Source organism: Poromitra crassiceps, assembly GCF_964638095.1.
Source record: "Poromitra crassiceps genome assembly, chromosome: 1".
NCBI classification, from domain to species: Eukaryota; Metazoa; Chordata; class Actinopteri; order Beryciformes; family Melamphaidae; genus Poromitra; species Poromitra crassiceps.
Window position 1 is genome coordinate 109,923,277 of NC_139623.1, and position 144,179 is coordinate 110,067,455.

The 144,179-nt window shown below is 43.5% G+C and overlaps 4 protein-coding genes across 4 annotated transcripts; 3 read left to right on the top strand and 1 right to left on the bottom strand.

Moving 5' to 3' along the window:
* Positions 1-586: 586 nt before the first annotated feature.
* seraf (Schwann cell-specific EGF-like repeat autocrine factor) lies at positions 587-7,192 on the top strand. The gene is made up of 5 exons (XM_083634218.1): positions 587-906; positions 1,788-1,883; positions 2,375-2,479; positions 3,029-3,124; positions 6,830-7,192. Exons 1-5 carry the CDS (start codon positions 693-695, stop codon positions 6,940-6,942), a joined length of 624 nt encoding a protein of 207 aa, XP_083490344.1. The 5' UTR covers positions 587-692; the 3' UTR covers positions 6,943-7,192.
* A 1,663-nt stretch (positions 7,193-8,855) lies between these two features.
* vwde (von Willebrand factor D and EGF domains) lies at positions 8,856-93,333 on the bottom strand (the record flags this gene model as incomplete). The annotated part of the gene is made up of 34 exons (XM_083632504.1): positions 8,856-8,993; positions 10,909-11,006; positions 11,910-12,005; positions 12,955-13,050; positions 13,163-13,258; positions 15,762-15,857; positions 16,982-17,077; positions 17,433-17,528; positions 17,633-17,728; positions 18,124-18,219; positions 24,335-24,772; positions 26,123-26,327; positions 27,093-27,247; positions 30,559-30,778; positions 31,711-31,967; positions 33,128-33,242; positions 35,006-35,110; positions 36,085-36,249; positions 42,872-43,008; positions 43,220-44,079; positions 47,039-47,235; positions 48,048-48,321; positions 49,093-49,166; positions 50,417-50,631; positions 50,933-51,080; positions 52,241-52,330; positions 53,914-54,146; positions 55,036-55,110; positions 57,626-57,857; positions 75,811-76,033; positions 84,778-84,961; positions 86,189-86,351; positions 90,668-90,704; positions 93,158-93,333. The coding sequence occupies 34 exons, from the start codon at positions 93,331-93,333 to the stop codon at positions 8,979-8,981; spliced, it is 5,859 nt and encodes a 1,952-aa protein (XP_083488630.1). The 3' UTR covers positions 8,856-8,978.
* A 6,961-nt stretch (positions 93,334-100,294) lies between these two features.
* cUnh7orf78 (chromosome Un C7orf78 homolog) lies at positions 100,295-103,881 on the top strand (the record flags this gene model as incomplete). The annotated part of the gene is made up of 5 exons (XM_083632518.1): positions 100,295-100,486; positions 100,598-100,741; positions 102,353-102,437; positions 102,724-102,866; positions 103,798-103,881. 5 exons carry the CDS (start codon positions 100,295-100,297, stop codon positions 103,879-103,881), a joined length of 648 nt encoding a protein of 215 aa, XP_083488644.1.
* A 4,527-nt stretch (positions 103,882-108,408) lies between these two features.
* On the top strand, positions 108,409-110,623 carry arl4aa (ADP-ribosylation factor-like 4aa). The gene is made up of 2 exons (XM_083649871.1): positions 108,409-108,543; positions 109,098-110,623. Exon 2 carries the CDS (start codon positions 109,205-109,207, stop codon positions 109,805-109,807), a length of 603 nt encoding a protein of 200 aa, XP_083505997.1. The 5' UTR covers positions 108,409-108,543; positions 109,098-109,204; the 3' UTR covers positions 109,808-110,623.
* Positions 110,624-144,179: the final 33,556 nt, after the last annotated feature.

The window sequence follows — 144,179 nt, forward strand, 5'->3', positions numbered from 1 at the left end:
AATTCGAACTTAGCCCCTTCCAGGACTGTGTTGTCACTAGCTAGCCTACAGTAGGCTACAAGCTAATGACAACACAGTCCTGGAAGGGGCTAACCTAGCCTAGCTCACCTTCCAAGTCCAAGGTAGTTTAACAGCTAATCTATTTTATAGCTAGGTAAGCTAACGAGTTAGCTAGCCTGCTCACCTTCCAATATCATGAATACCATGGCCACAAATTAATGTAAAAATAAGTCATTGTCATTTATATTTCCTATAGTTAATTATTGTCCTTTAGCCTTCAAATTGGCTTTGTTTTGCTACCTTTGCACTTGGCTCAGGCTCCGCCTCCGGCCACGCAAGTTTGAGCATCTTTGACATTTTACCTATTTTCCTCCAAGAAATGTTTGTAACTTATTAAATATTACGGCATCTGGAAATTAGCGTTAACTACTTTTGAAATCCCCCCAGTGCCCACTCCATCCCCACTTACCTTCTTCTCCAGGCCAGCCAGCCCCCAACCCAAACCAGGCCACCCCGCTCCGCCCCATCTCACAGTCTGCACTAACCTGCTGCTGGGTTGTAATTTCTCTGTCCAGCAGCATTGGGGGCGACGTGGAGAGAGGTCTGGGGACTTTCCTCCATCTCCTTCCTTCCACCGTGCGGTTCCTTCCTTCTGCTCTCTCCAGTCTCCAGCAGTTGATAGAGGAGTCATCATGGGTGTCGGTTCGGCGGCTCTGCTCCTGGCCTCCATTCTGGCCGTGGTTGGCCTTTGCGCCGCCCGCTCGGACGCGCCCCGGGGCGTCGCGCTGCCGTTCGTGTTTGACCCCCAGGCGAGGTGTGAGCCTCCGTGCAGACACGCCGGGATCTGCATCCGAAACAACACATGCTTCTGCTCCCGGGGCTATGAAGGAGAGACCTGCCAGTATGGTGATGTTACAACCTTTTGTCTGCTTCATTCTAGACAATACAATACCCATTACACACATGTATTAATGGATGAATAAACTAGTGTTAAACTGTAGGCACTAGTAGGCAGTGATGTGTGTAGTGGTGAAACAACCAACCACCATAAAACAAAAATAATTGTCAGAAAACTAACTAAGCATTAATTTATGGTATATAACTTCCAATAAGTATAACCTGCCAGTATTATGATAGTACAACCTTTATGTTTATGTTCTAGAGAAGACAGCTTATGGACATAATGATAGCCTAATAGGTTAGTTACATTTATGTTTATGTTCTAGAGAAGACAGCTTATGGACATATTTATGATAGCCTATAGGTTAGTTACATACATACTGTAGACAGTGATGTAGTGGTAAGTAAAAAGCGGGGTTAACTATGATCACAAGGTATTTAGAAGGCAAAACAGAAAATCAGAAAAATTAATAGCCTATACAAACCCTGCTCAAAAAAGCTGACTATGCCCAGAGGTAACACAGCTTAAACTAATTTTATGTGTGTTTACCCTATAACATCCCTGAATATAATCCTACCTGAATGTGTGTAAAAGGATATCTATTTCATACTGTTAATTCATTTCCAAAACGTTAAATAGACAATGCGGGGGTACCTGAAGCTTTGAAATATACAGGATCCAGTCAAAGTGCTAGAATTTGTCAACCAAGGAGTGAAGTTACAGTCCTATATTAATAACTTAAATTGTCATAATTTGTCATAATGGTGTGTGCTACTGACCATTCTGTAAGAGTGTCACTTTTCAAATGTCTAATTCTTTGATGAAAAACTTCAGCTAAACATGATCAAAGTTGTCAGAGTCCTGTGTGTCCTTGTGTTCATTGCAGCCAGCTGTTACCCCAAATGTAAGAATGGGGGAGCGTGTCTTCGCCCTGGGAAATGCAGATGTCCTCCTGGATACGGAGGAAGGTACTGCCACAAAGGTATAGTCATTTTGCTTTTTGGAATCTTGTTTGGAATGACTTAGGAATAACTGTAAAAACAGTTGTGAATTTATTGTGAGTCTAATTGTGTCATTTAGACACATAGAGCAAACATAGCCTGCAATCTAAACTTTTCATTTTAGGCTTTAATCTTTTGCTCTGTTTTTAGATACTTGTAGCCAGTGTGGAAGTCCCCTTTTCATGCATTTATGCTGCATTAATACTGCTGAAAATTATTCATTGCAAGAGCAAAACCTTTTTCTCATAATTCGATGGAGCAATAGTGCAGCGGTAGTTCAGCAAGCATGCCGACGAAGTGCAACTTCTACAGTGGTTATATGTGAATGCTGTACAGGTGGTGACATAAATCAGCCCACTGTCAGTCAATATATCAATCCGTATACTGTATCAGTCAAAACAGTGGACGACAGCACAACCAGTCTCTTATGAGTAGCACTGTTGATATGTGTGTATTGTATGTGTTTTGGCAGTGACGTGTGAAGACGGATGTTGGAATGGAGGGGATTGCATTGCTGTCAACGGAGTGGCCAAGTGCATCTGCCCCTCAAGCTGGTCTGGCTCCAAATGCCAAGAGGGTCTGTTTATAGCCCTATCTAATTACCCTATTAGCACCAAAGGTCAAAGTCACCAAATGGGAGCAGTCTCTCTCTCAGCTGGAGCTGTTCATCAGCAGTAGCCAACTCAAACATCTCAGTCACATGTAAAGCTAATGCTTTTCCACTTCCAAGTTACTGTCATCATCCATCCAACATCCATTCAGGAATCATGAATTACATTGTATGTCTTGTGGATGGTGATTATGAACATCAGATCGGAGATTTAATTATACAAACATTTCTCAGAAGTGGAGTTGCTCTGGAGTCACAAATAACCTGATTGGTGAGTTAGACCTCAATGGGCGGAGGTAAGAGAGGAGGAAGCTAATATTATGAACCCTAGTGGTCTTGTTATTAACTGAAAAATTCAGTCTAGCTATAACAAGTTATCTAGAGCGCAGTTGCATTTGCGCTCTGAAAAACGGTGGTTCTTCTGAGGTTTAACTCAGCCAGCAGCTCTACAGGAATCTATAACTAAAAGTCCAATCCTGGCATGTTGACAATGTGTTACTGTGGTTTGTTCCCCAGCGATTTGTCCCCAAGGCTGCAGGAACGGGGGAAGCTGCGTGGCTCCAGGAATCTGCAGCTGTCCAGAGGGCTGGCTGGGAGGGGCATGCCATACTGGTGAGTTCAAACTGGGCCTGGTTCACCTGCTCTCTACTAGTCTCATAGTGCCAGCCGTAGATGGAGCACAACTCTCAAAAGTGGTTAATGCCTGGCCCCCCCCCCAAGACAAAAAAACATGCGTGACGGACGCATGAATTGACCAACCACGGACCTCGTGGGCGGTGCATTCAGAATGTGTGCAACAGCTAAATAGACCCCGGGTGAAAACATCGACTTCACCACCACGCCGACTAAAACTGCAAACTTTGGCTGCCTTTGCTCCAAATCATTCAGTTCGGACAATAGAGATAAACTACGATCCTGCAAGACAGCCTATCTACTGTTTGGTCGCTCCTTTTAACGCTTCTCTCTTCACGGTGCTTCATGGTGTTCCACTGAACGGACTGTAATATGGGAAGCACGCTGTATGACGCGCTGTATAACGCGCTGTATAACGTCACTCCACTTCCGCCGGGGGAATCTGCCTGGGCGCCGCCTTCCGTCTGAGACATTCGATTCAGACCCTCCGCCACTGGAAGTTTGATGACGTCGACGGTGGGTCTGACTACGTGTAGTCTCGCTGGCCAGCCTCCCCTCCCTACCGGGAGAGGAGTCTGGCGCCGCGGAAACAGGCAACTGGGATAAGCCCTCCCCTGCTCTACAACTAGTCTCCCATTGGAGCAACTGTTTCAGTTGCTGCCGGATGTCCGCTCCCGGCTTATTACAAGCTCTCTCATTGGCTCAGACCATGTCAATCAGAGCAGCTTCTGCTCCCTCCTCCCTGTGTGTCGCTGTAAATAGTGCCCTGCCGCCTCAGTGAAAACAACAACGCTAACTAGCTAGCAAGCTAACGGCAGAAACCTAAGCACCGCCCATCGCAATCCCAAAATGGAGACCTGCGGCGCCAGACTCCTCTCACGGTAGGGAGGGGAGGCTGGCCAGCAAGACTAGACTACGTGAGACTAGCTCTCTACTGACTCCTTCACTACATGCATGCTATCATTTCATGTTGACGTTTCACAATTTATCACAATTGTATAATTTCACCTTAGTGTAGAACATTCACTACATTCACCTCTGTCTCTCCCCCTTTGCCCCCTTTAAACATAGAGTCCCACATACAAAGACAAAGAAATGAACACACTTGCATTCTCAAATGCACCAATGTACATACTCTCTCTCTCACACACACACACACACACACACACACACACACACACACACACACACACACACACAGACACACAGACACACACACAGACACACACACACACACACACACACACACACACACACACACACACACACACAGACACACAGACACACAGACACACTATCCCATCTCCTCCAATCTCAATTCAGTTTTACTTATATACTGTCAATTGTTTTACCCCAGTATTACCTGGATCCAAATAAACTGGCTCTCTCCACATCTTAAGGCTAACTTGACATGAATCAGTGTGTCAGCAGATAGTGATACAGATAGCCCTTTACATGAATCAGTGTGTCAGCAGATGCAGATAGCCCTTTACATGAATCAGTGTGTCAGCAGATACAGATAGCCCTTTCCATTAATCAATGTGTCAGCAGATGCAGATAGCCCTTTACATGAATCAGTGTGTCAGCAGATGCAGATAGCCCTTTACATGAATCAGTGTGTCAGCAGATAGTGATACAGATAGCCCTTTACATGAATCAGTGTGTCAGCAGATGCAGATAGCCCTTTACATTAATCAATGTGTCAGCAGATGCAGATAGCCCTTTACATGAATCAGTGTGTCAGCAGATACAGATAGCCCTTTACATGAATCAGTGTGTCAGCAGATGCAGATAGCCCTTTACATTAATCAGTGTGTCAGCAGATGCAGATAGCCCTTTACATTAATCAGTGTGTCAGCAGATACAGATAGCCCTTTACATGAATCAGTGTGTCAGCAGATACAGATAGCCCTTTACATGAATCAGTGTGTCAGCAGATGCAGACAGCCCTTTACATTAATCAGTGTGTCAGCAGATGCAGATAGCCCTTTACATTAATCAGTGTGTCAGCAGATGCAGATAGCCCTTTACATGAATCAGTGTGTCAGCAGATACAGATAGCCCTTTACATGAATCAGTGTGTCAGCAGATACAGATAGCCCTTTACATGAATCAGTGTGTCAGCAGATGCATATAGCCCTTTACATGAATCAGTGTGTCAGCAGATACAGATAGCCCTTTACATGAATCAGTGTGTCAGCAGATGCAGACAGCCCTTTACATTAATCAGTGTGTCAGCAGATGCAGATAGCCCTTTACATTAATCAGTGTGTCAGCAGATGCAGATAGCCCTTTACATGAATCAGTGTGTCAGCAGATACAGATAGCCCTTTACATGAATCAGTGTGTCAGCAGATGCATATAGCCCTTTACATGAATCAGTGTGTCAGCAGATACAGATAGCCCTTTACATTAATCAGTGTGTCAGCAGATACAGATAGCCCTTTACATGAATCAGTGTGTCAGCAGATGCATATAGCCCTTTACATGAATCAGTGTGTCAGCAGATACAGATAGCCCTTTACATGAATCAGTGTGTCAGCAGATGCAGACAGCCCTTTACATTAATCAGTGTGTCAGCAGATGCAGATAGCCCTTTACATTAATCAGTGTGTCAGCAGATGCAGATAGCCCTTTACATGAATCAGTGTGTCAGCAGATACAGATAGCCCTTTACATTAATCAGTGTGTCAGCAGATACAGATAGCCCTTTACATGAATCAGTGTGTCAGCAGATGCATATAGACCTTTACATGAATCAGTGTGTCAGCAGATGCAGATAGCCCTTTTTACACAGAACACTGCTCTAAAGAAGGCCCACCATTAGGCCGCCTTTGCCTTTATACACAGAACCAAACAACCCTAAGCCGGTCACATGAATTCACATTTCATTTTGGTCTAGCAGACCGTCTGGCCTCAAGCCCTGGGAGGGTATTTGCAGAAATTGCAAAGCGATCTAGCCAATCAGTGACCCACCTCGTAGTTGACATTGTAACTGGCCAATCAGGAACACCGCTAGCAAAACAATAAGGGCTGCCTCCATGCCTGTCCGCCTCGAGGACTAACGTCAACGTTCATCGAGTTTAAACAGCCATAAAGTGCAGTTATTGCAAAAATAGACTCAATAACAACAATTAAACAAGTACAGGAGTATGCAACAGCGGAGTTTCTCGGCAGAAAATATGTTTTTTGCCGTTCTCCCGTGTCGATTTGGATTTGACTGGATCCAACGCTGATTGGCTGAAGTTGTCTGTCAAGGCAACCTCCGCCCACTGCAAACACTGGGTGAAAGCTTGAGGCCAGACAGTCTGGTAGAACTAAATGAAATGTGAGTTCACGTGACCGGCCGGTAACAACCCTGGCATGTTGCAGCCTCAGTGTGTGCTTTTCACATACAGTAGCATCCCGGCCTTCCGCCTGGAATAATAGGCTGTGTAAAAAGGGCTGATGTCAAATGTATGGAGTTGTCTACTAGGGGAGGAGTATGCCACCTGGCATGTACTGTATAGTAAGTTTCTCCCTTGCAAAGTTTTCAACCTCAGTATTTTTCCAGACCCAGAGAAATGTATGGGGTCTTCTCACCTCTTCTGGGCAGTTGCTGGATATGTAGCGTGAGGTTTCACTAGCTCTTACATGCCTTTTTTTCTGTTCCCCCCCTGCTCCACTCATCTCTTTGGTCTCTAGCTGTCTGCAGCCGGCCCTGTCTGAATGGAGGGAAGTGTATTTCTCCAGAGAAATGCCGCTGTCGCCCCCCTTATGGCGGCCCGCGCTGTGAGGAGAGGAGAAAGTCCCAATAGTGCGACTCTGACAGGGTCAAACAAAGGTCAATGATGCCCAATCAGTGGCTTCAAGTTTATGTGGACTATTACTACATTGTTTAGTTGGTGTAGTTTTTACTTTTTTTTCTTTTTTTACCTATGTAATGTTTTTTTTTTTAAACCATTAAACCTGTGTTAACATTTGATTGGATAAACATGCTATGTACTATACTGTGTGTGGTGATTAATGAATAAAACTTCTGTGATCTGGTTGATCACGAATATTCAATCTGTAGTCAAACTGCATTCAACAGAAGCACAGACATAATTTGTATACATTTTTTATTTTCTCACGTCATTTATAACACAATGTAATCTGGTCTTGGAAAACAAACTTTCCGCATTGACAAAACAGAAACCTACATACAACTCCAACAGGTGATCTTTTTATGTATATCTATTTGGTAACAGTTTAAGGAGGTAAACTGAGGAAGGCCCAATCAAACAATACATTAGTGAAAACAAAAAGAAAAATAGACAAATGAACGTTTTCATTATATCTCAACATGTTCAGTCCAAAAAAGAAGTTACTGATGTGTACCATCTAAGTTAGTTGTAATGAATAAAGCAGACGGAAAATGTGTTTTTCTCATCATAAACAAACAGTGCACATTAGCTTTGGTAAAAGTTAGATCAAGCTATACTTTGGGTAAATCTGTAACATGATAAACTACACAATACAAAAGGTGGTAATTAAAAGCTTTGTGGTATGCAGAAACAGTCTACTGTTTATCAATGAATCATATACCAATCTGATTCATTTGTCATGCGTCTTTTACATAACACCGTGCAGTAATGTCTTACATTGTCTAAACCAGGGTTGCGCCAACCAGTCGATCGTAGACCGCGGACTGACCCCAGGTCGATCACGAAGGGGTGTCAAAAATCGATTATTAAAATAATAATAATAATAATCAAATAAAATATAATGGAAGTAGGCCTACATGCAGTTGTTTCTTTTAATTATGGATCATAATACAATGCCATTCCAAAAATTTTTATTTTAAAAGTAGCCACACAGTGAGAAAAAAGAAAGTGAGAAAAAATAAATCATGTATTGAGGAAAAAAAGTGATGCATCGATTTATTTTTTATTTTTTTACCTTTATTTAACCAGGTAAAGGTCATTACACATCAAGAGCTTGCGAATATACGGCACGAAATTGCGATGCGAGTTTTGACCCACCTGTCAATCACAGCCACAGATGTGTACACGTCGGAAGCGAATTTCTGAAAAATCGACCGTGGTTCGAAAAAATAAACGCCGCAATAACGCTCAGTGAAACTTCGCCATTGATATGCACGGTTGCATTGACTGATATAGGTTCGGAAAATATTATTGACGTGCGAATTAATCGCACGAAAAAAACGCTCCCGATGTGTAAGGACCTTTAGTCATTAAGAACAAATTTAAGATGCATCGAGATGCATCGATAATCGTAATCTAATCAAATCGTAGCCCTCTGAATCGTAATCGAATCGTGAGGCCAGTGAAGATTCACAGCCCTAATGTCAAGTGGTTGTGGGACAACGAGAAAGTGTTGTGAGGTTAGTTACTGCAGGCTGGAAACGATGTGTGTGCGTTTGCGATGTTGAACCTGGACTGGTAGATCTCGGCAGGCTGGCTACTTGAAAAGTAGATCTTGGGTCAAAAAAGGTTGGGCACCCCTGGTCTAAACTCTGCAGAAGCACTGCTGTGTAGTTTTATGCATATAACAGATGTGTGTTACCTTGAGCCATGAGGTAGTGATATACAGGGACAAAAAGACAAGTGCAATATATCAAGTCCCTCTGTTAGTGTTCAACTGTGCACACACTCTCACTCTCTCTCTCACACACACACACACACACACACACACACACACACACACACACACACACACACACACACACAGCACCCTCTCTCACACACACACACACACACACACACACACACACTTACACCTTATGGTGTAAGTGTGCTTCTTGCTTTGTGCATTTTGTAGCCTCTTTCATTCAATTTCTGTTCCATTTCCGTCATGCTTGTGGTGCCTGTAAAGACACAAAGGGTTAGCTTAAAGCTTATAAAAAAAAGAAAAGACAGGCTATTGTACTACATTTTTCAATACATAATCGTCTGCCATTGGTGGAACCTTTTATCCTAGTTACAGTATCATGGGTGCATTTTTAGCATGCGTGGCCCCAGAGGGAAAGGAAGCCCGGACCCTGATGTTATTAGTGTTTTTCCCACTGAGCTATAGGGCCATATACCGTTATAGTCACCGGCCACTTTATTAGGTACACCTAATACCACTGGTGTAGGTACCGGATGTGATCAGCCTGCCCGATATGTTTGGAGTCCCGTGACTACAGATGACCTCACAACTTCACGCATTGTGATTGGCTGTAATCGGCTAGCAATTCAACTGTTAGCAAGCAAGATAGCATTACCTATAGCAACTAAAACAGTCAAATGGTGGCCAAGCTAATGTTATCAAATATGATCAATGTTATAAATGTATCGAACATGATCAATGTTAGATCATCAGGTTGCTTACTATGTACTGTACGCATCTCGCCCATTCTAATGTTTGGTTGAACAAAAGACATAAACCCCTTCACCATGTCTGCATGCGTTATATTGCCAGCACTCCAAATGTCCTTTCACAGGCTTTAATACAGGGATGTCAGAGATACTGCCCGCGGGCAGGTTTCATCCGGCCCGCGAGATGTTTTGGAATATTAAAAAAAAATATATATATATATATATATTAAATTCGCACCCCATTATCATGAACTACGTGTGGCTAATAAGCAAGCTAAGAGTTCATTCATAAGTTAATTAACCTGCACTACAAGGAAGTATGTCAGTAGGTCATCAGGTGTAAACAAAGCCGCCATGATGCCACGCTGGAATTGAATCGCGCATTCAGCTACCTACCAAAAAACAAAAGAATCAACAAGATCAGGTGCGGACTGCATAATCGGGCACGTCGGGCAAATGCCCGGTGGCCTGGCCTGGCCTGGCCTGGCCTGGCCTGCGCAAAAAAAAAAAAGAGTGCCCGCAGTCAGGCCACTCACTGAACAGCAGGCCAGGCGCCGCCTACTAGTTTACTAGTGGTTTTATTACTTTATTCAGGGTTAAAGTGGGTGCATCTCATTGTAAAATTGGACTTGGCCCAAATCGGGCTTCAAACGGCCCAAATCTGGCTTTAAACTACCCAAATTGGGCTTCAAACGGCCCAAATCTGGCTTCAAACGGCCCAAATTGAGCTTCAAACGGCCCAAATCTTTCGGACGCCAGCACGCGCGTCGGCCCGTATCGGCCTGGCCTGCTTGGTATCTAATGCCCGGCCTGAATTATGATCCCAGTCCGCCCCTGAACAAGATGCTGTCGAAAAAGAGAAAGGTTGACACGGAATGCAGGCAGTTTCAAGAGAAATGGAAAGAGCAGTATTTCTTTTGTGAAGTAAATGGGTAAATGAGTCGAATTGATTTTAGTAAAAAAAAAACATCCGGCCCCCATGAGGTCTCAGTTGAACAAATCCGGCCCTCTACCTAATATGAGTCTGACACCCCTGCTTTAATAGTTCCTCAATCAGGCCAGCAGCAACAAACGTTTAATCCAAAGGCCTTCCTCAGCGCTGAGTACATAGTAAGCAACCTGATGATCTAACATTGATCATGTTAGATACATTTATAACATTGATCATATTTGATAACATTAGCTTGGCCACCTTTTGACTGTTTTAGTTGCTATACAGTAGTAAGGTAACGTTATCTTGCTTGCTAACAGTTGAATTGCTAGCCAATCACAATTGTGAGGTCATCTGTAGTCACGGGACTCCAACCATATCTGGCAGGCTGACCACATCCGGTACCTTCCTGCAGGCTATTTGCGCTAATGAGCAGAGGTGCCTAAAAAAGTGGCCGGTGAGTGAATATGAAGTGTGACCCCACTGCTGACCTTTATTGCGCAGGTGAGGCCCTTGTAGCCTTTGCGGCAGTGGCAGTAGTCAGGCAGGACACACCTCCCTCCATTCAGACACCGCTGCTTACAGATGGCTGAGGAGAGAAGGCAGTTCTCAACGGGCCGAGTATCAATCTAGCCTACACTAAATACATACACATACATTATTATTATTATGATTATTATATATATATATTTTTTTGTGCAGCCCGAACCCAACCCGACCATTAGCATAAATTGTCAGCCTGAGAACTCAAGAGAAGCCATATTGGGAGAAATGTTGTCAGATGTTGTGAGAAAATAAGGAAAGGAAAGTCTTAGAGGTCCGCTATTCCTTATAGAGACAAGCAGAGAAGTGGGGGAAAAACACCAATAGCAGGATATACACAATATCCCCATCCTGTCCACATGTTTAAATGATCAGTAAATCAAAACATCAGTTATTATTTTGTTTGCCTGACGTGTAGACTTTTACATATTAAATATGTAAAAGTCTACAAACACAAATTTTGTCTCCACTGTCATTCAATGATAAACCGTGATAACATTCCTGGTGGTTAGTATTACTGTTTACAACTTTAATTATCATTAAAATCATATAGGTTTGATTACCATGATTATCGCTGGTTTGGTTTACCAGTGTTTGCTTGTTTATTCAAAGTTGATTAAAAGTGAACGTGTCACATGTCCAAATTGCACCAAATCTTATTGGCTATTTTATATAATGTTTATCCAAACAAAAAGTGCAATGTGCTGTTAATTATTTTATTTGTGGTTTTCAATATTAAACTTGGTGAAATGATTTCAGTGAGTGTATCAGTACTTTTTGAAGATTTTCAACACATACCGCAATAATACTGAAAACCGCGATCATTTTGGTCACTATAATCATGATAGGAAATGTTCGTTTCATCTCTACTGTACAGTCATAAACAGAGACATGGAAGGTAACAATGCACACAAGTTAGCTACAGTATTAGCGTATGGTCAATACTCACGTGTTTGACACTGGAGTCCCTCCCACCCGGTGGGACAGTGGCAGGTGTTGGGTCCCACACACTCACCACCATTCTTACACTTCTGCAGACATACCGCTACACACAGGACAGAGAGAGAGGGAGGCATGAAGATAGCCTACAGCAGGGTGGATAACCGTTGTGTTTCTGGCACAAGATCTACTCTATCTCTGACTGAGCTGCAGTGATGTATCAGCAGTGGTCATGTCTATTCAGTGAGAACCACAACCTTCATAACCAGAATTATGCAAGGATGAAATACGTAAACGATTTTATATTGATTATACAAGTATAAATAGGGAGAGAAGCATTACCCAAATTGGTATTACTATTTAAAATAACAGAAGAATTAAGTAATGGAAACTTCATAACACAAAATCTTTCTATCTAGCTCCGTTAACCGAGAGCATTAAAGTGGCACTAGGCAACTTTGTACTTTGGTGGCTCCAAGCGGCAGCAGGAGATAACTGTTTGCATTTTCTTTTAAATCAGAAGGACTTAATTACCCAGAAAGCATGTAATATGAAATCAGAGGACTGTGCAGTGCAGTTCTCGGACCTAAATTTCTTCTTCATACTGCCCAGTGTGAGTGAAGAAGGCAATAAAAAAATCTTTTCGCAGCAGCTTCAACCATCGTTGTGTGAGTCTAGCTTTTTCGTGTCAGAAAGCTCACTTTTTAGGAGGTTTTATATCTTTGTTGTGTCAGAATGCTCACTCACTGCTGTTTTAGGAAGTTTTCTATTTCCATCTTATGTTTGGATTTGTGTGACCCTATTTGGGCAAATAGGATACATCTACGACATGTCAGTTAGAGAGGATGGAACACTTTGTTGCCCCAATTTGTTATTAGACATATGTGACCGGTGTATTTTGACTTAGAATTGTTGCCTGGTCTGGCTTTATGATTTAAGTGAAATGATAGATATTCAACATTTTGGGAGTGCAGATCCCCTTGTTTGGCCCGGGGCTTTCATATTCATATTTCAGATGCATTTGGTCTACATAGATAATGCATGGAGCCACTCACGTATGTTACACCTCTTCCCCCTCCAGCCCGAGGCACAGGAGCATGTGTTGGGACCCACACACTTTCCCTTGTTCATACACATTGGTTCACACACACCTGGAACACATTTCATATACATTAGATGGCAGTATTCTTGCACGGTGGGCTGCTAGTGGCAACACATTCAAAGAAGGCTGAGGTCAACCATGCAGGCGATAGTGTTGCTTACTCTTTTGACACCTTTTTCCTGTGTAGCCCTCGGGGCAGGAACACACATTGTTTCTCATACACTGACCTCCATTCTTACAAGGAGGGCTGCACACAGCTGAAACACAACATCAAGACTGGGTCAGCTACAGGAACATTGAGCTATTGTTCAGTTGGTGATACAGTAATATTCATTCAAGTGTAGGATATCAGGAGGGATGTCGCATACAGCTAGAAACGAACCTTAACTATATCTACTACCGTAAATTCCGGACTATAAGGCGCACCGGTGTATAAGCCGCACCTGCAAAGTTGACTATTTTTTACATATATAAGCCGCACCGGACTATAAGCCGCGGGTGTTTTAATGTTTTTTTTTTTTTTTTTTTTTATTGTGTTTTAATGTTTAATTATTGTAAGGGTTCATGCACAGAGGGGATTGTCGGGAAAGAGATGGCTGTTTGAGGAAGCTCCCATTTATTAACATTTCAACAAAACAACATAACACAACACCACCTGTGTTGTTTTTTACAGTGCACACAGTGTCCGCGGTGTGGTGAAAAGAGGGCAAGAGAGGAAATTAAAACAGAAGTGGATTTATAGTTAGAAAGAGTGCTAAAAAAGAGAGTTTTTTTTTTTTTTTTTTTTTTGAAAAAATCCATAGATAAGCCGCACCGTTATATAAGCCGCAGGGGCCAAAAAAGGCCAAAAAACGGGAAAAAAGGTGCGTCTTATAGTCCGGAATTTACGGTATATATAGATTGGACTGAGATAAACCTAACCACATTTTAAACATTTCAATTGAGTCAGCTGCTGCTACAACATCAGTAGAATCTACAACTGACCGATCTGACACCGTTTTCCTTACTGATCTGACAGTGTTCCTTACCGATCTGACACTAGTTGGGTTTCCATCCAAAGGTATCGCAAATTTTAATCGAATTTTCAGAAAGTCGGCCACAGAAAATGCGAAATAATGCGCGTTTCCATCCGCTGCTACTATGCGAATTATAGAGCTGTCAATCACCTCGTGTTTGAGGCTGTCTGATCTGCTGATCTACTGTGACCGAGCTCTATTAAACACAACTAAGGCTATTCACTTAGTTTCTTGATGATCTACAAGTAGACAAAGGTACCATAAAATGCAATTTCTCGGCAGGCATAACGTTATAATCCACAGAGCAGATAGAATAGTAAGTGAATACAATTTCACTCAATTCTAGAAGTGAGTCGCCTTAAAGTTATGTCCCAGTCTTCTTCTGTTTACCACGGCGGGTATTGTGCTGCGTATTTACCAATATTTACCTATTGTGGAGGCTACATGGCATGTCATGTTTTGCAGTGATCAAGGCAAACTGCGTGGTTTTTGGCTGGAGAGACAACAGAATATCACTTGATCTGTTTCCACTGCACTTTTGCATTTTCCTTTTATCGATACACCCGACTTTTCCACCTCCCTCAAGCGTGAAAACTTTTTTGCGATATTTGGAGGTTTTTGCAAATTTTGCAGCATTTCCACTCAGTTTTTTTATGTGCAAATTTGAAATTTTGCATAAAAAACAGGTGGATGGAAACCCAACTACTGTGTTCCTTACCGATCTGACACTGGGAGCCATAGAAGGACTTTGGTAACACTTTATAATAACGTTCAGTCGTAAGTCATTTATAAGCCTTTAGTTAATGATGAACTAACCATTTACAAAACATATACAAATGTGTTGTAAGTCATCTATAAACTTTCAGTAAATGAAGTGTTCCTCACCTGTTATAAATGTTGTGTAAATCATTTACAATTCATTTACAAGGCTTTCTGCATCCCCTGATCTAAAGTGTAAACCATTAATCACACATAAATGTGTTACATACAAGGGGGTAACTCTGTTGTCAAAATTGAAGCCAATGCGGAAGTGTCCTCTTTGCCTGCAGGGGGCGACCCATTGGTTTGTGGACTTTGTTTTGAAGCCTCAAGTATGGCCTCAGTGAACACTTTCCTAATGCGTTTATGGTCTCAATCACTAGTTTCAGACTATGTTGTAGTTGCAGACTATGTTTTTGGGCGTGATTGACAGGTCGCTTGTCCACTGATCACACATTTCGCCGATCACGGACCAATAGCAGGCCGTGCTCTGTGGGAAACCCCTGGAGTTGTGTCGAGATCCAAGATGGCAATGGCCGAAATGCCATACGTGAGGCGTCAAAAAACAGAAGTCCACAGACCAATGGGTCGCCCCCTGCAGGCCATTCAAAAGAATGCAGGTTTAAGTGCACTTCCGCATTGGCTTCAATTTTGACAGAGCTACCCCCTTGTATGCAACACATTTATGTGTGATGAATGGTTTACACTTTAGATTAGGGGATGCAGAAAGCCTTGTAAATTAATTGTAAATGATTTACACATCATTTATAACAGGTGAGGAACACTTCATTTAGTAAAAGTTTATAGATGACTTACAACACATTTGTATATGTTTAACATAACATTCATTAATCATCTACAAATGTATATTCATGTTTTGTAAGTGATTAGTTCATCATTAACTAAAGGCTTATAAATGACTTATGACTGAACGTTATTATAAAGTGTTACCAGGACTTTTAGCACGGCGACATGTGTTCCTTACCGATCTGACACTGGGAGCCATAGAAGCCACTGGGGCAGGCACAGATGTTGGGCTTGATGCATGTTCCTCCATTCAGACAGACTGGGTTACAGACAGCTGTGGAAGGTACAGACAGACTGGGTTACAGACAGCTGTGGAAGGTACAGACAGACTGGGTTACAGACAGCTGTGGAAGGTACAGCCAACCACATTCAGACTCTTAGCACAGACTTCATATTAATCAATATAATGACAAATGTAATGTGAAAAGTGTTCTGTCCAGGGAAGAGCATGAACGCTCTTTTTCAACAAGAGCCTGCTTCACGCCCAAGGCTACCTGCTTCACGCCCAAGGCTACCTGCTTCACGCTCAAGGCTACCTGCTTCACGCTCAAGGCTACCTGCTTCACGCCCAAGGCTACCTGCTTCACGCTCAAGGCTACCTGCTTCACGCTCAAGGCTACCTGCTTCACGCTCAAGGCTACCTGCTTCACGCTCAAGGCTACCTGCTTCACGCTCAAGGCTACCTGCTTCACGCCCAAGGCTACCTGCTTCACGCCCAAGGCTACCTGCTTCACGCTCAAGGCTACATTCACACTGCAGGCCTTCATGTTCAATTTCAAATTGCTCTATATCTGATCTCATTTGAATGACTGTTGAATGTTCATATCAATCCCAGGATGCAACTCATATATACCATACCAATATGAGTGCAGTTCAAGGTCGACAATGTCGAGGAATAATAACAAAATATGTCACATCTGAATATTTACCTTTTCTTCTCCTGCTGGTTTTGAACACATTTCAGTTACAGTATGAGCCTTTGAGTTTTGACTGAATGGAGGCATCTCCCTAAATACCAGTCTATATCTCTTTCCTTCCAGTGTTGAGTCTCCTTGGTTGTCCTCCAAGCTATCATGATGCCAAAATTATGGCAATTGTGTCAGGAGAATGATGAAAGATTTACTTATTGTCAAGGTACCGCTGATAAATTCCAATTTGAGTGTTCAAATATAAGTCACGTGCCTCAGGATCCGATTTTGCACTTAGTATCCATGTGATCCAGATTGGATTTCAATAAATAAATAGATAAGGCGAAAGAAAAAAAGTCTGTTGAAATAAAATGCTGTTCACACTGATTAGAAAACATCAGATCTGAATCACACATGAGGGAACAATCTGAATTGAGATCAAATGTAGCTTTCATCACATGTGTTCACACATGATGTTGATGTGAATTACCTGAGTAACATGTTGGTCCATACCAGCCAGACTTGCATTTGCAGACATCAGGAGATATACATTCGCCTCCATTTTCACAGTGTCTGTTACACACCACTGTGCGGGGAGACATGATTATTGTATGCACACTTCTTCCAAAACTCAGCAATAACTTGACAATACTGAATAGTTTTTTTTGCCTATGCAAATGTCAGATGAGTAGAGTTTACCACATGGGACAATGGAAGTGTCAAAAAGTTTAGACAATCACAGAAAACTTATTTGAAAGTCAATTTAGTAAGTTGTCTGTGCCTGAGACAACTTTTCTGAGACTATAAATTGATAAACCCCCATACATCCCCATCTGATTCTATATTATAGATTAAAGTCATAATCTGCAACAGTTTAATACAAATTGTAAACACATTCCAAAAAGTTTCATCAGGTCAGAATTGTGAAAATAATCTCTCACTGATTTCACATCGGGGTCCCACGTAGCCATAGGGGCAGGTGCAGAGGTTTCTGGCCAGGCACGTTCCCCCGTGTTGACAGGGCGGCTCACAGCTTGCTACACACCAATGCGGGGTCATAAACAACACGAGTATCCCATGAGCGAGGTAATAGGGGCATGTCAGCGCGTTGGAGATAAGTGTGAATATGAGTTGGCCTTACCTTCCTCACAGGTAGGCCCGCGGTAGCCCACGCGACATTCACACACGTTAGGTTTCACACACTTGCCCTGGTTCCTGCAGTCGGGCCGACACACCGCTGAGAGGGGAGGAAGAAAAAAGTGTGACTGACAAATAACACCAGTCACACAGAGGTAAAGCAGCCAAATCTTCTAGGGAGGTTTATTAGAAATTAGTCATAACAGGAATGAGCCACAGTCTGCAGAATATTCCAAGGTATAACAGGAATGAGCCACAGTAAGGCATAATGCCTTACTTTAGAGAACAAAATACAATTTGAGTACCGTATATTTACTGTACCACACAGAAAGGTTCAAAAATGTGAAGAGAGACGCATCAAGCTGTTCAAAATGCTTAATGATCGATAAAGGTTAGTGTAGTTTGGACCCGGGACTGAATTAGATCTGGCTCTCCACACCCAGCCCTAGTTCTAGCTGAAAAAAGAAGCCATGTTAAATCAAGCCTCTCTCTCACCTATATGGCAGTTGTATCCCGTGTAGCCTTCCTTGCAGGTGCATGTGTTGGGTAGAGTGCATTCCATATTCCTCCCACACTGATACCTGCACACCGCTGAAACAAACCACACGAAGACTTCTGAAGGCATCCATTCATGATGGCATTGCAGTTCTCCAGGATCTGTTATCCACGCACTTCTAATGTGCTGTGAGGACATTTTGTTGTCCTCTATAGTTGCTTGAGCTAAAAATTGCACATTTGATGTCTTATTCACTAAATGTATACAAATCTAGTTGTGGTGCAAACAACCCCTTGAAAAGAAAACAGATCCGTTGATGGTTGATGGTTAGCTTATTAGATTGCTCAGGTCTGTTGTATCTCTCTCTGAGCTGGAAATGCTCATTCATGCTTTTTTTTTTGTCGAGGCTTGATTATTGTAATTCTCTTTTTACGGGCCTCGCTAAATCTTCTCTGGACCGCCTCCAACTGATCCAAAATGCCGCGGCCAGGTTACTGACCAAGTCGAGTAGATACTGTCACATTACTCCAGTCTTGGCCTCCTTACACTGGCTGCCAGTTACTCTCAGGATCCAGTTTAAAGTTCTTCTGCTCACATATAGAGCCCTGCATGGTCAAGCACCTGCATATCTGCGTGATCTGCTCCACTCTCACGTTCCTAGCAGGTCACTGAGGTCTGCTGACCAGAGCCTATTAGTTGTTCCCAGCACCAGGCTCAAAACCAAAGGTGACTGAGCCTTTGAGTCTGTAGCTCCTAGGTTGTGGAATGCTCTTCCTCACGACCTGAGAGCTGCATCCTCTGTGGGCATTTTTAAACGGCAGCTAAAAACACTTCTGTTTAGACAGGCTTTTGTCTAGCCTCTTTCATTGCCTGTTTCCGGTAGTCCTGTGTTGTTGCATTTTTTTTTATTTTACTGTTACCTGTATTTATTGATTGATTGGTTGTTTTGTATTCTAATCCTGTGAAGCACTTTGTGAGTTTTCTCTGTGAGAAGTGCTATACAAATACAATTTACCGTACTTACTTACTTAGCCAGTTCCTAGACCCTTGCATCATAATGGCTCTTTAATTGGTGTGTTTTGTGATCTGAACTGAGATTCAAGGACAGAAAACTCTGCTCTTTTGCAACAATGCCTGCTTCTTACAGCAGCCATTCTGATACAATCATTTCAGATGTTGAAGCTGATGTGAAGTGTTAATGAATTGTGCTTGCATTTCAATTCACTTGATTTGTACGGCCTTGGCTAAAACAAAAATGGGGGGGGGGGAGTGAGAGAGAGAGAGAGAGAGAGAGAGAGAGAAACAAAAATGGGGGGGGGAGAGAGAGAGAGAGAGAGAGAGAGAGAGAGAGAGAGAGAGAGAGAGAAACAAAAATGGGGGGGGAGAGTGAGAGAGAGAGAGAGAGAGAGAGAGAGAGAAACAAAAATGGGGGGGGGGGGGAGAGAGAGAGAGAGAGAGAGAGAGAGAGAGAGAGAGAGAGAGAGAGAGAGAGAGAGAAACAAAAATGGGGGGGGAGAGTGAGAGAGAGAGAGAGAGAGAGAGAGAGAGAAACAAAAATGGGGGGGGGGGGAGTGAGAGAGAGAGAGAGAGAGAGAGAGAAACAAAAATGGGGGGGGGAGAGTGAGAGAGAGAGAGAGAGAGAGAGAGAGAGAGAGAAACAAAAATGGGGGGGGGGAGAGAGAGAGAGAGAGAGAGAGAGAGAGAGAGAGAGAGAGAAACAAAAATGGGGGGGGGAGAGTGAGAGAGAGAGAGAGAGAGAGAGAGAGAAACAAAAATGGGGGGGGAGAGAGAGAGAGAGAGAGAGAGAGAGAGAGAGAGAGAGAGAAACAAAAATGGGGGGGGAGAGTGAGAGAGAGAGAGAGAGAGAGAGAGAGAGAAACAAAAATGGGGGGGGGAGAGTGAGAGAGAGAGAGAGAGAGAGAGAGAGAGAGAAACAAAAATGGGGGGGGAGAGTGAGAGAGAGAGAGAGAGAGAGAGAGAGAGAAACAAAAATGGGGGGGGGGAGAGTGAGAGAGAGAGAGAGAGAGAGAGAGAAACAAAAATGGGGGGGGGAGAGAGAGAGAGAGAGAGAGAGAGAGAGAGAGAGAAACAAAAATGGGGGGGGAGAGTGAGAGAGAGAGAGAGAGAGAGAGAGAGAGAAACAAAAATGGGGGGGGGGAGAGAGAGAGAGAGAGAGAGAGAGAGAGAGAGAAACAAAAATGGGGGGGGGAGAGTGAGAGAGAGAGAGAGAGAGAGAGAGAGAAACAAAAATGGGGGGGGGAGAGAGAGAGAGAGAGAGAGAGAGAGAGAGAGAAACAAAAATGGGGGGGGGAGAGTGAGAGAGAGAGAGAGAGAGAGAGAGAGAGAAACAAAAATGGGGGGGGGAGAGAGAGAGAGAGAGAGAGAGAGAGAGAGAGAGAGAGAAACAAAAATGGGGGGGGGAGAGTGAGAGAGAGAGAGAGAGAGAGAGAGAGAGAAACAAAAATGGGGGGGGGAGAGAGAGAGAGAGAGAGAGAGAGAGAGAGATTTATATGTAATTCATGCATGACAGCCACAAAATATTTTTGGCCAGCGCTCTCAGGCAACTTTCCCCTCATTTGTGAATAGCATGTAATTCTGATTTGTACATTTTAGTGCCATACCCTACGCTCTTCCCTGCTCAAACCTTTGCTGAATCTGGGCCTGAATGTACATATTGGTAGGCTAAGCAAAGCATAGTTCACTGCCAATAGTACTGTATGCCTTGCACTTGTCTATTTATATATAATAATATTATTATTAATTATAAGGCTTCCATTGGTACCAAGCATGACATGCTAGCTTGTCGGGAAGGGTGCTAAATAACGCTCCAAACGTAGTGAAACCTTTGGCAAGGGAAAAACTATTTCAAAGGGGTCCACTCCCTTGACCTCTCAGCTCAATTTATCTGAAGGAAAATGTTCAATGGGTACCCACAAGTCTCTCCTACAGATAAAGTAGTATTTTTCACAGCCTAAATAGCATTAATAGCTTGTGGATTGATTTTTTTTCTGTTGTTGCTCACAGTTTGTCCCAACAAATGTGTTATGCATGCAAATAGCCTTCTTCTGAAGAGTAAAGGGGGAAAAAAATGTTTGCAATCTGGCTTTTGGGTATTTTCTATTTTGCCTACATTTTTGTATGTGGATGGATTATTGATTTGCCGTATGCCCAGCTAAGTTCACATGCTCTGTTAAAGTGTAACTTACCCGCAAAACACTTTTTTCAGCTTTTAACCAATACTGTATATATGACTTTGGGGGTGGTGTGTGAAGAATTCTGGTCAGAATTTCCACATTTGAGACCAAACTGTTACCATTGTACCATTTGGACGATTTCAGCCACATAAGTACCCTCTATGGGTTCAACCCTGCTTTTTTTTGCCCTCAAAACTGCACAAGATGTGGTACAACCTGACGTCACGTTGTACCAAAGACTATGGGATTTCAAGATAGTAACTCCCCTACTCCCCCTCTACCATTTCCTGGCTTCTCATAACTCCAAGCCTATTCCCATGATGTCACAAGCATTTTTCTACCAATATGGCGCTACAATACACACAGCTCATTGGCTGTTTGTGTCACTTGACCTGTTAATCACCTGTTAATTGATTACAATTGCCTGTTATTTTCCTACCAAGATGGCCATGTGGTGATGTAACTTAATACGATCAATAAAAGCGACTATAATCATAAATAGAAATAAAAGGAAGGAAATGGCATTATGTTGCTGTAAATCATTCCCAACCTTGTTCATACTAAGGCGCCCTAATTTAGTTCACATTGGGGCCATGGATCCCCAATATGATGAGATTTGGTTTCTGAGATGCAAATCAGATTTTTTTTTTATTTTTTTATGTAGCCTAGATATGATTTTGTCCAGAATTCCATATATATTAGGTTGAGAGACAACAGAGAATTTTGGAATCCTCTCAATGACCACTGGTGGTCCCCTGGCCCCACATTGAGAACCACTCAACCAGGAGGAGGGAGGGGGAGAATGTTGTGTTTGTTGTTATAACTCAGAGTGCCTCGGATGTTTTCCCTTTTTGCTGCCTTCAACACCTGAGGAACTTCCTGCAACCATATTGGACAGCTACCTCTCTTGTATCTATTCTATATATGCCCCATCCTTGAAGAGCACCTGATTTTTACTCTGCTAACTTATATTGATGTCTTGACCCAATGCAGCACTCCCATCTTTATCTCTACTAGTGCAGTGTCCGTTCCCCCATGCACCACCCCGTGGGCGCTCCCCCCGCACACACACTGCACTCTGTCAGGTCCCCCTAAGTGTAAGTTTGAAGTCGGTCCAACAAACGGTTCTTGAGATATGCGAAGAAAATACATACAGACAGTCCTGGAATAAGTCCAAATTGCATGAAATGCGGCACCGCACACCATCGGGTCCGAGCAGCGCACTCCCTAAGTTTGAAGTCGATCGGACGAATGGTTCTCAAGATAAACCACTTTTTGTGTGGCCAGTAGGTGGCGCAGAAATCTCCCATTGTGATTACATTAGAGCGTGTTCAGAGCGTGTTTGTCCTGGTTTTGTGTTCTGCCGCGGCCGCCGGCCGATAACCTCGGGTTAACGTTAGTTCCATGGCCGTCAATGGCAGTTTAGTAGTTTGCACTGAATGACCAAATTTATATAACTTTCAACCATTTTGAGCAACGCTGTTTCCATACAGGCCACCAGCGTTGGCTAGTTGTTGATATTTATAAAGATTTTGTAGCTATCGTATAACTTTGTTTCGTGATGTGGTGGGTAAAGTGTCATGGCGTCGATTTCCGGTAAAACATTTCCAAGCTTCCTGTCTGAGCCGTCTGAGCACAGCCAAAGAGCATACGTGAGACAGGTTTTTTCAACTCAAGCAGCATGCCGTTTTGTCACATATCTGGGGGGGTAAGTCCCCCTTTAATGAAATACAAAATATAACATTATAGGGAAATACATCATCTTAGTCATGTGTGTTGATCAGAGATGTGATTAAAGCGTTGGGTGGGGCTCGGAAGATTTTCAGATTTCAAAGTGGGCCGCGGCATTCTTAACACGTTCACTGCCAACGACGTATTACTCCGTCAAAAAAAATCCAACGGTTGACTGCCACTGACGTATTACTCCGTCAAAAAATTTTTTTTTTTTTTTTTGACCGTGGGATGTGCATCTAACCCTTTTACATCTCTTATATAATTATTGGAGCCACCGAACGTTTACAACCCATTCCACCGACCCACTAAGTGGCGACAGTGCTCTCCTGACTAGAGGAAGGCAAGCAAAAAGCAGCCATTCTCATGAAAATGGATTGGCGAAAACGCTTTCGTTTTCGCGCTGATTGCTGGCGATGCGGGATTGCAAATTTGCATAATAGATTACAGGTGGAACACACTTTGAAACACGCAGCATAAATATGACCAGAATCGCAAAAGCTTCATCAAAGCTCTCAACCAAAACTCCAAGAAGCGAGCGAGTCCATCCAGACTTCCTCAAACAGCGGCCGCGCAGACAGGCAGCAGCAGCAGCAAAGCAGTGAGACTGGTGACAAGCTTGTGACACGGCCGCTGCAGCCAAGAAGAACGCCCACGGAGGGAGGAGTTGGAAGCAGAGGGGGGTTTCCTGCTGTTATGGAGGAAATTACTGTTCAAAACTATTGTTTAGATGTCTGACGTCTTACTGATGCCAAAAATGAATGGTTAAAGTGACTGTTCTATCGAATTTCACAAAAAGCCGTTTATCTCTGAATAATTTTTCTGACGCTGAAACCATGCTGTATTCAACTGCTAATGCTTACATAACTACTAACTCTACAAACTAACTCTTTTAGACAGAGAAAGCACACATTCTATTAGTTCTTTTGAGATATTGTGTGTTCACAAAATCTTAGCAGAAAAGAATCCTCGGGTCTTGAAAGATGAGCCAGAATCCTCAAAAAAACCCTCTGGCAGAACCTACCTACAGTAAAAAAAAAAACGTCTGGCAGTGAATGTGTTAAGGGAACCCCTGATCTGCTTAAACTTTTGAAATGTGTTTTTTAGACAAATATAAATAGTGAAGTTGATCCTCTGTATCAATTTCTTTCCAAAGCCTTTAACCTTTCTAGGGCGACTACTTTAAACAATCAAAAATATAAGATATTTTTTTTCGCTGCATAATTACATTTTCAATTTTGATGTCTTTACTTTTATTCTAAAATGTGGAAAACATTAAAAATACCTTTACATGTGACTCCATCCCCGGTGTAGCCATAAGGGCAGCGGCCACACCTGAAGGACCCGGTGACGGTGGGCTCACAAGGCACGCCGGAGAAGCACGGAGCATTAGCACAGGTCACCGGGCGAGACGGTGACCCCCATCTGACCCCGGTGGAGAGGTCAGGGGTCAGATGCTCCCCCCCGCTGGGCTGCCCTCTGTGGACGACGGGGGTTAAAACCCGGGTGAGCGTCTGGTTCCGGGGGCTCGCCATAGTTTTCCTGTCGACGGGAGACACTCTCCTTGTACTAGAGATGGTCGTCTCGGGTTTTGTCCTGGCGTCAGGGTGTCTTCTGGGTAATGTGGGAGAGGAGGAAGAGGAGGTGTTGGAGATTTCCTTGCTGGAGTTTGGTTCGGTGATGTGAACTCGCCCGTCTGCTCGACCGGTGGCTGTTCCCTGCCCTGTAAAACACTGGAAGTTAGAGGATACGGCTTGAAAATGAACACAAATACAGCCTTGAGACACATTAAAGCATACAACCCCTAAGTCTCCTCAGCAGAATAAACATTGAACGTTGACATGAGGAAATAATTTATTTCGCCATGTCACAAAATTGCCAATGTTTCGGCCTCTCGGCCTTCTTCAGGGCATGGAGGAAATGGAACAAGATGGAGGTCATGCCATATATAGTAGAGTGAACAATTAGGAAGGTCACATGGTACACTTAAAGGGATCAGGTCACATAAACATGTTTCATTTACTTAACCACATAACAATGACTGAAAAACATGGTGAAATGGCACATTTACATACAATTAAAATAGTTGTACATATGCACTTTGGGGTATACTTGTCTTTTCAGAGGGTTTAGAGGAAACATTTGAGAGAAAAGTCATCATTCAGTCCAGCAGGTGTCATTGTATTGAGTGTGGAGATCCAGTACATTTCTCTCTGTGAGAGAAGTTTTGGTAGGTTGCCCCCTCTGGTTGGAGGAGTGACATGTTCAAGTCCCACAAATTTCAATGTGGCTGGAGAGCCATGGTTAGCTTCTTGGTAATGCTTAGCTATGGCATAGTCCATGTTACCTGTGCGGATGGCTGTTTTATGTTCTGATATTCTTTGTTCGAGTGCTCTTAGTTTGACCAATGTAAGAGAGTCCACAGGGACATGTGAGCATGTAGATGTTGTGTTACAATTGATGAATTGTTTGATGGGATATTTCTTGCCAGTATGTGGATGATTGAAGGACTTGACATTAGTGGTGTTGTTACACTGACTGCAGTTTCCACATTTGAAGTTTCCTTTTAGATGGAGCCAAGTATGGTTGGGTTTAGTGGGCTGGAAAGTGTGTACCATGGTGTCTCTGATTGTTGGTGCCCGTCTGAATGAATGCATCCCTAACCTTGCGAGGTAGCTAGATTAGCAGGAGAACAAGATCACGATCCCGCTACAAATCCTGCTCTCCACACTCCAATCTATTGGTTTTGAATCCCAACCACCAGCGGTTCGCACCAATCAGTGTCAGAGGAAGGAGGAGGCGGTCCTAAGTGGTTGAAGTTAGCTCGTGATAGACAGTGATAGACAGATGGTTCATCCAATCACCGGCCTAGCATTTTTTGAAAGTACCTGCCCTTTTTAATCGGTTTCCAAGATTGAGTTCCCAGATGGCTCTTTGAAACAAACCATCTGGCAGCATCAGGTTAGTACATCCCTATCTACTGTAATTTTTTGAATGTCAAAATATTCCCATAAAAAGCAAACTTACAAAGCATAAAACATGTTCAGTGCTGACAGAATAGAGCCACTCTCACCTGTAGTGCTGCTCCTGCTGCAGGTTTGTCCGTTTCCATGGAGCCCAGGAGGACAGGGTCCACAGATGAAGCCTGCGGAGACATGGGCGTTCTCAAAGCACTGCACCCCGGGGTGACACGGCCTTCTGCTGCAAGGGGACAGCACTGAGGGCTTGGTTCTAGCTGAAACCTGTGGTACCCGCGCTGGTATGGTTCTAGCTGAAACCTGTGGTACCCGCGCTGGTATGGTTCTAGCTGAAACCTGTGGTACCCGCGCTGGCATGGTCACTGCTTTGCCAGGAGACTCCGTGTTACCTTGGGAACAAAGTGATGACAATTGACCTCAACTGGATCATGTGGAAAAAATAACCGGAAGAAATTTGGACAACAGGAATTGTAACTTTGTTACTTTTCAAACTAGTAATAATGTTACTAATCTTAATCTTGCTGGTAATTCCTGTACATATAACAACAAATGTATATGTATTGTATAATATTGAAGTGTGCCTTTATTACTTTTCAAACTAGTAATAATGTTACTAATCTTAATCTGTAAAGCGACTTTGAGTATTTAGAAAAGCGCTATATAAAATAAATGTATATATATATATATATATATATATATATATATATATATATATATATATATATATATATATATATATATATGTATATGTGTGTGTGTGTGTGTGTGTGTGTGTGTGTGTGTGTGTATGACGTCTCTGTCTGTCTGTCTGTCTGTCTGTCTGTCTGTGTCTGTCTGTGTGTGTGAATGCCAGAGAGCAAACGGGACGTCTGCTCTACTGGTAAAAGGCCTCTGCACTATAAGACAGTGGAAGTTGCAGGATATACTGTAGCTTAAAATGGACAAATGGACTTTTAAATGCTCTCTCCACCTCCTAAAGTGAGTTTGATAAGCAATAATTCCTTGACGCCAAGATGGTTGAATAAATAAATGAAACACTGCATCTATAAAAATGAAATGCAGCACAGAGAGTGTGGACTTACGGGTGCAGCTTCTTCCATCTCCGCTGTAGCCGTTTGGACAGGGACCACAGAGGAAGGAGCCCAGGGTGTTGTTACAGCCCGCTCCTGGGAAGCAAGGCTGGGACACGCACTCATCCATATCCTCTCTACACGTATGGCCTGAAAACACATACACCACCACATGGCTCATCGATATCCTCTCTACATGTATGGCCTGAAAACACATACACCACCACATGGCTCATCGATATCCTCTCTACACGTATGGCCTGAAAACACATACACCACCACATGGCTCATCGATATCCTCTCTACATGTATGGCCTGAAAACACATACACCACCACATGGCTCATCGATATCCTCTCTACACGTATGGCCTGAAAACACATACACCACCACATGGCTCATCGATATCCTCTCTACATGTATGGCCTGAAAACACATACACCACCACATGGCTCATCGATATCCTCTCTACATGTATGGCCTGAAAACACATACACCACCACATGGCTCATCCATATCCTCTCTACACGTATGGCCTGAAAACACATACACCACCACATGGCTCATCGATATCCTCTCTACATGTATGGCCTGAAAACACATACACCACCACATGGCTCATCGATATCCTCTCTACACGTATGGCCTGAAAACACATACACCACCACATGGCTCATCGATATCCTCTCTACATGTATGGCCTGAAAACACATACACCACCACATGGCATCATGTGTGAACAGGGCACACATTTAATAGGGGGGAATGGGCGAGATGGCTTTACATGTACCGTAAATTCCGGACTATAAGCCGCACCGGTGTATAAGCCGCACCTGCAAAGTTGACTATTTTTTTTGTTATATAAGCCGCACCGGACTATAAGCCGCGGGTGTTTTAATGTTTTTTTTTTTTTTATTGTGTTTTAATGTTTAATTACCATATGTAAGGTGTTGGCTGTTTGAGGAAGCTCCCATTTATTAACATTTCAACAAAACAACATAACACAACACCACCTGTGTTGTTATTTACAGTGCACACAGTGTCATACAGTGTCATACAGTGTCATACAGTGTCATACAGTGTGGTGAAAAGAGGGCAAGAGAGGAAATTAAAACAGAAGTGGATTTATAGTTAGAAAGAGTGCTAAAAAAGAGAGATTTTTTTTTTTTTTTTTTTTTTTTAAATCCATAGATAAGCCGCACCGTTATATAAGCCGCAGGGGCCAAAAAAGGCCAAAAAACGGGGAAAAGGTGCGGCTTATAGTCCGGAATTTACGGTAATGCAAATTAAAGGAGCAATAAGTAAGATTTGTATTGTCCCACAGCACAATGACCATTACCTACTGTATCTGCTGGGAGATTGAAAGGATTGTTCAATACAAAATGACGCAACAATTACTTAGATATTGAAATCCCAGCCCTTTTCCTAGCAGAAAACTATTTATTTTAGTTGCCAACAGTGGCCGCTAAAGTCAGAAATTGCAACAACAGTGATAGAACTTATCTCTTCCTACACAAGTTTTATGATACCAACACCCAGTAAAAATCTTACTGCCCCTTTAATTTACCTACTATCTCTTAACCCTGTAAGACCCGCTGTTGCAGAATCACAAAATTTTTATTTTATCTAAAAAAAGGTATAAATGTTTTTGTGCCCCCCCCCCTCATAAACATAGTCATTTGGTCCTATTGTTCAGTCTAACAATGCTATTGGATAGGACATTTGTATATAAGCCCCGCCCACAAGGTCATGATGTATCACAACTTCCAGAACTTGGCTGAGAATTAACCACCCTTTGTTTCATTGGACTGGGTTTATCAATTCTAAGTAAGTAAAATGCCTTTAATTTTTTTTGTGATCAGTAAAATGACTAGAACATGTACATATGTTGTTATTGTGAAATACATTCCCCAAATATTATATTATATTATATATAAGATAAATATTATATTATTATTATTATTTCCATAAAACCTTACAAAAACATGTTTTTTTTTGCAAACACTTCATTATCATCTCCAAAGACCTCCTACAACACCATCTGAAAGGTTTAAAAAAATGTTTTTATGTTTTACTATGTCTGGGTTCTACAGGGTTAAAGGGACAGCTCACCCTAAAATCCAAAATACATATTTTTCCTCTCACCTGTAGTGCTATTTATCCATCTATATCGTTTTGGGATAGTTGCCTGAGTTTTAGAGATGTCTGCCTTCTCTTGAATACAATGGAACTGGATGGCACTTGGCTTGTGGTGCTCGAAAAACTCAACAGCATTGTCTCTTTCCAGAAATCATGACCCGGTTACTCAAGATAATGCACAGACTGTGTTGTGAGCCATTTCATGTAGGAACTATTTGCTTTTGCAGTCTCATGTAGGAACTAGCTAGCAGCTAGCAGGTGTAGTTTGGTCATAGTTCCTCCATGAAACTGCTCATAACAAGGCCTGTGGATAATCTTGAGTAACGGGGTCATGATTTCTGGAAAGAGACATTGCTGTTGAGTTTATCAAATGTATTTCTTTGGCACTTTGAGCACCACAAGCCGAGTGCCATCCAGTTCCACTGTATTGGAGAGAAGGCAGAAACTCTGTGGCTGATAACTCCAAAACTCAGGCAACTAACACAAAGCAAAATATAGATGGATAAATAGCACTACAGGTGAGAGGGAATATATGTATTTTGGATTTTAGGGTGAGCTGTTCCTTTTAACCTTAGATTAGACCTGGGCGATAATTCAATATTATCGTTTATCATCGTTCAATAGAATCATATCGTGATGATATGAAGATATTTTAATATCGGGACACATTTCTGCTGCCTGAATTGATGACGACAAGCACATAACTTAAAAACTCATAAAATAAGATATGGTAGGAATATTACTTGAAAATTTCAGTTGTGTTTGACATCAACTAACATCACCATTCAGTTAATTAATTTGATTATTTAACGTACCAACAATATACATTTGATATCAAGAAATATCCTTATGATTATCGCGATATTGATTTCAACCATATCGCCCAGCCCTACCTTAGTTTGTTTTAGTTTTGTGCTCTTAATGCCCTGTTAATGTGCAGCGGGTAAAAAAAATCCACCATAAAACCAAAGCATTCCTAAACCCTTTGTTTTCTGTAAGCAAAAGGCTTAGAAGGCTCAGTGGTCCTCTACCAGGGGTCCAGGGACCACCAGGGCTCCTTGAGGAGGTTCCAGGGGGTCTCCAGCAAACGTCACCATTATTTCATTTACAAGTTAACACCGTTGGAGAATGTAGAAGAATTACTATTTTGATCACCATTTTTCTCACCTACAGTACAATACAGATAGTCATGGGATTCGGACAAAATCATACCAAACAATAAAAAAATATTCTCAGATTTGGGTCCGAGAGCTCTAATGTGGACTAAAATCATGGGTCCATGATATGAAAAAGGTTGAGAATCAGCTGCCATACTGTAACTACCTGTCATTCCGGTGGGGCAGATACAGGAGAAGGAGTTGGCTCCATCGATACAGCGGCCCAGTCTGCAGGGGTTGGGCTTACAGTCGTCAATGTCCACCTCACACCTGTCCCCTCTGAAGCCGTCCAGACACACACACCGGTACTCCGCGCTGCCCCCAGGGAGCTGCAGGTTGGAGACACAGGACGCACCGTGCTGACACTCACAGGAGCGGACAGACACCTGGGGAAAAACACGGAGGCAGACAGTTTGTACAGCTTTAGTCTCATTTATCATCTGGAGTACAGTCACCAAGGTTCATAATAGAAAAACAATGTTTTGGCAGATAGGGTGTATGCCATTTCTGACCCTGGTAAGGTTCATGAAATGGCAAGGTAGGAAATAAAGAGTCGTTTTGGGGAATAAATTACCTGATGGTTATGATTTAATATTGCTTAATTAGTGCAGATTCAGTATGTTAAAGAACGATTATTTTGTCACTAATGACCTGTCCAAGGTGTTTCCCTGCCTGAATAGGAAGAAGTGAGTAAAGAAAATGAATCAAATTAGTAAATTCATGAATGAATGAATGCATGATTGTTCTAGTCACAAACTTATCTAACCTCACTCTTGTTAACACCCTCAGCTACACACCTACAATGTTAATGTATTTTATTGTAATTTATGAATCTGAATCTTCTATTTGTGTTGTGGGTTCGTAGTCTATTTTTAGACTGAACATAATGAGCTCCCTCTAGTGGGTGACAAGACAACCCATTTCTTCTCAGGGACAAGGAGAATAATAGTGTGTATCAGACTAAATGGTGACCTACTATGGTTCCATGATTCATATATAAAAAAAATCCCAGAATACAAGAGGCTGTTTGTTTTTTAATTGGATGAAGTGTGTTCCCATCTCTAACAATACGTATCCTGGTGTTTCTGCAAAATCCCTGACCTACAACTGCATTTTAAAACATTTTGTTTTTATCCTCTCACAATATTCAACATAAAACCTGATTTTAATGTTGTTGTTGTTTTTTGTTAAAATCATGCATCTATAATATCTACCTTAAATTGTATGTAGGATATATTTTTTCATTAAAATGTGTTATAATACCTACTGGTAACCTAATATTCAACAAGAAAAAAAGACCTGCAATGATTTTCCGTACCTGGACAGAGGCTCTGGTCTGAGCGTTGCAGTCGTCTGTCACAGCGAACTGGAAGGTGTGTGTGTCGGTGGTTTGAGCGCTTGCTTTCCAGATCAGCAGGCCGGCCGGGGACAGGGATGCGCCTGCGGGACCCGCCTCCAGGGTGAAGAGCACCGGCGAGCCCTCGGGATCACGAGCCTGGAGCTGGTAGATAAAATTGTCCCCCTGGAAGGACTGAAGACGGGACGGCACCGCCTGGAGCGCCGGAGGCTCATTCTCTGAGGGGGCAGAATGAAGGAGTGAATAAGTGAGCGGTTGAATACGTTTATACGTAAGTGAGCGAGCGGTGAGGGAAATGAATGAGTGAGGGCTTGATTGGACGAATAGGTGGGGTGAGCTCAAATTTGACATAATATGATAATCTCATTTAACAAATGAATGACTGGGCAAATGAAGGCATGAACAAATGAGTGAGTGAGTGAGTGAGTGAGTGAGTGAGTGACTTAATCAATGAATCAATCGATCAATAATTTATGAGTACATGAGTGTGTGTATATATATATAATGAACTCTCTATGAAATGAACTCTTCATATATATATATATAACTACACATAACTCATAACTACACTTGCTCTCAACGGAGGCGGTCGCATTTCTCCTTCTCTCCCTCTCCCTCTGCTTGCTACCTGTCCTAATCCGGAGCCAATCTTGCACTTGTCTCTTCGAAACTACAAATATGGATTATATGGATTATTAAGATGGTCTCTCAACGCAATCGACAAAAATTCTTCCACGAGAAATGCGGGGTCCCCCCCCCCCACTCCACCCCCCTCCAAACCCCCCCCCCCCCCCCCCCCCCCCCGCTTTCGCCCCCCCCCCCCCCCTTTCTTTTTCCCTCCCATGACCAAATCGGCCCTGTTCCGGTTGAGTGAACGCTGGCGCGTTTAGCTGCCGCTGCTCTCTGGTTGCTATGGCACCCTTTTTGCGTTGTGGTGTGTTGTTTGTCTTGCTGGTAATTCCTGTACATATAACAACAAATGTATATGTATTGTATAATATTGAAGTGTGCCTTTATTACTTTTCAAACTAGTAATAATGTTACTAATCTTAATCTTGCTGGTAATTCCTGTACATATAACAACAAATGTATATGTATTGTATAATATTGAAGTGTGCCTTTATTACTTTTCAAACTAGTAATAATGTTACTAATCTTAATCTGTAAAGCGACTTTGAGTATTTAGAAAAGCGCTATATAAAATAAATGTATTATTATTATTATATATATATATATATATATATATATATATATATATATATATATATATATATATATATATATATATGTGTGTGTGTGTGTGTGTGTGTGTGTGTGTGTGTGTGTGTGTGTGTGTGTGGGAAGAGGGAAAACAGCATTGAAAGTTTGATGTACATACTATCTGCCATGGACCATGTGTACTTGGAGGAGTCCGGGCGGCATATCAGGCAAGGGCTGCTGGGATTGCGCTCCCCCTCGCCGTAACACAGGCCGTCAATGTTACATGTTTTCTCCTGGGACACAAAGGTAACAAATAACACTAATTGAATTTCAGTATTTATTTCCCTTTGAAACAAACTGCCCATCATAACATAACGCATGCTGCATCTTATGGTACCTTGACTGTTTACATTTTTAGCACGGCCGCCTCCAGCAGGAATACAACCGCTGCCCACAAAACATGCACAAACCATCAGACAGACCACGGCACCATGGAGACAGACCATGGCACTGGGAGAACAGGGCTGCTTTTGTTTCAACGTCCAAACACCCCTGTGACAAAATCAACCTGTACATTTGGTTTGAAGAAAACAAAGCTAATTGTTTCCTGTGTTTAAGGACATCAGAGAGAGGAAACTACACCAACCTCTCATTCTGCACATTTAACACAGGTTGTAGGAAATATGGTGCTTAACTCCTACCTACACTAAATTGCTAACAGATCAATGGTTGGCTCCTATTTCAACTGCATGATATACGTTCTTTCCCAGCTCCTGCAGAACACAATGGTTTGGTGTAATAGCAGAGCTTCATTATTGTAAATATATGTAAAAATATGTATAAATATCATATAAATTCAACGCATTAGAAATATTGAAAAAAGCGTCAACACATTTTTACAGCTACATCGAATTTTAGAATGAAACTCAATACCAGATCACATAGTAGTCATAGTGGTGATGAAAAGGGCAGTTTCCACACAAATTCACGATCTCTGCTAAATGTCCTGTCACATAATTCACTATTCAGCTGTATATCAGTGCTTTGTTGTTTTTGTCTGAGAAAATCAGCCATGAAATTCAGTCAAACTTTACTGGCACAGACACAAACACAGTGTAGTGTTTTCTGAATAGTCACAAAGCCAAATGCTTTCACTTGTGTTTCTCTGGGGAAGGCTGACAGGGCATGCATGCTCTTTTTCAGCAACACCCTGCTTTACAGGCACATTCACGCATGGCTGCTACCAGTAAAACCACAGTGTGTTACTGCGAGCACTGAGCAGTGCCAGTCAGGGGTTCAGAGCCTCGCTTAAGGCCACTTCAGCAGTGGTTCTTATTCACTTTACACATGCAGATTTTTTTGAGCTGGTCTGGGACTCAAACCAGCAACCTTCCAGGCATATGGACCTTTAAGAACCAGATATGGCTCTTTGGGATATTAAAAGGTTCCGAAATGGTATCACTCCAAATAACTATTTTGGGTTCCAGTTCGCACCTTAATTTTTCTATGTGTGGTATTGGTATAAAAAGTGAAGTCGAAGGCGTCCCGGTTAGAAACTGGAAGGTAAATTTATCTTTGGAGATATTCTTACATCCAGCAACAACTCAATAGTACAGCAATCTTGTCCACTAATTCATGTCTATAATATCATTGCACAATTCAAATCTGTTTTAATAATAATAAATAATAATAATAATGCCTTTTATTTGTAGTGCACTTTTTTCTTTCTTTCTTTCTTTTTTATTTATTTATTTTCTCCCCAATTGTACTTGGCCAATTTCGCCCTGCTGCCTCGGTCACTGCTCCACCCTATGCGGATCGGGGGAGAGCCGTAGACTAGCACCATGCTTCCTCTGACACATGCACAGTTGCCAGCCGCTTCTTTTCGCCTGACAGCGGGGAGCTTCACCGGCAGGACGTGCCACGTGGGAGGATCACGCTATTCCCACCAGTTCCCTTCCGCCCCGAACAGGCGCCCCGACAAACCAGAGGAGGCGCTAGTGCAGCGACCAGGACACAAAGAATGTCAGAGTGCTAAGAACAAAGGCATACTTACCCTCAGAGTACAGAGGACTTCAGCATTGAGGCTGCAGATCTGGCAGGCTCCATCGTACAGAGTCAGTATCTTTGCATTACTGTAGCTGTAGCCATCATTAGATACCTGCCAACAGCAGAGCGCTGATTACTGTGGATCACTGGGAACGAATGAGGCATTACCCATAAATAAATTAAACAAGGTGAACTGCAGTCACTCAAATGGGGTTATTATTGATTACTCAAATGCTTGATTACAGTGATTATACCTACTGCAGTGCATTACCATCGCAGCAATAATCACAGTAAAAAAAAAGAATGATATGAGTTTTGTACAGCGGCAATTTGCATTACATGAGAGACATACTGTAAGAGTAAAGAAAATGAAACATGTAACTACCTCCCTGGTTACCACAAAAGTTGTCATGGCAACCAATGAAGCATAGTTAGTCTAAACTGAACCTATCCATTGTGTAATCTGTTACACACATTGTATCATTTCACATGTAATTCACAGAGACCACTCTGGACTGTTAGTGCTGTGGAGCTGGAAAGATTTCCCCAGTGATACATTTTCTCATTGTTTGCAAAGTCTGACTACTGTGAGAAAGTATCTCCAGACTTCTCTTTGTCTCAGGCACTTGGCAGTTGGGTGAAGCAACTCTTTCACACTGCTGAGTACATGTGCCTCCTGAGCCAAGTCTACACTGGAGCAAACCGCTGTCGTCCAGCTGCACCCAGCACACTCTTTCCACAACTGCACATTGAAACTGATACATCTTCACATCGCTCTGCTTTGTCTTGTTTCAGTGCAGATTTGCTGCTATCAGTAGTCTCACATATCTCAATATCTTGAAAAATAGGAACAGAGGTTTTGTGTTAATAAGACTCAAGGATAGGGAAAGAGAAGGGAGGAATGAGTGAGTGAGGGAGGGAGGGAGGGAGGGAGACAGACAGGAATGGCAAAGGAAAGATGGAAAGAACATTTGGGTGAGTAACTATTTTGAAAAAGGAAGGAGGATGTGTCAGCTGGCTTTGGGACATCAAGGACTAAATTATTTTGCTGTGACTCCACCAGTGTGCGCTGTGGAGGTGACTGACTTTGATCTGCCAGCGGGCGAGTGGCCGGTTGGTGGCCATTTCCAGGTCCAGGCCTGCAGGTGCCTGGCCATCCTCCAGGGGGAGCTGACACTCCAGAGCCGTCACATCCAGGAAGGTGGCCAGGGCGAACTGGGGCTCGTCCAGAACCCAGTCTCCATCCAGAAACTGTACAAGAGAGAGGGAGAGAGGGGGACATGATTGGAAGGGGGTGCAACATAGAGAGAGACATTAGAGATGAGCACGGAAGGAGAGAGAGAGGAGTTGGACAGACGGAGACAGAGAGAGAGAGAGAGAGAGAGAAGAAGAAAGGAAAGGAAAGAAAGTGGAAAAAACTAGAGAACAAGGGAGAGGGAGAGCAGTTTGAGAGGGGAGATGAGATGGCAATAGAGATGTCAACTGGGCATGAATGCAAAAAAATTACTAAACTCAAGCCATGTTGTATGGGCCATGTTGGGTGTTATATTATTGTATGATGATGTCTCTGATTACTATTCCCAGGTCTCCAAGTTTCAACAGTGGTGTGAGTCCAGCGCATTGCTAATTAATGTTGGAAAGACAAGGGACCTAATTTTATCCAGACCCACTCCCTCCACTGATGCTGCTGTGCAATCACATCGAAACTGTGAACTGTTTTAATATCTGGGAACACATATACCGTATATGACAAACTGAGTTTCACGGACATTAATGTTGATTTCATCTGTAAAAAGGCTAGTCAGAGACTGTTTTTGATTAGGAAACTGAAGGGGTGTATGTCAGCCTGGTAGAGAGCATCCTTGTTTTTAATATATCTGTCTGGCACGGGCACCTGACTTTAGCAAATAGAAACAAGCTAAAGAGGATTGTCAACACAGCAGGGAAGATGAAAAGGGGCTGGTTTCCATCAGAGACATGTACAGTACATTGATGGTCAATTTGCATTGTGGAGGGCTTTAAAGGTGAGACGGAGTCATTTGAAGTTGATGCGTTCAGGAGTGTACTAGGGGGAGGAGGTGCTGAATGAGACTGTAGAGGTTTTCAGGGGGGCCAGTGAATCGAGGGAGTCGAAGAGTACAGGGTTGAGCAAGATGGCATAGTCGTCAGGAGAGGAGGGGGCGGAGTCAGGGGGAACGGCAGAGGATATAGACAAGATTCAAGATTCAAGATTCAAGTTTATTATTTGTCCCCGAAGGGCAATTTGTGTGCAGCAGACATAAAAAGCATAGCGAATACATGAAAAAACAGAACATGAACAAATTAAAACAAACATGGAGCATGGCAGCAGTTTTCCAGCAGAAAAAGGATCAAGTAAACACAGGATAAAATAAAATAAAAACAAAATAAAAACACACCTCAAAGGATCTGTACGATGTACTTAAAAGTAGTAAAGACACGTACAATGTACTTAAAAGTAGTAAGAGACACGTGCATGAACTTAAAAGTAATAAGAGTCCAGGACTATTTGAGCTCACATAAATAGGTAGGTAAAAAATAAATAAAGATATATCTCGAATATAAAATATATAAAGAATATTTATAGCAGCAATACCTACCTAAGAAGAGAGACAAGGAGAGAGAGTGCATCATCTCCTCCGCCCAGCAGCGTTTAAGCTGCACGAGAGACAGAGAAAAGAGAGCGAGACAGAGAGAGAGAGAGAGAGAGAGTGCACTATCTCCTCCTCTCAGCAGCATTTAAAGCTGTTATGGAAACAGGAACGAAGGACAGTTTATATCTGTTTCTCGTAGCCCTCGGAACCTTTAGCCGAAGGCCCGAAGGGAGCAGCACATACTCTGAACAGAGAGGATGAGTATCGTCCATGCGAATGGACATGGCCTTTTTAAGCACCTGTTTGTTAAAAATGTGGTCCAGGCTACTAAAATTTACTCCGGCTATTTTTGATGCCGCTCTCACGATCCTCCCGAGAGAGTTCCTCCCTTGAATACCAAGGTTTCCATACCAACAGATAATAGAGAAAGAGATTACAGACTCGATATAGGCACAGTAAAATAGTTTCATCAGAGTCCTGTCAACCTGGAATCTAGCAAGCTTCCTTAGGCAAAAGAGACGTTGTTGACCTTTTTTGCACAGCATTTCACAGTTTAGATCGAACTTCAACTTGCTGTCAAAAATAGTGCCAAGATATTTATAATTGGTCACCAAGTCTACTGGTTGCCCATGGACAACACTGTTCTGGGGAACTGGGGAGGATCGTCTAAAATCAACACAGATCTCTTTAGTCTTTGAGACGTTAAGTTGGAGGAAGGCTTCTTCACACCAGGACAGAAAATCATTTAAAACCTGGCCATGACCGACCTCATCCCCATCAAGCAGGCTGACAATAATAGAGTCATCAGCGTACTTGATGATGAATCTGTCGGCATGACGGCTAAAACAGTCATTTGTATACAGAATATACAAGAAGGCAGACAAAACACACCCTTGTGGTGAGCCGGTCGAGGATGTTAAGAAGCTGGACAGAGTTCCGTTTACTTTTACTTGTTGTGATCTATTTGTAAGGAAGTCCAAGATCCATCCAACAAGACCTGCGTCTAAACAAAAAAGGCGTACAAGTTTCTCAACTAAAATGTGAGGCTGGATCGTGTTGAACGCTGAAGAAAAATCCACAAAAAGCAGCCTGGCGTGGTTCCCACTGCCTTCTAAGTGCTTACAGACAAGGTTGAGTAGGGTAGCTGTGGCGTCTTGTACACCTCTCTGTGCTCTATACGCAAACTGAAAGGGGTCGAGCATGTGCTCAGTTTTTGCTAGGAGCTCTGCTTTAACTAGCTTTTCAAATTGCTTCATAACCAGAGAGGTTAAAGCAACAGGCCGGAAGTCGTTCAAGCTTTTGGGACTGTTTATTTTAGCCACGGGCACCACTATGGATTGTTTCCATAGGGATGGCACCTTCTGCTGAGAGAGAGACAAATTAAAAATGAAACTAAAAATAGGACCAAGCTGGTCAGCACATGTTTTTAGTAGGCGACCGCTAAGTCCATCGGGGCCAGGACTTTTCCTGGGCTTGCACTTTTTAAAGCCACAGATTACATCGTGTTCATCAAAAAAAGGATTCAACGGTGGAGCCAGCTGGAGATTGTTTCTGATCTCGGAGTGCTTGTTGTTAAAATCATGAACATCAAAACGAACATAAAAATCATTAAGGCATTGAGCCAGCTCAGCGTCTGAATTGTATTCCTTGAGCTGAACTTTTTTTCTACCTGATTCTTTGGTCCCCGTGATCGTTTTCAAGCTGTCCCAGGCAGAGCCTAGATTATTCATTCTGAGCTGAGACTCAATTTTATCTTTGTATTTCAGCTTACAGGACCTAATTTCACGTTTAATTTCTTTCTGTAGATTATATAGATCTAGCCTATTCCCTTCTCTAAAGATTTTTTTCTTCATATACAGAAGCTTTTTAAGAGACTTTGAGACCCACGGCTTACCATTGGGATAGGCTTTCACTAATTTGTCAGGAATAATACAATTTTCACAATAAGAAACCCAACTGCTCACAACATCAGTCAGCTCGTTTATGTCATCGGAGGAATCTTTAAACATGTCCCAGTCGGTCGCATCCAGACAGCCCTGCAGAGTGAGACAGGCGTCTTCATTCCAGTCTCTCACACGAAAGCTCTGTACTGCACCTCGCTTTAGTACAGTGCGATAGACCGGTATGAGCTGAATGCAGCTATGGTCGGACGAGCCCAGGGGTGGAAGGGGGATAGATTTGTATGCATTTTTCACATTGCTATAACATAGATCTAGAATTTTGTCCTTTCTAGTCGGGCATGTAACATATTGATGGAAATCTCTCAGTGTATTTTTCAGGGTGCAGTGATTCATGTCACCAAGGATAATATTGGGGGCATCCGGGGATATAGATTGTAGCCTCTGTATGACTTGATGTATGGTTTCACATGCATTTTTTTCATTAGCCCTTGGATGAATGTAAACAACAGTTACGAATATCTGTGGAAATTCCCGAGGCAGATATGGAGGACGTAAAGAAACAGAGAGCAATTCTACATCAGCGGTACATAGCTTTTCGCGGACAATAACATTTTTGCACCAACGTTCATTAATGTAGAGACACACCCCCCCCCCCAGATGACTTGCCTGTTGCAACGGCGTCCCTATCCAGCCGGATAGGCGCCCCAAAACCCACCGTCTCTAGGTCCTTGTCTGTATCCCTGTCAGACAACCAAGTCTCGGTAAAGGCTAGGATGCAGGCATCTCTAAAATCATGACTGTAACGAGCTTGAGCTTGGAGTTCATCAGCCTTGTTGCGCAGAGACTGGACGTTGGAGAGGATAATTGAAGGTAACGCGATGCGGGAGAGAGGTTGAGTTTTCAGCCTCAGTCGAACGCCGCCTCTTCTTCCTCGTTTTCTAGTCCTAGTCCTTCGATCTCGTCCCCCGGAGAGGTCACGGGAGCCGGACATCTGGAATCCATCGAAGTTAACCGGATTGAGATCAGCAGGAGGATCATGTATGTTCCAGCGAAGAAGCAGCTCTCTGCTGTACTGGAGCCGTGGTGGACGATCAGAAGACAGCCGTGATGGGCGATCAGGAGACAGAAGAGCGTGTCCAAGATTGCAGGCTAGATGAAACAGTAGCCACGCTAGTATCATGGCGTAGAAATCCATGCTTACACTGTGTCCACAAGCACAACGGAGAGTTCCCGGTTCTGCAGGCTCTTAAGAAGAGAGTTCCTGGATCCTCAAACACAAAGGAGAGTTCCCGGTTCTGCAGGCTCTTAAGAAGAGAGTTCCTGGATAGCCGGGCTCTTGTAGACGGTGATCAATGGCTCTCGGTTGCGGGAGAGCTTTTGCGACCATAGGAGGATGGCTAGCAGTTAGCTAGGCAGTGCTAGCGTTATCTAGCGTCGGCTTGTTTGTAGCCAGTATGCTAAGCGTAGCCCGTTGCTAGTAGGTTACTAGGCACGGCTAATTTAACAGGCTTTATAAAATGAAGAAGGTAGCTGAGATGAGCTCTATGATAGATTCCTCGAGTCTCCCAGGGAGAGGACAGTCATTAAATCCGAGGCGTAGATTTGGATGGTAGCCCTCCTTGTAGCACTGGTGGTAGCACTCCGAGCTAGCCTAGCCAGGCTTTCGCAGGAAGCAAGACAAAGAAGCCGCTCCGACTGACGGCGTAACGTTACGTTTGTTGGTCGCTCAACAGAGCCAAAGGTGTAAAACAATATATTCAGTGAATACTTGACACAAGAATACTTAAAACTGCTCCTAAAACACTTAAAACAACGAAAAACTTGACAACACCGCCGTCATTCACATCTGCTGCTGGTCGCTGCGTGCGCATGCGCCCTAACCTGACTGGGAGAGAGTGAGTGGGTTGACATATTTGATATTACGGAAAGAGGTGGAGCGTTTGTTGGGGTGATGGGGTGAGGGCAGGGGGGCAGAGAAGAGGATACAGTGTTGGTAGGAGAGTGTAAATGAGAGAGGGTGGAGGTTGGATATGGGTAGAGAGGCAGTGCAGACTAGATCAAGAGTGTGGCCTTTTACATGGGTGGGGAAGTTAATGTGGTGGGTAAAACTGGTTTTATCCTTACGCAAAATCACCAGCCGAGGGGTCGCCGCAGCTGGCTGTCCTATTGGCGCAGCTCGGCGGAGTGGGGGCGTGCAGCTCCTCGAAAATGTGACTCCGCGGCGTCAAACGCGGACGTGACGTGACCAGCACGAGAGCTGTGATTGGCCGTTGCCTGGACCGCGCACATATCCGCTGACGTACATGTTGTGAGCAATGAGGAAATGCCATTTCCTCATTTAACAGTGCTTGTCTCTCATCTAGCAAAGCCTTCTGCAGAATGAGTTTTGAAATGGAGGGACAATAAAATGTCCCACCACCGACATGATTGCAAGTTCTTGGTAACCGACACGATAACATCATGTAATGTACCACAAGCCACCTAGTGTTTTGGACATGTACCGCAGCCAACGCACAGCCGATGAGTTACGTTCGAGTATGCACAGTCTCGCTGTCGCCGCTAGTCGGCGGCAAGGCTCCAAGTCGAGGCTGCGCAGAACCCTGTCAGAGTTTTAAGATGGAAGCAGTCGAGGAGAGAGAGAGGAAATCAATTGTTGTTATTGTTGTTGCTGTTGCTGGCCCGAGGCCAAGCCCGTGCGGCAGGCCAGCCTGACCGTGCCATGCCAATAAACCAAGTCCAGCAGCAGTGAGAGAGAGGGGGGAAACTTTCACTCACCTGCGGAAATGGTGACCCCTGAAAAGGCGAGGGAGTGGCGACTACCTCCCAGGACGGGGGTCAGGTAGCACCGCACAGCTAGGCTGACGTTGGGAAGCGGCACGCAGCGGGTTGGTCGTAGAGGGGCACAGCAAGTTACAGAGCCGAGAGCGGGTAACGTTGTCATACAGAGCCAAAAAAAGTTTTTTCTATTCTATTCTATTCTATTCTGTGTTTCAGGTATACATTACATGATAAGTACTATTACAGGTTCTGCAAAGTGTATTTTATTTTGAAAATAAAAGCCTCATGATGCTGCCACTAAAATAACAGCAGTTCAAAGTTTTATTGTTCACATGCCAAGGTCCAATGTACAGTAAGCAAAGCAGTGAAATGAGGGTCAAACTCGGCAGCAGGGCTGCAAAACTGTAAAAAAAAATAGGAAAAAAGATATTTGATAATTGTGAAAAATATTGCAGGGTGGCAAATGAGCCACGCCTAGCATTTTGTGAGGTAGGGTTGACAAAGAGTCTGCATGCACAGGAAAACCCTTGTGTGGAAAAAATACATGTTAAAGAGAAAAGAAGCAGAAAAAAACCAAAGTACCTTTTCTTTAACAAACTCACACTTGAGCTCGTAGGAGTCCTTGAAGCCTTGGCCGTAGATCTGAACAGTGGAGCAGTCTCCCTGCCGGACGTCACACAGACCCTGCTTCTCCAGCTCTGTGATCTCTGGGATCTGGTCTTCACAAGATCAACAACAAAAGATAAGACAAGACCAACATGGACTATTAGACAATATATTACTGCTGTAGGAGATGTACAATCTTTTTCCCAAGAGGACTTCTAATACCTGCCACCAGAGGCTGTGTCCCATGTTCTGAAAGCCCTGTATAGGGCTCCAGGCTCCTTACTGGTTTGCCTGTCTCTGTGTATTTATAGCATGTTATCTTACCAGACAGCACGCTGCAGTCGTAGGAGCCAAACCCTGGGAAGCAGACGCAGCCCCACTCAGAGCACTGGCCATTCCCACTGCACAGACTGGGACACTTGAGAATGGCGAGCACATCCTGGTGCTCTCCCTCTCTCCTCCTCTCCTCCACCAGCCTCCTCTCACACTCATTCTCCAACAGAGGTAATGTTGCGTTCAGCCATGACAGCTCATCCTTCAGCTGCAGGTCGGCGACGCACATAGCCACTGCCTGGCTCACTATAGCCTGTCCCAGCAGGCGCCCGCAGGCTAGCGCTATGCTGGAGTTAGCCACAACACCCTGGCACTGGGTCCTGGCCTCCCGCTGGGTGAGCCCGGAAGGTGTGGGCCACGTCGGGGGAGAGGAGGAGTCCGGATGCGGCGCTGGTTCATGGTCCTCTGGGAAGAAGTAGGTGAAGCCTTCCAGGTCCGACTGGCTGAGGCTTTGGTACGGGGGGTTGGAGATGTACTGGTAGGACTGCCGCCTGCCCCGGCCGCGCTGGTGGATGGCTGAGGTTGAAGCTCCGTCCCTGGATGCTCTCAACAGGTGACCCTGGGTGTGTCGGTTGGAGCGCCCCGGCGGCAGCGAGTGTCTATGGTTGTCTTCACCTTTGAGCAGTTCCACTGAGCTGATGTACTCGGCCGTGACGTCCAGGGTGGGGATGAGACTGGGGAGATTGACGTTGCCGTGGGGAGAGCAGGTGAAGTGGGAGGAGGACGCAGGTTGGGATCGGGTTCTGGGAGATGGGGGGCGGGGCTCTGCATGACAGTCACAGTACTTGCGGGGGCTCAGTGTGGTCTGATAGGATGGGACTGCGTCAAACAGGCTGCTGCCTGCAGGGAGCCTGTCAGGAAAAGAAGAAGAGGCACCGCTTGAGTCAGTGGTGTTGACAGAGATGCTCCATGCAGACCGAGGACGCTTTGGAGGAGATGCTTGATTTGTGAACAAGGGACAAATTCCCGTTCTGAAAAAACAAAGCCAATGCGGAAGTAACCTCGCGTCACCAGTAGGGATGGGCATCGAATTTCGAATTTTCGAATAATCGTTGTTATTATCAAGGTCGACTTTTATTATTGAAATTCGAAATTCGAAAAAAAAAAAAATTTTTTTTTTTTTTTTTTTTGAGTGAAATGTTGCATTGTCTCCCCTGATTCTAAGTATAGTCAAATCGCTTGGTTTGAGCAAGTAAAACAATTTTTATAAGCATTTTAAGCAAGGTTTATGGAAAAATTAATGGCAGATGAAATCCCATGAAGAGGGAGAGGGGGTGACTTTGGCACCCCTTTGGCACTCAGACCTGAGCCTACTAAATATTTAATGAACCACTCATGATTGTCAAAACTGTTTTTTATTTTCGAAAATGTCAATGTCATGTAACATGTTCTTTACTTCAGTGGTGCAATGCTAACCTGACGCTGCCAGATGGACGGTATAGCTCCACATAGGTTTCACTAAACCAGTCGATCTGGGTTTGAAGTCACCAGACCCGCTGACGGAGGCGGGCACTTTGTCCAAGCTACTTGGCAGGTGATTGGATGACCCATCTGTCTATCACCGCTGGTGGGTGTTAACTTCAACCAATCAGATCGCGGAAGGTGCCTGTGGATGATCTCCGTGGTATTCATTGATTGAGTCCTCGCGGTCGTAAAGTCACCTTCGAAGCATTTAGTTAGATTATAACGAACTAGTTGTGTGGCTTAGCCTTCCCAAATGTTGAGGGTCGTTTTTTAGAATTTAATACATAGAATTGGGAACGTTACATTCAATTTCATTCACTTCCTGTCACTTCCGCGGCGGCAGCCATGCTGATGAGTGAAAAGAACCACAAAGACCATGTACCCACTACTTGCCCAGACGAGCCAGAGCCCGCCTACGGCCGCCGCTGATTCGTCGAGCCGGCATGGCTCGACCAATCATCTTAACTGCCTGTGCAGGTCCAGACCGTCACGGAGAACCAAATGCAATGTGAGTTCACGTAACGGGCGGTTTACCAGGCTAGTGCAATGCTTGTTTGAGCTAAAAATCCACAGCAGAAGCTTTTTATATTAATTAATAAAGCCGTAGACTTAGAATCAGGGGAGACAATGCAACATTTCACTCACACAAAAAAAAAAAAAAAAAATTTTTTTTTTTTTTTTTTTTTTTTACATTTTTTTTTTTATTTTCGAAATTCGAATTAAATTCGAATTTGGCCAGCGAATTTCGAATAGTGTTTTTGCTAGAAATGCCCATCCCTAGTCACCAGGCTCTTCTCGGCGAGAAAGAACCTGGCCTCCGTTTACAAGGGATTTTGTCACTCGGCCTAGAACCGGCCCTAGACAGGAAACAAGCAACGGAAACAATAAGAAAATAAAATGGCAAACAACAAAACAAAAGATGGACGTAGCTACCGAACAAAGTTTTTTAAGAAGTTCTTGTGGATTCACAATATCACATATTTTAAGCCAATACAGAAGCTTTGCATCAGACAATTAATCGAGGAAAGAAACGTTCTCGCGGGCCTACTGGCTTTGGGAAAAGCTTAGTATGACCTGGCCGACGGTGTGCCAACTGCTTGGCACACCGTCGGCCACCGTTGATGGAATAGTTATAGTTGTCTGTCCGCTGTTATCGATAATGGAGGATCAAGTAGGCTACAACAGTTGAAATCCAAAGGCATCTCTGCTGCCTGTGCTGGGAAGACATGGACATTGATCCTAAGATTTCACATGGCGAGTACTCCATTGTTCCTCGGCAGTGACTACTGGAGAAATGTGCTAACGCTACTATACAACTTGTGTTGTTGTTCTTTTTATCAGGCTCTAGCTAACGTAACCTCGCCGCATCAAGCTAACGGCAACAAAGACGTTTTTTGGCGCACTTGTTTTCCGGTATTGCTTCCTGTTTCCTTGGTTTACGCCACCATAGCTAAAAGCGGTGTAAAGCGTGCCCAGACTTTTTTTTATTGTTTTATTGTTTTTAGTCCTTCTCTTCTCTCCTTTTAATTGCCTTCAGTACTTGTATTGTGTTGCACTTGTATTGTATTGTATTGTATTTTTTGCACTTACCTGTTTACATTTGTGCTCCTTATTTGCCCCTCGCCTGTGAAGCACTTTGGTTTCAGCTGCTGCTGTATGTAAACGTGCTATATAAATAAAGTTGACTTGACTTGACTTGACAGACTAATGTGGAAGTACCTTAAACATGCATTCTTTCTAATGGCCAGCAGGGGGCGACTGCAAAAATAATTTTAATTGTATAGAAGTTGATTGGAAAATGACCCTACTTCTCACTTGATTGATTACCTCAGTAAACAGTTTCCAAACTGTTCCTAAGTTATGGTCTCAATCGCTATGGTTTTGGGGTGTGATTGACAGGTCGCCTGTCCAGTGATCGTGCAGCTCGCCGATCGTGGACCAATAGCAGGCGGCACTGTGGCTCTGTGGAAAACCTCTGGTTTCCTAAGATCGTCTGTAGTCAATGATTCTAGTATGGCACGAATGCTACAATTCCCACTGAGGCCAATCATGCTAAGAATGTATGCAGAAAATACTCTATACTATATAACATTAGAATACAACAGTAATATACAGGAGAAATCGAATGTAAAACATCTAGGAGTAATCTAACCCAGCACTCTCTCCTTTACCTTCCAGCTAAGATACACTTTTCAAAATGTCATTCAAAACCCAAGCATCTTCTCCAATGTCCCTTGTTCCTCTCAACAGCAAAATATAATAGGACACAATAGCAGAAATCCATAACAGACACAAATAAAGACATCATTTTGTTGCCTTCCACTTGGACATTTTAGCAACACTTACCTCCATTCAGCAATGAAAGCCTGTAGATCCTCTAGCCTGGCGCCCCCTGCTGAGTGGAAGTCGTTGTCTGACTGTCCGTCGTACGTCCCGCACAAGCCTTCAGTGTGGTTCCGGTCCGAGCTGGGCGCTCTGAGGGTCAGACTCATGCCCCAGTCGGACACATCAGCACGAACAAACGCTCCCGACGAGAAGGTCATCTGCAAACAGCCCAAAGAGATTCAGAATCACAAACGTAGAAACGAGAGTACAGGTTATCTTCCACAACAGGCAGCCAGCTGAATCTGTGATAAGCATTTTGACTATTTTCCATCTTGTTTTCGTCTGTTAATTAGTTTGTCACACTTTAGTAAAAAAAAAAAAAGAAGGCCAGTGCTTTTTTCTGTACAAAAGTTACAAGATGATAATTTTTTATGGCGACCATAGCAACATAAAGCCTTTTTTAACTGGCACACAAGAGTGCCTTAGCTTCCTTTTCCCCCCCAAGACTCCAATGAGAACCTTTTTTGGCAAACAGACTAATGGTTTGGAGAAGCATAAAGCAAGGAGGCGCTCCGGTGTCCCTTCTCAAAGACGATCTTCTGTTGTCACATCTCACTGGCTGCAGCACTTACAAGTTTTTCAAACAGGTTTCGTAATCTTTCTGGAAATGCTCAGTAGTTTCCAGAGCTGGGTTGGTGTGTGTAGGGAAACAAGACAGATGGTGAGCACCAGGTGGAGAACACACAATAGTTTGCCAATTCATCTCAGCATTGTCACAATTTTTTTTTTGTTGCTGAAAATGCAAAGTCATTTGAATTTTAGGGTGTGTAGTTTTGGTCAAGTTTGCTGACAGCCAGATGGATTGTCAATGTCTTTGTGCAAGTACGGTAATCAATTCTACATGTCATGAAGCAATGGCTCACGACCTACTAAACTAATTCATTGTTTTCAAATTCACTTCAACACAGAAATAGTATGTTGTATTCATAAACTTTACACAGTTATGGCTAACTCTTCCCCATGCACTCACGGTGACTTTGCGTCCCTGGTAGGTCTCGGTGATGCGGATGGCGCTTTTGCTCAGGTCTCTGTTCTTGACTGACAGGTGAGGCTTGGTGTCGCCCATTTCCCCGTTGCACATGTCGAAGGCGATGACGTCGCCGCCGTCCCTCACCACGAAGCCGCACGCACACGAGGCGCTGTGCACCACGCTGCCACACTCCCACTGCCGTATGTGGACCTCGAATGGCCACAGGTTGCTCTTGTACAGAACAAAAGTGCCTATTTGGTAGTTATCGTAGTGCCTGTATGTAAACAAACACAACGATTCATTCATCCATTTTATTTGCCTGCTTATTTCCTATTCATTCATACCTACATATGGGCAGTTCAGAATACACCTAGCATATTTTTGGAACGTGAAACCAGAGTGCCGATGAAAACCCAGGTGAACACGAGGAAAACATGCAAACGCCACACAGAAAGAAGCAGGAATGGAACCCTTCTTGCTGTGAGTTGACAGTGCTAACCACTGAGCCATGTTGCCCACAACGTAAAGATGTTTTTGTCTATCTTAGACTTTACTTGTCCAAGAAAGGTTGAGTGCAAATGCATGCTTAAATTCAGTATTTCTCTGTTTCGTATTCACATATTTGTATACATTCAGACATGAAGATTACATACTGACTGTACTGTATATTATTTGTATTTATGTATCTTTTCTTTACCTTCATGTATTCAAGGAAAGGTGTTTGAGCATGCATTGTCTTTGTCAGTACTTACCTGCTTCACCCTCTGTATGTACAGTACTTTGTATTGTGGGCAACTAAACGGGGCAAGGTTAACTAAAGCAGGGTTCACTGGGTTAGGGTTAGTTCACCTGGTCTGGGAACTAAACAGGCAAATAGATCACAAACCAGCACTTGTTACCCCTAAATCTCCACCAACTCCCCAGCTAGTTGTCAATCGATTTGAGGAATTTTGCCAAATTGCAATAAAATACAAATATAGTAGATGTCCAAAGAAAGTATGTTTTCTTCTCAAATGTGTGCTGGGTGGCCAGGAGGCTGAAGTACCGGCCATCAAATGTGATGATGTGAGGGTCAGTGAAGGAGTAGCAGTAGGCAGAGGGGACGTCCTTCACCGTTATCTGGAGATGGGGAGGAATTAGACACTCATAATGACACTGTAGAGTCCATGGGCCCTATCTTCGCAGTGGCCTTAGGCGCAAAAACTGGCGTTAAACGCAAAAAAACACGCCTTGCGCCTGCCTCTGGAAGATAGCAACATGGTTTTAGGCCCCGAAATGCGCTTTACACCGAAGAGGCGTGGCGCAGTGCCAGAATAGGCCAGAATGGGCGTTTCGGCCTTAAATACCGGCCTAACGATATCTTCCCCCCTGGCGTTAATTTAGCGCTTAGCGCTTTTCAAAACCAGGCCTTATTCTGTGCGCCAGTTATATTGTAATTGCGCGGAGCTCTCCTCTGCCATCTCACACTCTCTCCCCCCCTCTCTCTCTCTCACTCCCTCTCTCTCGCGCGTCAGACAGGCACAAAGACCAATGGAAAAAAGTGGTTATATCGTAGTTTTGAGCCCCTGTCATTCAGAGGCTGTTCTCTCCCCCTCTCTCTCTCTCTCACTCCCTCTCTCGCGCAGCACAAAGACCGATGGAAAAAAAGCTGTTCTCTCCCCCTCTCTCTCTCTCTCACTCCCTCAAATCTCCCAGCATGCATTGAGGCTAATACATTTGGAGAAGAAATATCAACCAAATCAGCCTAAATTGCCTAAAGTGGTAGATAGAAATGTTTCTGTTCACACAACATGCAATTCTCGAACATTTCAATATTGGCCAAAATAAAACATAGACATCCAAACACAACCCTATGTGAAACATATATGTAACCTAGGTGGTATATATATCCCACGCAGATATAACGTGATTTAGATGAGAGACACGTACAGGACTATAGAGTCCATTTACACTCATAATAACACGTACAAGACTGTGGAGTCAATTTTTTGTTGCATATTCAAAAAAAGCAAAAGTAATAAAAACTATGGCAGTTGCAGCTTTGTACAGGTAAAGCCAGAGCTTTGGTCAGAGCTATGTTATGTAAACATGAAATTCAAACAAACAAACAAACAAACAAACAAACAAGCAAAAGTAATATGAATAATAAAATGTTAAAACAATAATAGAAAAATAGTAAATACATAGATACACAAATGAATAGGTGAATAATGAATAGATAGATCAGCACCTCAGTCATTTACAGTAACCCTTTTACAGTACAACAAATCACAGCTCCTCAAAATGTCCTCCAGGACCACACTTTTATTATTACCATTTATTTATTAATTATTTTATTATTCATTTATTATTTTATTAGTTGTGTTTACCTGAACAGGCTCTGGTGAGTATTGGTTCCAGAGGAAGTTGTGAGTGACGATGGGTTTGATGGAGATCTGGGTTGCCCGGTCGCCGTCCTTGACAAAGTCGGTGACGGGGCTGAAGTGGATCAGAGCCCGGCCACACACCCCATCCCTACAGGAGCCCTGGGGCAGAGCCACCACACAAGAGGACAGGGACAGGTCGGACCCCAACACACCCTCACCTGCAAAAAGAAGCATTTAGACTTATTTGCACAGTGATATAACAGTAGAAAATTATAGGAAAACCGAAACAAAAGCAGCAAATTATTCATTTGTACAGGTAGCCTTATAGCCCCATGAATCGCAGTCTTTAACACTCAAATTTGCATTCCTTATTCATAATAATTGCTGGTTAATGAAACAATGTATTACATTTTCAGGAAAAAAATATCACAACGTCAGGTTTTATTACATTTTGTTTTACTCATTTACAGGGACATTCTCTTTTTCAAATGAACATTATCAGTTGCTATAAGAGTTTACCTTGATTGTGTGTGCTGAGTTGCAGGGAAAGAGTGCACTGCTCTGTAGAGGAGGAGGGCTCCTCCAGACACGGGACAGGGACTGTGCTCTCCACCACCAGCTCATAGCCCTTCCCATCCTCAGACACACTGCTCACCTCTGGCCTCAGCTGAGGACGTAGTAAATGGAGCAGTCAGCCTTGTTGGACAGGATTTATTTTAGCTTCCAGTCTTCCAGCTTGAGTATAATGAGCCCTTTAGAGGGCAAGTTAGTTAACTGACAAACTTGAATGGCAACAAAGGAAAATCAATATATACGGTATATACTTTTATTTATTTTTTTCATTCATGGGGCAAGGCATAATCTTGGAGGGTCAGCAGTTAGCAAACCAGGTTACCTAGGTAGCTATTCACCTTATTCACCACGCCCACTTTTTCTCTCTTCTGCATTAGACGCAATTGTATTTGTTCTTCCGATTCAGCGCTAGTCGGCGGCCAATTTAAAAACAAAACGTCACTATGAATGAAGTTTGGCAACATTCAGAAGCTACACTGCGGCCACCTTCAGACATGCTCATAGCGTTACTGCATGCGAGGAGCCGATGGCTGTACCCCGTCGGCATTTAACGTTAGTTACAAAAGCACGTTGACAGTGTTTTCTCACTGCCAGTAGCCTACAGTAGGGTTTGACAGATAGCTATAGTCCGACCCGGTCAGCACAGCCAGCGCTCCCAGTACTCGCTGCTCGTTAAATATTTCCAAATAGGTGTTATTCTGATAAACTGGTCACATATATGTTACGTTCTCACCCGAAAAAATATTAAAACTTTAAAACAGCTTTTTGGCAAGTCTAACAATTATTACGGTAGGACTACTTCCGTGTCTAAAACGGAAAGACGATTACAAAATGACGTCATGCAGAAGCGTCCTTATATGGACAAAGAATAAGGTGAATAGGCTAGTATAGATACTTTGAACTTGGAAAGTGTGCTAGGCTAATTAGAATAACTTTTCAGTAAATTTTCAGTAAAGCACTAGGCTTCACAGTATTAGCTTCCTCCTCTCTTACCCCTCCGCTTTTGCATTGGAATCAGCCTAACATTACTTAGCCAGAAGAATAACTGTGATTCTTTGGCTCTGCCCATTTAAGTTGATCTCAACCAATTAGATTATTTCTCTGAGAAAAGTTTCTATAACCAAAATCATGACATTTTCATGCACATGCCATAGTCACAGAGTCACACGCATTCCAGTACATACTGTAGAGTAGACATAAACACTAACACACACACACACACACACACAGCTGTAATATTTTAGTGTGATATACCCTGATCCCAGCAAAGAACTCCTGACTTTCCACTGAGGCTCCCTGGACATCAGGCGAGTCCAAGAAGAAACTGGAGCTGGAGCAGTATATCTGAGAGAGAGAGAGAGGGAGAGAGAGAGAGAGAGAGAGAGAGAGGGAGAGACAGACAGACAGAGAGGGAGAGACAGAGAGAGAGAAAAACAGACAGACAGAGAGAGAGACAGACAGAGAGAGAGACAGACATACAGACACAGAGAGACAGAGAGAGAGACAGACAGACAGAGACAGACGGAGAGAGAGAGACAGACAGACAGACAGAGAGACAGAGAGAGAGAGAGAGAGAGCCAGAGAGAGACAGACAGACACAGAGAGAGGACGAAGGGTGAGAGGAGGAGATTGGTGTTTTCTCTTGTGTTTATTTAAAATCTTTTTATGAATTTCAAATGTCCTTAGATGCTTTGGCAACACAGTTAATCCAACATGCATGCCAGTAAAGCATACTGAATTGAAAAACACAGAGAGAGAGAGAGAGAGAGAGAGAGAGAGAGAGAGAGAGAGAGAGAGAGAGAGAGAGACAGACAGGGAAAGAGAGAGAGGAACGCAAGCAATGGAGAGAGTTGAGAGTGGGTGGAGGGGGAAGAGAGAGACAGAGAGAGAGAGGAGGGGGGAAGTGAGGGAGCAGGAAAGAGAGGTGGAAACAGGTAGGCAGAGAGAGATAGACAATGAGAGAGAGAGAGAATGAGAGAGAGAGAGAGCAGAAGGAACAGCACGGCAGTTAAAAGGGGGAAAAACAGGATGTGTAAAAGGCTTTATAGTTGAGGCCAGGTCAGTCACACGGCGGCCCACGCTAAAACAAAACGACATGTTGACAGCTCTTAATCATAGAAAGGCATCAGTGGCTGCAGGCTGACTAGCTGCTCACTGGATGCCCAGGAGTAGTCTCACTTTGATTTATTGCTCTTATTTCCTGAAGCATGGGAAGTCCATCCTCGTACTGTACGCTCTATCGACGGAAAGTTCCAAAGTACTCATCCAAAAAGTAGACGTGAACTTACTCCTGATCCATTCGCTTTACAGCCATTCACTCTGCTCTCAAACACTAGTTCTTGTGGGCGTAGCTAGTTCATTGAAATATCCAGGTTTTTACACAGGTGCTTTCCCTGAATAGTACTTCTGTAGTTACTTCTGCCAAGGAGGTTCTGTTTTTGGTGCTGTTTGTCAGTTTGTTAGTAGGATTACAGAAGAATTACTGGCCCAATTTTCATGAAACTTGGTGGAAGGGTGCAGCATGAGCCAACTACAGCTGGTGATCTCACCAATTACTTTCTCCTCTCTGACTGAAGGTCAATCAGCAAAATCACCTGGTTTGGTCCGATTTATCAAAATCCTATGCATACATTAGTTGGTTTCTAAAGGTTTAGCACATAGTTCCAGGAGAAAGATTGACATCTGTTGGTCCTTAAGAAACTAATTTGTAATTATTTTTGCATTTGGGAAGAAATGTACAGTCTTTATTGTCTATTTTGGTCTTGGTCTTGAATAGGACTCAGGTTGCTCTGGCCTTGTGCTTGAGCAACCTGAAGTCCCCTTAGGACGTCTTTGTTACTTTGTCTCCCGAGGTAGCCTGGTACAGTAGACCTGATCTTGCCATTGACCCAGCTAAGGTGTTCTGAAACTACAGCCCTGCACCAGACCTTGTCCCCCAGACGAAGGTTGAAGCCATCCAGCTCGATGAAGGCGGAGGTCTGGATGGTCGTCTCCTGTTTGAGCTCCTCCTTCCTGCCCTGAGGGGACAGGCGGGACCAGGCCACCACGTAGCCCAGGGAGCTGTTGGAGCTGTGGCCCTCGAAGCTGCACTTCAGGTAGATGGTGCTGCCAGACAGCTCCGAGACGATCACCGGTACGGGCGGGGAGGGAGGCTGCTTGGCTGAATGGGATAGTAGAGAGGGGGTTGGGGTCTCAGATAATTGTGGTTAGATTATTCTCTGTATGTCTGTGATGTTTTTCTATGTTATGCATTATTCTTATACAGTATACGTGGTTTTGTACGACATTATCCAAAGCATGGCATGTGAATGTCCCATACACTACTAGACTATTTCAACAGTCAGTTAAGAATTGAATAAGACCTTCAAGATGGTTGGTTACTGGACTAAATGTAAAACCGTAAACACTATTGTTTACCAGCTGGCTGGTGGCTGCTGCTAATTTCCATCCCTGGTGGATTTTAATTATATAAAATAATTATATTATAAAATATATTATATATATATTATTATATAAAGTACTGCTGCTACTGCTACTTTAAACACAGTTGTATCTGGCAAATACAGTGTATGGCTATTATGCAAACTTATGGAAAGTCGCTCAAGTTTTAGAGCGTGAATATTTATATATTTATAACAAAATAATCTAGCCAGAAAACATTCTCTATTCCCTAAATGGAAGGAAAAAATAGAAAACTGAGCTTCATAGTCACAGCAACCTGGTTTCCATTATTTAAAACAAGTTAATGAATGCATTCGGCGATCTTTCATCTATCCCTAATTAAACGTCCATGCTTCCACCTCTGCCAGCTTCCTAAAAACCTGCCGTGGCATAATTCACGATCTGGCCGAGGGCTGTCGCCATGGAGACGGGGCCCAGCGGACGCCGGCCGGGACACATGCTCAGCTCATTAAGAGGAGCGGTGAGGGGGCCACTCTGCTGCATTCCTCACCGCATGGCAACTCCCTGACCCCCCGATTGTTTTGGTGTTTGCCCTAACACGAGGAGACAGGGCCGGGCCATAAACACGTCAGCAGCAGCATCCTCACTTTGACACGTTCCAGCCATGTTCACTTCATCAGGACCGCAGGTCAGTGACGCCGTGGGCCCCGAGTGCGACATCTCTGTTAGATAGATGGGAGAGTAATAAGCAGAGGCGGTCAATTATAAATCAATGGAAAGCCCATAGTTGAGTTTTAATGAACTTAATAGATTATACACGTGACAGGGAGGAGAGGAGCGGAGAGTCTGGTTTTAGTGCTAACTTGTGCAAGCAGTTAAGTGGCTCCAAGTGTCAAGTATTCAACAGGTGCTGCTACTACCACCTGTGGTAGACTGAGGTCAGTCATGCAAAGGGCTTTGGCTTGTTGAGGCCTGGCATGGCTCAATGGGCCTTAGTCAAGGAAACAAACACGAGCAAAATATTCGCTTTTTTTTTTTCATTCAAAAAAGAAGGTTGCATAATTGCATTTCTTTTTTACTATGACCATAGACATAGATAGTCAGATATATCTCTGTTTAAATTGATACATATCTAAACAAACGTATACACAGACATTATACACTCTAATACAGACTATATCGACAGGACAATTATGCAGCCCATATAAAAGTATGGACTCAAAGGGCTCTATCGTCGCAAAGGCGGTCATTTTGCGTCAGCGACCGTTTTGCAGCCGAATAGCGCGTGTTGGCCCGCTGCGCTTGGCGTCACCTCGGTGAAAACCTCCATATACAGTAGGCGCGTTTATGCCCAAAAGTATTAAGTACTAACATTTTGCGCAGAAACGCCTGGTTTGGCATGGGCTATGCCCAAACCTGTGTTTACGCTCAGAACATGGAGATGGTGCCCCCTATTCTCCCACAGGCCTTCGGCGCTAAAACGGGCCTTAACCGCAAAAAACGTGCCTTGCGCCTGTTTTGGGACGATATCAATATGGCTTTACGCTGCCAAATGCGCTTTAGGCCGAATGGGCGTGGCGCAGTCCCAGAATGGGCCAAAGTGGGCGTGTCGGCCTTAAATCTCGGCGTACTGATATCTTCGCACCTGGCGTAAATTTAGCGCTTTGCGCCTTTGAAAACCAGGCCTATTCAGTGCGCCAGTGCTCTTCTGCCTCTCCCCTGTCACCCTTCTCTGTCTCTCTCTGAAACCAGGCCTATTCAGTGCGCCAGTGCTCTTCTGCCTCTTCTCTGTCACCCTTCTCTCTCTCTCTCTGACTCCCTCGCTTAGACAGGCACAACACACTTCCCATATAGGAAAAATAAGTTGTAAGTTGTCTGGCCTGTCCCAGCATGCATTGTGCTTCTCCATTTGGCTACTAAATAGCAACCAAATGAGGCGAAATAGATATAAAAGGTCGATCTAAAATAATGTGTAATGGTAACACAGCCTGCAATTGTAGAACATTTCAATATTGGACCAAATAAAACATCAAAAATTAAAACACCACCCTAAGTGAAACATATATGTCCTCCTGGGGCTACATATATCCCTTGTCGATTTAACGTGATTTACTGTAGATAAGTGACAGCGGAACGCGCTTCCTACTGTCATCTGCTATACTGTGATGTCCGCTCCAATAACTTGGCCCTACTTCACATTTAGTTTTACAATAAAAACACATTTATGCAATGACTTTACATAATGTAGGGTATATTTATGTGCATCATTCTACCTGCAGCAGGGGAGAGAAAACAATATCTTTCTGGACAAACTTTCACCAATATAAAATTAATCTCATCATATAGGGATAGGCTATATTTTTCTAGCTGATGCCTCTAGAACATTCTTTTCACTTTGATCTTGCTATAGTGTAGCATATTTACATGCTTGCAGTATTTAAACTGCAGTTAGATTGGTTTGAGAAGCATAATAATATGGAATAATAGCCTATAATGGAGACAGACAGACTGGATGAAGGGAGGGGGGGGGGCAGAGCGCTTGGCTTTCGTCAGGTTTTGCGGGACCACTGGAATTGGAGCTAAAAAGGCAAGCGTGCGATTCGTTTATTGCACTTATCCAATGAGCATGACGGTGCATCATTTTACGCTTAAAAGGCGTGGTTGTAATGCTTTAGGCTGCGTGTAGCGCCAGCACGACGATATCAAGTGCGCTGGTCCACGCCCACTGATTTGCGCTGCGCCAGGCGCTCGGCCTAGAAACAGCGCCGATGCAACGATAGGGGCCATTATCTTCGCCAGAGTGCAAAATGACACTTGCAGGAGGCAAACGATAGCCTAATAGGTGCGCAAAGGCCAGTATTTTGCACGGTCATGCCTGGGACACGCCAACACCTGTGTTTCCGCTTAGATTCCAGCGAACAACTGGATGGTGGAGGTAGACGATAGCATAAGAGGCAGGGAAGATGGCATAGGAGGTGCGCAAACTGCTGCGCAAACAATAGCGCCTGTACGATGATAGGGCCCTAAGAGTCTTGCATCTCTGACACCCACAGGTTCTACAATTGTTCATATTAGGATTGTCATTATTGGTGATTTAATAGTATATTATTATTTGCCAAGACACTCAGCTGCCAAGCCTGTAATCACTAAGCTAGTTTTCTGGCTAGTTTTCAGGCTGGGATGCTACTAAAATGGTGGGCAAAGTAGGACTGGGCCATGTATTTTGCACTGCCATACCCTGTGCGCAGTAGGCCATGCAGCCCTGGGTGGGCTGCAGCAGGTAAACATAGAAGTCTCCACAGTTGCGGACAGAGACAGGGATGCGGAACAGACAGCAGTCCTTGCTGCCACTTGGGAAGAACTGCCAGGCGGCACAGGCCGTCAGCTGCCTGACCTCCAGGGGCCCAGGCAGGGACTCATCCTCACCCAGGGAGAGCCACACCGGGGCCTGGGTGCCACAGTGGTTCACCTGGATGGGGGCAGAGCATCATAAAATATACAATTTGATGGAATCTTTTAGCCAAAATGTTTCATTTCCATGAGTGCACACAGTGGGAATTAAACCCAATGTGGTTGCTCATAGTTCAGCCAAAAATGAAAATTCTGCCATCATCAAAACAACTGAAGTCAGTGGGGACCTAGCCCCGTTTGGCACTCTTATCCGGGTAGTACGTGATCGTCTCCCCTACAAGAGTCCCGTATCCGTACATAGACTTAGCTGCGACTCTCGCTCTCAAGCTGTCTAAATCAGCCATACGCACATATTTACAAGTGTCATAGAGACATTTCAAAGCCTACTAGAGCAGAAGGGTTCATTGCTTCTCGACGGAGGGGTTAGAAAGCTTGACGCTGCTCATAAATGCCTCTTTTTATCCGAAGTCTGTGCTGGTGATATTATTTTTTCCGGGTTAGAGCTCCCAGCCATCACAGCGCCCCCCCCCCCCCCCCGGTCGAAAGCTTGGTAAAAATAATGTCACCAGCACAGAATTCAGATAAAAAGAGGCATTTATGAGCAGCATTGAGCTTTCAAACCCCTCCGTCGAGAAGCAATGAACTAGTAGGTGGCTTTCAAATGTTTCTGTGACACTTGTAAATACGTGCGTATTGCTGATTTCTTCAAAATATTTTTATTGCAAGGTATCAGTGATTTCGCTCCACTTGTTGATACGTAAACGAGCAATAATTTTTTTAAACAAAAAAATAAAAATAAAATACAACATTATGTGGCTTACAACGTACAGTTATCTTTTGACGTCTTTTGCATCAATGGCCAAAACAATTTATGCTGGGGGGAAGGAAAGAGAAAAAGAAAAGATTGAACCAACATGTCCAGATCAGTGAGAAAGAAAGAAAAGGGAGAAAAAAGAGGTAGTTCACATAGCATATAGGGTCAACCCACACCTCCGCCCACCTTCAGACCCTTTAAGTGGCTCAACACTGGTCCCCATGCCTTATCCAACACTTTGCTTCTTCCTGCCATCTTGAATCTAAGCCTTTCCAGATGAAGGATCTCTCACCCAACTCTCTCAACCACATCTCAAATGAAGGTACAGCATCAGATTTCCAAAATCGTAAAATCAGTTAGCGTACCGCTGATTTAGACAGCTTGAGAGTGAGAGTCGCAGGCAAGTCTATGTACGGATACAGGACTCTTGTAGGGGAGACGATCACGTACTACCCGGCTAGTGGGGACCTTTTCTTCCGAGTTCCAAAAACGACCTACAGTTACACCATCATTTAGTGCAAATCTTAATTACAGCTGATTGATTTGCAACGAGTAATGCTCTATAGGACGAATCAGCGTGACATAACTGTACAAGTTACCAACAACAAAGTGCTTCCGGTACGGCAACCATTTTAGGGCATCGTCCTCCGTCAGAGTAAGCGTTGTCAGTTGTCATGTCTCCTAGTAAAACCATGTCGAGTGTGCTCTGAAACACCATCCGGTCCTCACACGAAAACACTGTCATTCTTCCTGCATTACTGTTTCACTCCTCACGCGTCAGTCATCGCACAATACGACGTCACTCGTCAATCATCAGTCCTCACTCGTCAGTCATCACTCCTCACGTCTCACACGAAAACGTTGTCATTCCTCCTGCCTCACTTATCACTCAAACTAGCTGTCAGGCATCACTCCTTTCGTGTGAGACGTGAGGAGTGATGACTGACAGCTAGTTTGAGTGATAAGTGAGGCAGGAGGAATGACAACGTTTTCGTGTGAGACGTGAGGAGTGACGAGTGAGGACTGCTGATTGACGAGTGAGGACTGATGACTGACGAGTGAGGACTGACGAGTGAGGACTGATGATTGACGAGTGACGCCGTATTGTGCGATGACTGACGCGTGAGGAGTGAAACAGTAATGCAGGAAGAATTACAGCGTTTTCGTGTGAGGACTGAAGGTGTTTCAGAGCACACTCGACATGGTTTTACTAGGAGACATGACAACTGACAACGCTTAGACTGAGGAATGACAGCCTATACTCTGATGGAGGAGGATGCCCTAAAATGGTTGCCGTATTCCGGGTACCACTGCAGCAGAAACTAGTATGAAATATCGTGAACAGTTGTGCCCAAACAAACGTTAATATCTCAAAAAAACTATAGATCACATCGCTTATATTTTGACCTTGTGAGTGACAGCAGAAGTAGCTCAAGGGTCTGATGTATATGTATGTAGTGTTAAAGTTGTGTGAACTGTTGTAGCTTTAGTTTAAAACATATGAATTTAGTAAAACGTACAGCCTGCTAGAGTGAGAAACACTCGAGGCGGGCTCATAGGGTCCCATTATAAAGGCTGAAAAAAGCAGAAAACGTAAACTGCGATTTCTCAAACACTACGAAAGATAAATTAAAGCTGAATGAAAGTGACAGAGTCCTAAAAGTGGGCACTTGTTTAAAGTTTAAATGGAGTGTCTAGCTTAAAGTATGAAGGAGTAGTTACAGTTCAAAGAGGGCATGGTTTCACATTGAACTGCTGTTTAAAACCAACGGCAGTTGCCCCCAGTAGTCTGTTGAAGCCGTTTCTTTACCAACATCCTGATCCCTTGTATCGGGCTTTCTATTCACAGTGTGATTTTTTGGGATTGTTTCTGTTTTGTACATCTATGGTCCCTGTCTGAGCCAAAAACGGAGGAAAATTTATAATTTACTGTTAGGTTAATGTTACTGTGAATTACCCCACCTGCTGGCAGGAGGAAAAACATAAAGGCCTCAGGTAAGCCTGGCAGGTGAGGGGAGTGGCCGGCAGGGCAAACAGTATTTTGACCATGCTGAAGATCATGGTTTTCCTTTTGTTCATGCCAATTAAGGTTTATCATCTTTCGTAGTTTGTTTAAAGTTTATTTAAAGTATCCAAGTTTTGTGTTGATGACAGAAGAATGGAGCCGTAAAAGGAAAAATAAATACCCATTCATTTTGACAAGAAAACAATCTTTTGGACATTGATCTTTTGTGTGCGTTTGGATTATTGCCAGTCACTGCCCACTGTGGCTAAGGAACTTTTGAATCAAGGACAATAAGCCACTACAGTCCCTATTGACTTGAGTTGTTTTGGAGAAGGCTGCTACAACGTTGTGCTGGGAACCTCCCTGTGTGCTATATGGATTAACACATTTCAGCTGTGTTTCATTCGACAAAATTAACATTTCTTTGGTGAACTATTCCTTTAAGCCTGGCAATGTTGGCACAGGACCAGGATGAGGCAAGAGAGAGAAAATGTCATTGTCTTGTTTTTATACTGTGCAAAATAACCAAACTCAAATGAGGAGAGAAAGAGAAAGAAAGAGGTAGAGAAGCACTGAGTTTTGCCACACTAAGGTGAAGTGATACCATAATATTTCCTCACCAAATGACACCTGGTGCCTGGTAGCCCTTTCCTGCATCTTCGCACATGAATTAATGCGTTTCATACATTTCTGGTTTGTTTGGAAGAAAAAGAACTGGTTACTTAGCATGGGCGGCGATAGTGAAATGATTAATAAGTGACCTCTGACCTACAATAGCCACCATAGCAGCACAGGAACAGAAAGGAAAAAGACGTCATAGTACTGGACACACTGTTTGATTGACAGGTAGATCTTTGGGAAGTACAGTGCAGAGACACTACAGAGGTGAGCGCTGACTGAGCACCAAACACGTCACCAAGCAAAAGAGGATCTTACTTTAAACTAACAGTGCGGCGTGAATATGCCAAGAATCAAGATGTGTGTCCGACAAATCTACTTTGTGATAGGATATTGCCGCAGTTAAAAGCAAACAAACAAAACATCCTTGGCCTGACAAATCAAGCCATTTATTCGCCGTCATCATACAGATGCTGTCTTATTATGTAACACATGTTCACAGCAACCCCTTCTTCCTTCCTCCGCCCACTCCTGTGGACATTCATCACCCAGGGAGAGTGCTGATGCCCTGGGAAGGCAGAGGGAGGCTGACACTTCAGATGGATCCTGCAGGCTGAACGCAGCAGGCCGCCCGGAGGAAATGAGACACATTCCAACTCTCCTTGCACTCTCCTTCATAAATGCATACACACAAACACACGCACACACACACGCGCGCGCGCGCGCACGGACAACTGCACGTGTGCATATGCACGCATGGTTGCACGCACACGCACGCACACACACACACACACACACACACACACACACACACACACACACACACACACACATCTTACTTTTTACATCTGACTAAACTCACAAAGACACACAAGTGAGAAAACAGAGGCTACCGGACGTAGGGCTCGACCGATACAAGTTTTTGACTACAGTACCTTGTCGAATGCTGATACTTTTGGATTGAAGTTGCCAATAGTCGACATCTTTAATTTGACAACTTTCAAGGGTGACAAAGCCTCTGAAACATCACGTACAACATGAGTTTTACAGGCTGTTCCAGATCAAATCATATCCTCATCTCCATCTTATCAGCAGTGGGCAATGCTGATTGGTCGATATCTGATTTTGATTAAAAGGCCAATATGCATTGTCAAACTCATGTATTAACGTGAAGAGCTGTCTTTGTCTGTCTTGTCTCTCATACTGAACAGCTCGTTCAGATGCAGCCAGGGATGCTCCTTTTGGTGATTCTCTCCTTTGCCAGACGAGGTCGAGCTGCAAGCAGCAGCAATATCACAATCACATACAAACATTTAGCTATGGCTATCAGCAGTGTCAAATGAAACTGACATTTCTGAGCCAATCTGACGATGGGATCGTTACAATTTGATCATCTACACCTGTCTAATTCAATTGGCCAGTCATGCGGCGCCCTAAATGCGGACCTGTTAGCGAGCAGTCCCAATGCTACTCTGCAGTTTTTATAGTGCAGTGTGCAAAACAAAAATCTGAATTCGCTCATTTACTCGGTGTACATTTAAAAGTACTCAAGTAAACATCTATTATTAAAATTACTCGAGTAAGAGTAAAAGTATAGCAATATAAAATACTTCAAAAGCACAAATCCTTTACTGGGATGGTATTCATTCTGTTCTGAGTGAGGTAGTGGGTTATCAGATTCCTCGAACATGCCCTGTCTTATACCTGGGACAAATGGAGGGTACTGTGGTGAAGGAGGACCAGTGCCTGGTCAAGATTCTTCTCGCGGCCGGAAAGAAAGCTATCACCAAGAACTGGCTCAGGACTGATGCACCGAATCTGAAGCAATGGATGACCATCATAGACGATACAAGTAATAGAGAACCTCACATAGAAGTTGAAAGTAAAAGATGAATGTGTTCATAAAAGGCTGGGGAAAAGTGTTAATATATAAAGCAGAGAAAAAAAAGACATAACTGTAAAACTAAAGGGAAAATGGAAAAGAATGCTGACTTAACACACAACAGGAATGTTATGTTTATTTTATGTTTGTCATGTATTATGTTTTGTTTTGGTTCTCTAAAATGATAATAAATACTAATTGCAAAAAAAAAAAGTACAAATCCTACTCAAGTACTTGAGTACTTTCCCCCTCTGGTTGTAGGGCTGTGTGTCCACATAGCATTTTTTCTCTCTCTCTCTCTCTCTCTCAACGCCAGCACCCTTTCCTCATTCAAAGCAACGCGAGGTGGCCACAAGGTGCATAAAATGCCGTTCTTCAGAGCGGAGCGCTTTCAGAACCTGAGAAACTTGTCAGAAAAGTGCTGGGTGACGCGAACCGCTTTTTTGAGCTGGACACAAAAAGACGATGAACACTACTGTATATGGACACAGCGGGCTCTATCGTTGCATGGGCCTACAAACTGCGCTTAGCGCCAGGCGCAGCCCAGATTAGTGGGTGTGGACCAGCGCACTCGATATCTTGGTGTCGGCGCTATACACGGCCTTAAGCATTATAACCACGCCTTTTAAGCGTAAAATTATGCACTATCTGCTCATTGGGGAAGTGCAGTAAACGAATCACATGCTTCACTTTTCAGCTCCAATTCCACGGAGCGATCCAGTCCAGCTTCAGAAAAGCCGAGGGCTCTGATCTCCCCCCCCTCCCTTTTATCCCCTCTGTCTGTCTCCATATATAGGCTATTATTCCATATTATTCTCAAACCAATCTAACTGCAGTTTAAATACTGCAAGCATGTAAATACGCTACACTATAGCAAGATCAAAGTGAAAAGAATGTTTTAAACGCATCGGCTAGAAAAAAATAGTGTATCTCTATGATGAGATCAGATTGGTGCAAGTTTGTCCAGAATTATATCGTTTTCTCTCCCCTGCTGCAGGTAGGATGATGCACATAATATAGCCTACATTATGTAAAGTCATTGCAGAAATGTGTTTTTATTGTAAAACTAAATGTGAAGTAGGGCCAATTTATTGGAGCAGACATCACAGTATAGCACATGACAGTAGAACCGCATTACGCTGTCACTTATCTAAATCACGTTAAATCTACGAGGGATATACTGTATATAGGCCCAGGATGACATATTTCAATTTCATTTATTTGTTCGATAGGGGACAGGTGTACATTAATGAACATTTAAAAAAAATGTAAATGCACGACAATTGCAGTCACAAGACTGATTTCCATTGTTAGTCCCCCTGCCAGATGATACAGGCTTAGAGTCCTGATAGGGGTAAAAAGTAACATAGTGCAACAAAAATATATTTAAAATGTAAACATAATACAAAGTGCAAGTATGCAGAGAAGTACCGTAGTCCTGATAGGGGGAAAAGTAACTTAGTGCAACAAAACATATTTAAAATGTAAACACAATGCAAAGTGCAAAGTGCGAACCTGAGATTCTCTACATAGCTAAGTACAAAGTGCAAAGTACAAAATATACAGGAATATACAGTCTGATACTAAAACCTGAGTTTGGGATCAACATCCAGCTAAAAAGTAAGATCTACAAAGAAGACTTACTCAAACAGATATAAGAGAATAAAATAAAAAATACAGAGATACAACCAGTCGGCAAGGCCACCAGTCTCTTTTTGAGGCCAATGCGGAAGTTGCCATACTCTCAAATGGCCAGTGGGGGGCGCAGCTTGTGTAACATCATCCCTGAACGTCCATTCAACTCTATGTGAAATGAGCCAACTTCTCTCTCGGTCTCTGTCTTAAATAAACACTTTACAAATGAGTTTATGGTCTGAAAAAACAATTTCAAGTATTTTTCATGCTCTCAAGGCTCCAGTTTTTTTAATTATAGCCCCATTTCGAGGAAAATAGGCGATATACTTCGGATATTGGGAAACAGTAATACCTCCGCCCGTTAGAGGCAGCAATGTGCCGCAAAGGCATCTAGTCTGCGGAAAGTACACGAATAAGAAAACCTAGCAAAACAAGGCTAGTATGGCTAGCAGATAGCAAGTCATACTTTAGCAAATTATCAGAAAATAGCGCTACTTTATGATATTTTAATAATGTTAGTAGACACACGTAACTGTATAGATGGCATACATGTAACGTGACGCTCATAACATGGCGGACCATTTAACGTTATCTAACGGTATGTAAAGTAGCCTAACGTTAAATGGTCTGTCCATGTTATGAGCGTCACGTTACATGTATGCCATCTATACAGTTACATAAGGTTAAATGTTAACGTGACATAACATCACAAGTTTTTGCAGACTTGAATGCTGTTGGTCGTTTGTTCAATTTGCTTTTCTGTATGGTATTGGACATTTAAAAATGATACATACTTGTCTTGAGGCATCCGCCAAGCTCAGCAATTTGTTATCCTTATTTTAAAACATACTTTATCAGATCGATATAACTCAACATAGCCTAAGGTCTTGCACGAATATGTCTACTGGTAAATTAGGCATATATAGATAATCTACCAAGCAACACTTGATACAAATATAGGTAACCATTTCACAGTACAGCCTACCATGGTGGAAAATTAACCATTCTTTAAGTTTGAATGATATCAAAATATATGTTGCATGGTGTAGCCTTTGTTTATGTCGAATTGTTACAGATAACCATATTTCAATAAATATAAATCATTCGTTGATTTGAAGCAGTCGGTTGGTTCTCCATCTTCATTCTTCTTCCTGGTCATTTGGTTGAAGCTGGTTCACTCGACATCAAATATCTTTATATCACATCTTATTAACAACCTGCCTGCTCTGACCAGACAACTATAATGGGCTCGTTCTATGAGATTTGGGGTACATTCGGGTACATGATTTACTTGCACATAGCCTACACAACAAGGTTCTTTGTTGGCAATGTTTATTGACAAAAACACACTGGCAGATACATACCAAATGGCTCAAAGTAAATCTATCAAAAGTCTCAAATCTGTCAGCATTTAGCTTATGTTATTGCAATATCTTAGGTTGAACAACTGATGATCAGCAATATTCTCACAGTAATATGCACATGGGAATCAAAACGTAGCATTCATTTTCACAAATAATTTGACCAAGGGACAATGTGCCTCTGTTCTGTTGTGCTGTTCCTGCTCCACCATGGTACTCCGACAGCCATCCCTTGAAGAAACAAACGACACCGTGTTATATTAATTACTATAACATAACGCCACCAAATTTCAGTTAAAGTAGGCTATAACCACGGTGCTCACACGTTAGCACACGATGCTAATCGAGCTAGCGTTAGCTTACAAACATGAGCATCACTCAAACAGTCCAACGAGTCCAACATAGCAGAGCACCAAGTGCGCGACCAAATCCACCTCAGTTATCAATTTTAGAGTTTGCCCAGAGATAAGTATAATAGCAGTTTACCTTGTGGAGGCTTAGCAGCAGCTAGCAGGCTGGAGACTCACACCAGCTACTCAGGCACAATGCACCAGGATCACACCACACCATGGTCTCTTGGCCAGGCCCCGGACAAGACGGTGGTCGGCTGGCTGGACTCCTACTCGCCCATACCTTCGGACTAAAAGTTATTATATTTGTTGTCCTGGACCATTTCACCACTGCAACCAGCCAGCCAGCGAGCAAGCTAGCAAACAGAAGCGAACAACAAGATGGCAGTCGTTCAAGCCTGTGAGACAAATTCGGAAACTCCCCCGGCAGCCGCTAGGGGCAGCCGCCCCCTCTTCCTTCTTCTTCTTCTACTAGTTTTTAACAGCCCTCTCTCCCCGTACTTCCGTGTAAAGTTAATCCATTCAACCAATCAACGATGAGCAGGAAGCGGGAGATTCAAGCCTCATTTTGTTCCATCAAAACCCAATGGGTGACGTCACGCTGGCTTTATCCAGTTCTATTATACAATCCATGGATACAACACACATATCCATACAGTATAAACATACTGTTCTATTCCCTAGTGATGAGTACATAGTTGAGTGGACTTCAGCCATCTCTTCACTTGACCCTTAACACATTCAGTGCCACAGCGCTTCAGTAAAATTGTCTGGAGCCTGTGCCAGATTCACTTCCATTCAGTTGAAAACAGCTATAGAATTTTTTCTATTATGGCTATATTAACGGGGCTGGACTTTAATGAAACATTGAACACTCCTGCTTCTTCCAAAGAAGAAATTTTGTTTCTAGACAGTTCCATTATGAAATTACAGCCTCTCAAAAAAGTGCACTTTCAAGGGTTTTCTGTCGTTTTTTTTTACTTTCCAAGATATAGGCCCTTTTATGAATACCTTTTGCACTCTAATTTCGAGCACATTCACTGACTCTGGCTGGTGTTTTCTGATGTGGTGGCGTGTGGTGTGGTTTCTGTGAAGCCTGTGTGCCACACACCCCTCTCCCCCCCCCCCCCCTCCCCCCCTCTCCCCTCTCCACCTCTGAGCTGCGGGCTCCTCCCACACGCACAGAGTTTGTTTTCTCGTTTTTGCCCCGGACAGATCCCAGCGCCCATCAAGAAGGAAATGATGCGCGCTGGCAAACGCGACTGAACGAAAAGGCTTGGCCGTTCAGCTTCGGATGCTGGCTTTCTAGGAAATCGTGTGGAGATAGATAGAAGCATAAGAGCTCAGTTGTGAGCGCGGATGCAGCCGAGCCCACTGTCCGCTGTAGACAGAGCAATATATACGGCTCTGGCAGAAAGCATGCATCGGTTTCCACTTTCTCCGCTGTCTCCTGTACAAAGTAAAGGATCTGAGGTGGGTGGAGCAGCTCCTGTGACGATGTTTAAGGTGGCGCCGTGTGATCCCTTGAAGGGATTCATGCTCACTGGCTAGGTACGACCTTAAACAGCAGAATTATGGAATAATATGAATTATGATTTTAGGACGTCCACAGACGTCCTTGGCACTCCTCGTTACTTTTTTTTAGGACGTCCACAGACGTCCTTGGCACTGAATGTGTTAAACATGCCTAGTGTTGGGCATTCCCTTATGGCTGACGGAATTGTGTTCCAGAGTTTGCCACCCTTGACAGACAGAACTGTCTGGCCAAAGGTGGTGTGCCTGTATGGGATAACACAATCGCCTCTAATTGAGGCTCTGGTGGTTCTGGTTGTGGATCCAGATACAGGTCTCTGATTGATGTACTCATTTAGCGGGGGAGGAGCAAAGCCATTTAGTAGCTTGAAAACGGTGCATGCATATTTAAAGGAAATTAAGTTATTGAAACTTAGTAAGTTGTGTTTGACCAGGATGTTACAATAATGGTAGGAACAGGGTTTTTTATCGAATACTTTTAGTGCTCTCTTATAGAGTGACTCAAGTGGTTTGAGTGTGGATGTGGATGTGAGAGACCAGCTGGTCACACAGTAGTCCAGGTGAGAAAATATCATAGCATGTAAGAATGTCCTGGCAGAACCTACAGACATGCTGTATCTAATGTGTTTGAAGTTGAGCAGGTTGAATTTTACCGAGTTAGCAACCTTTTTAACCTGGTTCTTAAAGGTCAGTGTGGGGTCTAATATCACACCTAGGTATTTAAATTCTGATACTAGTTCCAGTTCAACATCATTGAAGAAAACATTCGTGCGGGTTGCTGCATGAGGACGTTTGGTGAACATCATGCAAACCGTTTTCTTGGTGTTTAACAAAAGGCAGGATTTGGAAAGCCAACTCTGTACCTCAGATGCAGCGGATGTTAGGAGGCGAGAGGCCTCCGCGATGTTTTTGGCAGGGGTGAAAATTACTGCATCATCCGCATACATCTGGGAGTGCAGATATATGTTTCACATAGGGTTGTGTTTGGATTTCGCGATTTTATTTTGTCCAATATTGAAATGTTCTACAACAGCATGTTGTGGTAACATTACACATTATTTCGATATATTTCGATGTACCTTTCTATCTATTTAGGCTAATTTGGATGCGATTTATTATCCAAATGTATTAGCCCAATGCATGCTGGGAGATTTCACATGTCTGGCTGTTGCAGGGAAGCCAGGCAGTGAATGTTTGGCCAGAATGATCTTGTTTTCTCTCGCCTTCACTGCACAGGTAGGATGATGCAATAGCCTCTGAATGTCACGGGCTCAAAACTGTCATGTTAGAAAAAACTGTCATGTTGTTATACTATGTACGGTATAACAACTTCTTTTTTCTGAGAGAGAGAGAGAACCGGCAAGCTTTTTTTCAAGCAGTCGTATTGTGCCTGTCAGACTGATGAGTAAGAGAGAGGGAGTGACACAGAGAGAAGGGGAACAGAGGAGAGGCAGAGGAGCGCTCCGCGCAAGTGCCGCACTGAATAGGCCTGGTTGTCAAAAGCGCAAAGCGCTAAATTAACGCCAGGAGGGAAGATATCATTAGGCCGGTATTTAAATCCGAAATGCCCATTCTCGCCCATTCTGGGACTGCGCCACGCCTATTTCGCCTAAAGCGCATTTCGGGGCCTACAGCCATGTTCCTATCTTCCCGAGGCAGGCGCAAGGCACGTTTTTTTGCGTTTAAGGCCAGTTTTTGCACCGAAGGCCAGTGGGAGAATAGCCTCTATAAACTTTTAGTAAATGAAGTGTTCCTCACCTGTTATAAATGATGTGTAAATCATTTACAATTCATTTACAAGGCTTTCTTTATCCCCTAATCTAAGGCTACGTTCACACAGCAAACCTTAGTGCTTGAATCAGAGGGCTGTACCACGAAACAAGATTATTGGCTTAGCGAGGTAACTTCAGGTTTAACCCTAGTTTTGCCGTACCACGACGCTAGTTAACTTCTTATCGAGATAGATCACCATAGCAACTTATGCTCTACGGCTAACCTGCTTTGTAGCAGGTTAAGTTCAGAGGATAAGATCAAAACCCATGAAAGACCCACCTGCTTACCAATCAGCTCTCTGGAAACAGCGAGTCGCCATTCATATGGTCCCCATATGAAAAATGCATTGCATTCAAATGAAAAAGGGGAAAAAAAAGAAAAAAAAAGGCTCCTGTTGAATTAACACGTTCACTGCCAATGGCGAGTTGACTCGTCAAAAAAAATCCAACGGTTGACTGCCAATGACGAGTTGAGACGTCAAAAAAAAAAAAAAAAATTTTTGACGGTGCTACGTGGATCAATGACCCCCACGTCTCCTATAAAAATATTGGAGCCACCGAACGTGTACAACCCATTCCACCGACCCACTAAGTGGCGACAGTGCTCTCCATTCTAGAGGAAGGCAAGCAAAAAGCAGTGTGAGGAAGCCATTCTCATGAAAATGGATTGGCGAAAACGCTTTCGCGCTTGGGAGCTGGCGGTGGGGTTTTGCAAATTTGCATAATAGATTACGGGTGGAACACACTTTGAAACACGCAGCATAAATAAGACCAGAATCGCAAAAGCTTCATCAAAGCTCTCAGAACCCCAAGAAACGAGCGAGCCCATCCAGACTTGCCCAGCGGCCGCCAGCAGACAGGCACAGCAGCAGCAAAGCAGTGAGCCTGGTGACGCGAGGTTACAGCAGCAACAGAAACGAGCTTGTGACACGCCCGCTGCAGCCAAGAAGAACACACACGGAGGGAGGAGTTTGAAGGAGAGGGGTGTTTCCTGCTGTTATGGAGGAAATTACTGTTCAAAACTATTGTTTAGATGTCTGACGTCTTACTGATGCCAAAAATGAATGGTTAAAGTGACTGTTCTATCGAATTTCACAAAAAGCTGTTTATCTCAGAATAAATTTTCAGACGCTGAAACCATGCTGTAATGCTTACATAACTACTAACTCTACAAACTAACTCTTTTAGACAGAGAAAGCACACATTCTATTAGTTCTTTTGAGATATTGTGTGTTCACAAAATCCTAACAGAAACGAATCCTCGGCTCTTGAAAGATGAGCCAGAATCCTCAAAAAAACCCTCTGGCAGAAGCTAACTACAGTATTGAAAAACGGCTGGCAGTGAATGTGTTAATCAAGGACTAAAGCCTTGCACTTGTTGCAGGCTACATTTAAATTAACTCATTCTCTGCCAGGGTCATTTCGGTCTGTGTGCTCCCAGTGCCAGGATTTTGAGCATATTTCCTGATCTTCCAGGACCCACAGAATATTCTGTGCTAGGAATAAAATTACACAACATATCTCACAATAAAGCAGAGACTATCTTCTTACCCCTTGTAAAAAACTGAAACTCGACCATGTTTCCTTGTTTAGTTACAAGCAGTGGAAGTTAGCTTGTTTTCACTGAAAATGCCCTCCTTTGTAACAGAAATAGGAGAAAAATAGGTTTTTAGTGAACGACACCGTTTCAAGCAGAACTCTCTTTTGAGCCTTTTATTTTTTGCCTCAGTGACACATCAGACATATACAGTATTTGTTTTCCCCAAAAAATAAAAATAAAAATAAAAAAAAGTTTTTACTGACTTTTACTTCCTGGAACTTATTTACCAGATAGTCCAAGACTGGACGGACCAAATGAACCCTTATGCTCGCTCTCTCTCTCTCTCTCTCTCTCTCTCTCTCTCTCTCTCTCTCTCTCTCTCTCTCTCTCTCTCTCTCTCTCTCTCTCTCTCTCTCTCTCTCTCTCTCTCTCTCTCGTCTCACACACACGCACACAGGAATCACAGGCAGCTGCTCAATGGCCGCAAATGCTGCTCAATGCACAAATGGCCGCTCATGATCGTCACTCACTAACGGACTCTGTTTACTGCTAAATGGGTGACTATACTATAAATACTAAACGTGATTTAGCGCTTCCGTTCATCAGTTTGACTTGAAACAATGTCACAGGCTGGGAAAGGGTCTGATCTAATGTAAACAAGCAAAACATGAAAGTACGTCCGAGTACGTCCTTGGCACAGAACTCCATTGTAAAAAGTACGTCCGAGTACGTCTTTGGCAGAGAATGAGTTAAGCCCTACTTATCACTTTGGAATATGTTTTTATATATTCATGTTTGTGCTCTCAAGTAGCCTAGATACGTTGTTTGACCCCGCCGATCGATTGCAGCTGAATAGTGGGTGGAGAAATATCATTAAACTGGCATAAAAAGGTTACATAAACGTCTCCAAAGCGCACGGTGCCGTGTGCGCAATGGAGCTGAGGCTGACGTTGGGTTGGAAATGGTCATACATGCTAGAATAGCCTACTACATCTAAGCAATTTTTTATGGGATCGCCTGCACACAGATGATTCATATCTAGGCTACTCCTGCATTTTGCAGCTGCAACTGTGTTGCTTTTGGCCTGTATGATGTGATTGAACTTCATATTTCCAGCATCATTATATGAAATATGGAGATATGCGACTCTGCTGACAATAGCACGTAGCGTGTCGATTCAGTTCAGAAGCCTTTTTTTATTTTATTATCATTCTTTTTTTTATTGATAGCTATAGGAATTATTCAATCAGTGCGACTAAACACATCATGAGATTATTATTATTCATTGAGCCTAAATGGTCTATACATACGGATTTTGGACTGAGATAGATTACACATTGCTTCCACTCGCAAAAAAGACATGCCGGTTTTATTGAGTTCATTGAGAGGGTGAATTGAGCTGCTGTAGGATACGTGGAGGCAGAAACCGCTCTTCAAATAAATGACTGATGTGAATAAAAGTGGTAACTTTAGACAGTCATTCGGGAACAGACTAATAACATCCAATGCGGATTTTGATTCTGACATAGTAGTAAAGCTTCACGATTTGGCTTTGAATGAATGAGGAAATAGGCGTGTCTGGCGCTGTAAAAGCTATCGCTCTGAGCTGGAGCAGTCCATATTGCATTGTGATTGGCTAGTTGTTAAAAGCCACGCCTCTTTTGCCGGCACGAGCTCCTGTGCACGGGCATTTTCATGTGCACGCGCTCTTAACTTGATTAGAAAAACCTGGTTCCACTTAACGAGTGGCGATCTACGTTCGTGGTACGAGTTAACTACAATCGAGCTCCGTGGCAATTATCTGGTTTAGCCAAACCAGATCAAGGGACAGATCCTGGATCTTCTTATACAACATTTGTGGTACAGCCTACTGATCTTTTTCCCCTTAAGTGACGCAGGTCAGTCTTTTTCATGACTGTGTGAACAGTACAAGTCACATTGAAAGTGACTTTTTTAAAGACGACCTGGGCTACTTTCAAATGTGGAAAACATCAGATTCGAATCTGATGTTTTGGAATGTGACTTTGGTGTGAACAGACATCCGGCCCATATCAGACTTCATTGTGACTTTTACGTCATTCCAGAGCGACATTCGTCACTATTCTGCGCTGGCGGGAGGAGGGAGGACCAAGCGGGCAGATTGTGAAAACATGGAGGACAGCTGCGAGAGAGCTAATCAGTGGAGGGACAGTGAGGATTTAGACCTCATAAGTATTAGCAGAAGTAGCAGCTATTGCTCCACAGAAAGCCATCATTAAAATGTTGGCTCTCTTTCTCCTCCTCCTCCTCCTCGCTATCATCTGCTCCCGTATTCGCTGGCTTCCACTGCACAATAATTTGTAAATTAAACCGTAAACAACAGATGAAACAACATTGTCAGCTACCGCCATGTTTCCTGCTGTCTTCTTCTGGGTTTACGTAGAACAGCAGTGTGCTGCGTGTGACGTTATTGTTGTTCTTCTGCGCATGGGGTAGCTCCGTTTCTGAAAATTGAAGTGAATGCGATAGTGGGTTAAACCTGCATGTTTTAGAATGGCCTGCAGGGGGTGACCCATTGGTTTGTGGACTTGGGTATTGAAACCTCAAGTATGTCATTTTGTCTGTTGTCATCTTGGTTCTGGCGCAGCTCATGCGATCTGTGCAAGACCAGGGCTTTCCCACACAGCTGCAGTGTGGCCTGCAATTGATCTGTGATCGGCAAGCTGTGTGAATAAACCCAATAAACCCAATAGGAACGTGTTTACTAAGGTCATACATCAAGTGAGAAGTAGGGTCATTTTCCCATTGACTTCTATACAGTCAGACTTCTTTTTGAAGCCAATGGAGTCGCCCCCCTGCAGGTCATTCATAAGAATGCAGGTTTAAGACACTTCCGCTTTGGCTTCAATTTTTACAAACTGAGCTACCCCTTGTATCTAATACATTTATGTGTGATGACGAATGGTTTAAACTTTACACTTTAGATTAGGGGATGCAGAAAGCCTTGGAAATGAATTGTAAATTATTTACACATCATTTATAACAGGTGAGGAACACTTCATTTACTCAACGTTTCTAGATGACTTACAACACATTTGTGATAATATAGCATTTTTAGTGGCTGTGGCTCAGGAGGTAGAGCGGGTCGTCCACTAATCGCTTTGGATAAAAGAGGTCGGTGGTTCGATCCCCGCCTCCTCCAGTCGCCATGTCAAAGTGTCCTTGGGCAAGATACTGAACCCCAAATTGCTCCCCATGGCTGTGCCAGCACTCTGCGGCTGCGTGGTAGCTTGCCGCCATCGGTGAATGGTGGGTATGTGCGAATGGGTGAATGTACCTACCGTAAATTCCGCACTATAAGCCGCACCGGAGTATAAGCCGCACCTGCAAAGTTTACTGTTTTTTTTACATATATAAGCCGCACCGGACTATAAGCCGCGGGTGTTTTAATGTTTTTTTTTTTTTTTTTTTTTTTTTTTTTTTTTGTGTTTTAATGTTTAATTACCATATGTAAGGGTTCATGCACAGAGGGGATTGTCGGGAAAGAGATGGCTGTTTGAGGAAGCTCCCATTTATTAACATTTCAACAAAACAACATAACACAACACCACCTGTGTTGTGTTATGTTATGTTATGTTATGTTGTTAAAAGAGGGCAAGAGAGGAAATTAAAACAGAAGTGGATTTATAGTTAGAAAGAGTGCTAAAAAAGAGAGATTCTTTTTTCTTTTTTTGGAAAAAATCCATAGATAAGCCGCACCGTTATATAAGCCGCAGGGGCCAAAAAAGGCCAAAAAACGGGAAAAAAGCCGCGGCTTATAGTCCGGAATTTACGGTACTCATTGTGAAACGCTTTGGATAAAAGCGCTATATAAATGCGGGCCATTTACCATTTTAATAATCTACAAATGTATATTCATGTTTTGTACATGACATGATTAGTTCATAATTAACTAAAGGCTTATAAATGATTCATGATTGAACGTTATTATAAAGTGTTACCCAGAAGTTTAAAACAGTATAAATGGACTCCCTTCCGTTTAAGTAGCCCCCCCCAGCACATGCTTCATCCAATACATGTGCAGTTGCTCCAATACATGTACAGTTGCCAGCTGATTCTTCTCACCTGACAGCGAGGAGTTTTACCAGCAGGATGTAGCGCATGGGAGGATCATGCAATTCCCCCCAAATCCCCTCTCCACGAACAGGGGCCCCGACCGACCAAAGGAGGCACTAGTGCAGCGACCAGAACTCATACCCACCCCACCGGCTTCCCACCCGTGAACACCGCCAATCATGTTCATGTCTGACCAAGCCAGAAGTACCGCTACCAGGAATTGAACCCGGGTATCTGCGGTGGTAGGCGAGTGCTTTTATATTACACTACCCAGACGCCACGTTACAAAGTATTCCTGAGTGTTCACATATGAAATACACAATGCATCTTGACTGGTATAGCTGTTGAATTCTCTGTTCTGTGTCTTTGCACAATGTTATCTGTTCACACAAAAAAAGTCATTTACCTCCACGCACTGGGTGGGCATGCTGGCAGGCTTGTCAAAAATCTGAAACTGGTACCAGCCCGGCGTGAGGGAGTGGTCGCAGATGAAGTCCTGCAGGGCAGACTGCTGCAGCCAGCTGGAGCTGAAAGTGGAGCTGCGGTAGGGGTTCTGCAGGAGAGCGTGGCCCCCCGGGGCACACTCTGCTGGGAGCGCTGCAAAGACAGCCAAAGACACGGCATGAGCACTGGACACACACCAAGACTGTCAATACAAATGATCAACGTATGGAATGCTCTCTTCAGGCTTGTTGAGGGCAACAGACATGTGGGAGAGAGTATGATGCTATTTTGGATAGGGTATGAATGCATTTGCAGAATAAGTCAATAATAAATATGAGAAATTATATTCCATGCAAGATACACAAAATTGTATTGTTGCAGGAGCAAATAATACGACAGAAAAGGAAAATGGCGGTAACATACATAATGCAACCAACAATTAACAGAATAAGTTATATACAGTATATAAGTTATATATATAATTTATATATAACATGTTCTATTCTATTGTCAGCTTATGATGATACAAGAGAGATAATTTTCAGTAAAATGTCCTCTATTTATGCAGATTTGTTTTAGATGGATGATTATGAAAAACTTGAGTAGTGTTTCAAGAAAGGGACCTTCTTTGTAGGAAACTTTATTTCCCACGCCTGGGAGCAAAGGCAGAATGTTCTGTTCAGAAAGTAATGATCTGTTTTGTTGTTTAAGGAGTATTAGTATTAGTACTGTGATTTAGTTGTATTTTTATAGTTGGCTTATGTTATACTGTATCTTGTGTGTCTTGTAAGCCCATGTGGGCTGGGCACTGTTGTGCATGACAGAATTAATAAAAACAAATCAATCTAAAAATCAATCAATCAAAATATATAAGTATATAATATATAAGTATAAGTATAAGTGTATATATATATATATATATATATATATATATATATATATATTAGGGATGTAACAATAACTGGTTTTAATGATAACCGTGATAAAATTCCGTACGATAACCGTACCGTTTCAAATTTTCATTATCATTAAAACCGTGGTACCGTGATTACCGTGGTACCATGAGTACAGTGCTTTGAAAAACATCGTAAATACTGTCCATCATCAACCAAATTTGGCAACAGTCTCCCAGATGCAAACGTGCAGCTTTGGAGAAATGATTTCAGTGAGTGTATCAATCCTTTTTGGGTCTGAGTTTTCAATATAAAACGTAACATGATTTCAGTGAGTCTCTCAGTACTTTTTTAACCTTTTCAGCATTTGTTTTTACGAATAATAGTGATAATTTTGCTCACGATAATCGTGATGTGAAATTGTGATACCGTTACATCTCTAATATTACAGTATATATATATATATATATATATACACACATGCTCAGATTTTTCCCAATCATATATATATATATATATATACTGTAATATTAGAGATGTAACGGTATCACAATATATATATATATATATATATGATTGGGAAAAATCTGAGCATGTGTGTATATATATATATATATATACTCAGATTTTTCCCAATCATATATATATATATATTTAAGCAATATATCACGAGAGCAAGTGTGTTGTGGTGAATATATCCCGCTGATAAACTGTTATCCCACGAGGCCGCAGGCCGAGTGGGATAACAGTTTATCAGCGGGATATATTCCACAACACACGCTGCTCGAGTGCTATATTGCTTTTATAAAACGGTTTCCAAGTATGATAATATAATAATAATAATAATACTATAAGTCCGACTCCGACTGGCATGTCATTCTGATAGAGTCAGTTGAAACACTACTGTAAGGCGGGACCGCAAGAACATGCAGGTGATTTGATTGGATCGTTCTGGAGACTTAAGTTGACATTGGCCAATCCTGGCGCTTGCTGAGTAGCTGAGAGCTTTCTGGAATCCCCCCGACAGGCAGCTCGAGCCGCAGCATTCTCAGCGCCTGCTGAGAAGCTGAATGCTTTCTGCAAAGCCTACACCAACTAACGTTACGGGGTTAAATGCGGGGTTAAATGCGGGGTTAACAGCCTTTCTTTTGCAAAGAAGACATTAGCCCGCATCTATTCTTGTACAAAACATCATTTTCTGCGAGGTATTAGTAAAGTTATAAGCGAAGATCGATTCACAAGGATCTGACAGCTGTCTCCGCCATTTTTTTTTCTACGTTGTCATTTGAGGTAAGCCTTATTATTACTCTCTTAGTAAGAGAGTTGCCATGGCAACCAATAACCCATGGCCATGGGTTATTGAACTCGGTTACTGGAATTATACAATGGCTGTGAACCAATTGCTTGATTTGAGAGAGCCGTTTTATAAATATATATATGATTGGGAAAAATCTGAGCATGTATATATATATATATATATATATATATATATGACTGGGAAAAATCTGAGCATATATATATATATATATATATATATATATATATATGATTGGGAAAAATCTGAGCATGTATAAATATATATATATATATATATATATATATATATATATATATATATATATATATATATACAGTATATATGATTGGGAAAAATCTGAGCATATACTGTTTATAACCCTTGTGTCAAGAACAGTAAACAATGATAGTAAAAGACCATCAAGCCAAATGGAGCCAAAGCATATGTTTGCATGCTGTGATGAGAGGGACACAGAGCAATACTAGAGGCCAGGGCACTCGGTAGAGTGCATACCTCTGGAAACCTCTACAAAGTTTCATGCTGTTTACAGTACATGAATCCGTTTGGAAGTTAGGCGCCTTTCTGTGATTAGCCACGCCCATTGTGACGGCCCTTTTAGCCAGTGGGCATGGAAAGATAATCAGTTCTTCTTTGGCCCCTGACCAACCTTTCTAGAAGTTCCATCCATGATGCTATGTGAATCTGTTTGTAAGTTATGCGCCTTTTTGAGATTGGCCATGACCATTGCCACACCTCCTTTTGGCCAGTGTGCGTGGAAAGTTAATGAGTTCTAAGATGGCCCATGATCTACAGTAGTTTTCTACAAAGTTTCGTGCAAATCAGAACTTTTTGAGATATCCTGCCAACAAACAGACAGGCAAACAAAGGGGGGCGAAAATGAGATAATGATGGAATCAACTCAGATGATCCACAAACTTGACGTTGAATCCCTTCCAAAGTCATCGAGAAGAAGGTACAACAGGTTATCCAGTAGACACTCCACATGCTGCATGATGCTAACCTGGACCAGGTCCAGAGAGAGAGAGAGAGAGAGAGAGAAGTCAGACAGGGAGTGGTGGATAAAACACATATGTGCAGTCCCAGTAAGATACTGGGTATAATGAATTTGTTGAAGAAGCCCATGGAGAACATGTACTTCCAAGATGAGATCCACCATGTAGGTGTAGAAGTGTCTTGAAATGCCACTGGGTGAGGAGTCCAAAACAGAGTACAGGCCAAGTGAGCTTTGAAAGCCAGAAATCAAGAGTCGACAGAAATCATCCAGTGAAAACACTATTAGATAACCATCACTTTCATCCAGCATTATAGTGCCTACTACATCCACAATGCCGGTAGTTGCCGTGATCAGAGTTACGTAAGATTGACTCAACAATTTGCCTGCAAAAACATAGCTGTGAAAACTTGCTACTAGTCTGATCATGACCCAATTTCCATACCCTTGACATTCATGAATAAAGACGTTGTACAAGTGCTGCCTGGCATATACAAGGTTTTGCCTAATATTGTTTCCCAAACACTTTCATCTGCAAATTGCCTTCTAATACTATAATCCAGGGGTTCCCAACCTTTTTTGGCTTGTGACCCTACTTTGACGTCACACAAATCTAGGGACCCAAGACATTCAAATTCCGGTACACCACCGATAATATCATCAGTGACATCGTCAGTGATGTCACAGTCACATAGTATGCTTTTTCCCCCCGCAGAATTCTGACTTTGATCTCAGAATTCTGACTTTATTCTCAGAATAAATAAATAAATAATTATCTGATTTAAAGCCCCAATCAGTAAGATTTTTGACATTTTTTACTGTAATATGGACATGGTAGATTGACTTGTAATAGGGAGACTCTCGCCTTTATTTATCCCACACCGCCCTCCATTGGCCAGCCCTGGGACTAAGCAGTTTGTCTGCCACGTCCCGTGGCAATAAAAAAAAAAAAAAAAAAAGATGCGTGCATGCGCTCTACAGCGACAGCGTTGTTTCAGGAAGTAACTCGATTCGGATTTGCTACGAAAATGATGTTTCACGGAACTATGGATTATTATTTCATCACGTGGTGAGTACCCGATGTCACAACATGCACATAGAACTTTCTGGCGCTGTGTTTTGTTGACTTTGAACGGCGATATCGTTATCGTTACTATTGCACGTAGAGGGCGCAGTTTCCCCAATAGCAAAACTTGGAAAACTTGCTGAATGGGGCTTTAAAGTTATAATCTCAAAGATTTTCATCTAAAAAAATATAAATAAGAGTCACAATGTTGATTGAGGCTATGGTCCATTGATGAAGCCTTTGCAGTATATAGTGACATTAGTAATGTCACATAATGTAACAGTTTGTTTGATTGATTGATTTGAATTACCACTCATCGCCATAGGTGTCACCCAAGAGAACAAAACTGAAATTTTAGAGATTATTATCACTTTAAAGTTTAAACTAAAAAAAAAAAAAAAATCACAAGTGACCCTAATCATCTTCAGTAGTATTAAATTGTGTGTGGTTTAAAAAATAAAAACATAAAAAATAAATCAGGCGACCCTATTTGAATTCTAGGCGGCCCTGCTTAGGGTCACGACCCTAAGGTTGGGAACCACTGCAGAGAGCCAAAGTGAAACGTAATTTCCTGCTTTCTCCCTGTACCAGCGCTGCGAAAAATATGAATGGCGGTGGACGGAGAATAAGGTTATTTTTTTATCCCGTTTGAATTGGGCCACGGGGTGCCAACGCTAATTTTGTCAATTTAAAACATAACTTTGCATGTCAAGAAAGTCAGTTTGTCGTCAAACTGAAACGTAGGGGTTAGTTTTGTATAAAAACTACATCGCTTGTGGAAGCTCGTGTCATGTTGCCGGTCTTCAGCTTTGCCAGTAGAGAAAGTGACGTCACTTAGGCGACAGTGTATGTAGTCTTTCTGATTTATAACTTCTAGTGCAACAGTTTGGCGACAAACTGCGACTTTCTTGACATGCAAAGTTACGTTTTGAATTGACAAAACTGGCGTTGGCACCCCGTGGCACAATTCAAACCGGATCAAAAAAGTAACCATATTCGCCGTCCACCGCCATTCATATTTTTTGCAGTGCTGGTACAGGGAGAAAGCAGGAAGTGACGTTTCACTTTGGCTCTCTCTAATCCCAAATCACTCTGAATGTGTAATTCAGGATGCTCCTGTTACCTCTAACCTTCTGCCTTTTTCTTTTATATTCATTGTTTTCTTCCTGGCAAAACACTGCATGTAATTTTGTTACGGTAGTCCATAAGTAAAAGAGTAATGCATACATGAAAACATGACTTCCCCAGAAAGAGCTTGTTTGTTTTGCGCACTTTCCCCACCACCCATGTAACCTACACAAACAAGTTTTTAATTTAAATTCCACCCCCATTTTTTTGTGTGAAATACCCCTATAGGACTTACTTTAGTATGCTCCAAATAAATACTTGGCCTCCTGTTTCAAGTTCACATTTGACCTTAAACCAGGGAGTCAGTGTTTCTTTGAAGTTGAACTTAACATGCTTATCGCAAGAAAAAGAATTATGTATCCAGCAGCGCTCTGCCACAAGCTGTTGAATACCAAGTACTTTGTGTTGGCTTCTTCTTTTACGATGCGTCTCATGTGAAACCATATCTTAAAATGGACCATATGGACATTAGCACTCACATCCTGCCAGGAACACCATTCATAATAATGTTGTTAGGCTTGGCTGCAGCTCAGGTCTTGATCATGATTGGAGGGAGGGCTTGTATTGTGAAGCTGGTGTCTGAAGTGCTGGGAGAGCTCCAGCCAGGGTCTTTATCAGGACCATTTTTTTTTTACCATTTTTTAAAATGTGTTTGAAGTGCTGGGAGAGCTGCAGCCAGGGTCCTTATCATGACCATTTATTTATTAGAGGTAGAGCAGGAGATTTATCAGCTGTAAGTAATCACCTGCAAATTGAAAATTCCTCTCTTTAAGCACCTTTGTCGGAGAGCAAAGTAGCTGCTATCTGTTCTCTAGTTGAAAATTCTTTGGCAACCTATGACTTCAGGCAGTGAAAATGGTGAAAAAGGGTGGAGATGCAACCCAGTGTCTACATCAGAACTGATCTGTGTCTACATCAGAACTGATCTGTATTTTTTTCTGGGTATTTTTTTGTTCAAAGTTGAGAGAGACAGGAAAGACTGGTAGCGAAAGGGGGGGGGGGGCGTGCTACAAAGGCCCTCGGCCAGTTTCCAACCCAGGATGTCATGTTTACTTGGTAAGGGTCAGACCAGGTCCACATACAACAAAACTTACATTCAATATACATATATCTTTCCATATTTCCAAAATACAGAAAACTCTGAACATACTTTCATATTATCTACCAAGGATTTATCCTAGTGGATAGTACAAGTCCTTGGTTGGTATACGTTTTTATTTATCAACCAAAGACTTGTAGCCTACTAGTGACATCACTGGTGACATCACAATTGCTCGAGTGACATCACTGATAACATCACAACTGCTGGCTCAACCAGAGAGGTCAGCGCGTGGGCGTGGAGAATGTAGGGGAAAACAGTGGATAGATAAATCCAGAAGGAGGTGTTTAATGCAACATAAAGGATGCCAACTGCCATAAAACACCAAAGAAGAAGAAGAAGAAGAAGAAGAAGAAGAAGAGGTCCGCGTGCTGGCACGAGGGCTGAGAGGTCCGGGAACACGGCGGGCGGTCGAAGAGGAGAGCGAGGCGGCCAGAGAGAGGAACATCGAGGAGGGGGCAGACCCCCGAGTCTGGAATTTGTGTCATATTCCCAACCTGTAAGAGGCAGCAACGTGCCGCAAGGCATATAGTCTGCCGGAAAGCATTAGAAGAAGAAGAAGCACCACCTTCTCCTCCTCATAACTGCCATCATACGAATGCAGGATCTGTTGCTTTGGAGAGATAAACCACAGATTAACCATTTCTGAATGCATCAACCAGTCATTTGCAGCATTACTACAGGTAAGTCACATTTACCTCGATAGAAGACTTAGCCTATGCCTCCCAAAGGAATCATGTCCATCTGGTGCCGCTTGTCTCATGACAAGCTCTTCTAAAGTAGTTACTCAGTATGGCGCCTGAAGCAGCAGAGCCAGAGAAATGGCCAAGGACAAGGAGAGAACCAGTCATTTCAGTGTATTTGAGAACACGATTCAGTGAAGGAAGAAAGAAACCGTTTTCACCTCATGAGTGAAGGGGACCAGAGATTCTGGAAGGACATGAATCTCAAACTCAGGACCAGGAAGTGAAGACAGGTGGCTCTGAATGAACTGAAACTCAGTTTATGGTGCGTGTGTGAGCAGAAAGGTCGCACCATGGGCAACACCATAAAAGTGAGAAGCTCAGAGAGGGAAAAAGACTTCAGTAACCAAGCAGTCTGAGCCTCTGCTCCTGAGCAGAGAGTGGGTTTTGGCTGGGGGTAGCACAAACTGATATACAGTGGCAGCTACCTTGAATTTGCACTCCCAGTCGGCCGCCATACCAAAGAGAACTGAAGGGAAATGTCTTTAGAGAAACTAAGGGCATCTACAGTATATGGTTGATTAAGAGGTTGAATTGGTGTAAGCTACAGTATGTTATGTTATGTTATGTTAGGTAAGTTTCTGTTTTATCTTTGTTTAATTCATCTGCCACAGATCTGGTTGGGCCCTGTCAGGGACCTGTCATGCATGGATCAGCTGACAATTCAAGGTGGCTGCATCTGTAGGAGTCTCTGTGGGCCCCCTTCCTCTCTTCATCCATCTCTCATGCATCTTTTGACATTTACGTAGGCCCTCCCCAAATTGGGGCCCTGGTTAGTCCCCCCCCCCCCCCCCCCCCCCCCCACTACGACGCCCCTGGGTTTTGGCCCCCAGGACCTGAGAGGCCAAGTGAAAGGCGATACCCCGGCTGACACAGCGGTGACAGGCAGAGGAGCCGCCGGTGGAGACGACAGGAGCTGTCAGGACATCCTCCAGTCACCACCTGGTCACTTCACTCCACCTGGCCGCCTGGCCCTGGACAGACACTGTGCCAGTCCACGTCCTGTCAGAGTGGGCGGCCCTCACCAACATGTCTTTGGCCCCTGGGAGTCAAAGGCCCATTGTGGGAGAAAATGCAGAGAGAGATGGTTCACCTCTGCTTCCCCTGACAGCACAATAGATTACAGTGACCGTGAGACTGGGTGGTATGTGCCCTTGGCTTGGATGACAGCGCCATGATGGATGGGAGGTCTCAGCTTCTTTTCAGCAGATGCAGACAAATGGACAGAAAATAGCCTGAGGAATCTGAAGACTGGGAGCTATTTGATATGCTGAATAAATTTGATTTCCCTATCTTTTAAGTAGACTACTTTTTTCTCACTGAAGAAAACAAGGCAGTCATTGTCGTCGTCAAAAACTCATCATCAGAGAATAGCCGACTCTCAGCCTACATGTTAAGTTATTTTCCAGTAAATTTCTACTTGCCAAAACAGTGTATTAAAGCAACTTCCTTCAAACTTCTCTGAATGTGTTTAATACACTAATAGTGATGATCTTACCTGTTTGAGAATGCATTGCATTGGGAAGTAAAAACGCAACGCACAGAAGAAGTTTCAAAACAATTGCAAGTCTCATGGTCCAGCAGCAGCCGGTGCGCAGCCTTGCCATCAAACCAAACGACCACTGGCACAGTTTCCCCAGAGTCTCCTGCTCCCTTCCGGAGGTAAGCTTAGCACGTACGGCCGACTTTACCGTTTGCCGAACCACACCAATCGGAGCGTGTGGAGACCCGGAGACACTGCAGACGCCAGACTCGTCAGAGGAACTTTGTGGTCGATGTTGACATGAGTTGATGAAGTTAATCCGAGACGCACGGGACTGCAGCGGCTGAGCACGAAGTGCTGCGAGCTGCCTGCAGCATCACACTGCATGAGGACTGGAGGCAGGGCATCCAGCGGTACACCGTATCACGACATGGCCCAGTCTGCTCTGCGACAGACCTGCTGAATTCACTCCACTCTGGCCGCTCAAAATTAACTTCTGACGCATCTAAACGATCATTCTGACTAATGCTAATTACTCTTTGACCAGTGAGTGAGTGGTGAACGTGGCCTATTTTTTTATTCATTTTATATTATTATTATTATTATTATTATTATTATTATTATTATTATTATTATTATTATTATTATTATTATTATTATTATTATTATTATTATTATTATTATTTTAATTTAGCCTTTACCCTTTATTTATACAGTACAGAGAAATCCCACAAGTTTTTTCTCTTTTCGAAAATTTGTACTAAAAAGATATATGGTATGGGAAGCCATTATATTTATGGCTTTCCATACCATAGTAGGCTATCTGTTTGAATTACTGACTAGCAAACCTCTATCAACTTTGCCAATGGTCATCAATGTCAAAATTAAATTCGGACTAGTGTTCTCTGGATTTATCTTAATCTATCATTCTGATCAATCATAATTACGTTTTGACTTGTAAAAACAAAATTTGAGTCAAAATGTAATTATTATAGTGAACTTGAGTGATTAAATGGTAAAAAGCCTTATCACACAGCTGTATAAATATTCCTGGAAATTATGTGTCAGTAAATGATCATTCAGTCATTGATATGAAAAAAGTCAGAAAAAAGACTCATCATAAATAATTATAATCATAAACTTGTATCATTGCATCATTCTGTAGGCTAGGCTTCTGTTTCCTGCATAACCTTGTATGCCCAATCACATAAAAATTATTTTCATCCTTAATTTGCAATCCAATCCTTATTGTAAATGAAAAAATCTATAGGCTACATTTATTTTGAAAGAAAAGTATGTTCATCCAAAACCTGTTTATGCCACAATTTCATTACCCTTATAATTACATTCAGCACCATGTTAATCAAACAGCAATAAAAAGCAACAATGTGAATCAACTGAAGGCTGTAAAATTGTCTGCACCATATCAGTTTTCTTGACTTCTAATGGAAAGATACAGTGACTGCTGAGTGTAATCATGTAGTCCACTACACCAGTCATGTGAGGTTTCATTAGTCACCACTCCAAACCACTCAAACAGATGGCCCACACACTGCATTTTCAAGGAAATGGCTTTAGCCAAAGAGTGGGATTTTGGATAAGCCAGATATCACATTCACATCTCGTTCCAGAGTCCTTTCCATTCTCACACTTTAACTGCACTGTGCAGCCGTGCTCAGAATCCAATACCGTTTCACTGGCAGCAGGCAGGAGCTGCTCACTGTCCAGGGCCGGCTGCTCTGTCAAGACCTGCAGCTCATCTCCTCCTGACTGGAAATGAAACTGACAACATGATGGGTCAATACAAATGGTTAGGATTGTGAAATTTGGGTGAATATGGGATATGGGGGGGGGGGGGGGGGTTCATCTTTGCTTTGACATTGGTGTAAATTAATCATCCTTACAAGGAAATTTGATAAGACTTGATCAGATTTTCATGATCTGTATTTTAGAGTTCGAGAGATGACGGTGAAACTATGATCAAAACAGTCATTATTCTACATTCTCTAACTGTGTTGACATATTGTAAATGAAATGATGAAGTTTAACAATTCAGCAATTAGTCATAGTAAGTTAATAGGAAACTGACAGTGGTGCAGGTCATAGACGGTTCCTTCAGGACTGCAGCTCCAGGTCTTATCCCAGACCAGTCCAACATGGAGGTGCCTGGCTGTCTTGTTCAGCCGCTCGTCTGTGCGACTCCCAGGCGGAGGAGCGAGGGAGTCACGCCGCCCTCATAAATCTCCTGGACCACCAACCTGGTATAAGAGCCTGGAATAGCCATCAGGTAAAAGCTCTTAACCCACTTTCCTTCCCTGTCCCCATGCCTTCTCTTACACAATCAGCAATTAAATCACAACTGTCCCCATGCCTTCTCTTACACAATCAGCAATTCAATCACAACTGTCCCCATGCCTTCTCTTACACAATCAGCAATTCAATCACAACTGTCCCCATGCCTTCTCTATACAACCAGCAATTAAATCACAACTGTCCCCATGCCTTCTCTTACACAACCAGCAATTAAATCACAACTGTCCCCATGCCTTCTCTATACAACCAGCAATTAAATCACAACTGTCCCCATGCCTTCTCTTACACAATCAGCAATTCAATCACAACTGTCCCCATGCCTTCTCTATACAACCAGCAATTCAATCACAACTGTCCCCATGCCTTCTCTATACAACCAGCAATTCAATCACAACTGTCCCCATGCCTTCTCTATACAACCAGCAATTCAATCACAACTGTCCCCATGCCTTCTCTTACACAACCAGCACTTAAATCACAACTGTCCCCATGCCTTCTCTTACACAACCAGCACTTAAATCACAACTGTCCCATGCCTTCTCTTACACAACCAGCACTTAAATCACAACTGTCCCCATGCCTTCTCTTACACAACCAGCAATTCACTCACAACTGTCCCCATGCCTTCTCTTACACAACCAGCAATTAAATCACAACTGTCCCCATGCCTTCTCTTACACAACCAGCAATTCACTCACAACTGTCCCCATGCCTTCTCTTACACAACCAGCAATTCAATCACAACTGTCCCCATGCCTTCTCTTACACAACCAGCAATTCACTCACAACTGTCCCCATGCCTTCTCTTACACAATCAGCAATTCAATCACAACTGTCCCCATGCCTTCTCTATACAACCAGCAATTAACTCACAACTGTCCCCATGCCTTCTCTATACAACCAGCAATTCAATCACAACTGTCCCCATGCCTTCTCTTACACAATCAGCAATTCAATCACAACTGTCCCCATGCCTTCTCTTACACAACCAGCACTTAAATCACAACTGTCCCCATGCCTTCTCTTACACAACCAGCAATTCAATCACAACTGTCCCCATGCCTTCTCTTACACAACCAGCACTTAAATCACAACTGTCCCCATGCCTTCTCTATACAACCAGCACTTAAATCACAACTGTCCCCATGCCTTCTCTTACACAACCAGCAATTCACTCACAACTGTCCCCATGCCTTCTCTTACACAACCAGCAATTCACTCACAACTGTCCCCATGCCTTCTCTTACACAACCAGCAATTCAATCACAACTGTCCCCATGCCTTCTCTTACACAACCAGCAATTAAATCACAACTGTCCCCATGCCTTCTCTTACACAACCAGCAATTCACTCACAACTGTCCCCATGCCTTCTCTATACAACCAGCAATTAAATCACAACTGTCCCCATGCCTTCTCTATACAACCAGCAATTAAATCACAACTGTCCCCATGCCTTCTCTATACAACCAGCAATTAAATCACAACTGTCCCCATGCCTTCTCTATACAACCAGCAATTAAATCACAACTGTCCCCATGCCTTCTCTATACAACCAGCAATTAAATCACAACTGTCCCCATGCCTTCTCTTACACAACCAGCAATTCAATCACAACTGTCCCCATGCCTTCTCTTACACAACCAGCAATTCACTCACAACTGTCCCCATGCCTTCTCTTACACAATCAGCAATTCAATCACAACTGTCCCCATGCCTTCTCTATACAACCAGCAATTAACTCACAACTGTCCCCATGCCTTCTCTATACAACCAGCAATTCACTCACAACTGTCCCCATGCCTTCTCTATACAACCAGCAATTAAATCACAACTGTCCCCATGCCTTCTCTATACAACCAGCAATTAAATCACAACTGTCCCCATGCCTTCTCTATACAACCAGCAATTAAATCACAACTGTCCCCATGCCTTCTCTATACAACCAGCAATTAAATCACAACTGTCCCCATGCCTTCTCTATACAACCAGCAATTAAATCACAACTGTCCCCATGCCTTCTCTTACACAACCAGCAATTCAATCACAACTGTCCCCATGCCTTCTCTTACACAACCAGCAATTCACTCACAACTGTCCCCATGCCTTCTCTTACACAATCAGCAATTCAATCACAACTGTCCCCATGCCTTCTCTATACAACCAGCAATTAACTCACAACTGTCCCCATGCCTTCTCTACACAACCAGCAATTAAATCACAACTGTCCCCATGCCTTCTCTTACACAACCAGCACTTAAATCACAACTGTCCCCATGCCTTCTCTTACACAACCAGCAATTAACTCACAACTGTCCCCATGCCTTCTCTACACAACCAGCAATTAAATCACAACTGTCCCCATGCCTTCTCTTACACAACCAGCACTTAAATCACAACTGTCCCCATGCCTTCTCTTACACAACCAGCAATTAAATCACAACTGGCCTCCTGGATACATGGATGGAGAACAGAACATTCATCTCGAATATGTTAAGTGAAGGTATATACACAGTAACACACACATAGCATACATTAGCTTACAGTTTTTCCTGGTTGTTTAAACATATTCCCTGATTCTCTACCTCACTCCCTCAAAATCCTAAACACAAATCTCAAGACTCACACACAAAATGCTAAATCCTACACTTCCTTTGCACAAGCACACTTTGCCCTCAAAACTCAAGCACAAAATGCTAAATCCTATACTTCCTTTGCACAAGCACACTTTGCTCTCAAAACTCAAACACATACATCATACGAGTAGACATTCCAAGCACTCATTGAACACTGATGTGCAAAATGGAAAACACTATAGTATGAATGGAAAACACTTTATGAATGATCAGGAGAATGATACCTTTGCATGTTCATGTTGTAGGCTAGCATTTTCTCCTTTCGTAAAATACCCAAATATAAAGCAACAGAAATGTAGTAAAAAAGAAAATATTATACTGTATCTCAGACCCAACAGCAAACTGAATGGAATGCAATACAAATACATTCTTCCCCAATTGCTAAAACACAAAACACGAGTGTTTTGTGCTTAGAATTTTGGGGAAACAGACACCATTGAACACTGATGTGCAAAATGGAAAACACTATATATGAATGGAAAACACTGTAGGAATACCTTAGCAGTGGAATCAGGACTTTGCATGTTCAGTGTTTCACCTGTTGGATGTGAAATATTGATGATTGCAAATTGCACAACAGCCTTTGGAGTTTAGGAATGTGATTGGCAGTGTGTTCTGAGTGAACATCAGGAGTGTAAAATCAGGAAGAGTGTGCAAGATATGGAGAATTGTGTTTAGTGAGCTGAAAGATGTGTGGTATGGAATGGGAAGATGTGTCTAAAGCAGGAAAATGTGTGGTATGGAATGGGAAGATGAGTCTAAAGCAGGAAATGTGTGGTATGGAATGGGAATATGAGTCTAAAGCAGGAAAATGTGCTTGGAGTTTAGCAGAATTGGTTTAGCAGTTGGTAAATGAGTTAGAGATTGTGCACATTGTGTCTGATGTTCCCAAAAATCTGTTTAAACAACCAGGAAAAACTGTATGTGCGTTTCAAGTTAGGTCTAGGAACAAAGACGTGGTAAACAAACAGATGATTGCCTAGCTTAATAGTTTAATCTCTACACATCTACCTCATTTTGTGCAATTTCTCTCATTACAATCGGCTGTGCACACATGGAACAAGGAGAAAATGGCAGCACTTCCTATTTGTCCCCTGGGAAATGTGATATCAGCTAAATGAAGCAGGGAATGCAAACTGGATGTGATTACCTTGACCTCCACCTTCAAGTCTTCAGAGTACATCAAGCTGGGTAAAAATATGCGCAAATAAATGGATCACGCAGTAAAACCCACTGACGCAAAGTGCATAGATTAAAATTCTACTTTTAATCTGCAACTAAAACATACTTTTTAATTAGCAATTATAAAACATACAAAATACAGTGCAGTGTATACATGCAGTGATACCTATGCTGATACAGTTACAGTTCATTTATTGAATTTGATTGTTCAGATTGATTTTGAGAGAAACAAAGGACCATGAAACCAATATACTATACAGGTCTAGACATGAACACAACTTCACAGTTATACTCACTCTCTCTCCCTCTCTCCCTCGCTTCTCTTTGTCCAATCCAGTCAAAATGAAGGATTTGTTATTCATATTAATGAAGTTATGATGAATCACCAACATTGGGGTAAATTTTTCTTTTAAATATCCAGCTGCTATACAGGAACATTTGACATGTGCATTCTGCTGTGTCCTGCCATAGCCTTGATTTACAGCCCACCAGAGGCCGTTCACTTCCAACAAAGGGTGAAAGTGCTTACTTAGGTCGTATACAAATGAATGGCTTCCTTGCTGTCTTTGCTTGCTCCCTGCAGGGAACGATATTTGGACAATAGCCATTTAATGACTCAGTTTGGGCCTTGGCTAATGAGACCATAATGTCTTTATTTTGACAACAAATGACACATCAGGACTGCATGTGGATTTGTTAAAACGTCTTCTTGGTCCATCATCCCACACAGAAATAGGACAGTTACAGAGAACATGATCAATAACTAACTAAACAAATACATTCATGGCTTTGTGTAGTTTAGGTTAGAGGGCAAATGCAACCCCAGAGTAGCCACGTCATGACACAAGCTATTCTTGTCTCCACCCCGATCATCATTTACCACCCCCCCCCCCACCCCAACTCCCTGTCACATGCTCTGTCCTAGACTGACCACTCAATATCTACCAACGATGCTAACAATGCCTCAAACATCCTGCAGTACAAACCCGGTCCCAGACCCTATCATAACTGAACACTGTATCCACTGAAAAAAGAAAAGAAAAAACGCTTTTGGTGATCTACTGTGGATTTCTGTGCCCATTTTGTTTGATTCGTTTTCTTATTCCCACCAATAAGCGGTCAAATGTAGATGACATGATGTCACATTGAGATATTTCCAGCGTGAGTTTTCCTATAACACAACTTAGAATCCATTCTACTACTTATCATTCTCTGTGACAGGTTTTTGCATCTGTATCTGTCTTCATTTTCAATTGACATCATCCTCCACCTGGGCCAAGATCAAAGTAGGCAGGGAGCGGAAGGGAAGGAAGAGCGTCTTGATTTGATGGGATGGGATGGCAAAACCCAAAGACCCTCCTGTGCCTTCATGACAGTGCTGTTCAAACAACAGTCAAAACAGATGGCAAGTGGTGACACGGTCAGATGTGGCTTGGGCCCGCATCAGATGGAGAGAGGGTGTAGTAGAGAGATGCAGCAGAATGACATTAGAGAGGAATATAAGGAGCCCAGAAATGAGCGCAGAATGCATTTTATGGGAGCCATCTTCCTGGTCCTCCCATATGCCTTGTCTGTTCTGTCACTTCCTGCTTGTTTCTATTCCCTTCAGCAATCACACGTCATTTACAAGGCCTGCTGGGTTACGGCATGATTTATCTGTGGTGCCTTTTCTCTTTGTCTTCAAGCGATAACACAATTAGGCTCCTATCCTGTTGTCAGCCCCCCTCCACAGTGCAGAGACATGGAGATGTCTTTAAGACCGGGTCAACAGTAGCATCTCAGGTTGCCAGGTTTGACAAAAGACCCCCATAATTGGTTGAGCCCAGCCCCTGATTGCACGGTAGCTGTAAATGTCACTGGATACAATGGCGAGCCGTTTTCAAACACACAGCTGAGGGGCCAAAGGGCGAGGCCGGCAGAGGGCTCCTGGGCTTTACAGGGGCGGAGAGGTCACGTGCCTTCACAGGGGCCCGCCTGCCTCGGCTTGGGTTTCCTGTTGCCGTTGCCCCCCTCGTGTCAGCTGCCCTGGTGGGTGAAAACAAAATGGCTGCCACAACAACTGGCTCAATAAACTCTCCCGTGTGCAGATGAGGGCTTATATAAGGAGGGGTCCCCTCCTCCGCATAGTGTCTGACCCTTGTAAATCACAGCGATGACCTCTGATTTCATTGTTTTACCTGTGTGACGTCTCACACACATTCACCCCAGGCAGGATGATGAGAAACTCTGCTTCAAACAGATGTTTTCCCCTTTAGCTCCAATAAATCATGAGCATGAAACAATCACCAGGCCGTGGCTTTTATCTAAATGTTGAGGAATAAATTAGCAGCTTGACATGGAGTCAGAACAGACACCCACTTAGTTGAACTACATGCTGTGTCTGTTTCATGCATTATATTGCTAATCAAGAAAGCTCTTGGCATGATAGAAAAACAGCTTCTCCTGTTCTAGAAAGTACCTCCAGTCCTTTCCACACCATTCGTCTGAGTCGTCTGGGAGGTTGAGTCTGTAAAAGAGTCTTATGTTGCGCCGGTAGACGTTAAACAGCTGTCTGATCCAGAGCCACTGCAGCAGGGAATCTGGAGGAGGCATCATCCCTGCATGCCTCTGGAGAGTCCCTACACAAGCATCCATTATGCTGGTAAAGTAGCCTACACACATGTGTTACCGGGGCAGTTTATGTCAAACTTTAAAACTCACTAAGCTCATGCAACCCCAGACCCTTCTCCATCTCCCAGTCCAGTGGCGACATTTTGGGGGGCAGGCCGGTGCTCAAGTGAAAAAAGGGCAACCCTCTCATAATTATTTATATATAATTAAAGTGTAACTTACCCCCAAAAACACTTTTTTCAGCTTTTAACCAATATATGACTTTTGGGGTGGTGTGTGAAGAACTCAGGTCAAGATTTCCACATTTGAGACCAAACTGTTACCATTGTACCATTTGTATCATTTTCAGCAGCATAAGCTCCCTCTATGGGTTCAAACCTGCTTTTTTTGTGCCCTCAAATGAATGGGAGATTTGGTACATCGTGACGTCACGGTGGTATTTGCGCATGGCCCACTCATGTGAAAAATTGTTTCCCCCCCCCCATGTGATTATTACTGTAGTTCACGCGGCACGAGCCCTTTAAGAGCAATGCATCCATGGGTAATCGCTAGGGGTGTCACAATATATCGTCCCACGAAATTTCGCGATAGTAAAACGTCACGATATGTATCGTTGAGATGAAATCTCATATCGCAAAATTTTTTTTTTTTTTTTTTTTTTTTTTTTCAAAAAATAGACTAAGAAACGTCTTTGTTTGTTGAAGTTCAATGTGTGGAAAGTAGTTCAGTTGAACAAGTCTCTGAAGAGACACATGAGAAGTTATACAGGAGAGAAACCATTCAATTGAGTTTCTGGCAAAACTGTTTACTTGACAGGAAAAACTGAAGATGCATAAAAAATAGATTAAGAAAAGTCTTGTTGTTTGAGTTTGAAGAAAAACTGAAGATGCATAATGAGAATTTATACTGCTGAGAAACCTTTTAGTTCAAAGTAAATCTAAGTGACGGTGTAACTCATTCTATTTCAAGATAAGCCTTATCTCCAATCTCATGTTTTTTCTAGTTGTTATTGTAATAACAATTTCCCACAACAGCATGTTTTGTATTTGTGCATTTCAAATACAATACTACTTTTCCAGTCATATATTGTCATTATTCAAGTTTAAAAAAATATTGTTAAAATCGTATCGTATCGTATCGTTATCGTGAACCCAGTATCGTGATACGTATCGTATCGTGAACTGAGTGTATCGTGACACCCCTAGTAATCGCCTACTGTGGCTAATTAGCCGCTAGTTAGTTATGTTACATGGGAGTAAAACGCCACTGAATTACCAAATTGATATAACTTTTAACCATTTCGAGTAACACTGTTTCCATACGGATCACCAGCGTTAGTTTGTTGTTTATAACGTGGCTATATTCATAACGTTTCCTATGATATCTGCCAATAGCGTCTCTGTCGATGATTTGATTTGACAGTTCTGGGCACTGGCGTTGGTGTTGGCCAATCCTGGTGAGTTCCACCCCCAAATCGATTGTGTTCTGGCGCAAAGCGAGTGGGTTTCAGGACGAAACAGTCTTGAGCCACTTACCTCTTATCTTTAGAGCAGCGCAGTAAATACAATATTCCTGGAATGCGAGTTTAACTAAACAGTTACATGTCCTCTGCATTCTACAACAAATAAAGACATTACAATTTGTTTTATTTTATATCTTATATACTTATTGGCGAAGTTATGATAGTTTATTCTGCCAGGGTACAGAAGGGAGTATAGGCGGCCATCTTGCCTGCAGAGTTTTCAAATCAAGTAGAATACCGTTTTGCAAGAAATCTGGGGGGGTCAGTTCTCCTTAAAAAAAAAAACAGTGTGATGTCCCTGGGTGACTGCATTTAAAGTGCCCGCCTCCTTCCAATTTACATAAAAAAAAAGGCAATAAAGACCACAAATTTGCATGAACTTGCTAAAGTAGGTACAGGCTCAATATACTACAGAAACATGTAAGACACAATGTAATCACTAAAAAAATATGTCATTTTACACAGTGAGGTCAAGTTTTGAAAAATGGTGTCACTTCAATGAAATGGCTGCTATGGGGACTAACATCATCACACATGGATACAGTTGGGCTCATTGAATCCACAAGAGTCTCAGCTTTCCAGTCATACCACAATTATGTAATTCCAAGACATTTTAGGGACCTTAGTATGCAGAAATATTCAAATAGAAGGTGAAAATAACAAATGTATAGGTTGCTGCATGCAAAATAAATGAAGCCTGCGTTAGTTCATTCAAGACATGATGTCATAGGCTACGCCCCAGCTGTACCAGCTGACAGCCTCTGTTTGGTTCACCGTTTAACCAATTCTCCAATCACAGTCATTCTTACAACAAGGCAGTCCGTTTAAATAGGGCAGCCTCTCACTCACTGATCTGTTCCCCACCTTGCTGATCGTTGCGGCTGCTGGCAACGCTTGCCCCCTCCACCCCAGCCTCCACCTTTTAGATCAAATGCTATCATGTATTGTAGCTCTGGAGTCTGCATGGCTCAAAAAATGAACATGTTTCCATGTCTTGCTTTTAGGCTCCCTCTTTTACTTTCTATGGTTTAAATGTATCTGGAATATTTATTCCCATGGGGGATTCTGCTTGCTCTCCCTGCTCGGCGTAGCATGCTGCTGAGCCGAGTTCAGGGAGAAATTAATTAATTAAATATTCAATTAAATATTCAATTAATTCTAAGAGCGGAGCCTTCAACGCCAAACATAATTGTATGCATTATATTCATTTATGCAATAAATGGTTAATTCTATGACTTGAGTGTTCTTGAATGAATTGTAATTATGTATTTATTTTTGCAAAAACTGCATGGGGTTAGCCTAAAGTGGGCATGTCTGTAAAGGGGAGTCTCATGGGTACTCATAGAACCCATTCTCATTCAGATATCTGGAGGTAAGAGATCAAGGGGCCCCTTTGAAAATGGCCATGCCAGTTTTTTCCTCACCAACATTTAGCCTAAATTTGGAACGTTATTTAGCCTCCTTCCTGACAACTTAGCATGGCAGGGCTGGTAGCAATAGATGCATTAGGCATTCTACTTTCAGAGGATATCCGTATCTTCACTCTACCTTTAAAAATGCAAGAGACTCTGAAACACAATCATGTTTTCTGCGGACGTGTCTTGCAAAAAGGGCCCTCATCCTTCAGAGGGCAAAAGGGCAGGTGCTTGGGCACCACCTGGGCTCTATCTGTGCACATGCCTGTCCCAGTCAGTATGCCAGCCTGTTCACATCTCTTTTAGAACCTCACACACTGCTGCAGGCCTGGGATTGAATCCTGCTACAAACCTTCTGCACTCTATCACACCTATTAGGCCTACTGCTTCTGTCTAAACTTTCCAATATCTTAATAATGGATAGAAAATGCTAAGGGATGTGACCTTCCTACTCATGGTAAAAAAAAACAACAACAACTAAAAGCAGCATTCAACACCTCACTGTTTAACTGACCCAATTTTCTAACTGCCTTCAAAAAGCCTGATTCCAATATGTGCTGCCATCTAGTGAAATTATCTTGACCTCACACGCACACATTTCAACAGTGGTTCTCAACAACATGGGGTCCGGGGACCACCAGGGTTCCTTGATGGGGGTCTCTCCAGCAAATCGATGAATTGTTAAACTTCACCATTATTTAATTGACAAGAATACCATTAGATAATGTAGAAGAATTACTATTTTGATCATAGTTTCACTGTTATCTCTCTGTTATCTCTCTACCTACAATACAGACAAAATCATCTGACAATTAAAATGAATAAATAAACAAATAAACAAATCAACAAATCAACAAATCAACAAATCAACAAACAAGCAAACAAACAAACAAATAAATAAATAAATAAATAAATAAATAAATAAATAAATAAATAAATAAATAAATAAATAAATAAATAAATAAATTAATTAATTAATTAATAAATAAATAAATAAATTAATTAATTAATTAATACATGAAAATGAATGAATGCATGAATGAATGAATGAATAAACAAATAAATAAATAAACAAACAACTAAATACATTTCAGATTTGGGTCCAAGAGACAAAATCAGATCATGATTGATTGATTGGTTGATTTCTTTATTCACGTGTCACACACCAATGGTGCCCAGCCCGTATGGGCTTATGAGACACGACAAAAACAGATACAAAACTGTGGTTTACAATACTTCAGCTTCCCTATTTCAGAATGCAAGATAGCAAACAAAAGGACACACGGTGTCATATAGAAAAGGAGAATATATTCATTACAAACCTATACAAACAGCATATTTTTTCTTCTTTCCCAGGCATTACTAATAAATTTAGCTATATCAAAGACTCTCTTATTAAAAGAAAAATTCAAGTCTAGGCACATCCTGTAACCAAAAAGCTTCAGGGTGAACATCAAACACTTTTTCTTACAATGTGTCTCTCAGGTCATCATACAGAGGGCAGTAAAACACAAAATGAATTTCATTTTCTATCTCCCCAACGTCACAACATAAACACAACCTGTCCTCTTCTGGAACTTGAATCTAGCGGTTTCTAACGCCAAAGGGAGAGTGCTGGATCTGAGTTGTGCACAGACTGACCTTTTAGATACACATTAAGGCTCGGTGCAGAAATGGTCTTTAATGAGAACGAACGTGCGAAGTTTAGGTTTGAGCCAGATGTCGGCAGCCCGTTTCTCTTTGTGTTTCAGAAAAAGTTTGTTTTTAAGATGAGATACATCACAAAGTAATCTGTTTCTGAACACATACTGCAAATCACACTGATAGAAGATGGACAGCATCTCTCGGGCTCATGGATAGTTATGAGAGAGATCCCAATTAAAGACTTTTTTTGTTAACCTGCCTTCAGTCATTCTAATCATTCTGTTCCAAAAACGTACCATTTCACCTTTGTGTCTAACCTCACAAGGTCCCCAGCCCATGTCGCCACTAATAGCCAAGTTTGAACTCAGTCTGTGCACACCAAGGAAACAACGGATTGCTCTTAACTGAATGTTGTTACAACAAGTATGGACCCTAGAACCCCACACCCCGGCAGCATAGTCCATCACAGGACAGACACAGGACTTATAGAATATGCATAGAAACCTAGGTCCCTACACACTCTCTGTTTATTCAGCACCGACCCCAAGGCTCTACCAGCAGATTCAGAAAGGGAATCAATACCAGATTCAAAACTCATATATTCATTAAAGATAAAACCAAGATATTTGTACAGGTCAGCATAAGACAGAGGGAGTGCACCAAAACGAAAATTATAAGTACTTCTCTGCACACCTTTCTTTCTAAAATGGACAATCTGGGTCTTCCCTTGGTGAATTGTTAATCTCCATTTAAAGCACCAAGTGTTAACAATATTTAACATATCCTGGAGATCATCTTCTGATTCGGCCAGGAGCACAATATCGTCTGCGTATAACAAAATACCCAGGACTGTGTCGTCCACCTTAATACCAAGATTAGCATCTTTAATCAGAAGGGCTAAATCATTAACAAAAAGGGCAAATAAAGTAGGTGAAAGAGCGTCCCCCTGTTTCACCCCAAAGGGGGTTGGGAACCAGCCCATTCTGAGGTCGTTTACCTGAACACAAGCTATTGGACCTCGGTAAAGAGCTTTAATGGCATCATAGAGTCTTCCATCAATTCCCGATTGAATTAACTTAAAAGCAAGGAGGTCTCTATTTACCCAATCAAAGGCTTTCTGAAAATCAATGAAACAAGCAAAGGTAGATCTTCTCTCCTGAATTCTAGATCGGACCACTGTAGAAACGGTGTAAATGTGATCTATGCAGGCTCTAGCTTTTCTAAAGCCGTTCTGTTCATCTACAAGTATTAGAACGTTCAAGATAGTGGGTGAGCCTATTATTTAGAATACATGAATACAATTTACATACCGTGCTAATAAGGCTAATCCCTCTATAGTTCAATGGAACTTTTGGATCGAGTTTGGAGGATTTGGGAATAGGTTTGATTATAGATTTATACCATACAGGGTAGGTACAATGCCATTCGTAAAACAGGTTTGAAAAAGTGTAAATAAAATGTAAAGCAACTTAGGTGACTTCAAAATGTCATTGGGTAACTCATCAACTCCAATAGCTTTCTTAAGTTTAGCTTTCTCAATAACAGTTCTGACTTCCTCTAATGTGAGATCTGCATTCAAAGCTTGATTAGGGCTATAGAACTCCCTGCACATTACCTCCTCCAAATTCAACCTGCTGGAATTTATTACTTTCAAAAACTGATCATCAAACACAGGACTGTTCATACCAGAAAATAAACATGTGAAGTCTTTCTCCCATTTCCTTAAAACAATATCGGATAGATTGCAAGCCTCACCATCATCCAATACAATCTCCATAGGGATTTGCTTAGCCTTAGATCATATGGGGGTCCGTTGCCCTAATGTGGACTAAATTAGGGGTCCTTGATATGAAAAAGGTTGAGGATCACTGGTGTACAGTGGGAATGCCCTGGATATGAAAACAAACATGTCTTTCTATTAGTCTTTTCATTCAGGAAAAGGAATATAAATAGAGACATCACCTACAGTGCTAGTGCATTGATTTACTAACCGTGTTAAATAGATTGTAAAGTGGCATGTTACAGTATGCGATTCAGAGGGAACATTGTTTCCCTGTTGCTAAGTTGCTGTTTTCTGTTGTTGCGTGTCCTGCTGAGCTCAGCCTACTTACTTGTTCTTCATGTAAAGTCTAAAGACACTGGTTACCAAGCAACCCTTTTCATTGTATTCAACCCCTGTGCCACCACTGCTTTCTCCAAGTGCTACCACTGTGCCCCTGACATGAGATCACACAGTACAATTTGAGCCTTAAATAATCTGGATTTGAACATGTAGGAGTGAGGCAGGGCAGTGAGGGATCTCTTTGGAATTTAAGGTAAGCACTACAGTTCATTTGTCCATCAGAAATCTGAAGCTTTATTCTTTGCTCTCAAGCATCAAAAATCATTCTAAGCAGTCTTCGAAATGACTCTGTGCAGTCGGTTAGACCCGCTGTCGTCAGTCTGCTTTGACAGAAAGGCCCTGTTCTCTGCGAGTCAGGACCTGGCACTATCGAGAAGCAAATGTCAAACGTTCCCTCCTGAATCTAACAACCAGGTCGACGTGTGGAGCATCAAGCCACCAGACTTCTCTCCTAAACTCTACACATGCCTCACAGTTCCTCAAAAGAAAAGCAGAAACATATTTCCAGATGTATTGCCTATACCCAGTGAGACAGAGAGGAGAATTGAGAAAAGAGCTGTTTTCCCCATTTTTTTTTTACTTGAGAGTCACAAGAGGACAGACACTGCAGAGTTTGTTACATCGTACAGGCCACCTGATGCTTTAGAGTCCAGGCTGATGTTTGTCAAAACAGGGACGTACCCGCCGTGTGGGCCTTACAAGAACCCCAAACCACACAACTTCAGACCGGTAAGTGACTGTCAAAACAGAGTGTACTATGCCGTTTTGTTTGTTATACTGTGTGTATTTACATTATGTTGTTTTGTTTGTTATACTGTGTGTATTTTAATGTACTATGTTGTTTTGTTTGTTATACTGTGTGTATTTTAATGTACTATGTTGTTTTGTTTGTTATACTGTGTGTATTTTAATGTACTATGTTGTTTTGTTTGTTATACTGTGTGTATTTTAATGTACTATGTTGTTTTGTTTGTTATACTGTGTGTATTTTAATGTACTATGTTGTTTTGTTTGTTATACTGTGTGTATTTTAATGTACTATGTTGTTTTGTTTGTTATACTGTGTGTATTTTAATGTACTATGTTGTTTTGTTTGTTATACTGTGTGTATTTTAATGTACTATGCCGTTTTGTTTGTTATACTGTGTGTATTTTAATGTACTATGTCGTTTTGTTTGTTATACTGTGTGTATTTTAATGTACTATGCCGTTTTGTTTGTTATACTGTGTGTATTTTAATGTACTATGTTGTTTTGTTTGTTATACTGTGTGTATTTTAATGTACTATGTTGTTTTGTTTGTTATACTGTGTGTATTTTAATGTACTATGCCGTTTTGTTTGTTATACTGTGTGTATTTTAATGTACTATGCCGTTTTGTTTGTTATACTGTGTGTATTTTAATGTACTATGTTGTTTTGTTTGTTATACTGTGTGTATTTTAATGTACTATGTTGTTTTGTTTGTTATACTGTGTGTATTTTAATGTACTATGTTGTTTTGTTTGTTATACTGTGTGTATTTTAATGTACTATGCCGTTTTGTTTGTTATACTGTGTGTATTTTAATGTACTATGCCGTTTTGTTTGTTATACTGTGTGTATTTTAATGTACTATGCCGTTTTGTTTGTTATACTGTGTGTATTTTAATGTACTATGCCGTTTTGTTTGTTATACTGTGTGTATTTTAATGTACTATGCCGTTTTGTTTGTTATACTGTGTGTATTTTAATGTACTATGCCGTTTTGTTTGTTATACTGTGTGTATTTTAATGTACTATGCCGTTTTGTTTGTTATACTGTTTGTTATACTGTGTGTATTTTAATGTACTATGCCGTTTTGTTTGTTATACTGTTTGTTATACTGTGTGTATTTTAATGTACTATGCCGTTTTGTTTGTTATACTGTGTGTATTTTAATGTACTATGCCGTTTTGTTTGTTATACTGTGTGTATTTTAATGTACTATGCCGTTTTGTTTGTTATACTGTGTGTATTTTAATGTACTATGCCGTTTTGTTTGTTATACTGTGTGTATTTTAATGTACTATGCCGTTTTGTTTGTTATACTGTGTGTATTTTAATGTACTATGCCGTTTTGTTTGTTATACTGTGTGTATTTTGCACACAAAATGGTTATAAATGCACTGAGCGAATACTAGGAAGACATGCAGCATCATGCACATTTTGCCTTTTGAGTTTTTGTAAGGAAGTACAGTGCCCAGGCTCTGTCTGCAATTTGTAATGTGTGGCTTGTACACAAGATGGCGCCAAAGGCAAAAGATTGAAACCAAGGGAAAACTAACATGAACTTCCTTTTGCTTTTTATCATTCAATGAAGCTCAATGAGGACCTTCCAAACATAGTGACTACAGCTGAGAGAGACCCTGCAAACTTGAGCTTTAAATCAAAGCACTTGGACATCAGTAAGTGATGTATTTACTTTTAACTTACTGTATCAATAAAAGTCAGGAGTACGGCAAAACCAAATCTGTGGAAATGGCTTTCATTTACTCTGTTTTTGGCTGAAAATCTGTCTCAGAATCTGGTATTCTAAGTGTTATTTTCCATAATGCCCCAGTCCCACTGGGGCATTATTCAAGGGCAACTAAACAAGGTTCTTTGGTTGTTTAGGGAGGGGAGCTTGACTCATTCAGTCACAAGACTACCTCCATAAAATCTCGAGTACTGTACTTGTTTGTTCTGTTTCAGTTGGGACCACTAGATCTGAGTCAAGCTTCAGTTCAAAGGACACCATGATGAGGATGGACACCCACAAACCTGCAGAGCCAAGATGGGAGGCAAGGCTCATACTCCCTGAGCTGCCCTGGCCTCCTAAATCAGCTTCCTACACAGTGAGTGAATAGTGTTGTTATATCATATTTATATATCTGTATCTCATGCCACCAGGTCACTATGGTCTATATCAGGGGTTCTCAACCTTTTGTAACTTAAAGAGCATGGTGCAGCTTTGGTACGCATGGTAAGGCAGGAAGTGACGTCCACTTTGGCTGTCTATAGGCTGTCAATCCACTTAAAGGAACACTCTGCCCATTTTCAACCAGCTTTGTATCATTAGAACATCAGTAGTATATCAGAAAACTGTAAACGGTTTTGAAGTCTGTCATTTAATTTGACAGTTATTGAGAGTTAAAGTGTGGACCAGTGACATCACTGGTCCACACTAACTCAAATTAACAACTCATTAACTCAAATCAACTCTCAATAACTGTCAAACTAGATGAATGATGAATAGTTTGACAGTTATTGAGAGTTGATTTGAGTTAATGAGTTATTAATTTGAGTTAGTGTGGACCAGTGATGTCACTGGTCCACACTTTAACTCTCAATAACTGTCAAATTAAATGACAAACTTCAAAACAGTTTACAGTTTTCTGATATACTGCTGATGTTCTAATGATACAAAGCTGGTTGAAAATGGGCGGAGTGTTCCTTTAACACTTACTATAATACACTAGTGTTGGCGTACAGGAGACCAGTCTTGGTCAAGACCACATTTTGATGGTCTCGGACAAGCCGGACTCGGGATTTTCTTTCAAGACCAGTCGAGACCACAAGGCCAATTCTGAGGCAGGAAAAACCCTGTTTTCCACTGTGTGAAATTATTTTCTACTGCAGATCAACAGGTTTACATTTCAAATACATGTTTGTTTCAACATAACCACTATAGTGATACTCATCATTCATCACAATAGTATGGACAACTTGTTACACTTTAACCCCAATTTAGAAATATTGTTGTCATTGACACTATCTGTTTCACAGAGACACCGGCGAAGAAGAGGAGTGTACAGTGCCTTCATGGACAGGGTGGAAGAGAAGCTCTCTGGATCCTGGAGAAACAGATGACGCCTCTTTCTTTTTAACATTTGTATATTTTGCATTGTGTTAAAACATTCTCAAAGTGTATCATTTTTACGCTGAATGTAACGGTTGAATAAGCTAAATCCCTACATCACAAAAATTAAAAGCAACTTGTAAGACATGAGCAGACATTAAATAAAATAAACAATGTATTCCCAAATATTCCTGTGATTTTAGAATGACAGTGTGAGATAGAGATGTTTTTTTGGAAAATGAATAAGACAAGTACGAGTGAAGCAGAGAAGCAGAAAGCATTTTTTTCTTAAACTTCTGAGGCGAGAGGAGAGGGGGACGTTACGTATTTCTTGAAGTGATGAGTTTGACATCTGAAGTGGTAGCGAAAGATATTTGTTTGAATTTTTTGAAGGTTTGATGGATTTCATCACCCCAAATCAAGAATGTTGGCAGTTGTTGGAGAATGTTTAATTGGTGTGCCATGGCCTAAACACGGACAAACAAGGATTGAAGATGTGGAATCTGACCAAACATCTCCAAACAAGGACAGACAGGAGACAGCCATGGCACACCAAACACACTTCAATAATGAGAGACTAGTAGAAAGTATAACAAGCTTTAATGATACAACAAATTAATTTTGGCGTATGACTCCATGATATGATGACGCTCTCCTGAGATGATGAGAGGGCATCGTCAGTGAAGAATAGGATAGGAAATCCCCCATAGGGAATTCTTCGATCAGGAGTCATGACCGATGGTGGTGGTCAGGGGAGGAGGTGGGGCGAAAGCAACTGCTTCAGCGATGATGATCAGCAACTGAGAATGACACATACACAGCACATAGCAAACAGAGTAAACATGGACCCTGATATACTACACTGATTAGGTGATTGGGATCAGCTGGAGAGGAATACCTTGGGCTGATTGGTTATTGCCACATGTGTGGTGAACTGTGAATGGGTGAGGAGACAGCATCAGAGAAAGGGGGCGAGCCTAACAATGAATGGGTTATACATCCTCAAAGAAAGGGGGCGTGCACTGTGATATGACGAGACTGGGCGTTGGCTGTTAAGTAGTCTTCATTATTGAAAATAGTCCAAGACTTCATATCTGTGTTTGTCTGCACGGGTTTGTCCCTTTTTGTTGTAGAATGTTTGATTGGTGTGTCATGGGCTTTAACACTTGCCTGGAGCTAAACCTTTGAATCCGCCCACTCCACGGAGTTGAGTTGGCTGCTCTTGGTCTGGCATTTTTCTCCAGTTTTGCCAGCGATTCACCAAGCAGCACCGAGGGGGACTAACGATTGGCCAATCTGCGTCAATTATTATTTTATTTTTTTGTCTGAGTTTGTACGTTTTTGTGTGTTGGTGTTTAAAAAAATGGAGAAAAGAAAACTGTACATTCTAAGTTGCATATTATCTTTATTGTTCTTGTAAACAAATAAAAAATATGATTGCTTGACTATTTACCAATGTACAACTGTACCTTGCCTTGCAATAAAAATATTCTTAAAAAAAATATAAACAGCCCAACGGGCAGGACTAAGCCGTTGTCAAGCGGTTGTCAAGACTGTGCCGAGATTAATGTTGCATTCAAGCGCGCTCGTGTTTACCGTGAATATGACATAAATGCACTTGAACGGCCCCCTCATGTGGTATTCACGACTTGGTATGTGGAATCTTTCTGAAAGCGTCGAACGTGTCTTGTGAGGTTTTCACAAAATAACGGATGCCATGGACGTTAATGGAAAGTAAATATATTGACATTTTAGCTGTATAGAGCTTTTCATAGTCATTTTATAGGAACATGTTGATATTCTCAACAGTCTCCTCTTGTTTCCTCTATCATTATGCCATTGCATTTCCTGCATTAACGTAGTTTAGCCACTGGCTAGCTAGGGTAGTAGCTACATTGTTGGCCTCGGTGCATGGCTTCAGTCAACTGCGCATGTTCCCGAAGTGACCACTTGAATGCCAAGCATGTAGTGTATGTACACGACTTTATCATTCTTTATTACAGTATTCACAAGCCGTCTTGAACGAAGCATAATAACAAATATGGCTGCGGCTGCTGCCTGCTACCGAGGCTCTTTTAAATTGCTTAAAAGTACCAATTACTTTGAAATCCAAACGGCACACTGAGGTTTTTTTGGGGGTTTTTTTTTTTTACATTCGCCCGACTAACTAATCTACGATTCAGGTCAATATACGTTGGTCTCTAGTGATTGGTTGGAATTCCGCTGGGGGATCCCCTCATAGAAATAACAATCTCATACTAGAAGATGGAAATGAGTGTAATGAGTTGACAGTTCAGTCTGTCAGTCCAGTAAACTTTGCACTTCTTGGACCTACATTTTTCCTTCTTAGCAGCTGGTGAAAGTATCAAAACGCACAGTTGCCAAGGGACTCTAAGTGAGCCATTTAGACTTGACTTGTGTAATTTTGTGGCATCAAAAAGGTTAACCTATTATCATTTTGGTAAGAAATAGTAGACTATCAAAGTCTTGTTTTGTTCAAAGTGGTTGAGCGGTTGTCATTGTTTATCACCGGAGAGGTTTCCCTACCTGTCGCTGCCAGGAGGCGGTGTGTCACGGCCCACGGGCCACTCTTGAAACAGGTTGACACTATAAGACACAACAACAGAAACAGCTGCTTCTTGGTAAGGCTCAGAGAGATGCTGGAAAATGAATGTAAAAATGGTTTGAGAGTGTTTTTGTAGATACCACACAAACAGCTTTGAATGGACGTCTAGACATAATATAAAACACTGGAAAGTGTCGAATATGAGGCCTGTGTGTGTGGAAAAGCTGTCCCACCAGTGATCCTAGTCGACATGTGTAATTAATTTGGGCAAATAGGACACATCTCTGGAGGAGATGGGATGCTTTCTTCTGCTGCAGCTCCACTTTGTGATTCAGGCTGATGACTGGTCTATTTTTACGTCAAAAATCTCGCCTCATGCAGCTTTAAGCTGATAGATATGCAGAGACTCTGCCGTGCCTGGAGTGGGATGGTCGTCTCTCTCCTTCATGAGCCCCACTGCTCCACTGTCAGCTGCTCATTGGTACCCCAAGAATTTCCAACACATGAAGCCAGCAAATGTTAAGCATATCTGAAATAGTTGTGCCTATACGTTGAATGGTTCACCAGTGACAGCTATGCATAACTCAGACTAAATATAACATGAGTGTAACATGAAAAGGACATTAAACGATGACCCAACCCCTAAGGCTGCCAAGTGTTTTGCTTTTTCAATCTAGACCCTATAATCCTTCCAGAATGTCACATGTGAAGCTTCACTCGTGTGTGTGTGTGTGTGTGTGTGTGTGTGTGTGTGTGTGTGTGTGTGTGTGTGTGTGTGTGTGTGTGTGTGTGTGTGTGTATTTATAAAGAAAATACCTTATTCCAGCATGGCTGATAAGCTTCACTATAATATTTCCTGGTGCCTCTATGCTTTAACGGACTGGAAAATAAAATATATTTAAAATAAATGGCCCCTCATGTAACCTATTTGATCAGTTAGCCTATATATTCTGTATAATTAATGTGAATATAAAAATTATAAATACATGCATTTACATTTTATTTTATTTTAGAAATTAATAGAAATAAATGACTAAATATTTCAAGAAAAGTAAACATTATTTACGTTATGTAATGGCCAGGATTGTGTTTATGCTTTCCCTTCCCTTGACCAATCATTTCAAACATAAACATGCAAGGGGCGGCGCTGTTTCAGCTGAGGGAGCACACACACACACACGCACGCGCACGCACGCGCACGCACACACACACTCTCTCTCTCTCACTCTCTCACTCTCTCTCTCTCTCTCTCTCTCTCTCTCACTCTGACACGACACACACTCGCTCACAGAAAGGGAAAGCACGCAGCCGTGTTGAATGAACGATGAGATTCCATTTGAACACAAACGGTTCACTGTAGGCTATTTCACACGCTGGTTTCTGTTTTATAACTGTTGTATTTTGATTTTATTTTGGAGGGGTGGGGTAGATTAGCTAATACAGTGCTGATAGAAATGTGGCACAGTTTTTGAAAAGTTTTTGAAATAATATAACTTTGTTACACGTTCGTCAGACCCTAATCCTAAATCGTGTCGGCTCGATATAGGCTACACGCTGAATGTCATGTCAAATAGGCTACATTTTCTGCCCAAATGTACATGTATTTAGAAAATTATCTATAACACTTCAAACTGTACCTTTTCCATGGGACTTGAAGAAGTTGCCGACTTTGCAGAGAAAGGAAACTGACTTATGAAATGAATGTATGTCCGGTTTTGAGGGCAAAACGCAAAAATACCCATTAAATATGGATGGAAATTCGAAAAATGGTGACATGGGCAACAGGTGATCTCGTGATCTGCGTTCCCGGGTAGACAGTTGATTGACAGCCGTGTTAGCCAATCAGCTATCCCAGAGAGGAGTGCGCGCACCAATGGCACGCGCCTGCGGGGTCCTATGAGAGAAAGTGGGCTGGCTGTGGTCCAGACGAGCACAGCAGAGCAGCACACGGGACAGCGAGCACAGACAGACAGGGAGTGTTTGGGCTTTCTGTCGTCGTGAGCAGAAAGACGCGAAACATACAGCGTGACTTGCATGCAGACACCGGGGAGGACAGTGACTCAGAGCGGATAGGCTCCAGTGAATCCTCTACAGATGGCTCAGACCGGTAGGTAACCAACTGAACTGAACTGGCTGGCAGTAACTGCTAGAATCGTGCTTTCGTGCACCTGCCATGTAGGCTATAACTTGGTTGATTTAAGGAGGTAACGCCAACCCTGCGGAAATACACGACCAAGGGAGACAATTCTGATTTGCACGGAAATCTTGTTATCCTACAGTTTAGAATAGAGTAAGCTAGATATCACAGCAAAACAACATGCCACTATAGGAATTTTACTGATACAGTTAGTAGAGGATTATAACCAAAAAGTGCAGTAAGGCCTCTCTAAATTCACTGTTGAATATAATTCCTGCAGGAATATTATTATTATTATCGTTGTTGTTATAAAATGCTTGGGCTCTGTATATTATTAACATGATGTCAATACGTTTCCCTGGGTGCTTGCTTGAGATTGCTATTTGAATGTATCTAGGCCATAGTACATGTTGTTGCCCCGCCTGAGCAAATAATAACCTTATCTCAGTGTTTTAATTATCAACAGAGTGCTGCTGTTATAAGCCTGTGCTTCAACCTCAATAACATATGCATTATGCTTTCAGGTCATTGTTGCTGCAGTGACATTTTGGAATATAAGCAGCTCTGAGGATTATTGCCGGGCTATTGGATCAAATCTCTGAAATCACCAAATCTTTCCCCATGAGAAAAGATGGGGAATGGATTATCGGAGAAACAGAGCTTCCTGTCAAGCATCCCGTTCTTCCAATCTTTTCACATCGCCATCCTCGGGCTGGACTCTGCGGGGAAAACCACCGTCTTGTACCGGCTGCAGTTCAATGAGTTCGTCAACACCGTGCCCACGAAAGGTTTCAACGCGGAGAGGGTGAAAGTGTCCCTGGGCGGCCACAGGACGGCTACCTTCCACTTCTGGGACGTGGGCGGCCAGGAGAAGCTGCGGCCGCTGTGGAAGTCGTACACGCGCTGCACAGACGGCATCATCTTCGTGGTGGACTCGGTGGACGCCGAGCGCATGGAGGAGGCCAAGACGGAGCTCCACAAGATCGCCAAGACCTCCGAGAACCAGGGGGTGCCCCTGCTGGTGGTGGCCAACAAACAGGACCTGAGGCACTCGCTGGGACTGGCCGAGATCGAGAAGTCGCTGGCGCTGAAGGAGCTGGGCCCCGCGACGCCCTGGCACCTGCAGCCCACCTGCGCCATCATCGGAGACGGACTCAGGGAGGGTCTGGAGAGACTCCACGACATGATCGTGAAGAGGAGAAAGGCACTCCGGCAGCAGAGGAAAAAGAGATAAATGAATGAGTGATGACGAGAGAGACTTGTCTGTTTTTATATGTGAAGGACATGGAGGATTTTTCTCCTGGGTGGATACAGGCGTTCCATGCAGGTTCAGATTCAACACGAGCTGAGTTTTATCAGTGCAGAACTGAACTTTAGGATCCCCAGGCTTTGTCTTCTGGTGATGCTGTTTTATCAGGAAGTGATGTATAGAGGACTATAGTATGAAGAAGAGAAAGATTCAGAGATGTTTGGATGTGAAGAGCTTATGGTTCAAAAAGCACTGAGGGTTTGCGGTCTGGAGGGGTGATGCAGTAGAAGTTGTTTTTGAGGGCGCTGTTGATTCACAAATGGGCCCGTGGCTGTTCCACAATTATATCACCAAAAATAATTTAGGATGAAGAGGCATTTACTAGTCAGAGGTTTAGTTGGTAAATGAATGAATCTAATGACACCAGTGAAATGTACATCTGAGGGAGTGGTTTGGTGAGAGGACGACAGCCACTGTGTCCCTTCACTTCCATTCTGAAAACACTTTGGTTTTTCCCTGTTTTGTTCACTTTTATTGTTGTGTTCATTTTTACACTGCAAAAAGAAAAGGATTGTCATGATGCATTATTATCAATTTGCTTGCTGTCTGATATCTCCAATGTCTACTTGTCAAAGCACTTTAGATGACCATTTCTTATGAAGTTTACAGTTTTGGAATAGAGCTATCATGTTGGACTTGACGCCTCATGCTGATGCTTGGGCTCATAATAAACAGATGCTACTGTAGGTGGTCCTCCTCGGCCACACTGTCATTAGACAGGTTATGCATAATCTTTTCCTAAATAAAACCTATTCAGAACAATGTTGATCATGTCATGGTGGATATCATTTTTTTTTATCCCATTTTTATCCCCCATTAGTGCTAATTTAATTTATTTATCCTGGTTGCTACTCCACCCTCTGCCGATCTGGGGAGAGCCGAAACTGGCTCCATGCTTCCTCCGAGACATGGGCAGTTAGCCAGCCGCTTCTTTTCACGCTATTCCAACCAGTTCCCCTCCCTCCGAACAGACGCCCTTAACGACCAGAGGAGGAACCACATTAGCAACCAGGATATTGCATGTTTTGGTGAAGGGGGTTCCTATATGAAAGAACCCCCCCGGGAGGCACGGGGAGAACATGCAAACTCCACACAGAAAGGCCCTTTTGACGACCCCACCCGGGCGGTGGGCACTCGAGGACATGCGGACGGGCACGCATTCCTTCAGCGTTCACAGCGTCCCAGGTGGGAATCGAACCCAGGACCTTCGAGCTGTGAGGCGACAGCGCTTACCACTGCACCACCGTACCCCCATGGTGGATATCATTATTTCCATGATGTTTTAAAGAGCTTGTATTTAGAGATGCACCGATCCACATTTTTTCAGTTCCGATCCGATTCCGATACCTGAATTGGGATATCTGCCGATACCGATACTGATTCCGATACCGGAGCTCTTGGCAACTCTCCCAAGGAGCTGCAGCCTCCATAGTAGCTGCCTCCTACTGTGACAGTTAGTCTTTGGTTTGGTATCAATTATCTCATAGCATTAGTTACCTGGCTCATAATATTCCACAATATTCAATTAAACAATTAATAAAGACCATTAGATATTTAGAAAACAATTGGTCCACTCAAAATTATTAATTTAACACTTCAACAAATAAGCAACAATTAAACACCCCTTGCGACTAAAATATCTCCAAAACTAAGAAGGACATGTTGAGTTAGCTAACCGCTACTGTTACTACCTCACTTCTACTACTACTTACTACTAGCACTGTTTCATGTTATGTTACGGTGGGTTTATGGTCCAGTGCAGGCTATGAATGGAGTCTGGATCGGAATGTGGATCAGCGACGACAGTCTGATATCCGATATGTGAATTACGTCATATCGACACCCGATACCGATATCCCGATACCGATATCCCATCCCTACTTGTATTTACTGTATGTGTTGTGCTTGGAGGCTTCAATTTGACACATTAGAGAAGGTTGCTTGTTTGGATCAGCAGTGAAAAACAAAGAAAAAAATCCCCTCCAACAACTGCTGTTGAAGTGTCCTTAAGCAAGGCACTTTGCCCGTAGTTCCTCCATTGGGTTGAAAGGGCAACAGTAGACTAGTTGTACTGGGCAGTGTGAAGCAGGGTGTTTCAGAACAACATGCACACTCAGTCAGTCTTCCTGGAATAATTAACTGTTAATAAATCTATTTCTGAACTTCATTTGAGGGTTTAGGCAACTTTGCATTATGACATACTTACTTAGAACATTAGCTCCTGGGTCAGCTTAAGTTCAATGCAAATACTGGTAGCTATTTCTCCTAAATCCAGCTTTCAGTACACTGTGGTGGGCATACATAGTATACAAAACGTTTTGGGATGACATAAGGTAATGTGGTACTTCTCAACAAACATACACAGTGTGCGACACTATTTGCATGCAAATACTACTGTATAGCCTATATCGTCCTGGAGAGCTGTAAAACTTACCTGGCTCTATGCAAAACTAGCTCCATCAAAGTGCTTGCTTTCCAAAAGGTCAGTGCACATGATTGAGACTAAAAGGCCTTGAAATGTTGGTGAGGAGAACATTCCAAAGCACTCTTCATGCAGGAAAGAGTATGAAACCCTTCATACCATTGGCTGCACTCATCATGCAGGAAAGAGTGTGAAACCCCTCATACCATTGGCTGCTGCATTGCATGGAGTTAAGAAATGCACCAATCCACTGCAGCACACGCAGGCGTCCCCCAGGGCCTTCAAATGTTGTCAAGGCAGTGTGGAGGACAGAGCCAGTACAACAGGCTGGGGCAGGAGATTGTAGAGCCAGGGGCATCTTGAGTATTTTAGGGTGGAGGTGGGCGGAGAGTAGCCCAGTGTATTAATGCCATTTGCTCTCCCATCCCTCTGAAACAATGAATAACTGTAACAGCAGCAGTCCAGAGCAGCAGCTGGTCTACCAAAATAACCTTGTGATGCAGATTGGACCTTCTCAGCACTCACTGACTGTGTCGCTAGACATCTCGACCGTCCCAGTTACTGTCAATGGGATAATTATGATGAGCTTGAACTGCGTTTTTGGTGCTGCATCTCATCTCATTCCATTGGCTGGCAAAAGTAGATGAATACTGTCAAGCCTCTTGGCCTCACGCCTAACAGATTTCCAGCCAGACTTCAGGCTACAGCTGAAACCAAAACAATACGAATTTAGGATGAATTAAGTTTCCAGTTTGAGTTGCCCAGGTTCCTTTCCTTAACTTGTTTGGAAGGAAGGAAGGAAGGAAACGCATAGGGCAATGGCATATTCACACTTTTCCTGATTCCACTTCCTGCTCTCTGCAAGGCTGTGTGTGAGTATGTGTGTATAAATCAAATAAGGCCACTGACCACTGTAAACTTTACAGTGGTCAGTGTAAACTCAGCCTCTTCCCTTTGATTTGCTGGGGGATTACTATTGGTCATTGTCTCTGCAAATTATTTTCTCGTCCCATGCTTTTGTTTTGCTGACTCCAATTTAAAATGTCTAGAATAATATTTGGGGAATGTAATGACCATGATCACTTGGTGTGCATGCTTGTAGGTTCATTTCCTGCATGTGGAGATTAACCCCCCCCCCCCCCCCCTTCCTCCCTCCTTCAGGCCAGCTTTTATCCTTTCTTGCTCTTGTCAGATCTTTCCTCAGTGGAGGGGGGATTAGGGTGAATGAAAATCTCTTGTCCGGGGGGCTTCCAGGAGACCATTAACCCTGGCTGGTGTGCTTGGCACGAAAGCGCACTATACCCCAACGTGAGATACCAGGGTGCTGCGGTGCCTTGTTCACAGCAGCACTATACCCCAAAGTGAGATACCAGGGTGCTGCGGTGCCTTGTTCACAGCAGCACTATACCCCAACGTGAGATACCAGCGTGCTGCGGTGCCTTGTTCACAGCAGCACTATACCCCAACGTGAGATACCAGCGTGCTGCGGTGCCTTGTTCACACTATACCCCAACGTGAGATACCAGCATGCTGCGGTGACTTGTTCACAGCAGCACTATACCCCAACGTGAGATACCAGGGTGCTGCGGTGCCTTGTTCACAGCAGCACTATACCCCAAAGTGAGATACCAGCGTGCTGTGGTGCCTTGTTCACAGCAGCACTATACCCCGACGTGAGATACCAGAGTGCTGCGGTGCCTTGTTCACAGCAGCACTATACCCCAACATGAGATACCAGCGTGCTGCGGTGCCTTGTTCACACTATACCCCAACGTGAGATACCAGAGTGCTGCGGTGCCTCGTTCACACTATACCCCAACGTGAGATACCAGTGTGCTGCGGTGCCTTGTTCACAGCAGCACTATACCCCAACGTGAGATACCAGAGTGTTGCGGTGCCTTGTTCACACTATACCCCAACGTGAGATACCAGTGTGCTGCGGTGCCTTGTTCACACTATACCCCAACGTGAGATACCAGCGAGCTGCGGTGCCTTGTTCACACTATACCCCAACGTGAGATACCAGCGTGCTGCGGTGCCTTGTTAACACTATACCCCAACGTGAGATACCAGCGTGCTGCGGTGCCTTGTTCACACTATACCCCAACGTGAGATACCAGAGTGCTGCGGTGCCTTGTTAACACTATACCCCAACGTGAGATACCAGTGTGCTGCGGTGCCTTGTTCACAGCAGCACTATACCCCAACGTGAGATACCAGAGTGTTGCGGTGCCTTGTTCACACTATACCCCAACGTGAGATACCAGTGTGCTGCGGTGCCTTGTTCACACTATACCCCAACGTGAGATACCAGAGTGCTGCGGTGCCTTGTTAACACTATACCCCAACGTGAGATACCAGCGTGCTGCGCTGCCTTGTTCACACTATACCCCAACGTGAGATACCAGTGTGCTGCGGTGCCTTGTTCACAGCAGCACTATACCCCAACGTGAGATACCAGTGTGCTGCGGTGCCTTGTTCACAGCAGCACTATACCCCAACGTGAGATACCAGTGTGCTGCGGTGCCTTGTTCACACTATACCCCAACGTGAGATACCAGCGTGCTGCGGTGCCTTGTTCACACTATACCCCAACGTGAGATACCAGCATGCTGCGGTGCCTTGTTCACACTATACCCCAACGTGAGATACCAGCGTGCTGCGGTGCCTTGTTCACACTATACCCCAACGTGAGATACCAGCGTGCTGTGGTGCCTTGTTCACACTATACCCCAACGTGAGATACCAGCGTGCTGCGGTGCCTTGTTAACACTATACCCCAACGTGAGATACCAGCGTGCTGCGCTGCCTTGTTCACACTATACCCCAATGTGAGATACCAGTGTGCTGCGGTGCCTTGTTCACAGCAGCACTATACCCCAACGTGAGATACCAGTGTGCTGCAGTGCCTTGTTCACAGCAGCACTATACCCCAACGTGAGATACCAGTGTGCTGCGGTGCCTTGTTCACACTATACCCCAACGTGAGATACCAGTGTGCTGCGGTGCCTTGTTCACAGCAGCACTATACCCCAACGTGAAATACCAGTGTGCTGCAGTGCCTTGTTCACAGCAGCACTATACCCCAACGTGAGATACCAGTGTGCTGCGGTGCCTTGTTAACACTATACCCCAACGTGAGATACCAGCGTGCTGCGGTGCCTTGTTCACACTATACCTCAACGTGAGATACCAGCGTGCTGCGGTGCCTTGTTCACACTATACCCCAACGTGAGATACCAGCGTGCTGCGGTGCCTTGTTCACACTATACCCCAACGTGAGATACCAGAGTGCTGCGGTGCCTTGTTCACACTATACCCCAACGTGAGATACCAGCGTGCTGCGGTGCCTTGTTCACAGCAGCACTATAGCCCAACGTGAGATACCAGCGTGCTGCGGTGCCTTGTTCACACTATACCCCAACGTGAGATACCAGCGTGCTGCGGTGCCTTGTTAACACTATACCCCAACGTGAGATACCAGCGTGCTGCGCTGCCTTGTTCACACTATACCCCAACGTGAGATACCAGTGTGCTGCGGTGCCTTGTTCACAGCAGCACTATACCCCAACGTGAGATACCAGTGTGCTGCAGTGCCTTGTTCACAGCAGCACTATACCCCAACGTGAGATACCAGTGTGCTGCGGTGCCTTGTTCACACTATACCCCAACGTGAGATACCAGCGTGCTGCGGTGCCTTGTTCACACTATACCCCAACGTGAGATACCAGCGTGCTGCGGTGCCTTGTTCACACTATACCCCAACGTGAGATACCAGCGTGCTGCGGTGCCTTGTTCACACTATACCCCAACGTGAGATACCAGAGTGCTGCGGTGCCTTGTTCACACTATACCCCAACGTGAGATACCAGCGTGCTGCGGTGCCTTGTTCACAGCAGCACTATAGCCCAACGTGAGATACCAGCGTGCTGCGGTGCCTTGTTCACACTATACCCCAACGTGAGATACCAGCGTGCTGCGGTGCCTTGTTCACACTATACCCCAACGTGAGATACCAGCGTGCTGCGGTGCCTTGTTCACAGCAGCACTATAGCCCAACGTGAGATACCAGCGTGCTGCGGTGCCTTGTTCACACTATACCCCAACGTGAGATACCAGCGTGCTGCGGTGCCTTGTTCACACTATACCCCAACGTGAGATACCAGCGTGCTGCGGTGCCTTGTTCACAGCAGCACTATAGCCCAACGTGAGATACCAGCGTGCTGCGGTGCCTTGTTCACACTATACCCCAACGTGAGATACCAGCGTGCTGCGGTGCCTTGTTCACACTATACCCCAACGTGAGATACCAGCGTGCTGCGGTGCCTTGTTCACACTATACCCCAACGTGAGATACCAGAGTGCTGCGGTGCCTTGTTCACACTATACCCCAACGTGAGATACCAGCGTGCTGCGGTGCCTTGTTCACAGCAGCACTATAGCCCAACGTGAGATACCAGCGTGCTGCGGTGCCTTGTTCACACTATACCCCAACATGAGATACCAGCGTGCTGCGGTGCCTTGTTCACACTATACCCCAACGTGAGATACCAGCGTGCTGCGGTGCCTTGTTCACACTATACCCCAACGTGAGATACCAGTGTGCTGCGGTGCCTTGTTCACACTATACCCCAACGTGAGATACCAGTGTGCTGCGGAGCCTTGTTCACACTATACCCCAACGTGAGATACCAGCATGCTACGGTGCCTTGTTCACAGCAGCACTATACCCCAACGGGAGATACCAGCGTGCTGCGGTGCCTTGTTCACAGCAGCACTATACCCCAACGTGAGATACCAGCGTGCTGCGGTGCCTTGTTCACAGCAGCACTCGTAGTGGCGAGCCGTCAGGGCCTTCTAGGTATTCACTGAATACCCATTGGCCCAATAAATTGAAAAGAAAATAATTTTCCCCTTAATAAATTATTTGTATTTGTTATTTATTAGTTTTTATTCACTGAAATACCAGTAATAATGTCCGTAAATTGCTATGATCTTGCACTCACTTTGTTTCAGCAAATATGGGGTTAAATATTTGGACCAGCCTCTACCGGCAAATGGCATTTGATTGACAGCAAGCCAGCAAGCCTTGCGAAGACGCACTCTTGTCATGAAATGGGGACGACAATTTTGATGACAGGTGTTTTAACCAATCAGAATTCCATTGAGTTGTGGAGTTAGCCAATCACAATTAGTTGAGTTGTGGGTGGGATATTCTCAGGGATTCGCGAATCCAAGCCAACCAGGAGACAAGACGGACGACAAGGAGGGAGTTTTCAAGATGCCTGTTCAAACCGTTCTTTTAATACATCCATGGTTCAAAACAAAGGATAAAATTAGAGCTATCAACCTGCAAAAAGCTATATTTTTGCCATTTCCAGGCTAGCAACTGGGAACTTTCCCCTTAGTTTACATGCAGTTGGGCACACGAGGCTATACTGCTGTGCGGTGCTGTGCTGTGCTGTGCGGTGCTTGTTGCATTTTGGTGGATTTGGCTTTTGTCTTCAAGTGAACCACTGTGAACGTCATTGGTAAGTTATTATTTTATTTTATTTCATTGCTGGTGGTGTCGCTGGGGCAGCTTGCTGTCGTTGTGCAGGGGGAGTTTGTGTTATTGACAGTGACAGCCATTTGTTTATGTAGCCTAATGTAATTTTCATAGCTGAGGAGGAGTAGTGGAGTAATTATTGTGTGTAACGATACAGCGACCTAAGCTGACTGTGGAAGTCAAGACAACTCATCATAGATCTTGGGCATGTAGTCTTTCCAATAGCCTGTTTACGCCCTCACCAATGCGTAAAAGATGCATGCATTGCGCACAGAGAGAGACTTATCAGACTTGCACGTACAGTAGGGTAGGCTATAGTTTGTGTGTGTGTGTCAGAGTGGGACATTCTTTTTAAAGCAGCTACGAGCAACTTTTTCGATTGTTATTAAAAAGTATAATTACAATATTGATGCATCACATCTTACCTATAATAGTAGCTGAGACCAAAGCCGTGTGAATCGGAGATTGCTCTCTTATATGATTATTAAGTCTGTGTCTGTCTAAACTCGCGTCAACAGGGGGCTCTCTCTCTCTCTCTCCTTACCGCCGGACCGGCTACCCGGAAGTGAAACGCGGAAGTGAAACCCGGAAGTGAAACGCAGCTGCCTGCCTACCCCGTTCGCGCTGCCTAGCAACATAGCATAAACAATGTGAACGCCACGCATACTCTCGCGAACATCTCTCGTTATATTCTAACAGGTTTTTTGGAAGTTATTTTGTGGTTATGGCCGAAGTGGCTGCTGCAAACCGTTTCATTTCACTTCCTGATCTTCCCTGGCCACAGAAAGACTACACTGGCCGATTCACTCGGGGTTCAAGCGAGACTACTCTGCGTTGGTCTCGTCGACTATTAGAGGTAACATGTGATGCATTGATATTAAATTTATACTGTTTAATAACAATCGAAAAAGTTGCTCGTAGCTGCTTTAAGCTGTTTTATTCACTTGATCCCAGCATTGCTATATTTTTAGTTATTCGGTTTTAGACCAGGTTTGATCAGTATGTATAATATATACTTTACATTTGGGTTTATTGCATGTGTGCGTGCGTGGGTGGGTGGGGGTGGGTGGGTTACATTATAGAAGGCCCGGTTCTGATACGCACGGTTCGCCACAACGTGAGATACCAGCATGCTGCGGTGCCTTGTTCACACTATACCCCAACGTGAGATACCAGAGTGCTGGGGTGCCTTGTTTACAGCAGCACGGGGCGGCTGTAGCTCAGGAGGTAGAGCGGGTCGTCCACTAATCGCTTTGGATAAAAGAGGTCGGTGGTTCAATTCCCGGCTCCTCCAGTCTGCATGCCGAAGTGTCCTTGGGCAAGACACTGAACCCCAAATTGCTCCCGTTGGTGTGCCAGCACCCTGCGTGGTAACCTGCCGCCATCGGTGTGTGAATGGGTGAATGTACCTACTGACTGTAAAGCGCTATATAAATGCAGGCCATTTACAATTTTTTTTACCACTATACCCCAACGTGAGATACCAGTGTGCTGCGGTGCCTTGTTCACACTATACCCCAACGTGAGATACCAGGGTGCTGCGGTGCCTTTTTCACAGCAGCACTATACCCCAACGTGAGATACCAGTGTGCTGCGGTGCCTTGTTCACACTATACCCCAACGTGAGATACCAGGGTGCTGCGGTGCCTTGTTCACAGCAGCACTATACCCCAACGTGAGATACCAGGGTGCTGCGGTGCCTTGTTCACAGCAGCACTATACCCCAATGTGAGATACCAGGGTGCTGCGGTGCCTTGTTCACAGCAGCACTATACCCCAACGTGAGATACCAGGGTGCTGCGGTGCCTTGTTCACAGCAGCACTAGCACTATACCCCAACGTGAGATACCAGGGTGCTGCGGTGCCTTGTTCACAGCACCACTATACCCCAACGTGAGATACCAGCGTGCGGCGGTGCTTGTTCACAGCAGCGATGTCACTGATGATGTCATAGACGATGATGTCACAATGTCTATGACATCATCAGCGATGATGGCATGTCACAATGTCATCATCAGTGACATCACAATTGCTTGAGTATATAATCAAAAACGTGTCGTTCGCAGAACCCACGACGTACTCCAATACAAATGATGGTGTGCTTTTTTTTAACTGGGGTCTGAACCAAACAAACATCCTGGAGAAGCTCTGTAGCACCACAGTGCTTCATTTAATGCTATGTTGAATCTCTGTAGCACCACAGTGCTTCATTTAATGCTATGTTGTGACACTTTGACCTTGATCAAATTGCAGCTGCTCCTGCGATTTGGATATTGCACTTGGCCATATTGCGATTATCAATATCGATTCGATTACTTGTGCAGTCCTAGTGAAACAATGAGATTTTATCGGTGCTATATAATTTAGTAAGATATACGATGGAACTCGAATGAGCCCACTAGAAATTTAGCACATAAGCCAATGAGTGTGAGGCGAATGGGGAATTATGTGGGTCGCTGTGTAAATGACTTTTTCAATCTCGACCATTTTGACCCTGGGCTACACAACACAACACACTCTGCAAATCACCTTCACAAAGAAGCACATGCACATCTGCACCCAAGGTTTCTCCTTGTCTGCTGAGTTTGGACTTTTCTCCTGTTGTGTATTTTAAAGAGGGACAATATATGCATGCATACGCCTAGGCTGCTTCTTATGCAAGGTTATCATGACGGCATTCATTTTTCTTCCCCGAGTCTATAGAGAGCGAGTGGCCTATTTCCATGTGAATTCCTCCCGCAGCTCTGCAGCCTCACTCATAGTGAGCAGAGCCACCTGCAAGGGGGGCTGCGGGAAGGGAGGGGGGGGGGGTGCATGAGAAGTGTACTCCTGTTTTTCCTTGGTGCAGTGAAGCTGCTTCACTAATCCCCAGCAACCATGGAGAGAGAGGCAGAGAGAGAGCGAGAGACAGACAGAGAGCTGTTAAAAGAGGCAGAGAGAGAGACAGACAGAGAGCTGTTGAGAGAGGCAGAGAGAGAGAGACAGAGACAGAGAGCTCATGAGAGAGGCAGAGAGATAGAGACAGACAGACAGAGAGCTGTTGAGAGAGGCAGAGAGAGAGACAGAGACAGAGAGCTGTTGAGAGAGGCAGAGAGAGACAGAGACAGAGAGAGAGCTGTTGAGAGAGGCAGAGAGAGAGAGACAGAGAGAGAGAGACAGACAGAGAGCTGTTGAGAGAGGCAGAGAGAGAGAGAGACAGAGAGCTGTTGAGAGGCAGAGAGAGAGACAGAGATAGAGAGCTGTTGAGATAGACAGAGAGCTGTTGAGAGGCAGAGAGAGAGACAGAGACAGAGAGCTCATGAGAGAGGCAGAGAGAGAGAGAGACAGACAGACAGAGAGCTGTTGAGAGAGGCAGAGAGAGAGACAGAGAGCTGTTGAGAGGCAGAGAGACAGAGACAAAGAGCTCATGAGAGAGGCAGAGAGACAGAGACAGAGAGAGAGCTGTTGAGAGAGGCAGAGAGAGAGACAGAGACAGAGAGCTGTTGAGAGGCAGAGATAGAGACAGAGACAGAGAGCTGTTGAGAGAGGCAGAGAGAGAGACAGAGACAGAGAGCTCATGAGAGAGGCAGAGAGAGAGACAGAGACAGAGAGAGAGCTGTTGAGAGAGGCAGAGAGAGAGACAGAGACAGAGAGCTCATGAGAGAGGCAGAGAGAGAGACAGAGACAGAGAACTGTTGAGAGGCAGAGAGAGAGACAGAGACAGAGAGAGAGCTGTTGAGAGAGGCAGAGAGAGAGGCAGAGACAGAAAGCTCATGAGAGAGGCAGAGAGAGAGACAGAGACAGAGACAGAGAACTGTTGAGAGAGGCAGAGAGAGAGAGACAGAGACGTTACCTATAGCCTTATGTACAGATTTGTTTGCAAAATATAAATACATAGCTCTGTTTACACATCTCTGTATTAAAACAGGCTAACATTAATAGCTGTGCTACATTTTTGTTTATAATTGTGTTATTATTATTATTACTATATTATATGTTAAGTTTTATATTATTATTGTGCATTTTTTGTTTTGTTTCACACCTGCTTTGGCAATGTAAACTTTTGTTTTCCATGCCAATAAAGCCTTTTTGAATTGAATTGAATTGAATTGAATTGACAGAGACAGAGAGCTGTTGGAGAGAGAGACAGAGAGCTGTTGGAGAGAGAGGCAGAGAGAGAGAGACAGAGACAGAGACAGAGACAGAGAGCTGTTGAGAGAGGCAGAGAGAGACAGAGACAGAGAGCTGTTGAGAGAGGCAGAGAGAGAGACAGAGGCAGAGAGCTGTTGAGAGAGGCAGAGAGAGAGGCAGAGAGAGACAGAGAGCTGTTGAGAGAGGCAGAGAGAGAGACAGAGACAGAGAGCTGTTGACAGAGGCAGAGAGAGAGACAGAGACAGAGACAGAGAGCTGTTGACAGAGGCAGAGAGAGAGACAGAGACAGAGACAGAGAGCTGTTGACAGAGGCAGAGAGAGAGACAGAGACAGAGACAGAGAGCTGTTGAGAGAGGCAGAGAGAGAGACAGAGACAGAGAGCTGTTGAGAGAGGCAGAGACAGAGACAGAGACAGAGACAGAGAGCTGTTGAGAGAGGCAGAGAGAGAGACAGAGACAGAGAGCTGTTGAGAGAGGCAGAGAGAGAGACAGAGACAGAGAGCTGTTGAGAGAGGCAGAGACAGAGACAGAGACAGAGAGCTGTTGAGAGGCAGAGAGAGAGAGAGAGACAGAGAGCTGTTGAGAGAGGCAGAGAGAGAGACAGAGACAGAGAGCTGTTGAGAGAGGCAGAGACAGAGACAGAGACAGAGAGCTGTTGAGAGAGGCAGAGAGAGAGAGAGAGACACAGAGAGCTGTTGAGAGAGGCAGAGAGAGAGACAGAGACAGAGGCAGAGAGCTGTTGAGAGAGGCAGAGACAGAGAGCTGTTGAGAGAGGCAGAGAGAGGCAGAGACAGAGAGCTGTTGAGAGAGGCAGAGAGAGACAGAGACAGAGAGCTGTTGAGAGAGGCAGAGAGAGAGAGACAGAGACAGAGAGACAGAGACAGAGAGCTGTTGTGAAGTGATCAGAACACAAAAGATGGAGGCCCTGTTTTATTACACTCTTCCATTTGAGCTCCAATCATCATGATTGTGTATTGTTACTTTGTTACTTTTACAAATGTACATTTCACCATTTGTATTTCCGCTTTCATGTTTTGGCCTGAGAAATAAAAGTGCTCTTGCTTGAGAGATGGACAGAAGTGCAGGAAACTTTTCAAATCATTTGCGTTAAAAAGCAGTATATGATCCATATACATGTATCTACAGATGCATTGGTACTTTGATACTCTTTTGGAGTAAAAAAAAAAAAAAAAAAAAAAAAGCATTGGGTAAAAACCCAGTTAGTGGTAAGGAAATGATAGGGTGGTGTCTGTGTGGTCCATTCTACGTACTGTAATCTGTATGCTTTAAATCTGTGGGAATGTTATGAAATTGTACAAACTACAGCTCCTGGTGAGGTGTGTGTGTGTGTGTGTGTATGTTTTGTGTGTGTGTGTGTGTATGTTGTGTGTGTGTGTGTGTGTGTGTGTGTGTGTGTGTGTGTGTGTGTGTGTGTGTGTGTGTGTGTGTGTGTGTGTGTGTGTCTGTGCGTGTGGTGTGTGCACGTATGTGTGTGTGTCTGTGCGTGTGTGTGCGTGTGTGTCTGTGCGTGTGGTGTGTGTGTGTGCGTGTGCGTGTGTGTGTGTCTGTGGTGTGGTGTGTGTGTGTGCGCGTGTGTGTGCGTGCGTGCGTGCGTGCATGTGTGTGTGTGTGTGTGTGTGCGAGCACAGCAGTGTGTTTTGCCTTGGATGGTGGACGTGCGATTCTGTAACATTCCTTGGTTCAGCCTGTGTGAAAGACTCATTGTCGAGGTGATGATTGCTCTTTCACCTCTGTCTCCATCTGAGGCACGGACGTCGCCAGCTGGGAGGTGAATGGGGGAAACCTATTTTTGTGTGTGTGCATTGGTGTATGTGTGTGTATGTGTGTGTGTGTGTGGGGGGGTGCGTGCACAAAATGATGGGCAGCAAATGACTTTTTCATTCTATCTACCGTTTTGACCCTGAACCCTGCGCTACACAGTTACACCCACCGACGGTCCACGGCACAGCCCCATGCCCAGACACACAAATCGTGCTGACAAAGAGCCGTGTCCTCTCCCGTCTGGGTATTGTGAGCCACAAGCCTGTGAAATGTGCCTTTGGTCTTGTTTGGCCATGAGGGATTAGGATAGGGTGAGGCTGTGGTCCCCAAAGCTTCATCCCCCCCATCACATTGACTGCTAGGGAAAGTCACAGGGAGAGCAGTGAGCTGAAAGAGTCGGCTCAGGTTTCACTATTCCACTGAGGTGAGAGGGCCTGAGAGATTGTGCACTTTGCAGCCAGCGTGTGTTTTATGTGGTTTGGTGAGCTCATCGTTAAAAACTACCACAGTGAAAGATACAGTAACATCATTAGCAGCAGTGCAGACAACACACATCGTAGGAAAGATTGATTTGCCCCCAAGACCCTTCTGACATACAGCCAACAACCACAAACACGGTGTATTATAATTCGTAATCACAACGGCAATTCAAATATGGCAGCAGCAAACATAATTGAAAATAGTGTTTTGCCCGGATAACATTACACTTAAATCAGCTGCAGTGCCAGATTTAAAAAAGAGCTTAAAATTATACTGTAATCTGATCTAGGGAGTCCTATAGTCAATCTGCCAAAAATACATTTTTTTTTGCGTCATAATTGACATGATGCATCTGCTGTATCTTTATTTACTTGGCAGAAGCCTCTTTTTGTGTGCATAAAGAACGCAGAAGAGTTGTTTTGTCTAGACCCACTGCCCTTTGTGTGACACCAAAATTCAAATCAGACACTGTCTCTGTGATTCGCCCTGTTAGCGGTGTCAGCCGTGAAATGAAGTGGCCAACCAGGAGAGAGCAGCCTGCCCAAGGGTTCATACGTAGGTCATGAGCGCTCCATTCAATACGTGTATTCAAATGAAATACATTACATTTTGGTCGAGCAAGCTTCATGATACATCGGACAGAGAGAGAGAGAGCAGCAGCCAAAATTGATCAATTTCAAACCTTTTACACAAAGCACACCTCTGTTATCTCAGTCTAGCTGTAATGTAACTAAATAAAAACACGTTTTATCAGCATAGATAGCTGTTAGTAGTAAAAAACAAACAAACACGAGTTTCCTCGGGAAACAAAACTGTTTCCTTGGTCGAACGAGATTCACTCTAGACTGGAGAGAGAGCGGCGTTTGGAGGTTGTGTTCTGATTGGATTTCCCACTCTGACGTGTGAACGTCATTTTTAATCCATAGCCAAACGGCTCATTTCGCTGCTCCGGAAATTTAGCTGATAGGCTTTTCTCAGTGTAGAAACAATTTCCCATTCTTGCAGGTTTGTGTTGTTGTTTTGCACCCAACAATGACTAAAGACAAACATTTTAATGAGAAATTGCATAATAGTTGGCCTTTAACTCATTGAGTGCCAGCCACTTTTGGAAAACGGGTGCTCCCAGTGCCAGCCCTTTCAGAGCGTTTTCAGTGATTTCTCGAGGCCCACAGAATATTGTGTGATATTACTATGTAAACACCGAACACGCCCAAAGAACGATGAGACTCTATTGTATCATCAGCAAAAAAAAGTTTATTGATATCATTTTCCGTTCTTTAGTTATCAGCCGGAGAAGATAGGTTGTTTTCACCAAAAACAGACGTTTCAAACTAGCTGAGATAATTAGCCTTTTGTGAAATGAAGCATTTCAAGCACATCACTGACTCTGAAGCTAATATTTTCTGATGTAGTGACACCTCAAAAATAATTTCCTTCAATAAAACAGCGAAAACAAAGGAATTTTGTTTGGCAAAATAATATTTTTTAGCTGCAACCAGCAGCGCTGGCCCCTGCGTGCGCAGACCCTACACCTTGCTGGTCTTGATTTACTGCTGGTGGGCATCAGATATTCTAGCTTGTGTTTGGCAATCTGTCCATCGAGCCTGCTGTCACAACACCAACACTGTTGTATGCTGCCCTGCGTGCCCCACCCCCCTCAACTGCACACTCCTCCGTGGGAGTGTCTCTGGTGGCTCTCTGCTGCGTTTGCTCTGCACTGAAAAGTGCGCTACGCCCAGCTTTTTCACAGCGTTCCGCCGTTTTTGTCGCTGGCTTCCAGCTGAGAATAATGTAACTTTTCAGAAAGACGCTGGTGTCGGCAACTAATCATGTGGAGGGGCTATCGCAGCGGAGACAGAGGGGCTCAATTGTGGCAGCAGATTGGCTGCTGTTCACAGGCACAGCTAACGTTATACTTCATGCATATCGATGCATACCGATGCGGTTTCCGTTTCCCCATGACTTCTTCTCTGTTTTTTCCTCACCTTTCTCTAATCTGGAGAGCACTGTCGCCACCTAATGGGTCCGTAAAATAGCTTATACACATTCGACATCCACCATATTTTTACAGGAGATGGATCAGGCTTTGATCCACGTCCCACCGTAAAAAACGCAATTGACGACTTTAGTCGTCATTGGCACTCTACGTTACTATTTGAATTGACGACAATAGTCGTCATTGGCACTCAATGAGTTAATTAGGATATTTTTTATTGCGTTTCTGCAGAGTAAAGATGGGAAGGAAAAGGGAATGGCATGCAGCCAAGCTGCTGCCATAAGTGGAACTCAAACACACAGTTTTAAAAGTAGCATGCCTGAACCTTAGCCAGCTGAGTCACTTGGATGCTCTGGGACAAGGTCATACCTACAAAGATGGTTTGTCCTCTGTTCTTGGCCTTTTGGGACACCAAATATAGCTGTTCTTCTTGTGCCTTTTGGGACACCATATATAGCTGCCCTCGGTGACCCACTTGTTGTTATTGGAATCACATTGGACCATGATGTAATCCTCATCCCTGGAGCGCAATAAAGATTAAACAGTCCATTCCCTTCCTAACTGAGAGGCGATGATGTCTCAACTGGGGAAAGATATATGTACTGGGTACCCATCCCCAGAATGCCTTGCAATCCCAATGAGGCCGTGCACTGTCTGATACGACGGGCAACAGAGAAAATCTTCAAACATATTTCATTGTGTTTTCCTTTATGTTGGTTGTTACGGTTGTGGTCAGGCAGGGAAAACAGCTTGGTTAAGGTTAGTGTTAGGTTTTGGTCATATGGTTAAATAAGAGAAACTTTAATTAAAAATTGTGGTTGGGGTGATGGACAGGCATATGCTTTTGCCTTCAATGCCGGCAACCGGTGTTTGATTCCCAAGTAAGCCACATTAAAAAATGTTGAACAAACGTTTTTCTTATTTAATAATAATTGATTGCATGTATATAGTGCCTTTCTAGATACTCAAAGTGCTTCACATATCAGGGGAGGAGGGGCAGACTCAACTCAACCACCACCAATGTGGCACCCACCTGGATGATGCACGGCAGCCAGTTTGTGCCAGAACGCTCACCACACATCAGCTCACATAGAGACACTGCATGAAATAGGCCACGCCCATCACGGAGGAAAGCTCTCAGTTCACTTCCACACACCAGTGTCATTTTCCTTGAATAAACATAGCTAAAAGCTGTTGTGTGGTGGGCTGTGCAGACAACAAATGTAAAAAATCGCCTATTAAAGTTTTTTTGTACTCTCGAGCAAAACAAGGAAGCCATTGAGAATTGGCGAGAAGAAAATGTGGATCTAGCTGTCAGTGAAGTAAGTTGGAGTGTTTTCCGTATATATGATCTTTGTGTGCAACACGCAACCAGGAGAACGCCAGGATTGGGGGTGGAGTTTCTGTTTTGCCCTGTTCTGGGCGTGGTTTCTGAATGATGACGCGCTCCCCAGTGTCTCTATGGACAGTTGAGAACTGAATGTGCCAATGAGGGATAACGAGGGATAATTAGGTGGTCATGATGGAAGGAAAGCCTGTGTGAGAATTTTGCCAGGGCACCGCCGAACAAATATTGTCATGCCGTAACCCATGGATGGGTAACTTTGATGACAGAGAGGGCCACAAAAAATGTCCTCGCTACCAGGTTTTGCTGAGGGCCGAACGGCGCCAGCGCGAAAAATTTGGTGCATTTGAAGCCAGGTTTAGAGGAATAACTCATTTTAAATTAACAGTTGTGATGTCATTATTCAGTTTTAACCACCAATATTTGATCCTTTTCTCATTCACTCCTATGTCACCACCTGCTCTCAGGGCTTGAAATTAACTTTTTTGACCACCTGCCAATATGGCTGCTAGATTTTAAAGTTACCAGCCAATTAGAATTTCCACTAGCGGAAATGTTTTTCTTGAAATAAATCAGAATATGAGTGGGTTAATTTAAGCATCAGTAAGTGTCCCGGGATGATCAAAGCCTGTGTTGAGGGTCACACGAACAAAAATGCAGTCTTGAAGCTAAATTAATCCAAAACCAATGAGTTATTTGAGTTATTTAAATTTCTACTTCAATGTAGCCTTTTAGTCATAAAGATTATTGAAAGATATTCCATATTCCAGACTGAAATGCTATAACAGAAGTGGAGTATTGGCCAGAATATGACATGAACATTTGGACACTTATTCAGCGGGTATCTTGCATGTTGCGTTCAGGTGCACTGTGTGTGTAAAGGAGGTGTGTTTTTTTTTTTGCAATTCCATCGCGGGCCACACAGGTGGCCCCGTATTTTGCCCATGTGTGGTTTAACATCTCATCCGAAGGATGGTGCTCACTCATAGGACAGAGTCCCTGTCTCTGTCCTGGGGAGATTATTCATGAGACAAGAGGGAAGAGCACCTCCTACTGCTCCTCCAACAACACTTCCAGCACCTCAGTCTCCCATCCAAGGAGGTCCACAATGGAAATAAGCCTTTTGGTTTTATTGTGTTTTCAACTTCGATGATTTTTATATGTATTCCTGCTGGGCAGATGTATGTATCTTTTTATGAATTATCCAATAAATCCAATCCAGGTGTATCCAATGTAATGCAGGAGCCACTGGTGCTGGTTTTTCTTATTTAACCGTGACCAAACCCTAACCCTAACCTTAAGCATGTTGTTTTACTTGCCTAACCATAACCGTAAACGTACGTTCACAACAAGAGCAAAAATTGCATTACTCGCTCAAGTTTGAACATGCGACTTATTTGCTTGAGTTGAAAAATTTCAACTCGAGCGAATATCGGCTGAGGCGAATTTGAGCAAAATGGTGTCTGCTCCAATGTATCACCAATATATCCACTCTCAGATGCATTGGTATTGAAGCTGTCCACTGCCCCCAGAGGGGAGGCGACCTTGGGCCCTATCTTCGCAAAAGCGGTAATTTAGCGTTTGCGCTCATTTAACGCCACGCGCAATGCAAATTGGGGGTGTGCAAAAGCGCATGCCTGTTATAATTGTACTGGACATAGGCGTGCCACATGCCAAACCAGGCGTTTCAGGGCAAAAATATGCGGATAGATGGCATTATCATAGATGGCAATTACTTTACGCTAAGAGCTTTTAAAAGCACCTCTTACGCGCTAAATACCCCGCTGCGCTTGAACGCACCATAGTCTCTGCTACGCAGCACAGTGCAGAGTAAAATTCATTTTGGATATGTCATTACGCACAGCCTTGCCATGCCAGGACATCAAATTCTGCTGCTAAAATTGTGTATTAGCAGATAATTCAGTGAGGCAATCAACTATAACTCACTGAGAAACTTTTATCACATCGCAAAGAGGGAAATTAATTGAGAAAACTTGTTGGACAATGGACATAGGCTATTCACCTTCACCTATCCCATAACCCAGAGGGTCGTTGGCACCACAGACGATCTGTCAATAAGCTCTCTCCATCTCATCTCAGGCATTGCCTGGCCACACCTGTGAATAATTCTAGTGCTTAAGACCGCCCAAATCTCGTTTGCGCTAGCATTTTGGTGGTGTATAATGAAGCTGCTATGTGCTCCTGTATTTTCTCCCTGTATAATGAAGCCAGTCAACTGCTGTGCTCCTGTATTTTCTCCCTGTATAATGAAGAGACTGCTGCTCCTGTATTTTCTCCCTGTATAATGAAAGGACTACTGTGCTCCTGTATTTTCTCCCTGTATAATTAAGCCAGTCAACTGCTGCTCCTGTATTTTCTCCCTGTATAATGAAGAGACTACTGTGCTCCTGTATTTTCTCCCTGTATAATGAAGCCAGTCAACTGCTGTGCTCCTGTATTTTCTCCCTGTATAATGAAGCCAGTCAACTGCTGTGCTCCTGTATTTTCTTCCTGTATAATGAAGCCAGTCAACTGCCGTGCTCCTGTATTTTCTCCCTGTATAATGAAGCCAGTCAACTGCTTTGCTTCTGTATTTTCTCCCTGTATAATGAAGCTGCTGTGCTCCTGTATTTTCTCCCTGTATAATGAAGAGACTGCTGTGCTTCTGTATTTTCTCCCTGTATAATGAAGCTGCTGTGCTCCTGTATTTTCTCCCTGTATAATGAAGAGACTGCTGTGCTTCTGTATTTTCTCCCTGTATAATGAAGCTGCTGTGCTTCTGTATTTTCTCCCTGTATAATGAAGAGACTGCTGTGCTCCTGTATTTTCTCCCTGTATAATGAAGCTGCTGTGCTCCTCTATTTTCTCCCTGTATAATGAAGCTGCTGTGCTCCTGTATTTTCTCCCTGTATAATGAAGCCAGTCAACTGCTGTGCTCCTGTATTTTCTCCCTGTATAATGAAGAGACTGCTGTGCTCCTGTATTTTCTCCCTGTATAATGAAGCTGCTGTGCTCCTGTATTTTCTCCCTGTATAATGAAGAGACTGCTGTGCTCCTGTATTTTCTCCCTGTATAATGAAGCTGCTGTGCTCCTGTATTTTCTCCCTGTATAATGAAGCCAGTCAACTGCTGTGCTCCTGTATTTTCTCCCTGTATAATGAAGAGACTGCTGTGCTCCTGTATTTTCTCCCTGTATAATGAAGCCAGTCAACTGCTGTGCTCCTGTGTTTTCTCCCCATATAATGAAGAGACTGCTGTGCTCCTGTATTTTCTCCCTGTATAATGAAGCCAGTCAACTGCTGTGCTCCTGTATTTTCTTCCTGTATAATGAAGCCAGTCAACTGCTGTGCTCCTGTATTTTCTCCCTGTATAATGAAGCCAGTCAACTGCTGTGCTCCTGTATTTTCTCCCTGTATAATGAAGCCAGTCAACTGCTGTGCTCCTGTGTTTTCTCCCTGTATAATGAAGCCAGTCAACTGCTGTGCTCCTGTGTTTTCTCCCCATATAATGAAGAGACTGCTGTGCTCCTGTATTTTCTCCCTGTATAATGAAGCCAGTCAACTGCTGTGCTCCTGTATTTTCTCCCTGTATAATGAAGAGACTGCTGTGCTCCTGTATTTTCTCCCTGTATAATGAAGCCAGTCAACTGCTGTGCTCCTGTATTTTCTTCCTGTATAATGAAGCCAGTCAACTGCTGTGCTCCTGTATTTTCTTCCTGTATAATGAAGCCAGTCAACTGCTGTGCTCCTGTATTTTCTCCCTGTATAATGAAGCCAGTCAACTGCTGTGCTCCTGTATTTTCTCCCTGTATAATGAAGAGACTGCTGTGCTCCTGTATTTTCTCCCTGTATAATGAAGCCAGTCAACTGCTGTGCTCCTGTATTTTCTTCCTGTATAATGAAGCCAGTCAACTGCTGTGCTCCTGTATTTTCTTCCTGTATAATGAAGCCAGATCAACTGCTGTGCTCCTGTATTTTCTCCCTGTATAATGAAGCTGCTGTGCTCCTGTATTTTCTCCCTGTATAATGAAGCTGCTGTGCTCCTGTATTTTCTCCCTGTATAATGAAGCTGCTGTGCTCCTGTATTTTCTCCCTGTATAATGAAGCTGCTGTGCTCCTGTATTTTCTCCCTGTATAATGAAGCTGCTGTGCTCCTGTATTTTCTCCCTGTATAATGAAGCTGCTGTGCTCCTGTATTTTCTCCCTGTATAATGAAGCTGCTGTGCTCCTGCATTTCCTCCCTGTATAATGAAGCTGCTGTGCTCCTGTATTTTCTCCCTGTATAATGAAGCTGCTGTGCTCCTGTATTTTCTCCCTGTATAATGAAGCTGCTGTGCTCCTGCATTTCCTCCCTGTATAATGAAGCTGCTGTGCTCCTGCATTTTCTCCCTGTATAATGAAGAGACTGCTGTGCTCCTGTATTTTCTCCCTGTATAATGAAGAGACTGCTGTGCTCCTGTATTTTCTCCCTGTATAATGAAGAGACTGCTGTGCTCCTGTATTTTCTCCCTGTATATTGAAGAGACTGCTGTGCTCCTGTATTTTCTCTCTGTATAATGAAGAGACTGCTGTGCTCCTGTATTTTCTCTCTGTATAATGAAGCTGCTGTGCTCCTGTATTTTCTCCCTGTATAATGAAGCTGCTGTGCTCCTGTATTTTCTCCCTGTATAATGAAGAGACTGCTGTGCTCCTGTATTTTCTCCCTGTATAATGAAGAGACTGCTGTGCTCCTGTATTTTCTCCCTGTATAATGAAGAGACTGCTGTGCTCCTGTATTTTCTCCCTGTATAATGAAGCTGCTGTGCTCCTGTATTTTCTCCCTGTATAATGAAGCTGCTGTGCTCCTGTATTTTCTCCCTGTATAATGAAGCTGCTGTGCTCCTGTATTTTCTCCCTGTATAATGAAGCTGCTGTGCTCCTGTATTTTCTCCCTGTATAATGAAGCTGCTGTGCTCCTGTATTTTCTCCCTGTATAATGAAGCTGCTGTGCTCCTGTATTTTCTCCCTGTATAATGAAGCTGCTGTGCTCCTGAATTTCCTCCCTGTATAATGAAGCTGCTGTGCTCCTGTATTTTCTCCCTGTATAATGAAGCTGCTGTGCTCCTGTATTTTCTCCCTGTATAATGAAGCTGCTGTGCTCCTGCATTTCCTCCCTGTATAATGAAGCTGCTGTGCTCCTGCATTTTCTCCCTGTATAATGAAGAGACTGCTGTGCTCCTGTATTTTCCCCCTTTATAATGAAGAGACTGCTGTGCTCCTGTATTTTCTCCCTGTATAATGAAGAGACTGCTGTGCTCCTGTATTTTCTCCCTGTATATTGAAGAGACTGCTGTGCTCCTGTATTTTCTCTCTGTATAATGAAGAGACTGCTGTGCTCCTGTATTTTCTCTCTGTATAATGAAGCTGCTGTGCTCCTGTATTTTCTCCCTGTATAATGAAGCTGCTGTGCTGTATTTTCTCCCTGTATAATGAAGAGACTGCTGTGCTCCTGTATTTTCTCCCTGTATAATGAAGAGACTGCTGTGCTCCTGTATTTTCTCCCTGTATAATGAAGAGACTGCTGTGCTCCTGTATTTTCTCTCTGTATAATGAAGCCAGTCGCCGCCGGCCTCCTCTCAGGGACACAGCAGGACTGCCCTAATATTGGCAATAACACTGAGTGAGGTATTTAAACAGCCTCAACATGAGGAGGCTCTGTACCACGACTTCATTAACTACAAAGAATAGCAGGCTGAGTAATGAAGCATAGCAGAGGAGGGGGCCATATTGATGTTCCCCAATAATTAACACCCCTGACTCGCCAGCCAGGGATTTTCAATCTGTCTGCATCTCCATGGCAGTCAGTGAGCCCTTCACCACAGAGCCCTCAGCAGTCAGTGGGCCCTTCACCACAGAGCCCTCAGCAGTCAGTGGGCCCTTCACCACAGAGCCCTCAGCAGTCAGTGAGCCCTTCACCACAGAGCCCTCAGCAGTCAGTGGGCCCTTCACCACAGAGCCCTCACTAGTCAGTGGGCCCTTCACCACAGAGCCCTCAGCAGTCAGTGGGTCCTTCACCACAGAGCCCTCAGCAGTCAGTGGGTCCTTCACCACAGAGCCCTCAGCAGTCAGTGGGTCCTTCACCACAGAGCCCTCAGCAGTCAGTGAGCCCTTCACCACAGAGCCCTCAGCAGTCAGTGAGCCCTTCACCACAGAGCCCTCAGCAGTCAGTGGGTCCTTCACCACAGAGCCCTCAGCAGTCAGTGGGTCCTTCACCACAGAGCCCTCAGCAGTCAGTGAGCCCTTCACCACAGAGCCCTCAGCAGTCAGTGAGCCCTTCACCACAGAGCCCTCAGCAGTCAGTGGGTCCTTCACCACAGAGCCCTCAGCAGTCAGTGGGTCCTTCACCACAGAGCCCTCAGCAGTCAGTGGGTCCTTCACCACAGAGCCCTCAGCAGTCAGTGGGTCCTTCACCACAGAGCCCTCAGCAGTCAGAAGCAGCCTCTCCGCCTGGTTCCAGCCATCACTGATATTCTGAGGGGTGGTGTGTGCAAACCATCTACCCTACAGCCGCCGAGGGGCTACAGATAAGAGAAGATTGATTGGGTTGACTGGAGTCTGAGTTTTACGGTTGTCTGCGTTCCGGTATGCTCCTTATCCAGAGGCGGGAAGTAGCTTAGTAAATATACTTTGTTACTGTGCTTGAGTAAGACAGTAACATGTTCAAGTATCTGTACTTCACTCAAGTTTTTCTTTCACTTAACTTAAACAATTTTTTTTTACTTCTTACTAGATTTCAAAAGAAAAATCTATACTTTCTACTCACGAGAGTTGCAAAACTCATTACTCTCTGGAAACCATAGACTGATATCCATATTTTACATTTTCCACATCAGTCTTTTTCATTTGTGATTCAGAGGAACGATCACCAGAGAACCATTTTATTAGAAATACATTTTTTAGTGAACTGCGTTTACTTCTTAAGTACATTTAAGACCATGTAGTTTTATAGTTGAAATGGTACTTCAACTTTTGCCATAGTATATTTTTAGATGATTATATTATGCACTTTTACTTGAGTAAGGAATTTGTGCGTACTTCTACCACCTCTGGCCTTATCTGCCTCTCCGTCTCTCTTTTAACAGCCTGGGGATACCGGACTCTTTCTGTGTTCAGGTGGACTCTGTTTTGTCTTAACTTGTTGGCTGCAGAACTTGTTACCTAGATTAGACCATTATCTTCAAGAAAAAGGCAAAAAACATCCATCGAGAAGCAGACTCCTTACTCCTAGACTGTGTGGAACGTGTGTGTGTGTGTGTGTGTGTGTGTGTGTGTGTGTGTGTGTGTGTGTGTGTGTGTGTGTGTGTGTGTGTGTGTGTGTGTGTGTGTGTGCGTGCGTGCGTGCGTGCGTGCGTGCGTGTGTGTGTGCGCGCGCGCGTGTGTGTGTGTGTGTGTGTGGGAGGGGGGGGGGTTGTCCCCTGGCCTTCACAGCCATAAATCAAAATAAATTAAAGTCAGGCTCCCTAAGCCCATATGGTGCCATCAGTAACAAGGCTCATGGGCGTGCTTTATAATGGTTTACACGTTTTGGGCCCAATCCAATCCAAAGTCCATAAAGGGCTATTCCCTTTTGATCAAAAGCAAGTGGTTCATAAAGAGTTTTGTATTCTGTATAATAATACAGTATATTATGCAAAACCTAAACTTAATTCTATCTTTGCCTAAGTTATGAATACTATTTATTGCCACATTGTTGAGTTTATCCAATGGGCTTTTCAAGAGTTTCATGAGGCCAAGTACTGGTACAGTATATGGTTTTCGCATGCCATAGAGGAGCATTGGATCCTTCAGTTAGAGTTAAAACATGAAAATCAAATTGGAGTTTATAGGGTTTTCACAGAACAAAAGCAGTATCTACACTCTATTCTTTGCTTTTTTTTTTTTTGAAGTGATCATATAAGTCCATGGTCTTATCCATCACTGCCTATCTCTGGAGCGTTATCTGATGCAGATATCTGGGAAAACTCTTATCTGATAGAGACGCAACAGGGAGAATCCGCAGGGAAACACAGCTGCCAGTAGACATAGTACAGGTAACACTGGACTTTTTCCCCCACTACATTTTACAACATGTGTCTGCTCTTCTAAATACAGTAGAATCAAACCACACTTGATTTCTGATTTATTTTTAAATACCCCTAGAAGAAACAAAGAAAATGTACCAAAAACTAGCATTTCTTTACTGGGGAACAGAGGATAAAGTAAAACCCTGCCCCCCTCTCTTTCTCTGTCATGTCTCATATGGCAGCAATTGTACACTGACTGTACATAGCGTGCACTGAGCCAACGTTAAGCCTCTTATCACTTTCTCCACACAGTGCTCTTTTGTTAGCACTCCTCTCACTCTCAGCTCACCCTCACATGTCTGATTTGGCCAATCATTTCCCTGCTTGAGCAGAGATCACTGTTAGCCTGTAGCGTCACTGAATACTGTAGTTATACACTATCTACAGCTGGGAATTAAACAAAGCCTGACGCATATTGTCAGACACATGTTTCCACTTATGGAGACATTTAATATCATTTCATTATTCCGTCAGACAATTGGATACAGAGTTTTACTACAGTACTTCAACTTCAAACTACTAGCCTACTTCCCTGTGAAACTGGCGCCGCTGAATCTGCCTGTGGATTAGCTTTAGCAGTCTTTCTTGTAAATTTGTCTGATCTCCTTATAGAAAGACTGACAGTCAATTTAAAACATTGTGATCTGATATCCTTTACTTGTAATTAGTTCTGTCTTTCATGCATCTGTCACCAAATCCATTTGACATTGACTGCTTTAATGAGTTCATTTACACTTAAAAGCCATTTCAGTATGGCGCCCTCTGACTTCACAACTGAATTCAATGGTGACTGGTTTTCTCTCGACTTGTGCTGGCATCCTCCCTGTGTGTTATGGACAAACTTCACCTGTGTTTCAACTGGCATGAGGGTGAAATGATGACATCATTTTCCTTTTTGGGTGAACTGTCACTTTAAAAGTGCTATCTTAAAATAACACAATCATACACATATTGACATATAATAAGTAATAGAAAAGGCAAGCATTTTCAAAGACATTATGATGAAAAGGTCAAACTTATACAATACACACATAAAATCACATACACACAAATCATAACAAAATAAAAATAAAAATTCAATGCAGAGTGCAGTCAGCTACAGAAAAACGCCCCAGAGTTTGTAAGGATTCAGTTTTATTCACTACACCACCATTTTCCCAATTGTATTGGATTGCAGACAAACTGTAGCTTTCACTCTGACATTGTCTGGCCTTTATTCTATAGCACTGACAGTATGTGGTAGCTGAATGAGGATCCTCCATGGATTTTAGTGTTGAGTTATGACGGGTTTTAACGTCAACTCTCAATATACTCACACCTTTGACAGTAAGTACTGATTGTTTATTTTTGGCCATCTAATGGTAAGCTTAGTTTATAATGTTTGTTTACTCAGCCTTTTGTCAAAGAAGGCCTGGTTCAACAAAGATCATGCAACACATTCAACTTAGGAACAGTGCAAACCTGTTTTACATCCTTGTATACAGACGCATTTCCTTTTAAAATCAAATTCTTCTTTTTTCTATGGGAAACCATTATTTAATAGGTTCTTCCCGTGTTTTCTGACACCTTATTTAAAGGAACACTCCGCCCATTTTCAACCAGCTTTGTATCATTAGAACATCAGTAGTATATCAGAAAACTGTAAACGGTTTTGAAGTCTGTCATTTAATTTGACAGTTATTGAGTGTTAAAGTGTGGACCAGTGACATCACTGGTCCACACTAACTCAAATTAATAACTCATTAACTCAAATCAACTCTCAATAACTGTCAAACTATTCATCATTCATCTAGTTTGACAGTTATTGAGAGTTGATTTGAGTTAATGAGTTAGTGTGGACCAGTGATGTCACTGGTCCACACTTTAACACTCAATAACTGTCAAATTAAATGACAGACTTCAAAACCGTTTACAGTTTTCTGATATACTACTGATGTTCTAATGATACAAAGCTGGTTGAAAATGGGCAGAGTGTTCCTTTAAGATGTTACTCCGTATAATTCCTTTAAACAACTATATCTTATCAAAGATGTATCTAGATAAATCACATCATAATAATTGTGATATTACCTGTATTCTTTCAGAACAAAGTTACAAAGTGCTGAACAAAACAAACATCAGTAGTCAGCTATAATGAAGGGAAGACTAACACCATAACTAATTAAAGCTTTCTCATCAATATTTAAAAAGCAAATTTGCCTCCGAACAAAGAAATTAACATTACTGCTCCAGCATGACTGCAAAGATTAATTAGCAGTTCAATGCAAGTTTAGAAAATGGGTTTCAGTTGTGTCTTAAAAGATAACATGCATGTATGTTTATATGAGTATGCAATCACAGATCTTAAATAAGTATTTTAGGGATGATGTGCATACAAGAAATGCAACTGAATTAGGTGAAGATTAAATTGGACAAACACAGTCTGTCTCTTTAAATGGGATACTATGGTTATCTATGATCCATGAGAAACTGGACACCACACCCCCCAAAAAGAGATGGACAAATCCATCTGAGCTGTACTTTGTTGCAGAAATGACGAGAGCCGAGTGATAAAGACTTTTTCTTTTTTCTTTCTTTTTTTGCAATGTTAGCTGAAACCTTAGACGTGATCGAGTCCCAAAGCCAGATCTGAGCTTAGAGACTGGAGCCTCATTAACAATCTATCTTTGTGGCCATGAGAAAAACACAAAGTAGCTTTGTCTTTGGGCAGCGTTTGATATGCGGCAGCGGGGCCCCAGAGCTCCCAAACACAAGAGCGACTGAAAGCAGAGATATTAGATGAAAAGTAGCCCGTCTCCACCTTCACCTGTCCCTGAAACCGTAGAGGACACAGATGCTGCCTTGTCCATCATCCCCGTCTCCTCAAGAGCAGTCAGTGCATTTCAAATGACTATGATGATCACCATTACACCGCCCTAAAACACACTATGATGATCACCATTACACCGCCCTAAAACACACTATGATGATCACCATTACACCGCCCTAAAACACATGCTTTCTTTCAAATCCACCATAAATGTATCGACTGGCATGAATCCAAATCCTAAAAGCTTGTTTTTGCTTGCTGCCCAGCGTGTGCGAGCCCTTCAGTTGGGGGACGTTGTGCTGTCTTCCAGGCAGCTACAGTATGTGCTCTTCTCTGTCTGCTTGTTGACAGTGCAGTGTGCAGTGTGTGAAGCATGGCCCGTTGCTCTTGTTGACAGTGCAGTGTGTGAAGCATGGCCCCTTACTCTTGTTGACAGTGCAGTGTGTGAAGCATGGCCCCTTACTCTTGTTGACAGTGCAGTGTGTGAAGCATGGCCCCTTACTCTTGTTGACAGTGCAGTGTGTGAAGCATGGCCCCTTACTCTTGTTGACAGTGCAGTGTGTGAAGCATGGCCCCTTACTCTTGTTGACAGTGCAGTGTGTGAAGCATGGCCCCTTGCTCTTGTTGACAGTGCAGTGTGTGAAGCATGGCCCCTTACTCTTGTTGACAGTGCAGTGTGAAGCATGGCCCCTTGCTCTTGTTGACAGTGCAGTGTGTGAAGCATGACCCCTTGCTCTTGTTGACAGTGCAGTGTGTGAAGCATGGCCCCTCACTCTTGTTGACAGTGCAGTGTGTGAAGCATGACTCCTTGCTCTTGTTGTCAGTGCAGTGTGTGAAGCATGGCCCCTTGCTCTTGTTGACAGTGCAGTGTGTGAAGCATGGCCCCTCACTCTTGTTGACAGTGCAGTGTGAAGCATGGCCCGTTGCTCTTGTTGACAGTGCAGTGTGTGAAGCATGGCCACTTGCTCTTGTTGACAGTGCAGTGTGTGAAGCATGGCCCCTTGCTCTTGTTGACAGTGCAGTGTGTGAAGCATGGCCCCTTGCTCTTGTTGACAGTGCAGTGTGTGAAGCATGGCCCCTTGCTCTTGTTGACAGTGCAGTGTGAAGCATGGCCCCTCACTCTTGTTGACAGTGCAGTGTGTGAAGCATGGCCCCTCACTCTTGTTGACAGTGCAGTGTGAAGCATGGCCCCTTACTCTTGTTGACAGTGCAGTGTGTGAAGCATGGCCCCTTGCTCTTGTTGACAGTGCAGTGTGAAGCATGGCCCCTTACTCTTGTTGACAGTGCAGTGTGTGAAGCATGGCCCCTTGCTCTTGTTGACAGTGCAGTGTGTGAAGCATGGCCCCTCACTCTTGTTGACAGTGCAGTGTGTGAAGCATGGCCCCTCACTCTTGTTGACAGTGCAGTGTGAAGCATGGCCCCTTACTCTTGTTGACAGTGCAGTGTGTGAAGCATGGCCCCTTGCTCTTGTTGACAGTGCAGTGTGAAGCATGGCCCCTTACTCTTGTTGACAGTGCAGTGTGTGAAGCATGGCCCCTCACTCTTGTTGACAGTGCAGTGTGTGAAGCATGGCCCCTCACTCTTGTTGACAGTGCAGTGTGTGAAGCATGGCCCCTTGCTCTTGTTGACAGTGCAGTGTGAAGCATGGCCCCTCACTCTTGTTGACAGTGCAGTGTGAAGCATGGCCCCTCACTCTTGTTGACAGTGCAGTGTGAAGCATGGCCCCTCGCTCTTGTTGACAGTGCAGTGTGTGAAGCATGGCCCCTTGGTCTTGTTGACAGTGCAGTGTGAAGCATGGCCCCTCGCTCTTGTTGACAGTGCAGTGTGAAGCATGACCCCTTGCTCTTGTTGACAGTGCAGTGTGTGAAGCATGGCCCCTTACTCTTGTTGACAGTGCAGTGTGTGGAGCAGGGCCCCTTGCTCTTGTTGACAGTGCAGTGTGTGAAGCATGGCCCCTTGCTCTTGTTGACAGTGCAGTGTGAAGCATGGCCCCTTACTCTTGTTGACAGTGCAGTGTGTGAAGCATGGCCCCTTGCTCTTGTTGACAGTGCAGTGTGTGAAGCATGGCCCCTCGCTCTTGTTGACAGTGCAGTGTGAAGCATGACCCCTTGCTCTTGTTGACAGTGCAGTGTGTGAAGCATGGCCCCTTACTCTTGTTGACAGTGCAGTGTGTGAAGCATGACCCCTTGCTCTTGTTGACAGTGCAGTGTGTGAAGCATGACCCCTTGCTCTTGTTGACAGTGCAGTGTGTGAAGCATGGCCCCTTGCTCTTGTTGACAGTGCAGTGTGTGAAGCATGGCCCCTTGCTCTTGTTGACAGTGCAGTGTGTGAAGCATGGCCCCTTTCTCTTGTTGACAGTGCAGTGTGTGAAGCATGGCCCCTTACTCTTGTTGACAGTGCCGTGTGAAGCATGGCCCCTTGCTCTTGTTGACAGTGCAGTGTGTGAAGCATGGCCCCTTACTCTTGTTGACAGTGCAGTGTGAAGCATGGCCCCTTACTCTTGTTGACAGTGCAGTGTGTGAAGCATGGCCCCTTACTCTTGTTGACAGTGCAGTGTGTGAAGCATGGCCCCTCACTCTTGTTGACAGTGCAGTGTGTGAAGCATGGCCCCTTGCTCTTGTTGACAGTGCAGTGTGAAGCATGGCCCCTTGCTCTTGTTGACAGTGCAGTGTGTGAAGCATGGCCCCTCACTCTTGTTGACAGTGCAGTGTGTGAAGCATGGCCCCTCACTCTTGTTGACAGTGCAGTGTGTGAAGCATGGCCCCTTGGTCTTGTTGACAGTGCAGTGTGTGAAGCATGGCCCCTTGCTCTTGTTGACAGTGCAGTGTGAAGCATGGCCCCTTACTCTTGTTGACAGTGCAGTGTGTGAAGCATGGCCCCTCACTCTTGTTGACAGTGCAGTGTGTGAAGCATGGCCCCTCACTCTTGTTGACAGTGCAGTGTGAAGCATGGCCCCTTACTCTTGTTGACAGTGCAGTGTGTGAAGCATGGCCCCTCACTCTTGTTGACAGTGCAGTGTGTGAAGCATGGCCCCTCACTCTTGTTGACAGTGCAGTGTGTGAAGCATGGCCCCTTACTGTTGTTGACAGTGCAGTGTGTGAAGCATGGCCCCTTGCTCTTGTTGACAGTGCAGTGTGTGAAGCATGGCCCCTCACTCTTGTTGACAGTGCAGTGTGTGAAGCATGGCCCCTCACTCTTGTTGACAGTGCAGTGTGTGAAGCATGGCCCCTTACTGTTGTTGACAGTGCAGTGTGTGAAGCATGGCCCCTTGCTCTTGTTGACAGTGCAGTGTGTGAAGCATGGCCCCTCACTCTTGTTGACAGTGCAGTGTGTGAAGCATGGCCCCTGGCTCTTGTTGACAGTGCAGTGTGTGAAGCATGGCCCCTTGCTCTTGTTGACAGTGCAGTGTGTGAAGCATGGCCCCTTGCTCTTGTTGACAGTGCAGTGTGTGAAGCATGGCCCCTTGCTCTTGTTGACAGTGCAGTGTGAAGCATGGCCCCTTACTCTTGTTGACAGTGCAGTGTGAAGCATGGCCCCTTGCTCTTGTTGACAGTGCAGTGTGAAGCATGGCCCCTTACTCTTGTTGACAGTGCAGTGTGAAGCATGGCCACTTGCTCTTGTTGACAGTGCAGTGTGTGAAGCATGGCCCCTCACTCTTGTTGACAGTGCAGTGTGTGAAGCATGGCCCCTTGCTCTTGTTGACAGTGCAGTGTGTGAAGCATGGCCCCTCACTCTTGTTGACAGTGCAGTGTGTGAAGCATGGCCCCTTGCTCTTGTTGACAGTGCAGTGTGTGTGAACCATGGCCCCTTGCTCTTGTTGACAGTGCAGTGTGTGAAGCATGGCCCCTTGCTCTTGTTGACAGTGCAGTGTGTGAAGCATGACCCCTTGCTCTTGTTGACAGTGCAGTGTGTGAAGCATGGCCCCTTGCTCTTGTTGACAGTGCAGTGTGTGAAGCATGGCCCCTTGCTCTTGTTGACAGTGCAGTGTGTGAAGCATGGCCCCTTGCTCTTGTTGACAGTGCAGTGTGTGAAGCATGACCCCTCACTCTTGTTGACAGTGCAGTGTGTGAAGCATGGCCCCTTGCTCTTGTTGACAGTGCAGTGTGTGAAGCATGGCCCCTTGCTCTTGTTGACAGTGCAGTGTGTGAAGCATGGCCCCTCACTCTTGTTGACAGTGCAGTGTGTGAAGCATGGCCCCTCACTCTTGTTGACAGTGCAGTGTGAAGCATGGCCCCTTACTCTTGTTGACAGTGCAGTGTGTGAAGCATGGCCCCTTGCTCTTGTTGACAGTGCAGTGTGTGAAGCATGGCCCCTTGCTCTTGTTGACAGTGCAGTGTGTGAAGCATGGCCCCTCACTCTTGTTGACAGTGCAGTGTGTGAAGCATGGCCCCTTGCTCTTGTTGACAGTGCAGTGTGTGTGAACCATGGCCCCTTGCTCTTGTTGACAGTGCAGTGTGTGAAGCATGGCCCCTCACTCTTGTTGACAGTGCAGTGTGTGAAGCATGGCCCTTGCGCTCTTGGCAGCACAATAGGGAAGTGAGTCAGAAAGTGAGACAGGAAGCTAATTAGCCAGGAAAGGGGGAAAACACTCAGTAAATGACAGAAATGTCTGTTACCGTAACAGACCCACAGATTGCTATAAGTGTAGCATTTTTAAACATCAATATGTCTTTGTCAAATGATATTGAGGCACTAGTGCAGCCAGGGACCAGGACCCCACCGGCTTCCCAGCCACAGACACTGCCAATTGTGTCTGTACTGTAGGAACATGTGACCAAGCTACTGGGAATTGAACCCAGGTCTCTGTGGTGGTAGGGCGAGTGCTTTTGCCTCTACACTACCCAGATGCCCAGACCTCACTGGGCTGATTTTCATGAGACTTCAAGGAAGGGTGAAGCGAAGGAAGAACCTATTGCATTTTGGTGCGGATCCGATCCGACTCAAGAAAATGGCATAGCAGACTGGACTACAGACCTCGGCGCAGGTCTGCACTTTCCAAGTGCCGCATTCTAGTTTGTTTATGGTAATGATGACACAAATATTTCAAAGTGACTGTGGTTAATTCATGTGATTTATGACTTTAATCAATCTCAGCTCTGTTGCGACCGAAATACTTGGGTTGTGTCATTGCCGCAGCCAGTCTTAAACAGTGCCTTCAGCAAATAAATTGCATAATGTCAACGGATGTTCTTCAAAACACAACAGCCAACGTGTGCATTTCTTGACACACGTGTGCAGCACAGTGTTATACGAGTTCAGCAGCTTTTGGCACAATAGCAGGCGCCCGCTGGGACGAGTCGCGACGCGTCTGCTGCACTGATTTGAGCTGAAGACCTGTTTGACCAGAGCAGGTGCATCCTCGTCAAGCAGGAAGCCTCCGCGCACACTCTGAAGGACAAACATGTGGGCAGCACAAGGATTTCTGGGAATAAAAACATAGTAGCGCACAATCCCTCACCAGCTATTGTCATTGTCTGCATTTCAGCATGTTGTTTTTCTCACCCTACCTGCCAAAATTTCACACTGTATATTCTAGCTATAGCATGACACAGAAGGTGACATTTTGAGGACTTTCTGTATGTTCTAAGTCTGTTCTAATGCCTCTGGGAATGCTGACAAAACGTCGTTTTCTATGAGTGTTAGGGCTGATGAAGCTATTTTAAGTTTGAGTAAAGCTCTCTGTG

Bases quoted from the DNA above. Each gene is read 5' to 3' on its own strand.
- seraf (XM_083634218.1), top strand. From the start codon at position 693: ATGGGTGTCGGTTCGGCGGCTCTGCTCCTGGCCTCCATTCTGGCCGTG. The intron at 907-1,787 runs GTGATGTTACAA...TGTTCATTGCAG, and splicing joins AGGAGAGACCTGCCAGTATG to CCAGCTGTTACCCCAAATGT. The intron at 3,125-6,829 runs GTGAGTTCAAAC...TTTGGTCTCTAG, and splicing joins GGGAGGGGCATGCCATACTG to CTGTCTGCAGCCGGCCCTGT.
- arl4aa (XM_083649871.1), top strand. From the start codon at position 109,205: ATGGGGAATGGATTATCGGAGAAACAGAGCTTCCTGTCAAGCATCCCG.